At 35.1% G+C, this 128,357-nt stretch overlaps 6 protein-coding genes and 11 non-coding genes across 22 annotated transcripts; 5 read left to right on the top strand and 12 right to left on the bottom strand.

The window, feature by feature from the left end:
• The first annotated feature begins 9,875 nt into the window (after positions 1–9,875).
• LOC124455457 (zinc finger MYM-type protein 1-like) lies at positions 9,876–12,224 on the top strand. Its single transcript, XM_047006090.1, has one exon. It carries the CDS (start codon positions 9,876–9,878, stop codon positions 12,222–12,224), a length of 2,349 nt encoding a protein of 782 aa, XP_046862046.1.
• A 1,089-nt stretch (positions 12,225–13,313) lies between these two features.
• LOC124455499 lies at positions 13,314–41,451 on the top strand. 2 transcript variants are annotated; one of them, XM_047006130.1, is made up of 29 exons: positions 13,314–13,560; positions 15,000–15,110; positions 15,854–15,886; positions 16,479–16,537; positions 16,795–16,856; positions 17,043–17,097; positions 17,594–17,722; positions 18,972–19,022; positions 19,352–19,416; positions 19,810–19,842; positions 21,184–21,271; positions 21,661–21,749; positions 22,638–22,700; positions 23,566–23,657; positions 24,100–24,239; positions 24,420–24,530; positions 25,006–25,374; positions 25,928–26,079; positions 26,951–27,009; positions 32,066–32,116; positions 33,004–33,065; positions 34,042–34,334; positions 34,973–35,520; positions 35,995–36,115; positions 36,480–36,662; positions 37,316–37,435; positions 38,023–38,145; positions 39,056–39,168; positions 40,037–41,451. In XM_047006130.1, exons 1-29 carry the CDS (start codon positions 13,545–13,547, stop codon positions 40,450–40,452), a joined length of 3,807 nt encoding a protein of 1,268 aa, XP_046862086.1. In that variant the 5' UTR covers positions 13,314–13,544; the 3' UTR covers positions 40,453–41,451. The 2 variants fall into 2 exon arrangements, with proteins under 2 accessions (XP_046862086.1, XP_046862085.1); XM_047006129.1 differs by lacking the exons at positions 13,314–13,560; positions 16,479–16,537 and adding an exon at positions 13,602–13,889.
• A 1,465-nt stretch (positions 41,452–42,916) lies between these two features.
• LOC124455700 (putative leucine-rich repeat-containing protein DDB_G0281931) lies at positions 42,917–53,656 on the top strand. The gene is made up of 2 exons (XM_047006339.1): positions 42,917–43,288; positions 49,812–53,656. Exons 1-2 carry the CDS (start codon positions 43,219–43,221, stop codon positions 52,922–52,924), a joined length of 3,183 nt encoding a protein of 1,060 aa, XP_046862295.1. The 5' UTR covers positions 42,917–43,218; the 3' UTR covers positions 52,925–53,656.
• A 2,234-nt stretch (positions 53,657–55,890) lies between these two features.
• On the bottom strand, positions 55,891–55,963 carry Trnar-ucg. The gene has a single exon. It is a non-coding gene; the product is annotated as a tRNA-Arg (tRNA).
• Positions 55,964–56,726: 763 nt separating this feature from the next.
• Trnar-acg lies at positions 56,727–56,799 on the bottom strand. Its single transcript has one exon. It is a non-coding gene; the product is annotated as a tRNA-Arg (tRNA).
• Positions 56,800–57,281: 482 nt separating this feature from the next.
• Trnar-ucg lies at positions 57,282–57,354 on the bottom strand. Its single transcript has one exon. It is a non-coding gene; the product is annotated as a tRNA-Arg (tRNA).
• A 761-nt stretch (positions 57,355–58,115) lies between these two features.
• Trnar-acg lies at positions 58,116–58,188 on the bottom strand. The gene has a single exon. It is a non-coding gene; the product is annotated as a tRNA-Arg (tRNA).
• A 1,042-nt stretch (positions 58,189–59,230) lies between these two features.
• Positions 59,231–59,303, bottom strand: Trnar-ucg. The gene has a single exon. It is a non-coding gene; the product is annotated as a tRNA-Arg (tRNA).
• A 1,321-nt stretch (positions 59,304–60,624) lies between these two features.
• Positions 60,625–60,697, top strand: Trnar-acg. The gene has a single exon. It is a non-coding gene; the product is annotated as a tRNA-Arg (tRNA).
• Positions 60,698–63,801: 3,104 nt separating this feature from the next.
• Positions 63,802–63,874, bottom strand: Trnar-acg. Its single transcript has one exon. It is a non-coding gene; the product is annotated as a tRNA-Arg (tRNA).
• A 1,896-nt stretch (positions 63,875–65,770) lies between these two features.
• On the bottom strand, positions 65,771–65,843 carry Trnar-acg. Its single transcript has one exon. It is a non-coding gene; the product is annotated as a tRNA-Arg (tRNA).
• Positions 65,844–66,617: 774 nt separating this feature from the next.
• Trnar-ucg lies at positions 66,618–66,690 on the bottom strand. Its single transcript has one exon. It is a non-coding gene; the product is annotated as a tRNA-Arg (tRNA).
• Positions 66,691–67,742: 1,052 nt separating this feature from the next.
• Positions 67,743–67,815, bottom strand: Trnar-acg. Its single transcript has one exon. It is a non-coding gene; the product is annotated as a tRNA-Arg (tRNA).
• A 775-nt stretch (positions 67,816–68,590) lies between these two features.
• Trnar-acg lies at positions 68,591–68,663 on the bottom strand. Its single transcript has one exon. It is a non-coding gene; the product is annotated as a tRNA-Arg (tRNA).
• Positions 68,664–72,862: 4,199 nt separating this feature from the next.
• On the bottom strand, positions 72,863–79,610 carry LOC124455756. 2 transcript variants are annotated; one of them, XM_047006383.1, is made up of 5 exons: positions 78,009–79,610; positions 77,015–77,347; positions 75,610–75,849; positions 74,093–74,203; positions 72,863–73,879 (listed from the first exon to the last, which is right to left on the bottom strand). In XM_047006383.1, the coding sequence occupies exons 1-5, from the start codon at positions 78,744–78,746 to the stop codon at positions 73,358–73,360; spliced, it is 1,944 nt and encodes a 647-aa protein (XP_046862339.1). In that variant the 5' UTR covers positions 78,747–79,610; the 3' UTR covers positions 72,863–73,357. The 2 variants fall into 2 exon arrangements, with proteins under 2 accessions (XP_046862339.1, XP_046862341.1); XM_047006385.1 differs by having other exon boundaries at positions 77,018–77,347.
• A 3,058-nt stretch (positions 79,611–82,668) lies between these two features.
• LOC124455706 (adiponectin receptor protein 1-like) lies at positions 82,669–92,809 on the bottom strand. The gene is made up of 5 exons (XM_047006346.1): positions 92,373–92,809; positions 89,173–89,657; positions 87,765–87,952; positions 84,048–84,241; positions 82,669–82,869 (listed from the first exon to the last, which is right to left on the bottom strand). Exons 1-5 carry the CDS (start codon positions 92,619–92,621, stop codon positions 82,756–82,758), a joined length of 1,230 nt encoding a protein of 409 aa, XP_046862302.1. The 5' UTR covers positions 92,622–92,809; the 3' UTR covers positions 82,669–82,755.
• A 4,818-nt stretch (positions 92,810–97,627) lies between these two features.
• On the top strand, positions 97,628–127,302 carry LOC124455416 (sodium bicarbonate cotransporter 3-like). Of its 4 annotated transcripts, none has more exons than XM_047006059.1 (19): positions 97,628–97,776; positions 97,874–97,973; positions 107,530–107,685; positions 109,684–109,980; positions 116,857–117,024; positions 117,097–117,248; positions 117,446–117,691; positions 118,199–118,273; positions 119,601–119,809; positions 120,239–120,413; positions 120,865–121,464; positions 122,026–122,304; positions 122,922–123,100; positions 123,268–123,340; positions 123,453–123,521; positions 124,766–124,939; positions 125,377–125,517; positions 126,207–126,649; positions 126,866–127,302. In XM_047006059.1, exons 1-18 carry the CDS (start codon positions 97,687–97,689, stop codon positions 126,615–126,617), a joined length of 3,594 nt encoding a protein of 1,197 aa, XP_046862015.1. In that variant the 5' UTR covers positions 97,628–97,686; the 3' UTR covers positions 126,618–126,649; positions 126,866–127,302. The 4 variants fall into 4 exon arrangements, with proteins under 4 accessions (XP_046862015.1, XP_046862016.1, XP_046862014.1 ...); XM_047006060.1 differs by lacking the exons at positions 97,628–97,776; positions 97,874–97,973 and adding exons at positions 103,695–103,834; positions 103,932–104,031 and having other exon boundaries at positions 126,207–126,618; XM_047006058.1 differs by lacking the exons at positions 97,628–97,776; positions 97,874–97,973 and adding exons at positions 103,696–103,834; positions 103,932–104,031.
• The last annotated feature ends 1,055 nt before the right edge of the window (positions 127,303–128,357 follow it).

Below are 128,357 nucleotides of genomic sequence, written 5' to 3'. Positions count from 1 at the left end.
GAGGCTATAAACAAGAATTACAAAATAACACTGCTTTGACCTAACGAATATCATATTTGATTATATAAATCTGCAGCGTGGCTATTAAAAATCATGTTAAGTCTTCAACGACCGAAAAAAAGGAATCCTTTAGGTTACATAGTAATACAAGAGTGTCACTAAATTTACATATGGTTGATATAGTGTACTTTGATTTACAAAGACATTTCTGTCATTTCATACTTTTGTTAATCATCTTCAACATCAACACCATTGTTAGTGCAACCAGTACCTCTACATTGACCACATGCCATTGTGCAGTGAAGTCCATTTTTACGACAGGTACATCTTGCAGTTGAACAATTTGTGGTACAGTTGCATCAAATCATATTAAGCAAGTTTTCAGGAGCTGCTGGAAGATCAGTTGTTCTCGGTACGATAACATAACCACACATTTTCCAACCAAATGCATCAATCAACAATCCTCCGTCTTGACTCTGCCATTGCTTAACTTGAAGAAAGACTGTCAATGAATGATACTTGGCTGCACTAGATGTTGGGGGAAGACTTTTGGGCTCTACCATTCGGCCTTTAGTGCACACCTTCTCGTAGTACTTCCTGTGGCGCAAACTGTCTAGAGTCTCGCCTTTTTTTCCTCCATACATGCAGACCAAGGCATTTTCACCACTCTGGATAACCGTATTCATGCTGACGTTTGAAACTTCAAATGCTGATGCTTGTTCACGGAAATAGTTTGAATCTGTGAATTTCTTAAGAGTTGCCGATTTTCCAAGGCCAAAGGGCCGGGATGTCGTGTCACAACCAGCAATAGCATGAAGAAACAAAATTTTTTTACACAGAGATTCACCCAGCTCTGATCTCACTATTCTCATGTTCCATACTCTTTCCGTTCTACGTTTAGTTGTTTTCTTTGGTTCTGGACGAAAATAAAGACCACATCCCTCATCCACTTTGACGTAATAGCACATTAAAACAAGAAGATCTGTTTCACCTCCAACAAGAACGGTAGGAGATTTCATGGCACTTGAAACAGCTGACTTTACTATGAGAAGATCAGCGTCGCCATCGGCTTGGAATGTAGTACAGCCATTCAAATCCAGATAATTTCGAAGAGTAGTTATAAGTCGTTTCTTATTGTGTATATTAGCAAGGAATACATCTCTTTTCATTGTTATCTTCATGTCAGCCTCGAATGACACTGTTGCCCCAACCTTTCCGGATGATCTTCGTTGTTGCGCCATGTTCTTAGTAGATGGGTTATCATAACCGTCAAAAACAATACAACTTCCTGCCCCATATTTCTGTTTTACATAGTGGCAGTACTTCTGGCACAATTCTTGAAAGGTTGCTTTCTTTGGCCATGGTACGCGATGAAGAAGAGCTCCTCCATCAATGACGAATTTGGTTTCGCCGACCGGGCCGGCCTTAGCATCAGGTGACAGCATTTCCCACAATGTGTCTGCAAGATTAGACTTCTGAGGCTTTCGCAACGTTAGCGGGGAATCGAACAAGGCTGCTGGATAACTACAAAGCTCGTATTGAAATACTTCTTCTAAATCATCAACGATATTACATGCAAAGACTAACCTCTGAAACAGAAGCTGTGGATCGTCATGTACTTTTACTCCGTTTATCTTTACTGATGAGCCTGCAGCAAGAGTAATGGCCTGATCTTTACGTGTAAATGTGTAGTCGCATACTTTTGTACCAGCCATCTTTGACAATATGTTTTCTCCTTTACTTCGAGATTCATCAACATCAACGGAATCATCTGCGTTTACACCTGTCATTATATTCTTGAGAACTGATTCTTGAATAAATGGATTCTTTCCTTCTGATGCAAGCGTTTTAAGTATGAGCATGGTATCATCCATATCTCTTTTCTGTCGACTTTGGGACATATCTTTGTTTTGTTCGCTGTGTTCACAAATGAGGTCTTGCATAGCTGAGCTAAGCTGGGCACATGCTGGAGTAGACAATACCCACACGACACGTTGCCGTTCGGTCATTCCACTTCCGCGGGTCAGGCCACCTGTGGTTTTAACAGTTCTCATAAGAACTTGTTCTATAATTAAATCAGTGGACAGGCCAGCCCAGTAACGTTCACTCCTTCTGACAACATGGAAACCATCTGAAAATGACTTGTAGACTTCAGGAAACTCATATTTAAGATTCATCATAGATTGTAAATAGAGGGTAGAACTTTCTGTGTAAAGGTTGTGGCCAGATGCAGCAAAGTATGGTAAAATTCTTGATAGGACTTGGAGGTGCATCTCCCAATTTCCAGTTCGTTCAGCTTTAATAAATCCACGCACAATGTCAATCATCTCTTGATATTGTAGCCAGAGAGTGGCGGTTCGACTTTTGGCTTTCAGCTCTCTTCGCCTGTTGCTAACCTTTCCCTCGATTTCTTTCAGCTTATTTGAAGCAGCCACTTCTTGAGCTGTTTTTCTTTTCTCGATCAAGTCTTCGTAAAGGTCTTGGCATTGATTCAAGAAGTTCTTGTTTTCATCAATTTGATTGTCTTAAGGCACTCCTTGGAAAGCAAAAAAATGGCATGTTGGTATTATTTGTTAGTAAGGGTTATTGACCCTTCTTTGGTGCTATAGTATTACCTTCCAAGCGCTGAATTTCATTGGACGTGTCTTGTGTTGAGATGATGTCATCTACGATTTCTGTGTTTGTCGCATCTATAAGATATGTCAACTTCGTATGAATCCATGCCTTATTAATCTAGCTTTGATTCAAGACGATGGTCAACATGTGGACATGGAACATACATGACTGGAATGTACAGAAATACACGCATCAAGTCTGATCCAATTTATCTAATAGAACAAGTAGACTGTTATGATGCTCCTGCATATCTATATTCCTCTTCAAAAGATCGCGATTGTTATCATCATGATTGGGGGGTGGAATTCGACAGGAAGGGTTGGGTGTATTGTAATAATGGTTACTACATGGCTGGGCTCTACAGATCATCTGGAAATACATTGTCCAATATTGAAAAAGCTTTATGCTGTCGGCCTAAAACGCAAGTAAAGCAGTGGGGACACTGCCAGCAAAAGGACGTCGGACGATCATTTGACAGTAGAAGATGGAGTCGTTGTCCATCAAATTATTACATAACTAGCTTGTATAGAAATAAATGTAACAATTTGTTCTGCCTTGAAAACTACTACTGCTGTAAAATGGGAAAATACATTGGCCCAACGCTGGTAGTAAGATTGAAAGATAAAAACGGGAACTTAAAAAAATGCTCCATAAATCCAATGACAAATCAATGACAGCCAGAACTGAACTGAACTTTGTGAGTGAAGGGTTCTTGGTACGGGATGACGCTCTTCCTTCTGACGTAGCGATTTAGAAATATATTATGGATTTGTGTATCGTTTCCCACATGCTATGTGAACGCTGTCACCTTCACGGACGTCAACTGTATCGCCTCTTTCTTTACTAGCTCGGTTTATACCATCTATCCCTATAGATGTTAGAGCCACCCCGTTGTTCACAATTGATTCTTTACATATTGCACAGTACTGACGCAGAATTTGATCCATCCTATAATGAGTCACAAGCAAAATAGTGTTCGACAACACAAAAAAGCCTGGTTTTATTTACTGGTTTATGCGATATTTTACAGCCCTAATGTATCTATGGCTTTGAACGCGGTATTATAATGCAAACATTGTATTTGGTAATTAGGTCGCTAATTATAGCCCCCTCTTGTTAGTTTTAACTTAAATTATTGTGACCCACAATATTGACGTATTCATTCAGGGTAAAATGTAATAGCAATTAAATAATACATTCATTAACTCATTGTCTTCAAGTTATCTATTTTGCTTACCTTGAGGAGAACAAACAAACGTCACATTTTGATGCCAATAATGAGCCAAAGCTTCAATTTGAAGTATTGAAAGGAAGTCACATTAAATATAATAAATATCCATCTAAACACGTGCAAAATATACGTAAACAAACGTACTTCAAACACGCGTTTGTCTAAAAAACTACCAAGTCAGCGAAAATTAGTACCCAAAACAGCAAGATCAGCATTTTTGACGTAAATAAAGGACAAAATATTAATTAATTTACAAAATATCATTATCCACTTGTTTTAATCTATAATATTTATATTTGTGCTTTACTAAGTGTTCTAAAAGAATAAAATCTAAAACATTAATTTTTGAGCCTCGTTTCCATGTCGCTCAGATTTTCAATCCAAATGCCTCAAATAAAACGTAATTTACACGATGTTGCCGTGCTAGGATTTTGTGGGACTTTCGATATGTTGTAAAGGGATATCAAATATACCAAAATCAGTTGGAATTTCTTTTGTGGAAATTTGTTCAAGCTTAGAGTGTTTTTGGTCGTAGATTGACTGGAATAATGGATTTTAGAAAACACTGCCCTAAATGTGTTGCCATCATTGACTGCTTTGAGATTTTTTGGATCGTGCATTAAATCCTCTTGCGAGGGCACAAACTTACTCATCCTACAAGCACCACAACACGATTAAGTACTTAATTGCTGTCACTCCCCAGGGTACAGTAAGCTTTATTTCCAATGGCTGGATAGGAAGAGTCAGTGACAAACATTTGACTGAGAACAGTGGTCTCCTTGATAAGCTCTTACCTGGAGATATAATCTTAACTGATAGAGGCTTTGATATCCAGGAGTCAGTTGGTTTGTACTGTGCAACTATCAAGATGCCAGCTTTTACTAAGGGTAAAAAACAGCTCAGTGGCATTGAAGTTGAACAAACCAGACAAATTGCTAATGTGAGGATTCATGTGGAAAGAGTGATTGAAAAAATTCATGTGGAAAGAGTGATTGAGCCATAACATAAAAAAGTGAATTTCTATGCATTAAGCTTGTTAAACGAATTTATGAAAACAAGTCTTTTTCTGTCCACACTACAAAATCACATTAGCTCTAACCAGTGCATGACAACTGAGCAATAACTTGTTTCAAACAATTAAACTGCATGTCAACTTATATAGTGCATCCATGTATCTCCTATTTGGTTTTCATCTAGGCATATTTCCTGACCATTCTAAACTCAGCAAAGAAGGTCAACAGTCTCTACAGTGCACAAGTTAAAAGACCTTTTCATCATCGCCCCTCTGATGGTATGTAACCTTTTGTGTTACCACTTGGATATGCTTTCCGAATAAAGTAGTAAACACAAGCAGGTAAAGGCCGAGTATTCTCCCATCCCATAGACCCTCAAAACCATCGCATCAACCATCTGTATGCCACAGCTCTCAAGTACCTGAAGTAAATAAAAAGGTTGGACTAATTATTGTTGATGAAACAATGTTGATGATAACATTGTTTCTCATACAATTTACAATCTTACATATTTAATGATTGTGATGCTTGGCGGCAATAAGCACGTCCATTCCTACCTCTCAATAGTGGCCCGACGTTTTCAAGGACAGCCTCATGAACTAAAGGCCCAAATTTGGCATGCTGTGTTATGCATGATAATTTGGCATGCTGTGTTATGCATGATAATTTGGCATGCTGTGTTATGCATGCTGTGTTATGCATTTTCTCAATGCTGCCATCGAATGTCATTTTCTGCAAAGCTGGTCCTATTTCCTTACAGCATCTGTACTCTAATGCGCCTTCTAACAAATCGGTATGACAGCATTGACAATTACACCTGAAACGTGGGAGCATTGTGGTTTATAAAGTAACTTTATGTATATTACAAACAGGAGAAAACAACAACTTACCATTCACCGAGTGGAATTACGCCAGATATATTTACTTCAAGATTCCAATTTCCGCCATGATCTTACGTCAGACGTAGAATTTAAATTTACCCCCTGTCAAATTTCTTATGACGTATCATTTGAAACATTTGCAATCGTAATGGCGGATGATTCTACTTTCACAACGAAAATGCTTGCAGGCAATTGTCAAGTATGAAAACGAGCAACAAATGCAAAGAGTTTCCCCGACTTCGCAAACTTCTACTCGGCATATGGAAACAGGATTACTATCGGTAAGCATTTAATTTTAATGCTTTTATATCAATGTACTTTTTAGCAGAGCAATTGCTTTTTATGTGAAATGACTCATGTCAAGTGGTCATTGAATTTTACCCCAATCTTTATACTTTTAATCCAGGTGCGAATGTTATAATAAATATAGTAAATTTTTTGTCTTAACGATTCTAGGTAACGTAAAAGCTACCGAGAAAGAAATTATCAAGCATGATTTTTATTGTGGTTTAAATATGATCCTTTCCTTGATTTTTTTAAAAAAAAACATGATATGAAAATAAGTTTGCGAACTTTAAGAAGGAAACTTCGTGAATATGGTCTTAAGAGAAAGGGCACTGTTGACGTAGAAAGAGTGAGATATTTCATTGGAATTGAGATGGCTAATTCTGGAGAATTGCCAGGTTACTGAACAATCTGGCATGCTCCTACATTACTTTATCCATATTCATCCGCCATAGGATCTGGCTGCCCAAATCCTCAGGGAATTGGATCCAGAAGCAAGTAATTCAAGTAAGGCTAAGAAGTTGTGGCGGAGAAAATATACATTATCTGGTCCAAATTATTGCTAGCATGTCGATGGTTTGTATGCTTTATAATTCATAAATCATAATTAAAATTAGACAACAACCAAAATATTGTGAACCACTGTATTAACATGTTGATAATACATTAAATATAGTTTGAGTTGTAGGGTACGACAAATTAAACCCCTTTGGTTTTCGTATACATGATGCAATATATGAATATAGCAGGCGAGTTATGTGTAATTTAATGAATACCAAGAGTATTTTTACTACGTAATGGACAATGAACAACTAAAATATCCAAGTAGTCCCGAAAATGCTTTCAATTTATTTCAATATTTGACAAAAATTGCAACATAACTATGGCTATGATTGTAATCATTTCCACGTAACTACTTTGATACACGTATCAGGACAAAAGCCGATAAGAAGAGCTACTTGGCGAGACGATACGCGTACAAAAATAGTCAGTCGTTTACCATTCTACCTTTATAGAGTTGGGTAAACGAATAAAATTCCTCTTGCTGATAAAAAGAAGACATGATCAACGTTGTATGAAGCGATTTGGCGAAGATAACAGACAACTCTCTTTCTTCACTGAAGGTGCTATGATTCCTTAGGATGTTTGGCTTGAGTAAGGTTTTCTCATTTCAGGTGAAGCTTGTGCTTGCTATATCATTTGAACTGCTTGAGGACAATTGTGTAACATCAAATGGTGAAGATGATCTTTTATCGGATTGTGTTGATTCTTTCACATTGCTCACTGACTTTGTGTTTGAAACTCTGTATTCAAGGAAACTCAATTCTGCAAAAAGGGACACGTAGGTAACCTTTTCCCTTTCGCTCTAGATCGTGATTCTAATTCTTTCTTTTTCAGACACTTTCGGAAATTTTTTCTTAATCTTTTAAACTCGTTTTCAAGTTCAATTTCTCAAAACACATGTGTAAAACATCAAATCATTGTTTTCGAAGCAAACTGATTACGATGTTACATGATAATCCATAATCATGTAAATTATACTTATTATTGTTATATACTTAAATATATTATTATTTAACTAATTAGTGCTCTTTGTAAAATGCCTTACTCATACATGCATGTGTATGTTAGCCACAATAACAGGAAAAGCTTACGTATAGGACGTTGTCAACCTACTGACCACAGACAATGTACAGGACACATGGTTAATCAACTGACCACAGTTTACGCACAAGCGGTTAATCGTACGTCATTGTGCAATCACATATAAGCCGAGAATCGAAAGTTGTAGTTATGTTGGTGCTTAGTAGAAGTCCTCATCAGAAGAAAGCTCATGTAAAAGAAAACGAACTATTTACGAAGATAACCAAAGAATCCAGATATATATCCAATCCATCAACGAAAGAGTCACTGAAAGCAGTTGTCTTAGATAAGTTTGAACATTTAAACATTTATATTATAACGATTATATCAAAATTATTAATATATTGAATAAATATCTTAAGAATTGACAACAACTTCTCCACAAGGTTTTACTCATTTTGTTACGAGCAATTGAACCAAAAGCGGCCATTTTATTATTAGTCGGGACGTTCGTAACAACAAATATAAAATATTAAAAGGACACGTAGTGTGCAATACTTTCAAATACATTTGGTGTAATGGTGAAAAAAATAAAAACTTCTACCACATGAGTTTATTATATATACATAAGCAAAGAATTAATATCATGCGAAGTTATGTTATGGACTGTGCATGACCTGTATTTGATCTGTATTTTTAAGAAAGCTAGGTATGTAAATACAGTGGCACAAATACATAAAACTGAATGTAAATGTAGCAAGGTAATAACATGGGAGATTTCTCATTTCTGGTTGCAATAATAAACATGATGGATATTATTCTTGTCATATATGTCAAAGCATACGCTTTCACAAACATAGGACTTCAACTTACTAAAAAAACATACCATTTTACCTTGCACATGGAGTTTTTCTGCAATCTTTAACCATACTTGTTTCTTCATAACACTGTTCTTGAACCCTTTGGACTTTAAATCCCATAGGCAAGGTTAAATCCTCACTTCATCAATCAAAATTACCACTGAAGTGATTCTTACTTTGCCAAGATTTCTCGCTCTCTTCATATTCATTATTTACAAAATTTTCTAGTTAAGTTGTTGTTCCTCAAAAATATCTTCACTTGCCGTTGTTTTCTGAGCTATTTCTTGATCCAGTAAAGAAGATACTTCAGATCGGGTAAATATTTTACTCCCATAATAACTGTTGAGAAAATTACTTCTCTGAAGACCATGCTGAAAACTAAATAGTCTTGTATTTGTACCTCATCTTGCCAATTTATCTCCCAGCATTGCTTCAGCCACTATTGAGTTTTTTGTCGTCATGTTTGATAAAGTAAGATTAGTCTTCTACTCAAACTTATGCCCGCTGTTTCACTGAAAATATGATATGGCGTAAAACTAAAGCGTATTGGTAAGTCGCCAGATCTTTTTCTGTACAAACGCACTGCAATTTTTATCCTTGTGTTGTATAAGGTAGGGTACTGTCAAGCAGGGGCGGATTAACCACATGGCAGAAGCGGCATATGCCGCGGGCCCCGCGCTTCTGGGGGCCCCGCGCTTGCCTTTGGAAAAAGAAAAAAAGGGAAATAAAACGAAACGGCCAAGACTAATTGAAATATAAAAGCGTGAGGCCCAATTCCAAAAACGGTAACACTGCAAGTATCAATGATTCACTGGCAAAATATAGGCTATATTTTGCAATGGGATAGGAGATCCATTTGTATCGTTACACCTATTATATTACATAAAGTCTTTCGTCTGGCAGTAGGATTGCAACTCGATATTGTTGTAGTCTCGACTTTCAAACCGTATTGAATACTATCAGACTTTTTTCGATTCATTTTGATAATTTTTGAGATTGCTGTTGTTTGTGACTTGTAAGTGTTGTTGACAAATTCAAACTGGAGATATTCAAGGTATTTGGCTGAATGCTGAAGCAGTGACGGCGACGCTTGGTAAGTTTTGATGATTTACTAACTGCCGTGAGCCGTCTGCATTCTTACGTTTCCTTGGTTACATGTTTATTCCTCATATATAAATTGCCGATTTTATGAAATAACAATATATTTCAAAATGTCCTGAATTCCTGGCAGCTCCAAAGGCCCAAGAAGCGTATGCGTGTTTGATTTATTTTCTCACAATTCTGTATGTGCGATAGTAAACCGTCAAATCGTCCTTCTATGTTTTTGTGAAAGTAAATATTACTAAAACGTCACTTTCAAATTTTTAAGTTTGCTAATTGCTATAATATAGTTAACAATTAAAGAATGAGTTCCACCAGTGGGGGTGGCAACCGCGACCGCGACAAAAATCGCAAATATGCATCTGGAGCAGCAAAACGAAAGGCAAAGGATGAACGAATTTTACGGGAAAGTAAAGTTTTAAGTAAAATGCCGAAAATATCGGAACTGTTTCCTCCGAAGGCTGATGAAGGTTCTTCTGAGCTGACTGCTGCAGATGAAGCGATGACAACAATGGCAGAAGCAGTTGAGGAACCCGACACCAGCGACACATCCAAGGAGTTGACATCTGGTGATACGTCCATTTCCACTGATAACAGTGATGGATACTCTTGTGATTTGGGATTATGGCCTACTGATATTTCTGACAATATGAGAGAGCACTGGGCAGGTCAAGGCAGTAGTCAGTGCAGAAATTCCGATGCCGATTTCAGCGCAACATCAACAAGATATGAGGGAGATGCTTACAATAGACGATGTCAAAAAACTTTGTTCACGTACACACATGAGCTTACAAAACAGCAACATCCTCGAAACTGGCTCTGCTATTCACCATCCAAACATGTCGTGTTCTGTTTTGCGTGTAAACTCATGACTGACAGCATCGTTTTTGGAAAACAAGGTTATAATGACTGGAAACGCGCATCCCAGTCAATTCCACGACATGAGAAAAGTTCAGCGCACCGTAATGCTGTTTTTCAGCTACTCCAACGTAGCGATGCTGGCTGCCGTATTGATTCAGAACTGGTCACACAGGCCAGTGATGAGCGTAACTATTGGCGGGCAGTACTTGAGCGGGTAACAGAAACCATCCGTTACTTTTCCGAGCGAAGTTTACCATTTCGCGGCACTGATGAGATCGTTGGATCGCCAAAAAACGGTAACTACCTGGGAACATTAGAACTTATATCGATGTTCGATCCATTTCTAGCGCAACACATCAACCGTAATGCAAATAAGGGAAAGGGTCACACATCCTATCTCTCAAAGACCATTTGCGAGGAATTCATCCAACTGATGGCAACTCGAGTTCGCAAGCAGATTTTTACAGAAGTTAAAGCTGCAAAGTATTTCTCCGTCTGTGTAGACTCTACCCCAGATATTTCCCACGTTGATCAACTGACATGCATTCTTCGATACGTTTTACCCTCTGGTCCTGTCGAACGATTTGTATCTTTCCTTAACATACGTGGACATAGCGGAAAATTGCTAGCTGAAAGGCTACTAGATTATTTGAAAACCAATAATATAAATATTTCGGATTGCCGCGGCCAGTCATATGACAATGCAAGCAATATGAGTGGGAAATATAATGGTATGCAGGCCATTATTCAGCAACATTGTAGCCTAGCACAGTACATACCCTGCGTCGCACATTCCCTTAATCTTGTTGGACAATCATCTGCCAGTTGTTGTCAAGAAGCATCAAGATTCTTCAACTTCCTCCAACGATTGTACTCTTTCTTTGCTGCTTCAACGCATCGTTGGAAAGTTTTAAACGACCAACTTTCAAGCAAGAGACTTCCAACGGTTAAACGTATGTCTGATACTCGATGGTCAGCACGTGCAGATGCTACAAAAGCTCTAGTAATAGGATACGAGGAAATTAATGCTGCTTTAGACGAGATCCATGATGATGAAGATGAGAAGCCTGAAGCCAAAAATGAAGCCAATAGTCTTGCGTCTGATATGGCCCAGCTTGAAATTGGAATTCTGGCAGCATTATGGCATCAAATCTGGCAACGATTTCAGAGAACAAGTCAGATCCTGCAATTAGCTGATCAAGATCTCAACACTGCTGTTGCATTATATGAATCGCTGATTGAGTTTGTCCTTTCGCTGCGAACCAGATTTGAAGAATTTGAAGCCAAAGGAAAGGAGCTCAGTGAATGTGATCAATATAAAGAAGAGATCAAGTGCGTGCGTAAACGAAATCGTCGTAACGACGAGCCAGGATCAGCACCTGATTTGTTGCAGATTCCAGCCGACAAGTTTCGCACAGGTACTTTCCTTGTAATAATCGATAGTCTGGATGCTGAGTTGCGAAAACGACTGAGTGCTTACATCAACATTGCTGAAAAGTTTGGCTTTCTGCGAAAGCTTACAGATCTGCCAGCTGAAGACGTGTTGGAAAACGCACAAAGATTGCAAAAAGCATTTTCCACTGACCTCGAAGTCAATTTGGGTGATGAATTGCTCCAGTTTTCTAGCTTTCTCAACACAGAATTCGTGAAAAGAGCATTAGATGCGAGTCATGCAGCTGCACCTCATTATTCTTCAGCTCGAATTGGATCTTCTGCTCAGCCTAGTGAAGACCATGACATCGATGTAACATCCGATGATGATGACGACATCAAAGTGAACGTAGACTCCTAGAACTGCGTATATACAGGTTTCTTGTGGGAAATAACCTGGAAACTGTATTTCCAAACACTGTTATTGTGTTTCGCATTTACCTCAGTATGATGATATCAAATTGTTCTGGTGAACGGTCGTTCTCGAAATTAAAGCTAATAAAGGATCATCTTCGTTCAACCATGACACAGGAACGACTAAATAGCCTGAGTATTGAAAATGATGTTCTGCGTAGTATTGATATGTCATCCCTGATTAATGATTTTGCTCTTATGAAATCCCGTAAGCATAACGTTTATAAGGCTTAACACTTCTGCACAGTAAAACCTTTTACGTCTTTTTTTATCGTGTTTATTATATTAGTCTGTTTAATATTGGTATGTAATGTTTGGTATACGTACGTGATTGTAAATTGGAATTATATTCAACGTATTGGTTTAAATAGGCCAAAATACGAGGTTTTATTGTTTGAGTTAAAAAAACAGTTTTTTATTGCATTTTGGTAAACACAGGGGTTGGGGCAAGGGCCCCGCACTGATATTATGCCATGGGCCCCGCAAAATGTTAATCCGGCCCTGCTGTCAAGGTCTTCCAAATGATTTTAATGATTTTGCAAAATAACCTAACTTAATTAACTTTTGAAATATGATATAATGGATTTAATGTTTTGCATGCAATTAACATCCAAAGAATTTATGAAGTGATTTTCATATGATACTGAGAAAACAAGTTCTCCAGGAAACCAGAATTATCTTTTTTCATGATTCACGTGAAGCTGAATGATGGAAAGAATGTTATAATTACATCGAAGAGTTAACGAAAACTTTGAAAATGTGATTGGTGTCAGATTTTTATAGAGATGACACTACTTCAATCAATAAACTACATCTATCTTCGTATGAGAATAATACTTAAATGTATTATGTGCTTTTTTGCCTTTGGAGGGACAATTAAATTCGAAGTAGTTGTTTTGACGCATTAAAACGACCTTATTTTTACTAATTGTAACACTTGACTGGCGTAGCTAGAGGTCGTGCTGCTTGTGTTGAGCACGACCAAACATTTTTCAAACTGAGGTGTTTTCAACCCACTCAAATTTCAAAATTTTTTTATAATGTTAACAGTTATTAGCGAAAACAAAATTTACTTCTAATCCTTCATTTGCATTTTGAAATACTTCATATTATTTACACTATACTACGTTTCTGCGTGACATCTGCCTTAATCATTGCCTAAAACCACGTGGGACAGCATTCGCCCGTTTTTGGTTGTGCACCAGTCTGGCTAGCACGACCAAATTATATATTCCGAAAGCAAGTTGTTGCAAAATTTATTTGATACATGGAAAGTAACTCAGGTAAGACAAGAATCTGAAAGGAGGAATAAATAAAAAAAAAATTATGAGTAAAATTAAAAATCACGAACTGCAGGAAGAGTAAAGGCTAAAGTTAATTTAACCGAACCACCCCGAGCTGTCTGGAGACAGACTTCTCCGCGTCAGTCACATGAGTACCGAATGCCACTTAAGCAATAAACTTAACTACAAAATTCGAGTATAATAATCGAGATGGATTAGCGGTAAGGAATATGGACATTGCCGTTGAAAAGGAACCTTCATTTTACTTATTCAAACATAAAGATGTTGATGGATTACATGTTCCTTTGAAAGGCTCAACTAGAGTTAAGGTATTATAAATACTGCGAATAAAATGCAGTTGCTTCGTACGTTCGTAGTACGAGCTTTTCTTATTTCGAAAGCGTTCGTATCTGGTGATGCTGTTAGCATTGATCATGTAATTAACTTTGAAGTCGTGCCTTACGAATCGTACTTGTGGGTTTTATTTTGAATGAGAACGACAACAATCTAATTAGAATCAAATAATTGCTGGTACATGTACTATAAACATGGATATCATATCTATTATTTTGATGATTATGTGTATTTATGTCAATAATTATATTCCAAACTTAGATGTGTAGAAACACACATTTCTCAGTAATGCTGTCCATCCTGCTCGAGAGATTTTCAAAAGAGTACATCTGAGGGTCGTGATACTTTGATTGCATTAAGCGTTCATAATTTTCATTTTAAAAACAGAGACGTCTATTCTATATTTTTCCATTACAGCTTCACTCGTGTTATAAATGCTTCGACATGAACACATGCCACAATGGTCATAATTAAGCTAATGGCTGTAAATAACTTAACTGCTATTAACTATTTCATTTACTTATTTCAATTAACTGTTTTGGTTGGCTCACCAATTGCATGATGCTGCCTAAAGTTACCATGGACTCCTTAAATTGAAAAATTATTAAATTAAAATAAAATAACATTAATCATGTAAAGTATTGTACAATGGAATGGAAAGATTTTATAAATCCAACTTTGTTGAGATAGATCAATGTGTATTTTTGTGTATTGTCTAAATTGTGAATGTAAAATCATGATCTTGCCTTTGGAGTTAATTAATGATTATGTCATGCATGTCCAGTACATGTAGCAAGCCTGCACAAATAGGTCCTGTGATTTAAATAGTTGAAGCATTATCAAATTCATTTTTATAGAAATCTTTTGATTTGCAATGAGTTTACATGGTTGGACAAAAATTGCGACTGCCTATGCTATAATGTGCACATCAACCACATTAGTTTTTTGTTTATGTAAACAAAATGAAAATAGTTATTTAAAAGACATGATTTAGGTGTTGATAATTTATACTTCATTTAAAGTATTTGAAGGCGTATTTTGAATCACCTTGCATATTAAACATATTTTGCCTTATGTTTTTTTAGTATACCAGTTTCCATGTATCAGCAAATTATTTAGCTCTTGGCACAAATGCAGGTGGAATCCACATTTTTCGAAGATCATCTCACCGACATTATTGTTTTCTGAATGCCAAGGTAGGTGTGATTACTTCATTGTAAATGTTGTGCAGACAACTTTTTCCTATCTTAAAAATGTGTCTACTCTTTATCTTTGAGGTAAATCCAACTATAATATATATATAAAAACCTTTCAAAATCATCAATAGCAAATGATATTCCATTCATTTTCAGAATTTATTCAGACTAATTTTTCATCATGCAACGATGCAATACAGCCATTGTTTTATATTTTATGATGTCTTCAGCTGGAAATAGTTTTCAATATCATGTTCATTGTGATTAGTAGTCAAAATTTACTTCATGCAAACATGTTTCTTGAAAGAACACTTGCATTTATGCTACCCCCTGCCATCATCCTAGTCACTGTTGTTTAAAGAAACATCTTCTGGAAGCTGATGCCTGCCATTATCTATATACAGTTTGAATAAACACTTTCTTTAAGGATAGCACTTGCAATTCTTTAAAAGCGGCTTCTAAAGAGACACATGCCTTCCTGTTAACATCTGTTATTATGTAAATACCTGGCTTAAAGAACACTTGCCATATTGCGGACAATGTTTTTTATATCTCTCCCCCAAAATACCTGCTTTAATTGTTGCAGACATTTGCTGTTTTCTATATACCTGCCTCAAATGAGACACTTTCCTTAACACCTTCTGTATTATCTTAACATTTTTTTTGTTAATTCTCCGACTATTTGAACAAAACTTGTAATGTTTATTATGGACTCAACTGACTATGCAATAATTTCACTGTAGGTCTTCCCTCAACAGGACACAAGCCGCATAGTTGTAAGTATTCTTATGTTTATGAGCAACTGAAAAGTATTCATTGTTTTACAAACATGAAATTTATTGTGTGAACTGAATTTACATTCATGTTTTAATTTACTTTATCTTGAACATTTATGTGCAGGTGATGTGCTAGTCGAAAGCACTAATTAGTTACCAAGAATAGAATAATCATGACATAAAATCATGAATTAAATAGTGTTGGTTACCCTGGCGAAACAATGCAATATAGTTTATGTACAAATTGTTCTGCTTTTTGTTGACACATGTCTTATTTACATATCTCATTCATATGTGTAAATGAATGCTCAAAGCATACGGGAATATTTAAGGCAACTATTCCTGGACGAGATTTTCCTATTTTTTATTTTCTCTCTTTTTTATTTGAGATAATTTCTTGTGACATCATCCTATTCTAATTAACGCGTTTTTTTCACCACTTGTACAGATTCCAATGCTATAAGCTATAAACATATGATTCTTCAACAACTTTTATGGTTCCCGCACACCTTAATTCTTAGTAGTCGTGGCCGTTTTGTAAAACATAACGAGGCTTCGTGCATTCAATTTTCATCCCATATCTGTAATTTAGCTATCAAACGTTGGCAAACATTTGCTAAGTTCAAGATAACCAGCAGTGGCGGATCTAGCGTAAGTTAAAATAAATTACTGCAGCACATTTTGGCATGTAGTTACATTTCTAAGTACCGTAGAGGTAATCCCATTGGTAAAATTATATTCTTTAGGAATTCATAATCAATAGTATTTTTCTGTAAACTTTGAATTTAAAATTGAGCAGCTATAATTTATTTTGACAAACGCTGGATCCGCTACTGATAACCAGTAGTAAACACGTGTAATTTCTGGCCAAATTTGAATGAACAGTTATGCATATTGCTCTTTTAAAGGATGTTGGTGTTGTTCATGTTCTGTTTTCAAATGAAGAAAGGTTTTTAGCTGCATCCTTGAGGTTTGTACGAGGTCTCGTAGTAATTCGTTCATAAAATAAGTTAGAGCTTGCGGTTTTATTGTCTCTGATTAGTCAAAATTCATTGTCCTGTTACCAAGTTCAGTGAAACACATTAGCTCTTCTTCATTGCACAATATATGGACGTGCAACTTTTTTCTTTACTAACTTTTGTGATAACACTTGTAGTTGTGGTCATGTTGCTGTATGGGAACTCAATTTTGAGAAGAGAGAAAAGTCACAGGTGGAACTATATTGATTGATTATTATAAAAAAGTAAAGCACACACATCTCAATGTACAGGTTAACTTTACTGGGGTTTGGCTGACAGGTTGTAGATAAGTTAAAATGGGCATTCGTGCATCCATATTGAGACCGATAGAGATAGATTATTTGCTGCAGGCATATGGATACGTTATTTGTAGCAGAGGCTAATGTCGACACAGTTCACTCTTTTGAATAGTTATACAATAACTGATGATGCCATATTGAAACGTAATGTGAAAATTCTCTCGTGGGAAAATGCTCAAGATTGTGCGATCTCATTGTTTGAAAAAAAATTGGGGATTATGTTCATTTTGTTGTTCATTTAGTGATGGAATATTCTGCGAGAAACGTTCAGTTTCAAGACATGTTCATGCTCTACACAGTCGCGTCTATTTTAGTATCGCGATGCGTCTATTTTAGTATGAATGGCAACAAGTTACATATTTCAGTTAATTGTCTGCCTTTGTTTTTAGCTCGTCAGAAAAAACGACGAGCACAAGAATGCTACAATAACAAGTCTTTGCTGGCATTCATCTTCTTCTAAGCTGTTTATTGGAGACAATAGAGGATGTGTTTCTAGTGTGGAAATTTACACGACAAAGGTACAATTGCATCACTTATGCACGGATTTAAATTAAAAATTATAAAAGGCGAGCATCTTCATTTTTTCAGTTGCCCATGTTACGTAGACTTTTCTCTTTTACGTACAATGGACTCGTCTCTTAACTATTAACTTAAAAACATTTTAATAAAGTATTAGCTCGTTCTACAAATCTTAACCATTTGCAGAAGTATGAAGGTAACTATCCACCCTATTTCCTAAGTTGTACATAAATTATGTAGATATAGAGAAATTACTTTATTCTACCAAAAAGAGCTTTGTCAAAAAACATAGATACTTCCATTAAACATACCGCAAATTTTCGTGTTGAAGCTTTTTACTAACTTAATGATTTAACAATTATTTCAGAAACCCAGATGAATTATTTCTATAACAATTGCCGCGTTTCGCCATTTTAAGATTTTCTTAACGGTCTGATCAAAAGAGTAGCATTTTTAGTGGAAAAATAAATTTTATAACGCAGCAGAATATGCCATATTTTTATGAAAATTTTCAATTATTCCTACTAAGATTAAGAGAAAGTAAAAAAATTCGCTTGAAATTATTTATGGCTGCGGTGAGTAAAATTTGACATGAAATGTACCATAAAATTTGGCTTGAAATGGGCAATGAAATGTACCTTAAAGTTTACCATGAATTGTACAATGAAATTTAACATGAGATATTTATGGTAAAAGTTATCATGTTATGTACCATGAACTGCAACGCAATTCTTAAATATAACATGAAATGTGCCATACATGAAATTTAATTTAAAATATCCAATTTACGTAATATGCAGTGAAACGTACCATAAAATATGCAAAGCACTACAAACTGCACTGTAATACTTATTTTAAATGCATTCATTCCATCACTATGACCTTAATTGATAATGAATTGTATCATGATATGAGGATGCGATATGAAATGTATAGATTGCTATTTACTTTTTCTCAGGGTCTATTACGTTTTCTTTTGATCATAATATTCGTCAAGTATATTTATTCAGCAAATGTTGACGTGTTCTGTTAAACTAACAAAGTCACGATAAAAATATGTAGCATTAGCTACTAATTTCAAACTCTAATTAACAAATTTTCATGACTTTGACATGCGATAAGTACGTCAAAAATCATTCACTAAACACAAAATATAATAACTTCTTACATAGCCTTACGTACATTTATCAGTATTGAGGCGAACCGCTTCCAGTCTTGATGGGTTTTTTCTCGTTATATCACTTTAAGATACGTCGGGTTCAAACTCTTGTTAAAGAAGGTCCACCTATAGTGCAATTGGTAAGTTAATAGTTTTATGAAAGTATCATCGTTTGTGACTAACTTCATGAATGACATCTGTATTAGTTATGTATCTCGTAAAATTGTCATATTATTGAATGATATGACAACCGTGCAAGAATTTGTTTGAAAACTTGATCAATTGAATCATCTTCATATAGTGGCGAAGAAAGTGTTTATTGCAAATATATTTTTGCTTTGCTTCGAAGGTTCGCTTTGTTTGGCTTTAAGGTTCTGCAAATACGTGTGGAGTTTTACGTAGCTACAACACGTTGCGGCGAATATATGAATAAGTTTTTTCTTTTAACGTTTTGATAAAATATTCGTAGGACTTTGCTGAAGAGAGATTACTCATATCAAACACAAAAAGATGTTCTTATTTTAGTCTCAGTAGGTAAGTAAGAGCTTTCCACTGTGAATTTCGGCAGCATTTTTCGTCTGTGGTCTTATTGCTGGTCACTATATATGTCAATTTATATTTATTATAAATATATTGCTTGAGTAATAAAGCATCCACCATAACGCATAGTGACTGCGTTATTAGCTACATTTCAAGAAGAAAGACCAACACGTGACATTCCGTTATTTGGTAGCATTTGCAAAAAATTTTACAATAAATATAACAAGACCGACGTTTCCATAATTAAAAGTCGGGCATTTACAACATTTATATATAGCTAGTTGGCATATGCAACGTTTCTACAAAGTACGTAGATGTTCGATTTACTTGCAAAAGGTTTGTTATTACATCAATGTGTCAACTCTGTGAATATGTTTTTTTTTCAAGTGACAGTATTATACCAATTGGGACAAAGGAAAGGTTTGTTCAGTTCTATTTACAATATGGCAGTTTTGTCGTATGAACAGACCGGCCTTAATTTTTACAATTTTTTCTCAATAATCGAAGATTTTTTTGGATGTTTTATTTATTGTACTTATTTCCGCAACTTTTGCCGTATTATGTTGTCGCCTTAGTTTAACTGGATTTGAAATTTTGTCTAGTTCAACGCTCTTGAATAGGTTTTTGAGTTTAGCTCATATGTTTTATGAACATGCTGACCATTTTCAATAAAAATTTTTATATAAAGCTTGGGGATGCCAGTCTTTAATTTTCCACTGAACAGTTACTATTAATCTTGTAATTTATTAAGGCGTTTTTAAATATAAAGTAATCACTCTGTTGTCGGTCAAAACTTTGATACATACGTCTATCATAGATAGTAATTTAATATTTCTTTATTTATAATACCCAGAATAATTTGAGCATTTTCATTGGTCGAGAGCTATGATCTATAAGAGGACAGAGCGCGGAATTGACGTCACGAAAAATTTCTTGTTTTGAAATGACAATCGAGCGGCGAATTTATTTCAATATTTACCTGAATTTATCCCTGAATGGGCAAATAAAAAATTAAGAAAACCTAGTTTAAGCATTAGGCGTATTTGAGCAAAAGAAAAAGAAAAAACCCGTTTTGAAACATTGAGTTGTACTTCGTCTCCGATAAGAAAATTTTAACAAATCAGCCATTACTTGTTTATTTTGGTAGCCAATTACATTTTATCACGTGATTAAGCCAGCCAATAGCATTTCTTCAATCCGCATAGATCACGTAAGCGTGATATTTGCAAAATCAAGACTTTTCAATCCTCCGAGTGTTGGGGGACAAAGACAACAACTGTTTGACTGTTTAATTTGGGATTTTTTTGTATTTATTATATAAAACAAATAGATAACATTTAACCGTTGTCTTTACAGTTATAGATACACGGGTTAGACGTCATTTGACTCATCTCGTGGCCACTTTTTTAGTTTTTATCACAAATGACGTCATACCCGTGTATCTATAACTGTATGGACAACGGTTAAATGTTATCTATTTGCTAAATAAACACTAACGCGATGTTAAAATTTATGAAATAATAACGATGTGTTGTAATCATTTTCACCTCATTTTGTAATGCAAATGTTTGTGAAAACAGTTACTGAATCTGTTGACTATTTTTATTAAACAAATATAAAATACAATTATATAAACAAACAAAAATAAAAACAGGTGATTGCATATTCTGAATGGCCGTTTGTTTAATACAAGTTTCTGCTATTTGTCTTGTGTACTCCATCATACTTTTTATTAGTTCTACATAATTTCATTATTTATAGGGATGGCCAGTTTGGAGCATGCTTACTACGGCAAACCGACGGTGAAGTACATGCATTTTGTGCGAGACCTGGGGCGAGAATATGGAAGGTTTGAATATTTTTGTATACATGGCAGAACACAAATTTCATGTTGTTTTTTTCTTGTTATAACCCACAAATATCGACTCCTGCATTGATTACTGTCAGTTCCAATCAATTAACGACCGACTACTCGTTCCAGCTCATCTCGTGATTTGCCTTTGCTTATCGTGGTCACCGTATTTCAAAAATCGAAGCTGACATCAGTCACACTACAAATTTTCATTGTCTCTTGAACTTTCAGGGTATTACGCATCCGTGTATACTATCAGTTTCTTATTGATGCGTTATTTTTTATTTTTGTCAGTTATCAACTGCATTTTTCTGTAAAAATGAGTTTTTCTTCTTGTTTTCTTCTTTTTTTGTTAGTTTTAGTTTACTATCATATATCTTTTTAAGGTTGATGAATCGGGTCAGGTGTTATCCACGCAACAATACAAGAAACTTTTGGCAACATCCAGCTCGTCTTTGGTTGGCCGTGTATCTGGGTGAGAAAACAATAGTTTGATATTTTAATCTACCTATCTAACTGGAAAGCTGTTCGATAAAAGCGTCGAGAATAAACAGAAATCGTCTTTGTTTCGTTTTTTTACTTTTTGAGTATTTGTTTCTTCTTTAACACGCTTTGTTGAAGAAAGTGCTAATGACTTTCCGAAACGATTTTTTACAATCTTATTTTCGTTGTGGCTACTTTAATGCTATAGCTAGAACGGCTGAATATCAACATTTCCTTAGTGGTATGGTATGGTAGTCATAAGTTATCGAGATAAGCGATACCAGTGTTTTTGTAGTGATCATGACTGGTGAAGATGGGCGTTACCAGAATTTATATAGTGGTCATGTGTGGTGGATAGTGGCGATGCTAGAATTTTTTTAGTGGTCGTATTGGAGGAGATGGGAAATGCGAGATTTTCAATAGTGGTAGTGAGTGGTGGAGATGGGTTATACCATCATTTCTATTGTGGCCATGAGTGGTGGAGATGGGCTATTCCATCATTTCTATATTTGTAGCGAGTGGTGGAAATGGGCTATACCAGTGTTTCTATAATGGTCATAAGTGGGGAAGATGGGCTATACCATCATTTCTATAGTGGTCATGAGTGGTGGAAATGGGCAATACCAGTGTTTCTATATTGGTCATGAGTGGAAAGATGGGCGATAACATCGTTTATTTAGTAGTCATCGGTGATAGATAAAATCGATGCCAGCATTTCTTTTGTGGTCATATTTGTGGGGAGATACCAGCATTGATATAATCGTTATGAGTGGTGAAAATAAGAAAAGCCAGCTTTTCTATAGTGATGATGAGTGGTAGAGATAACACAGTTTCATACACATTATGTTTATTATAATTACGTATTGTTAACTTTATTTAGAGACGAGAAACCTGTTTCTGAACGATGCGACGTAAACAACTTTCCAAAACTCCTCATTATCAGGTTTTTTATTTGTAATTTTTTATTGCAGCATTATCGGTCGAATTGTCTAAGATGTAGAAACTATTGGGCGCCAAGAGTGCGATAGATTCCTGTGATATATATACGTAGTTTATTTTTGTATTAGGAAGTCTTAGTAAAAGAATTGTCGGTTGATATGCTGGAAGATTCTTTGCGTTTTTTATCTTCGTATATTTATGTTCACAAATAAGCAAATTAAAGTATTTGTGTTTTACGAGTTAGTTGAAGAAAGGAAACATAAAGCTGATTATGCTTGCAGTGGCTTTTTCATTGCGTCTCGCCTGACAACAGTTTTTGGGACGAAAATAGTTTCTTACCATATATATGTACATTTCACTCTTTCTTGTTTACCTGTTTTGCATGATACAACTAGCTACATAATGTAGTTTTCACATAAAGTAAATGGTTTGAACCCGGGAGTATCGTTACACGTTTGTAAATGTAGATCGTCCAGGTTGGTATAGTCCTGAGAAGGACTGTTTTTGTTGTTGTCGAAACGTCAGTCAACAACAACAAAAACAGTCCTTCTCAGGACTATACCAACCTGGACGATCTACATTTACAAACATGTCATTAGTTTTCACATGTCATAAAAATAATTGAGCTACAATAAACTACGTTTCTTCGTCTCAGTATGATTTCTCGCTACCGTGCTGATATGTAAGCATGCTTGTTGTTATCTTAACTTAACGAAAAACGTGTTTGCTTTTTATCATTAAAAAGCTACGGAGGACCTCTTTTATACTTAAGTCAAATTAACGTCAACGGAAAAATTAGTTTCCGCACATTTGTTGTCTATTTGATGGTATATTCTTTGTATATGATGATACACGCTCTTCTTTTACAGAGATGATTATCTTTTGACGTGGACGAAGGATAGGATTATTATCGTTGACCCTAAAAAAGGAGAACTGGTGCTATGGAATAATCAGCTATTTGGTAAAGGCGAAAGCTTTATTTTCCCAATGAGTAGCTTTTTGTTAGGTATCATGTTTCGATCTAGCCTCAAGGGCGTTTATGTGGAAAGGTGCAATTTGTTTTTGCAAAGTTTTGTTGAGCAGTTAAATGCAAAAAATTATGATACCCATTAATTTTATAACACATTGATTCAAAGTAGTTCGCGTTTTTAGTTTTCTAAGATATGCCATGAATATAGTACATACATTATATACATATTATATGAAAAGAAACACGTCGATTTTGGATAAAGTCCGAGAGCGTCGTTGTTGTTAAATCTAATAAATTAAGTCGATCAACGGGCAAACATATTTTTTTAAAGTTACCAAAAATACGTTTCGTTAGAAGACTATTCATCGAAGGCATAAGTACTATTCATATATTGTTTCTCATATTGCATTTTACGTACATGATATTTTTGCAGATATTGAGGATGTATGCTGCAACCGTCAATATATTTTCATTTTTCAAACCGGAGGATTTGTTACTCGTTTCTCCCTTATCCCACCAAAAGAATGCGTTGCCAAACTGTTTGTTATGGGAAGCTGGATGCAGTGTTCAAAGGTTTTGTGTTGTTTCTTTCTTACAGAAATGAATTGTACTCATTAATGTCTAACATATCACAAATCAACATAAAATAACATAAAATAACATAACATAACATAACATAACTTAGTAAAGCCTAAAATATTATTATTTTACAGAATATATAATCTAAAGTAAAGTAATGTGGGTGTATTTTAGGTTCTCTTGTCGTGTAAGACGCAAATAATTCCTATGTCAGCACGTGATCATGTGCCAGAATATGTTGTCAGACGTGTGAAAGAAATTATAAATAACGATCTTCTTCATGAGGTGATCTAATTACTCTCTCTCGTAATCAACAAAGAGTTTACTCTCATTCAATGTAAAGCGAATTTAAAACGAGAAGAAATCTTTTCGTCCACTCGTATATATCTAGCTACATATCCGAAAGCCAAGCATACAGTCTGAAATCATGCATTTCATAGTTTCTCTTAAACTCGTCCTCCTTTCGCTTTCTTTTCATTATTCTAGAAAAAGAATTTATATACCATAGTTCACTTTTCTACTTATCGTCAGTAAAAAATAAATCGTAATTGTTTTTTATTTCGTTGTTTACATTCGACTGTATATGAGTTTTGGCCCGTGGTCTATTACGGAAAATAATGGACCAGGAAAAATGTTTACGAGCAATCAAAGCGCGCTATTTTGCCGGAAGTGACGCTTGCCATATATCAATATTACTTAAAAACATTAGTGTAACGCAATACTTGCCATCTCCTTGACATAACGTTCTCCATTATTTCAGCAAATCGTTCGTGATCTGACGGATCTTGAAAACGATTTAGAGAAACTTCCCAGCAGTCATGAAAACGATGTTTTCGAAAGCATGCCAGCGTCGTCCATTGATGACTCAGAAACACGCAGTTTTTCTAGCGATTTTACAAGCAACACAGACTTGGACAGTTTGATAACTATGGACTCTGGTTTGGAAAATTTAGACGAGGCAAAAGATACCGAGCAAAAAGTGCGACTTTCAAAGCTAAAGAACTCTTTGAAAGATAAGTTGAAAGAGTTCTCTTTGGACAACATGCTGTTAGCTGGAGCACAAGCTGCTGGCCAATTGAGTTTTTCAAATGCATTTGCTTTCAGTGGTGCTGCTGGTGGAAATGTAAAGGTAGGAACAATCTACATATGTACCATCTGTGGTGGATCTACGATGGATTAAAATAAGTACAGCTGCTCTTTCTTGCATATATTTAAATTTAAAACGTCTTACAAGCAAGTTCATTGGTAACTTTCTAACACCAATGGTGTTGTTTTGAAGATATTTTGAATTTAAATTTGAGTATGTATCATTTATTTTTATTGATGGTGAATCTGCTACTGAATACTTTTGCTCTTCATTTTGCGCTACATACCCCGCATGGGAAGATGACGATTAAGACATATTTAAATGCGGTTGAGCATGGAATCCAGGATTGGTCACGCTGTGGTCAATGTTTCTTGCTCTTGCTGAAGCGAAGCTGATGCGAATTAAGTCAGTCTGCCTTGTCACTTACATTGTACTTTTCATCAAATCTAAGAAACAAAAAACTTCATTAACTGCAATTTACAAACGAGTGATCGACGCATATTCTTCATAATCAAGGTTAAAAATTTTACAGTCCGACAATGTACACTTATGCATAAGAAGTCACCGATGTACTTATATCGAATCTAAACTTTAGCCCTTTCCACAATGTTGGGATACAATCGATACAAGTCGAGAGACAAGTGGTTACGATTCACCTGCTGAGAGTAACGTATTACAAGAATCCATCACTGTTAAGGACATCTCGACACATGTCGATGTTTTAGCTGGATATGACTCAGAAGAGAGGTAAGGAGTTAGAGTCAGTTTATCTACTAGATTGCTTTTTCAATTATGAAATTCTGCATGAAAGTAAACAGGAAATCGGGATTTATTTAATTATTTGGTGACGTGTGTCTGTTGTACTTTTCCAATTAAAATTAGCACACCGAAAACCAGGAAACGTATCAGTGATGTCAGTATTTTCAAAATCATTTCATGTTAAAAATGATTAAAATTTGGTCATTGCAAAATCACCTTGCTCATTTTGACCATCCTCTAGAAAATCAAATAACCCTTGTTGCTGTATAATTGATTTACACTTGTGTTAAGTCAGAAGTTTATTCAATTGCATACGAGTTATTGGTAATTAAACTATCCAGGTTGCTCTGTGTATTCACTTAATGAAAATAATTCTTCATGTTTCTCAAAAAATTTTCTCTTAAACTAAATAACTTTTCTAGTCTTGCTCTTTAAGATAAATTGTGATGCTTTTATCTTGCTATAATTAGGTTGCTGTCGATTGGTACGATTATCATTTGTTGATATTTTACATCTTTAGACCTTACTCTTAACGAGCTGTTCATATAAGTCTAGTTTGCTGGTTTATAGTAAGACGTGAAATTATTTTGAAGTGTGGTAATTCTTAAATTGGTGCTTGCGAAAAAGCTTTTCCACTTTGAATGTATTTTTATGTCTCATGTCCAATGAAATATGCCCAAGTACAAGTACAAAATACTGGATCGCTTTTATTCTCAAAAATGTTTTAACACTTTGTTGATCTGGGGCTCGTGTCATGTAATTTTTTAATAGCCAAAAAATGCACCAAATTGAACAGAACACATTTAAGACAAAAGTTAAGTTTGTTAGCAGTGTTGTTAATTATTCTGAAATTTTCTAGCAAGGAGCCAATAGTTGTGCGTGATAAGAAAAAAAAGAAAGTCAAGATAAATACTGTTGGTAAGTGATTTATATGGCCCCAATATAAATTCAAATGTAGCCTGCATTGCTCTTTGTGCAAACTTTGCAGTTAATGTCCTTGCGTATGAATAAGTTGCATATATATCCTTTTAGATTTCTGAAGATTTAAATTATACAAATGAACTGAAATTCAATTCGATGTGAAAAATTCAATTAGAAATCTCCTGAATAATTTTACAACTGCATGGTGTCATTTATTGACAAGATTAATGGTTATAGTCCAGTAGATTTATGGTTGAACCTTGAACTAATTCCCACAAAAGCTCACTCTTCAAAAATATCTTTCCTTTCATGTACAGAACAACATATTAAAAGTCCCACATGATCTGAGGCCGGCAACTTCGTAAAATAATGTTTTCTGTGAAATTATGACATGAAAACGAGGCTATAAACAAGAATTACAAAATAACACTGCTTTGACCTAACGAATATCATATTTGATTATATAAATCTGCAGCGTGGCTATTAAAAATCATGTTAAGTCTTCAACGACCGAAAAAAAGGAATCCTTTAGGTTACATAGTAATACAAGAGTGTCACTAAATTTACATATGGTTGATATAGTGTACTTTGATTTACAAAGACATTTCTGTCATTTCATACTTTTGTTAATCATCTTCAACATCAACACCACTGTTAGTGCAACCAGTACCTCTACATTGACCACATGCCATTGTGCAGTGAAGTCCATTTTTACGACAGGTACATCTTGCAGTTGAACAATTTGTGGTACAGTTGCATCGTATCATATTAAGCAAGTTTTCAGGAGCTGCTGGAAGATCAGTTGTTCTCGGTACGATAACATAACCACACATTTTCCAACCAAATGCATCAATCAACAATCCTCCGTCTTGACTCTGCCATTGCTTAACTTGAAGAAAGACTGTCAATGAATGATACTTGGCTGCACTAGATGTTGGGGGAAGACTTTTGGGCTCTACCATTCGGCCTTTAGTGCACACCTTCTCGTAGTACTTCCTGTGGCGCAAACTGTCTAGAGTCTCGCCTTTTTTTCCTCCATACATGCAGACCAAGGCATTTTCACCACTCTGGATAACCGTATTCATGCTGACGTTTGAAACTTCAAATGCTGATGCTTGTTCACGGAAATAGTTTGAATCTGTGAATTTCTTAAGAGGTGCCGATTTTCCAAGGCCAAAGGGCCGGGATGTCGTGTCACAACCAGCAATAGCATGAAGAAACAAAATTTTTTTACACAGAGATTCACCCAGCTCTGATCTCACTATTCTCATGTTCCATACTCTTTCCGTTCTACGTTTAGTTGTTTTCTTTGGTTCTGGACGAAAATAAAGACCACATCCCTCATCCACTTTGACGTAATAGCACATTAAAACAAGAAGATCTGTTTCATCTCCAACAAGAACGGTAGGATATTTCATGGCACTTGAAACAGCTGACTTTACTATGAGAAGATCAGCGTCGCCATCGGCTTGGAGTGTAGTACAGCCATTCAAATCCAGATAATTTCGAAGAGTAGTTATAAGTCGTTTCTTATTGTGTATATTAGCAAGGAATACATCTCTTTTCATTGTTATCTTCATGTCAGCTTCGAATGACACTGTTGCCCCAACCTTTCCGGATGATCTTCGTTGTTGCGCCATGTTCTTAGTAGATGGGTTATCATAACCGTCAAAACAATACAACTTCCTGCCCCATATTTCTGTTTTACATAGTGGCAGTACTTCTGGCACAATTCTTGAAAGGTTGCTTTCTTTGGCCATGGTACGCGATGAAGAAGAGCTCCTCCATCAATGACGAATTTGGTTTCGCCGACCGGGCCGGCCTTAGCATCAGGTGACAGCATTTCCCACAATGTGTCTGCAAGATTAGACTTCTGAGGCTTTCGCAACGTTAGCGGGGAATCGAACAAGGCTGCTGGATAACTACAAAGCTCGTATTGAAATACTTCTTCTAAATCATCAACGATATTACATGCAAAGACTAACCTCTGAAACAGAAGCTGTGGATCGTCATGTACTTTTACTCCGTTTATCTTTACTGATGAGCCTGCAGCAAGAGTAATGGCCTGATCTTTACGTGTAAATGTGTAGTCGCATACTTTTGTACCAGCCATCTTTGACAATATGTTTTCTCCTTTACTTCGAGATTCATCAACATCAACGGAATCATCTGCGTTTACACCTGTCATTATATCCTTGAGAACTGATTCTTGAATAAATGATTCTTTTCTTCTGATGCAAGCGTTTTAAGTATGAGCATGGTATCATCCATATCTCTTTTCTGTCGACTTTGGGACATATCTTTGTTTTGTTCGCTGTGTTCACAAATGAGGTCTTGCATAGCTGAGCTAAGCTGGGCACATGCTGGAGTAGACAATACCCACACGACACGTTGCCGTTCGGTCATTCCACTTCCGCGGGTCAGGCCACCTGTGGTTTTAACAGTTCTCATAAGAACTTGTTCTATAATTAAATCAGTGGACAGGCCAGCCCAGTAACGTTCACTCCTTCTGACAACATGGAAACCATCTGAAAATGACTTGTAGACTTCAGGAAACTCATATTTAAGATTCATCATAGATTGTAAATAGAGGGTAGAACTTTCTGTGTAAAGGTTGTGGCCAGATGCAGCAAAGTATGGTAACATTCTTGATAGGACTTGCAGGTGCATCTCCCAATTTCCAGTTCGTTCAGCTTTAATAAATCCACGCACAATGTCAATCATCTCTTGATATTGTAGCCAGAGAGTGGCGGTTCGACTTTTGGCTTTCAGCTCTCTTCGCCTGTTGCTAACCTTTCCCTCGATTTCTTTCAGCTTATTTGAAGCAGCCACTTCTTGAGCTGTTTTTCTTTTCTCGATCAAGTCTTTGTAAAGGTCTTGGCATTGATTCAAGAAGTTCTTGTTTTCATCAATTTGATTGTCTTAAGGCACTCCTTGGAAAGCAAAAAAAAATGGCATGTTGGTATTATTTGTTAGTAAGGGTTATTAACCCTTCTTTGGTGCTATAGTATTACCTTCCAAGCGCTGAATTTCATTGGACGTGTCTTGTGTTGAGATGATGTCATCTACGATTTCTGTGTTTGTCGCATCTATAAGATATGTCAACTTCGTATGAATCCATGCCTTATTAATCTAGCTTTGATTCAAGACGATGGTCAACATGTGGACATGGAACATACATGACTGGAATGTACAGAAATACACGCATCAAGTCTGATCCAATTTATCTAATAGAACAAGTAGACTGTTATGATGCTCCTGCATATCTATATTCCTCTTCAAAAGATCGCGATTGTTATCATCATGATTGGGGGGTGGAATTCGACAGGAAGGGTTGGGTGTATTGTAATAATGGTTACTACATGGCTGGGCTCTACAGATCATCTGGAAATACATTGTCCAATATTGAAAAAGCTTTATGCTGTCGGCCTAAAACGCAAGTAAAGCAGTGGGGACACTGCCAGCAAAAGGACGTCGGACGATCATTTGACAGTAGAAGATGGAGTCGTTGTCCATCAAATTATTACATGACTAGCTTGTATAGAAATAAATGTAACAATTTGTTCTGCCTTGAAAACTACTACTGCTGTAAAATGGGAAAATACATTGGCCCAACGCTGGTAGTAAGATTGAAAGATGGAACTTAAAAAATGCTCCATAAATCCAATGACAAATCAATGACAGCCAGAACTGAACTGAACTTTGTGAGTGAAGGGTTCTTGGTACGGGATGACGCTCTTCCTTCTGACGTAGCGATTTAGAAATATATGATGGATTTGTGTATCGTTTCCCACATGCTATGTGAACGCTGTCACCTTCACGGACGTCAACTGTATCGCCTCTTTCTTTACTAGCTCGGTTTATACCATCTATCCCTTTAGATGTTAGAGCCACCCCGTTGTTCACAATTGATTCTTTACATATTGCACAGTACTGACGCAGAATTTGATCCATCCTATAATGAGTCACAAGCAAAATAGTGTTCGACAACACAAAAAAGCCTGGTTTTATTTACTGGTTTATGCGATATTTTACAGCCCTAATGTATCTATGGCTTTGAACGCGGTATTATAATGCAAACATTGTATTTGGTAATTAGGTCGCTAATTATAGCCCCCTCTTGTTAGTTTTAACTTAAATTATTGTGACCCACAATATTGACGTATTCATTCATGGTAAAATGTAATAGCAATTAAATAATACATTCATTAACTCATTGTCTTCAAGTTATCTATTTTGCTTACCTTGAGGAGAACAAACAAACGTCACATTTTGATGCCAATAATGAGCCAAAGCTTCAATTTGAAGTATTGAAAGGAAGTCACATTAAATATAATAAATATCCATCTAAACACGTGCAAAATATACGTAAACAAACGTACTTCAAACACGCGTTTGTCTAAAAAACTACCAAGTCAGCGAAAATTAGTACCCAAAACAGCAAGATCAGCATTTTTGACGTAAATAAAGGACAAAATATTAATTAATTTACAAAATATCATTATCCACTTGTTTTTAATCTATAATATTTATATTTGTGCTTTACTAAGTGTTCTAAAAGAATAAAATCTAAAACATTAATTTTTGAGCCTCGTTTCCATGTCGCTCAGATTTTCAATCCAAATGCCTCAAATAAAACGTAATTTACACGATGTTGCCGTGCTAGGATTTTGTGGGACTTTCGATATGTTGTAAAGGGATATCAAATATACCAAAATCAGTTGGAATTTCTTTTGTGGAAATTTGTTCAAGCTTAGAGTGTTTTTGGTCGTAGATTGACTGGACTATTAACCTTTACAGTCTTCAGAAAGCTATTCTTATCGATGTTTGCCTGGCTTTTTTACTAATGGATACAAAAATATCACATTGTGAGGGTTGGTTTTACAGTCTTTCTGCAAAGGAGCATACTGACATAAACGATTTCTGTCAAAATCAGGGTCTCTCGGGGGCTTGAACTTATTATAATTTTGTTATGTAGTGAAATGAACCATCGCTGAAAAAACATTATTTTAGCTGGTCGTTAAATGTATGACTCTTTAATTCTTTTTCTAAGATATCACAAGTCCATTGCAACCCAAAGATTTGATTAGAATTGAAAAGCCAAGTAAGTACAAATCATTTTTCCTTCTTTGATTATTTTTCTGGCCAACTTAAATAACTACGGTTACTATAAATAACGTAAGCATTTTTAACGTAAGCCATGATTAAGTTCGGCTTATGCCTACGAATAGCGAGTGCTTCTTTGAATAGAAGGTTTGAAGGACGAATGCTTGGCCTTGTCTATGATATGAATGTTGTTAAAAGTAAGAGTATTAAGTCAAATTGTGCGGTATTAGGTTCGTCCACGTTAAGTTAAAGAGATTAGTCACATGGTTAAATCGTTCGCAGCTGTTGGTGTGTTTGTAGATTTCTGATTTGTTGTTGCTTACTTGGCGTTGCCTTTTTTATTTATTTCATTGAGACACTCAGTGGTTCCAGAAAACATTTATGACTAAACCGTACAATCAGTGAGTTTGCAAGCTTTTAAACGATGTTGCTACTCCAAGCTCAATATGTGATCAATGCGTACCTAAAAATGCAACTGGGCGGTGTTAGTCAGTTTGATTTACGGTTTTCGCCATCATGTCAAAGTAAAAGGTCTTTCCTTAAAATATTTGGTACATCAGTAAAAACATGACATTCAATATATTACACACCTAAATGCAATAAGCTGTATATGTGGGTGTCTTAGGTTGGGCACACCCAAATACGAAAAATTATGAGTGTCTAGACACCGAGATACCCACAGCTTCTCAAGCCCTTGCGTACTATGTCTTGTGCACTATTTATCAAATGGAATTTTGGTTTACGGCTGAGTGATTACAAACCTTTGTGATGTTATAGTTTTGTTTTGTATATTTAGACTTCAAATGTCTGTTGAGTGATTACATGATTTAGTTTTGTGTAACTACGTACGACGTTTTAATTTGGAACCATTCTTTGTTTCAAAAGATCCAAATATTCCAGAAGATCCTCAAAATGATTCCTTGTTGGGGAAGGCAACTGACAGGAAGGTAAGAGACTTCATGTCTTTTTATAGACTAACTATTCAAAAATCCGGTCAAACGGAATGTTTCCAAACACTCGAAAATGCTGCTCGAGTTTTATAAGAAAAGCGGTGCCAAACGCTTCCTTGTGCTTTTCTTAGCTCTTGCTTAGTTCCCGCGTGTTTTCATCCGGCCATTTAAACACAGTAACAGTTTAGTAAATATTGAATACAATAGCGAGGTGAAGACTGCCTTAATGATCATCTGTCTTAAGACTTTGATGACTAAAAGATAGGAAAAGTTCGTTTGTATCTGAGTTTGTAATGTGCATACTTGACGTGGCGAAAAAAGATTGAGAAGATGTAACGTACTGTAGCTATGTCCAGTGGCGTAGCCAGCCAGTCTTTTTTCTTCCTCTATGCAAATATTTTTGTGTTCACCGAACCGTGGAAGCAATATGTTTCTAAAACGTTAATAGTGATAATCTTTCAAAATTTGCATAGCGGTGGTAAATCTGCAGACTTGCTGCGCCACTGGCTATGTTCATTTTCTACCAAAAATGTTTTCAAATTGTGATATGGAAAGAGTCAGAGCAGGAATCCCATGAAACAGTGACATAAAGATACAAAAATTTATATTTTTCAAATATCTGTCCTTAGCATGCTTTCACTTATCAGATATCATTTTTGAATGTCCAAATATAGAAGATAGGTTTAGCGAGAAAGAAACTTTGCCTTTTATATAATACCTTTATTAAAACAGCAGAGCTGTGTTGTGTTTAAGTAAAAGTATTAACATTGTATATCCTTTCTTAATGGCAAATGCATGGATTTGGTTAAAATCATTAAATATGATTTATATATTTCACTAAAATCCTCATAATAGTGGAACTTGAAAATGGGTGAGAAGTGGGTTTGTTTAAACAACGCTCCAAATTTGCGCACACCACGTCTGAAACGTGTTGCACGAGCTCATACATGACTTGTAGATTTATGTGATTTAGGTCTCAGTGGCGTCACACGAAAGTTTCGATTCGAGTCCCACGTCTTTCATGGACAATTCACCTGTGCAGGATAATAGGGAAAGTGTTCGCTCTCGTTCGACCAATGCGAAACAAGATGTTGTACAAAAGGCGCGACAGTTTTTGAAAAAGCTCACGCCCGAGGAAAAGGCAACGGCGGGTAACGAAGTAAGAAAGGGGTTGAATGGTAAAGGTGGTGTATCGAAGGGGATATATGCTCACATTACATCACCTCTTGAAGTAAAATCATTGATCATTATTTCACGAGAAACAAGGTAAACGTTTTGTTTTTGTTTTGATTGTGATTAATTACCATGCTTAAAACTTCGAGATAACTCATGATGGGATTGATTTCAATCTAACGTCATTCAACGCCGTGTTTCAAAGTGTTATTTTTCTTACTAGAATCAAATCATAAGCCCGTTGAATGTTTCTAGATTGTACGCAATCACTGTCTACTGGACCACAACATTATACAATAACTATCTAGCTGAATAGTGATATTTTTACTCCTCAACTATGAAAGAGTGACAAGATAGTAAAGTTTCATGCTTGTTTAAAAGAAAGACTCGTTCTTTGCAGTATTGTGAATTTGTTTGGTTTTTTTTGTTGTTCTTGACTGTTGACTTATATTTAATCGTATCTTTTGTCAACGATCTGCATGCTTTGGCAACCTTGTTAAATGTAGTCAGTAGAAATTGAAAAAAGGTGTTTTCTTCTCTTGTAAATGAAAAATTGTCATGTATTCTAAAGTTTTACTGTCAAAACTTCAGATTGCTATTTGAAATGTACTTTAAAACTTGAATGAAACAAAATCAGTGGTGCGCGGTTTGGCAAAGTCATCTGTCAACTAATATATAGATACAGACATTTTTATTGTTTTTGTTTGAGCAATTCATTTCAATTCTCGCAGACAAAAAATTCGTGAAAGGGGAGTACTCTATGATCCAAAAGCTTTGCGAACATTACTTAACGAGTGGATTGTGTACCTTGAGAAGGCAAACAATGCGATTCGCCTGTTATACCCAAAGAACAAAGATAGTAAAGAATATTATAAAACCGACGTCGGAAATATTATCTCCACTGTGATGAAAGTGCATTTGGTGAAATTTTTGGATCACAACACAACCACGATCGTTGCTGAACTTGTAACGTTGTGTTATAAGTTGAATATTTTTTCATCACCTTCTGAGGATGAGCTTGATGCAAGCGATGAAGTGAATGTGACTAATCCGTCTTCTTGTGATACTTGTGAAAAGAGTTATAAAGGGTTTTTCTTCGATTCTACACGGGAAAATGAAGAAGAACCTTCTGCCTCTGTGGTAAAAGCCGACCTTGAAAAAACAAGATTTGTTTGCTCCAATTTCACACTGTTGAATTACCAAAAGTTAAAGGATGGTTTGATTGCTAATTGTCTAAACCATCGTGAACTAATGAACAATCTGCTAAGATGTATCGATGGTAAGCAAACAAAGAATACGTTTTTAGCTTGAAACAGTCATTTTCTATTCTGTTGATACAACTCAACACATAAATGTATCTTGAAGTTTACCTTTTACGCCACACGTTATCTTTTGGAACTTGCTTTGAATGACATTGAATTCAAACCAACCGTTTGGTATTCCATAAAAAACCACGCATATATACCATACAAAAAATTTTGAATGAATATAATTATGAATTTCATTTATGAATTAAAGCAAAGTGGAAAATTTTCTTAATCATATGGCAAAGGTATTGTTGGATTCAGTATTGAGCAAGTTAAATTATACCAGCTCAGACGTAACTTTAAATTATTTTTGCTACGAATATTCAAGCAATAAAATGTTTACAACTTGAATCGCTCTAAAAAATACAGTTGCAGAAAAAAATACTGCTCTTGCGTGAATTATAGCAAAGCGTATCTGTGTTTAGTAGGCTTTTCAATATTTTTAGATTTCATCGAAAGAGACACCGTTGATGCAGCTATAGACGCTGGAGACAGTAAACAGGCGTTGCAATTGATGAAAGATAGGGCTGAAAATTTTCAGAAAAGGCTTCTCAGACATATTTTTAGGTAAGCACTTGTTTGACATTTCGAAAGGCATGGAACCAGAAAACAAGCATGCTCATTTTAGTCATTTCTTGTGGATCCAAGTATTGATTGTAAACACCCAAAAATCACATTGCTTAAATATCGTAATATGTATTGACTTAAAGGTATATTACTTAAGGTATATAGCCCATATAAGCTCATCACACGTACTCGTAATGTAGACAACCCAAGCACGTGAAAATTAAAGCCACTATTACTGTAGCCAATCCAAGAGCGTGGCACGTCTCAAAATACTGATAGCGTAAACAATCCAAACACCAGAGGATATTTTATCAGAATTTTTGTTTACAATTATATTTTTTGTGTCGTGTCTTTCAATTTACAGGTTGCATTATTTGGTTCCGAGAGATGTTGCAAAACTTTGCGGTGAAATTTATCCGTTCATTCATCCTTGGGAGGCTGTTCTAATGTTTTTATCGACTGCAACCAACGTACACAATACCTGCAGTGATTTTCTCATGTACATCACACATCTCTTGCAGAACCATGGAAAGAAAAATGAAAATAAGTAAGACCTGTTTCGTTTGTTATCACATATGCATTCATTTACAAAAAAAAACTTTAAAACTTTGTGGAAGTTGTTAGTAGACGTGGTTAGTAAAGTCCTGAGAATAATTTTAAGCAGTTGTAGTAATATTACCACCGTTAAGGAGGCCAAAACGTGTCTGTACCGATCCTTTTGTACAAACTTTTTAGACGTTGTGCAAATCGATTGTTTGCTTATAAATATATTAAGTTAGCTTTGGGCAAAGTACTTGTTGAAATTCTTCACATTTTTGCCAAAGAGTTCGATTGAATTTGCAAAAAAAGCAAGCAATCAAAAATTTTTGCAGTTTACCTAATCTGATTTAGGAGATAGTCTGTTTAGTACTTAGAATTAAATTGGGAAGGCATTCAAAGACATCTTCACTTAAACAATTACGGGAAAAGTTGTGTCAATTGAAGGTGTTATTTCTATGTCATAAAGTGCATTCTATATCTTCTAACGCAAAAAATTAAAAAGATACCACGAATTTTTTATCAGTAGCTATTACATTTTTAATGTTATATTGCATGAAGAATCAAAAGTTTGATAAATGTTGAAGAAGATCGTTTTATACATTGCGTAAAAATAACTTGAAATTCCTGAAACACTTATATCGAATGTTTATTCTTATATAGAATGAGTGTCATAAAAGACCTCCGATGCCCTGAAAAATTTCTCATCATAGTTTACCGTGCGTCTCTGATACTTGATGATTTAAATGACTCTGATATACGATGTCAATGTGGCTTGCCAAGGTAGTTAATTTCCATCTGCAAAGGAGCGATTGATCAATAAAGTCTACATGTTTGTAAATGTATTTCGTCCGGGCTATTAGACTCCTGAGAAGGACTGTTGTTGTTGTTGCTTACTGATGTTTCGACAACCTTGGCGGTAGTCATCTTCAGAGTCAAATGAGGAATAAACGTCTGGTTAGCCGTATTTGTCTGCATCTACAAACATGTAACGATGCGCCCGGGTTCAAACCATTTGTTCCGAATTGTTCAAGAACACCAAACTCCCGTTGTTATGACAAATATATATTAAACAAAAGACATTATACAAAAAAACGCTCTTCACTTTTTTCATCTGGAGGTTCACTTCATGCCTTGTTGTTATCCCTGTTTCCCGCGCTTATGCATATAACCTGCAATCAGGCATAACTTAATCATCACACCATTTACTTTATTACAATAAAGTTTACTTGTTAAAATTCTTTGGGCACAAAGACTGATTTTTTTTACAAATTGATTTTTGTAGTTCAGATGTGTTACCATATGGAGAGCCATTCTTTCTTTTACTAATTGGCTACTTGTCTAACTATAGTTTTCTTGTTCGTCAACAGACCTGGCTCTCATCGAACATCGTTCCAATATGAAGAGCTCATGGTCGATGTTATTCAAGTAATGAAATCAAGCAACGATTACGAGTCCTTAAAGAAATTATTCAACATATCCTATTGTCATGGGTAAGTATTCCATTCAATGGATTGATGTTAACTAGAGTGAGGGTAGAAAAGTTTCCCAGAAACCCCTCCCCCTCTCCTCCGACGCTAAGTCGTTTGAAAGATCCACGAGCGAAGGTTGCCCGCTTTGTTCTGTTATCGTAATTTTTTGTGTTCCTTTGCTGAGAAAACAATACATTTCTAATGAAAAAAATAATGTTGTAAAATTTTACATGCAAGACATATACTTGCGGTCTAGTTACGCCACTGCCAAGAGCAGATGTTATATAACTGTATGGGTTTGTTACAGCTGCAATCAAAGAAAATACATTTAGCTTGTAACGTGATCTATAAACTATAATTCATTAAAAATATGTAACTTTAATTCGTGAAAATTCAACCAAAAATCAGTGTCCATGTGATTTGTTCAGGTACTGGACTCTTTAGCTTTTCCTTAATTTCCTAAACTATTATGGAATTAAAGTTGAAAACGTCTGGTATAATAATGTACTCTATGCGAGAGTGACAATTTTCTTTAATGCGCCCATTCTCAATTCTCAATTGTTTTACAGTCAATTTTTTTCAGAAAAGAAAATTTTGATATCATTCAATCTACTATCATTCAGTTTACTTTATCCAAATTATTTTTAAAACTGATTTTTTTTGTTAAAAAACAGCGTTGCTTCAATATCAGTTTATTTAACATTACCACTTTCGTCAAAGTTTTTTCTACACTTCAAGTACGTCTTACCACGTCATGTTACGTTATTTCTTGTTATGCCTATCACCTCGCGTCCATCACAGAATGGCTAAAAAAATTTTGTGTTTTCGAATTGTATTTTGTTTGTTAATTATCAAGCCTTGTCAACAATCATCTACTACACGAAAGAAACGAAAAAATCAGAGATTTTTAATTGCCTCATGATCATTTTAGGTATTGGTTAGGATGTATACAAATTCTTGTGATGCTGGAGTATCGCAAAGAAGCGATAAAACTTGCTCTTCAACTTCGAGATATTTCTTTGTTCAATGTTTCTCAAATGTGGGGTAAGTAAAGTTGAGAGTACATGTTAATTACCATTCACCTCAAGTACAAGCATGATTGTTTTATTATGTTCTGCCTTTGATAAGCTATAGAGTTGGGAAGGTGTTTGGTAGTAAGAAAATGAGATCCTATCCTGTAATATGAGTTGTGTGCAGAATGCTTTACCACCCACAAGTATCCGCCTAGTAGGAATAGGCTTTCCCATTGTTTCAAGCAAATAATAGAATTTTTTTCTCCTAACAGATTTATCATTTCTTCAACATATTGTTTGTCGTTCTCCAAAAAATACGGCCAGTTTTTGCAATCTTTGTCAGTGACGCACTCAAATGTGATTCATTACTGTGATCAGTTATTTTCAGCACAAAAAAACGAATTTAAAAATCCTGAAACACGAGCAAAGTACTCAAAGATATTGCAATGCTGTATTCCTCAGCTTTTCGTGAAATATGCCGTCACTGTTGCATGAATGTATTCAATGGCTTCGTCTTTAGTTTTGTTTTGCTTGAAAATCAATCGGTATTGACTCAGTAAGAGATTTTCTATTTATATTCGTGCAATGATAAAAACTCGCAGTCTGGCTACGCAACTGGATGAAAACAAGTGTGAACGTCATTTGACTTGTAGAGTCATTTTTGCGTGAAAATTTAAAAATTTGGGTAATCATTACGTCACCTCTACGATCATTCATATATTTCATGCTTTATACGTAGATATAGTATGTATTTCATCACTTTTCTTTTTATTTTCACGTCGTGTTTAGGTACGATGATTTCCATTTCGCGTAAAGAAAAGTTTTACGGATGGGGTCAGAATATGAATTTCATAAAATTAGGTTTTCAATCGACGTTGTTTTTTCTTATTTTAATGAAGGGTGTCTTCCTCGTTCATTTGACGAGTGGCGATATGGTTTACAGTACTTGATAACGATACATTTTCGTTGTGGAATTATTGATGAGGAAAGTGATTTTGTGTCAGATGCTGTTTATAAAAGTGCACTCAAAGCTACTGACGGGGATCGACTGAAATTTGTGGAGTCGAATCATGTGGGAGAGATTGAAAAGCACGTATGTATAAAAGGAACAACATTGTCAAGTTTCACAGATCTCCATGGTGACTTGAAAAATTACTTGTTTACCATGCTACGACTGATCGGACCTCAACAAGCTCTGAGAATTGTTTTGGACACGCAGCTTCAGAAGATTTTCATTCCTGAAGAATTTTACTACAAATGTATTCTGTGTTTCCAGTTACAAAATTGCATGGGGGCGGATTTAAGTGTAAATTAAAGGCTACGAGGGGGGGGGGAGGTAGCATTGACAGAAAGAAAGATTAAACACGGCAAACGCTAAAGTATTCGACCTTTGTCAAAAATAATACCTTTATTTGTTTCCAGAATGTCTGTTTGCACATATAGGTATAGATAGAGGTTGCCCCTTTTGTGTATGGTAAATCTTAGTGTCATCCTGGCCCAGTAATCTCTAGCTTTCATGTTTGACTTACTAAATTGGAATTATCAATGCCCCCCGCCTAAAACTTTGAAAAATATGGCAACTGCATCTCCACTGTGTTGTTGTAAACCTACTTTGTTCATATTTTAAGAAAAAAAAGGCAATTTAACACCTTTCGTAAACGGAATCGAGATATATTGCATTACATTGCAATTGTGGATCTGAGTAACCACTATGTTTCCCAGGCCTTAGCTATTGAAACATGTTAGGTCGAATGAATTTTTAAATAACGTCTGATGCTAGACATCGTCTAAAAATTGTTTATGGTACAAGAAACAAAAAAATGTCTTATCAAAAATCTTGTTCAGTCCATGCTCTTGATACCCCACAAACAGTAGAGCACTAAAGCGTCTCATGATGGGTGATTTGGTCTTTGGAAGATTTTCACTATTTGATTGAGTATGCCAGTAACAAGCTTCAGCCTATCACATCACCAAGCTAGATAGTGCGCAAAAATAGTAACCTCTCTCATTATAGAACTCTTAAAAGCTTTACTGCATTTATACTTTATTATTCAAAAAAAAACAGTGTACATAAATTTTTGTTAACTAACACAATCTTATAACAACTTAAAGCACTTTAAAAAAAACACCGTGGATTAAGAGTTAACTATTAGAGTTACTGATGCTGAAAATACCTAACAACTCGAAGGTTGTTGGTGCAACGTCAATAGGTCGAATCGATTGTGCACGTGGATGTTTTTAGAGACGTATTTACGTATTGTCTCTCTTCTTCAACTGGAATCATATTTCCATCATTAATAAAAGGTTAAAACAATTCGGTGGTTTAGGATGGTTTTGCTATCTTGTATTTAACGCCTTCGAAATTTTTGTGACACACGTCATGATGTTCAGCTTTGCGAGTCATATTTTATTCAGTAACAAAGGCAAAGTACTAAAAAGTTTGGGTGGGGAAAAATTGTTGGGGTTTTCAGCGTTTAAAGAATGGTTTTGTTATCATTGCTTGAACTTTATACAGTTTTTAGCTAGTCACAACACGATGATGGCATGTTCCCAGTTGCAATCAGTTCATAACTTGCATTTAAGTGCGGCTGACTTTTTAGTCAGTAATTAGCGGGTAAAAAGTTTGGGTGGTTCGATGGGTTGTTTTGTTATTTCGGGTTAAATGCTTTCTGAATATTATGGAGACACACATGATGTTAAGCGTTGCCAATAGTCCATGTGTTTGCAACCTTGAGTGTATGCTTGGGTCGTATTATTCTTCGTAATGAAGGAATTGTTATCGTTGCGCATGAATGCATGCGACATTTTAAAGTGAAACGATGGAATTAGTTCGTTTTCATCAAGCATTTTGTTCTGAATTTTTCTTGCTACGTACGTTGTTTTGTGTGTTTTACAGACATTAACCCCCGACTTTATCACAAGAACCGGAAATAATATGTGACAATTTTTCGCTTCTTAGAATGTGTTGTATTTGCGACGACTTAGAATTAAACACTAAATATATTTGTCAAAGTTCTGGTGGAGTACTTAACGTAAAAGAAAGCTTATTTAGTTTGAAAATAATCTAGTTGTGGTCCAAAGCCATCATCAGAGAATATACATAATATTGTGTATGATCTAGTTTTAGACTTCTAGTTTTAGTAATCCAGCACTACCACTGATGACGGGCATAAACGAGACCGAAGGTCGAGGGTTTCACATGCTCAAGAGTTCTCACAAACGTCTCCGAGGTTTGCATAAGCCAGTGCAAACACGAAAAACATCTTTTATTAGTTTTTTAAACAACAATAATGCGAAAAACACAAAAATTTAAATTTTTCCTCTAACATGTATTCACGATCGATTTGCAAATTCTCTTTGACTGATTGATTATTTAGGTTGATTTGATTGTTTGAGCTCAGACGTGTTTTGCACTGGCTAATGCAAGCTTTGCTTTAGACCAATCAGCGCACGCGTTTCATTATGTTTATTTTATAAACGAAAATGTAAATCTTTGTGTGTTCATGGCTATTCCACCCAACGACAATCTGGTCATCTGCGAGGCATTTTGAAATGCGTACGATTGTGGGGCGGTAACATTCAAAAGAATCGAGCTCGAAGCTGCATTTGTTATAATTTTCGAGGATGTTCTGTTTGAAATTCCCAATTTGGAAGCAATGCTTTTGAATGTTTCTTGCCCCCATAAAGCTACAACACGTTCTCCATTAGGTAAAGAAACTGTTTTATTTTTTGTGTGAATGGCAAAAACTTCAAATTGCAATTTGAATTTTCATACTGCAAATTGCTTTTGGAATCAACCAATGAATATTGCTAAATTGACAGGTGTGTTGCAATCTTGCAACATTCAGGAGAAAACAACATCCGGTTTGACTGTAATTGTCCTTCAGTTGCGGTTTAGTGACTCGATCGATGTATTTTAATTGATCGTGCATGGTGTGCAAGAAACCTGATCGTTCAGATTCCTTTTTCTCAGAAAGGAGCTACACAGTAAAGGGTTTATTGAGAGAGTATTTTATGCTCTTTTTACTTTGTATGTAAACTTTGTACCAACTGTATTCGACTTGAACAATTCAAATTGACGATGCAGATGAAATACAATTTGAACTTTTATATTGTTTGGGTGTCGTGTTGTGTTGCTTTGTCGCCTTTCGGTAAGTAAAAATATAAAGTAATTTACTGCTCACACAAGGCAAATGGTACATATTATAGGCTTTCGATTCGCTCAACGCCGATATTGTTATTGTAGTCCACTTCATGGCAAACTTGCCGTTGTATTTTGATTCTTGACACAGAGTCAACAAGCTTATTTGTTTATGAAGGCGTTATATTATAAAATGCATTGCTTTGGGTGTCATGTTGTTTGCTAATTTTCATTGATATAAGCATAAGCTGTTTAGTATTGGTTGTAGTCCGTTAAAACATATGCGGGTCTTGTAATATCAAAAACATTAGTGTCTACAATGGCAAGATTGTTGACAAATTACACTGTACTATCTACCAAGACCAAAGCAGGAGACTGTAATACAGGTTCTTTTGCATTCTGTAAGATGTAGACATTCATCAGACATTGAATAGTTAAGTTAGTTGTAGCTAGATACAACTAACTCGCCACGATAGCAGTTACTGGAGAACTTCTCGTCCATACGTAGTTTTAAGAGATTTGACTCGTCTCTAATCCCTGTGGTCTTCGTAGCTCACAGACGATTAGTAGGGCGGACTAGTACCCCGAAGGTGCGAGTTCAAATCTCGTCCAAGTCACATGTTTTTCATGTGCATGTAAAAATAAATCGTGTTAAGATTTATATTATGTATAATCGCTCTGATGATGGCTTTGGAATTTAGTTGTACGCAACGGAATTCTTTAGAAAGCTGAACACTTTCAACATAAATCAATCCGATACTACTAATTATATTAATAGGCACCCCACCAATTAATGTTATAGCTACAGTCCTGAGTCAGTAAAACACAATGCTGTCAGAATTATGTATTGCAGTATCTGCGGCCGATAATGATTACAAATGGAATTTACATAGGTAGCTATAGACATAACTATGGATGTGAAATATGATACGATAAAGTACGTGTCATTCTAGGAAACGCAAATATGAGCAGATTTGTCCGTGTAATCAGTGTTTCGAGGTTAATTTGTAAGAATGGAGAGTTAAGTCGACAGTCAAGTGTAAATGTCTGGAAGTGGTGAAGACTGCCTTTTCGTTTCGGATGTAATTTTTGGAATGATACAATAGCAATGTATTATTTCAGCGTGCATGTCTTGATTTTTTCGAAACAACTTTTTAAACAATTACTAAATGGTTTCTGTGCTTGCTTGGATGATATGAACCATACACGCAAAAATTAAATGTGAGTTAAGAAAGCGATAAGGTTAAGTGCTGTTTGTATTTCCTGAAGTTTTGTCTGCTCTGACAGAATTATATAAAACATACATACTACCAAAATCCAATCAAACGAAACTAAATAATGTGATATTGAAAATATAAAAAACATTTCACGAGTTTCTAATTTTCTCTCAAGTTTTATAAAATAATCTTTTAAAAATACGGGCGCTGATTGGTCGAATGCTCGAAAAAACATTGTTGATGTAACTCAATAATGCACGTGTCTTCAGTCTCGCAAGAATCTTGCAGGTTGCGTGGTTTAATGTGCGTGAAATTTCAATGAAGAAAATATAAACAACATGCCATTCTACTTCATCATTGGTCATTGGTCGCCAAAGAGTCACGTGAGAGCGCGCGCGATCCACGAGGTTCATAGCGTTCTTTCCCTCGAGGTAGACTGGCTTCTTATGCGGAGCAATGGAAATTGTTAACCTCAAATGAATTTACCATGACCAGCCGACAATTTAAAAAAGTATAATATAAAACAAATTCCGAAGAAACAAGACATCTTGAGATTGCAAAATATGAATCAAAACAAGACGAGAAGTAAACTGTAAATTTTCGACTTTATTTCAAAGTCATCCTCAGACAGAATGATGAGGATGACTTTGTCATTCTGTGTGAGGATGACTTTGAAATAAAGTCGAAAATTTACAGTTTACTTCTCGTCTTGTTTTGATTCATATTTTGCAATCTCAAAATGTCTTGTTTCTTCGGAATTTGTTTTATATTATATCAGATGAATTTATTTTAGACATTGTGTCAGGAGCACATATAGAATTCTCCTCCCCCTCTGTGCAAACAAAATAGCCTAGAGAGCAACTATTTAGCTGCAATGATAAAATGCTCATCAATTCTGAAATCAACAGTCTACTTGCTAAACGTGTTATTGTCCCTTCTATTTCTTTGTCCAGGGAGTTTATTTCTCCCATCTTCCTTACTTCTAAGAAAAATGGATCGTATCGTATGATTCTAAACCTAAAGTTGTTTAATGAGCATGTCACTTACCATCATTTCAAAATGGATACTTTGCAATCTGCCATTAGCGTGATAAAACCACATTGTTATATGGCTTCAGTTGATTTAAAAGATGCCTACTACTCGGTACCTATCTCCCCAGATGACCAAAAGTACCTCAACTTTCGTTGGCCAGGAGAATAATACAAATTTGTTTGCTTTCCCAATGGGCTTGCGTGTTGCTCTCGTATGTTTACTAAATTGCTTAAACCTGTCTACGCCTCTTTGAGACAAAAAGGTCATGACTCATCAGGGTACATAGATTACTCGTATTTCCAAGGGGATGATTATGCATACTATGTTGCAAATTTAAAATGTGCTTTGAGTATTTTTCACTGGCTAGGTTTTATTCCTCACCCGGAAAAATCAGTCCTGTTACCAACCCAAAGGTTAACATACCTTGGGTTCATATTAGACTCAGTGGAGATGAAAGTCTATTTAACTCCAGATAGAACAGAAGGTTTAATTTAGGGCTGCCGAGATGTGCTTTCAAAACCGAGAAACATTATTCGCGAGGTTGCATCACTTGTTGGCATGATGACAGCAAGTTTTCCTGCTGTCATGTTTGGTTCACTTCAATACTGCAGCATCGACATGGATAAAAATGATGCCCTGAAGAAGAGTAAAGAGAATTTTAATACTTTTATGACCTTTTCCCAATCTAGTATTGATGATCTACAATGATGGATGGCTTTTATTCCCAGTAAATTTAATGTAGTATCCCATAGCAAGTATAATGCGGTTATAAAAGCCTCAACTACTGGTTAGGATGGAATGCTGGAAGACAGTAGCACATGGGACCAGTGAACTCCTACAGAATCTTCCTTTCATCTAAACTATCCGGAAGTATTTGCAGTGTTTATGACACTAGAAGCATTTTGCAATGAGGTAAAAGTTAATCATGTTCATGTGCTTATTGACTATACGACAGCTGTAGCTACCTTGAATCATATGGGTACAAACCACTCTAGAGAATGCAATATCGCTTGTAGATCAGTATGGGATTGGTGTGTAAATAATAAGGTATGGCTTTCCGCTTTGCATATTCTCGGTGTAGCAAATACCCTTGCTGATAAAGAGTCGCGTAGGGCCTCAGGCTCCAGTGAGTGGGCTCTTGACTGTGCTATCCTGTCACAGGCAATACAGTGTTCTAAGTTTACACCTGATATTGATCTATTTTTCTCAAGGCTCAACTATAAATTCAAGCCTTTTGTGGCTTTTAATCCATATCCGGAAGCTTGTGCCATTAATGCATTCGGTATATCGTGGTCAAAGTATTTATGTTATGCATTTCCACCTTTTAGTATCCTTCCAAAGTTGTACAAAAAATTCAAACAGACAAGGCAACAGGACTGCAATTGATTCCGAAACGGCCGACGCAGTCTTAATGGCCCAAAGTGACGAGAATGTTACTGCAGGAGCTAATTCAGCTGCCATTGGCAAAGGGTTTGTTGACTCAACCCAGCCAACCAAGCTTGATTCATCCACTATATCCAAAGCTGGTTCTACTGCTATGTCAAATCTCGAGGGAATTCTCCATGACAGTGGACTTTCATGCGAGGCTGCCAAATTGGTTCTGCAGTCTTGGAGAGAAAGTACACGAAAGCAATACAACCCCTATATCAAACGATGGCACCTATACTGAGGTGAAAAGCAAGTTGATCCAATTTTGGCAACTTGTTCCAGACTGGTATTGGTTATAGTGCCCATAATACGGCAAGAAGTGCGCTGTTGTCTTATATCGTCCTTCCTGGCGGAGTGACTATTGGCACCCATCCACTAGTGCGCAGACTTATGAAAGGCGTATTTGAAACTCGACCTGCACTTCCACGTTACAACGCTACTAGGGATATAACTAGGGTGTTGATTTATCGGGGTAGCTAATAAACTTAGCTTAAAGGATTTAACTTTGAAAGTCGTCATGTTATTAGCTTTATTAGACAGATTTAGATTTGAGGACGCGACGTACGACGTGAGTTGACCGAGGCGATCTGGGTCGGCGACGTCGTCGTCTTTCATGTGAAGAGTGATTTAGATTATATGAGAAGACGACGAGTTTTTACGAAAATTGAATCTCATCTTTTATCCGATTATACTGAGTTATTTGGCATTTGTTTCTATAGTTGTTGATAATTCAACAGTTTATGTAAGAAAAAACAACACTTTAGTTGAGAATAATAGTTTGTTTGCACGGATCGAAAAACACAATATATTTCTTTTAACTTACATTCAATTTTTAATCATAGTACTGCTATTTCATGGCATTTCAATAAGATTTTCAATAGTACAATATGAGTTGTAGATTCGTTTATATTGATTGTATGAAATATAGCGCAAGTATTGACAAAACATCATAAAATAGCGTATAAAACACCCAAAATTTCAATAAAATTTAGTTCTTTTTTTTTGAAAAACTGCTTTCTCTAGTTTGGATTATTACTTAACGTCGACATTGCAAATAATATAAAGAAAAATTTATCTAAAACAAAATAAAAACGAAATTATTTATCTTGTTGATTGTTTACATGAACAACAAAACATGCATACATCATGCATGTTAATATTTCGACAAATTTGAATGCAAAAACACACAAGTTTTAGCTGAATTGCTTCAATAGTAAACTATCAATACAAACAAATCATAAATTTCCATAGACTTACATTTTAAATGGAGAGGAAAAGTAGAAAACACAGACGTCTTTAAGAGGACATGAAAACAGCAAGCTCACGTCGTGAAAAACACTAAGACGACGTCGCAAAGGCAGCGAAAGTAAAGCGACAGGGTGTTTACGACAGATTACGCCATACTCACGTCGTCTTAGACTTCGCGTCCTCAAATCTAAATCTATTTATTGTCAGGACAACGAAGCAAGGCAGTGCATCCATTAAAGATTAGTTGCATGCAATAGAGTACTGATAAATGTGTGTTTGTAATCGACAAGTTGTTAAAAACGTCTAAGCCTGGTAAACATTTGAATCATCTGGAATTTGCATCGTATGCGCCTGATCCTAGCATATGCGTTGTTGCATATTTAACAGAATGTCTAAGACGAACACAGCCTTTGAGAAACGGATATGAGCAGCTCTTCGTGAGTTTGCAAAAGCCACATGGTCCAGTTCGCCCAGACACAGTGAGCAGTTGGATAAAATGATGATTTTGCAGTTTATAGTACTCGATCAGTATGTACATCAGATGCATCTACTAAGCAAATTCACGGGACATCATCATGAAAAGTGGTGGATGGAATTCACATCTAACATTTCAAAAATTTTATAATTTGTCTATTCAGAAGGACTTGAACTACGGTAATGAGTTGTTGAGTTATGTAGCTTTATGCATAAACAAACATGTTTTTATGTTTTCTCGATGTTTATGGTTAAAAATGTATGCCGTCCTTTGTGATCATATTGCTTTGATCATGTCACGTGACTCCTTATATAGCGACCAATGGCCAATAATGAAGTAGAATTTGAAAATCAAATGAAACTTACCTTAACTTGAAGTTTGATTTGGATTCTCTGAATCATTGGTCGGGAGCTAAAGAGTCACGTGCCCACCCATCTTGGATGCGAAAGTTGTAACAGGGACCTTGTCCTTCCCCTACCCTTTATTTTCACATGATCACATCTGTGAAGAATGAACCTCGTGGATCGCGTGCGTTCTCACATGACTCCTTATCTCCAGACCAATGATGTAGAATCCAAATCAAAGTTAAACTTAAGGTAAGTTTCTTTTAATTTTTAAATTAAAATCGATAAATTTATTTTTCAAATATTTTTAAAGGGTTATTTTATAAACGAAATTGAAAACATATTTACTGTATTGAGTTTCATAAAAAATCTTTTTTCGAGCTTTCGACCAATCAACGCCTGTGTTTTAAAAGGTTATTTTTCAGTTAATAATAAAGACTTGTGAGAACTAAGAATTGTGATATTTACAATACAAGGTGTGAAAATAGAAACCTGTCTGGTAGACTGAGTGTGTTTTATTTTTCATTAAAAAGTTGGTATCCTTTTGGGAGCTTTCATATCGGTGTTAAGAAAAGGTTTGTTATGTTGTGTTGATCTGCTAATCAGATTGCAGGAAAAGGTAGGATTCCGCCCACTGCTGATTGGAAAAAAACAATTTATTTTTTACTTTAATTACCTACGTGTTTCACCGACACAAAAAAAGTGGCCGTTTTATTGAGGTATTACGTTGCACTCGTAAGGCACCAATTTACTGTTTGAAAGTGATGAACTACTTGGTTTTTTCTTTAGGTATCTCTTCATCTGCGTACTTGCAAAAGGCAGGTGTCCTTGAAGCGGGTTGTCTACATAATATGACCGCGAACAACACTATAAGCGATTTTATGTTTACTCCGGAGGAAGAGAAATCTTTTTTGCTTGAACTATATCGACAAACTGGCGGTTCCCACTGGTATAACCGAAGTGGATGGAACAATAGCTCCCAAAACCATCATTGTACCTGGTATGGTATACAATGCTACGAAAATAACAGTTACGTCAAATCCATTGACCTCACGGGAAATATGGTGCAATACCAACCGCCCAATTTTTGGCGGTTTAGAAATCTACAATGTTTATGTTTAACACGAAACAATGGTTTGTATGGTCAAATATCAGATATCATTTCCGTCAACATGACACGTTTGCGACGCGTCAGTTTGTCGTTTACAGGTGTTTACGGAAAGGTCCCGTGGCATTTGATTTTAGAGCTTTATAATTTGGAGAAATTGCAGTTATGTTGCATGACTAGTAAGTGGAAACGATTATCGGGAGAACTCCCTCGAGATATAGGGCGCTTAAGCAAATTGCAGGTTTTGAGTCTGGGTGAAAATAATATCAGCAATACCGATTTACCAAAGAGCATCGGTAATCTGGTGAATTTGTGGTTTTTGGACTTGGAATACGTCAAACTAAGGAGTGGTGATTTGACATATTTTCAAAACATGACCCATTTACAGGAATTGCATCTTACCAACTGTGGGCTAAATGGAACAATTCCTGATGATTTTGGTAGAACTCACCCAAAATTAATCCAGTTTCATCTATATGGAAATCATTTGAGTGGTGAACTTGGTACGTGCTTTTCTGGTTTAAAAATTATAAAACAGATTGTGTTGGGGTCAAATCGGTTGTTGACTGGAAAATTACCAAGGTCATTGTGCGGACTTCACACATTAGAAGTTCTTGATCTGTCAAGGAATAATTTTACAGGTATGGAAGAAAATTTTACGTTTGGCAAACAGCTTCAGAACCTATACATTCATGAAAACGTTAATTTTAATTCGGAAGGTAAAGCCATCCTCAAGGCTTTACAACCTTCTCGCAATCAGTTACGTTTGCTTATTGCACATAATGCTGGACTAAATGGCTCATTGCCGATCAAGTTTTGGAACTTTCCAAAGGTAATGTACATTGACTTGAGTAATAACACCTTGACTGGAGCTGTGCCTTCGTATATAATGGCATCTCTTTTCTACCTAAAGCTTGCATCTAATAATTTCACGGGATCTCTTTCGAAACTTTTTCTTTCGTCGTTAAAAACACTAACGTATTTAAACTTGCAAGGAAACGATCTCATGACCAGCAAAAGAGTTGTTACGCAGTGGGAGTATTTTAAACCGTCATTCAAAGAGACCATTCCGCATGGTCACTACACTTGTCCGACCTTTATCTTGACGACTACAGGGGGTAAGGTTGAGTTGGATCCCGCTTATTACGATTATTCGGAATGCTTTTGTGCAAATGGTTTTTACGGCTTTAAGAAGTTTTGCAAGCCTTGTATGGAAGGAGGGTGGTGTAAGGTATTTACCCCACCAAATAAACCTTTAGTCGGTGGCAACAATTTAAACATGACGATCAAGAAAGGATATTGGCCGTGTTGTGATGGTTTTTCGAACGTTACTCGTATGGTTAAATGTAGTGGTCACGAGAAAGTGTTTGATGAAGAAATTTGCAACCCATCAGGAAAATGTCAATGTAAACTAACACTCGTGAACGGTCGGCCTCAAACAGTTTGTGATAAGTCGTGTATTTGTCTGCATGGGAACGAAGGCCGTTTTTGCTCTAAATGTATTACCGGATATTATAAGATAGGATCAATTTGTAAGCGTTGCCCTAAATTCTTTAGTAATTTTCCAGTTAGTTTGACGGTTGCTTTCTTCCCGGCTTTTTTAATTGTAATAGGTCTTATAGTTCTTTACAGGTATTTTAAAACGTTGACATTAGTTCTAGCGTTTCTTTTCTCGGTCGCACTTGTTGTTCTACATGGACTTCAGGTGGTAACAGGCTGGTTTTATGCGATACTTGCTTCTATTTGGATTTTGGCTATATTTTTATCGGGGTCGAGCGATGGTTTGGAGAGTTTTCTGTACATAGCTGTTTTCTATTTCCAGTCTTTAGACGCCATGTTTACCGACGCAAACATTTGGCCAAGAAAGATAGCTTCTTTGAAATACCAAATTACCAGGATATTTAATTTCGACCTTGATGACTTAGTATGTCATTTTGAAAACGTAAATCGTCCCGAATGGAACTTTGCCATCACTCTATCTGTACCAGTTGGAATTGTGTTGGTGATTTGGTGCTCGTATGTCTTTGGTAAAGTTGTTTGTTCCTTTCGGCGAATTTCTTATTTGAAAAGTACCACGTGCAAGTATTTGACAGTTCAAGTCATTTTGTTTTTTTACTTTCCCATCAGTGAAAAGACTCTCTATGCTTCTTGGCCGTGCGAACATCGAGATGGGCTGATGTATTTAAAAATGAAACCTTGGTTAGATTGTCATGGTTTTTCATTCGATTGTTTGCGCATTTTAGGCTATTGCTCGCTCGTTGTATTTGTTATTTCGGTACCTTTCTTTGTGTTCCTTCCATTGCTGTGGGGAAACGTGGACAAAGATGGGAAATATGACAAAAATTCCCACGTCTGGTTAAAACCTTTGTACGAAGAATTCAAACCGAAATATCGGCGCTATTTTCCATTGCTCTATCTTTTACGACGTCTAGTTTTGGCTATTTTATTAACTGTCGTCAAAACATCTTCATCTGCTCAAATCATTTTGGTCACACTTCTCTTGTTGATGTTTATTGTGATCAATTTAATTTGCCACCCCTACAAACAGTACTCTAACAAGTTTGAGTTTGAAACATTAGCAGATGTGGTCGTTTGTGCTGTTTTACTTCTATCTTTCATCTCTTTGGCTTTGTTGAGAGTGTCGAAATACCACGACGAATCGTTTGTTTGGTTCATAGTCTTCACAAATGGCATTGTTGTTGTAGCATGTTGTGCTGGAATAATTCTTTTGTTGCTAGTGAATTTGTGTTCGCCAAATGAGCCTATCAACGTATACGAACTACAGCAGAAATAATATATAACGTGGCTATCTAGTTACGTGAATACAAAACTGTAAATTTTTCGCAGTCGACCTTTGCTGCCTTGTGATGTCATCTGAATGCTAATTTCCGCGAAACTAAAAAGTAATATTTACAAATAGATGACTCAATGCACACTGATTGTTTCAGACCTATAAAGCACATTGCAACTAAATGGTTAGCATGGCTTACAATCTTTTGTGTATTTTTGAGTTATGCAGAAAACTGCTTTTTGGGGGATTTAAAAATTCAAATAGCTGGTAATTATGATATAAATTGTGCATTCTAAGTACGTTCCTTAAAATAAACTGTATGGTATTTATTATCAATTTTGAGAGGCTACAACTCTGATTCGTAGTCTTCTCCATTTGGCCACAAGGCCCCTTGCTTCACTCATACAGCTGCAAATACGAAAAATTCTAGTTTTAAGAACATAGCTGTTCTTTAATCATTTTAAAAGATACAGTTTTTGACATATATTTTTTACAAACCTTATCAATTTAAAAGCTCTAAAAATTATTTGAAGCTGTTTATGGGAAAAATTTAGTTATTGCATTGTAAAACAGTTCTTTATTAATAATATATAAGACTTTCTAGCCATGAATTTGGAACGTCTTCAACTGCAATTTTATAAGTTTTGTTCTCTCATTTTTACTGTTACTCTGTCATATAGAATACTATACTAAACTTCAAAACACAAAAACCTTGCAAATAAAAAAATAAAAATACATGCTTTTGTAATCATGATTTTATAGAAACTGGCTAATATTCTTTTGACTAACTTGTTGTCACCTTTTTATAAATTGCATAAAAAGAGGTGTCTCTAACCTCGGCAAGAGTCGAACCTCCAACTTTTTGATTCGTAGTAAAACGCTTTGTTCATTTGGCCATGAGGCCCTTTCATAAACTGAGAAAGCTGCAAATATGAAAAATTCTATTTTAAGTACAAATATAGGACAAAAATATAACTTATCAAAAGGAAAGTGTGTTTAGAAGATAAAAAGGTTTACATCCAACCTCGGCAGATTTTGAACCTGCAAGATTCTGATTCGTAGTCAGACGCCTTGTCCATTTGGCCAGGAGTTCCCATAATTCGCTGAGACAGCTGCAAACATGGAAAAAATTTTAAGTATATAACTGTTTCTTAATGATTACAAAAGATACAGTTTTCGACAAGTTTATTTTAAAACATTTTCAAATGCAAAAGCTCTTAAAATAAATTTAAAATGTTTATTGGACCAAAAAATACTCATGAAAACAAAAGTATGTTTAGAAGATGAAAAGATGTACCTCCGACCTCGGCAGGAGACAAACCTGCAATTTTCCGATTCGAAGTCAGACGCCTTCCCCACTTAGCCACGAGGCCCTTTGGCACACGGGGGCCGCTGCCTAGATGAAAAATTCTGTTTGAAGAATATAGCTGTATCTTAATGATTTCAAAAGATACAATTTTTGACTGGTTTCTTTTACATTATTTAAAATGTAATAGCTCTAAAAATGACTTTAAAGACCAAAAAACACTCATGTAAAGAAAATTATGCCTAGCAGATAAAATGATGTACCTCCGACCTATGCAGGAGTCAAACCTGCAATCTTTTGATTCAAGTCATACTCCTGCATATAGCCACAAGACCCCATGATACATTACAATAGCTGCAAATATGGAAAATTATATTTTATGAATACAACTGTTTCTTAATGATTACAAAAGATACAGTTTTCGACTAATTTATCTGAAAAGATTTTAAAATGTAATAGCTCTAAAAATGACTTTAAAGATGTTAATAGGACCAAAATATTACTTATGAAAAAAAAACAATGTTTAGAAGATGAAACGGTTTACATCAGACCTCGGCAGGAGTAAACCTCAATATTCTGAGTCATAGTCAAACGCCTTGTCTATTTGGCCACTAGGCTCCATGACTCTCTGACATAGCTGCAAATATGGTATATTCTAATTTAAGTATATATATGTTTCTTAATGATTACAAAGGAAACAGTTTTCGACAAATTATTTTAAAATATTTTAAAATGTAAAAGCTCTAAAAATGAATTTAAGAATATTTATTGTACCAAAAATACTCATGAAAAGAAAAGTATGATTAGAACATAAAATGATGTACCTCCGACCTCGGCAGGAGTCGAACCTGCATTCTTCTGATTCGAAGTCAGACGGCGTCTCCATTCAGCCACGAGACCCTTTAATACAGTGAGGCTGCTGCCTAGAAGAAAAATTCTGTTTTATGAATATTGCTGTATCTTAAACATTAAAAAAACCAACTGTCGACTAATTTATTTTAAAACATTTTAAAATTTAATAGCTCTAAAAATGAATTTAAAGATGTTTATTCGACCAAAAAACACTCATAAAAAGAAAAGTATGACTAGAAGATGAAAACATGAACCTCCGACCTCGGTAGGAGTCGAACCTGCAATCTTCTGATTCGAAGTCAGACGCCTTTTCCATTTAGCCAGAAGGCCCATTGGTACACGGAAGCTGCTGCCTAGATGAAAAATTTTGTTTGAAGAATATAGCTGTATACTAATGATTGCAAAAGATACAATTTTTGACTGGTTTCTTTTACATTATTTAAAATGTAATAGCTCTAAAAATGACTTTAAAGACCAAAAAACACTTATGTAAGAAAATTATGTCTAGAAGATAAATGATGTACCTCCGACCACGGCAGGAGTCATTCCTGCAATCTTCTGATTCAAGTCATACTCTTTATCTATATAGCCACAAGACTCCATGATACATTACAATATCTGCAAATATGGAAAATTATATTTTATGAATACAATTGTTTCTTAATGATTAGAAAAGATACAGTTTTCGACTAATTTCTCAGAAAAGATCTTAAAATGTAATAGCTCTAAAAACGACTTTAAAGATGTTAATAGGACCAAAATAGTACCTTAGACAAAAAAACAATGTTTTGAAGATGAAAAGGTTTACATCCGACCTCGGCAGGAGTCGAACCCGCAACCTTCTGATTCGAAGTCAGACGCCTTGTCCATTTGGCCACGAGACCCCATATTGCATTGAAATAGTTATAAATATGCAAAAATTATACTTTAAGAATATAGCTGTATCTTAAAAATTAGAAAAGATACAATATTTGACTGGTTTCTTTTACATTATTTAAAATGTAATAGCTCTAAAAATGACTTTAAAAACCAAAAAACACTCATGTAAAGAAAATTATGTCTAGAAGATAAATGATGTACCTCCGACCACGGCAGGAGTCATACCTGCAATCTTCTGATTCAAATCATAATCTTTCTGTATATAGCCACGAGACCCCATGATACATTACAATATCTGAAAATATGGAAAATTATATTTTATGAATACAATTGTTTCTTAATGATTACAAAAGATACAGTTTTCGACTAATTTCTCAGAAAAGATCTTAAAATGTAATAGCTCTAAAAATGACTTTAAAGATGTTAATTGGACCAAAATATTACTTATGAAAAAAAACAATGTTTAGAAGATGAAAAAGTTTACATCCGGCCTCGGCAGGAGTCGAACCTCAATTTTCTGATTTGTAGTAAGACGCCTTGTCTATTTAGCAACGAGGCCCCATGATTCTCTGACATAGCTGCAAATATGATAAACTCTAATTTAAGTATATATATGTTTCTTAATGATTACATAGGATACAATTTTCGACAAATTGTTTTAAAATATTTTATAATGTAAAAGCTGTAAAAATGAATTTAAGGATATTTATTGTACGAAAAATACTCATGAAAAGAAAAGTATGATTAGATCATAAAATGATGTACCTCTGACCTCGGCAGGAGTCGAACCTGCAATCTTCTGATTCGTAGTCAGACGCCTTGTCCATTTGGCCACGAGACCCCATGTTACATTGTAATAGTTATAGATATGGAAAAATTATACTTTAAGAATATAGCTGTATCTTAATGATTGCAAAAGATACAATTTTTGACTGGATTCTTTTACATTATTTAAAATGTAATAGCTCTAAAAATGACTTTAAAGACCAAAAAACACTTATGTAAGAAAATTATGTCTAGAAGATAAATTATTGACCTCCGACCACGGCAGGAGTCATTCCTGTAATCTTCTGATTCAAGTCATACTCTTTCTCTATATAGCCACAAGACTCCATGATACATTACAATATCTGCAAATATGGAAAATTATATTTTATGAATACAATTGTTTCTTAATGATTACAAAAGATACAGTTTTCGACTAATTTCTCAGAAAAGATCTTAAAATGTAATAGCTCTAAAAACGACTTTAAAGATGTTAATAGGACCAAAATAGTACCTTAGACAAAAAAACAATGTTTTGAAGATGAAAAGGTTTACATCCGACCTCGGCAGGAGTCGAACCCGCAATCTTCTGATTCGAAGTCAGACGCCTTGTCCATTTGGCCACGAGACCCCATATTGCATTGAAATAGTTATAAATATGCAAAAATTATACTTTAAGAATATAGCTGTATCTTAAAAATTAGAAAAGATACGATATTTGACTGGTTTCTTTTACATTATTTAAAATGTAATAGCTCTAAAAATGACTTTAAAGACCAAAAAACACTTATGTAAGAAAATTATGTCTAGAAGATAAATGATGTACCTCCGACCACGGCAGGAGTCATTCCTGCAATCTTCTGATTCAAGTCATACTCTTTCTCTATATAGCCACAAGACTCCATGATACATTACAATATCTGCAAATACGGAAAATTATATTTTATGAATACAACTGTTTCTTAATGATTACAAAAGATACAGTTTTCAACTAATTTCTCAGAAAAGGTTTAAAATGTAATAGCTCTAAAAATGACTTTAAAGATGTTAATTGGACCAAAATATTACTTATGAAAAAAATCAATGTTTAGAAGATGAAAAAGTTTACATCCGGCCTCGGCAGGAGTCGAACCTCAATTTTCTGATTTGTAGTAAGACGCCTTGCCTATTTAGCAACGAGGCCCCATGATTCTCTGACATAGCTGCAAATATGATAAACTCTAATTTAAGTATATATATGTTTCTTAATGATTACATAGGATACAGTTTTCGACAAATTGTTTTAAAATATTTTATAATGTAAAAGCTGTAAAAATGAATTTAAGGATATTTATTGTACCAAAAATACTCATGAAAAGAAAAGTATGATTAGAACATAAAATGATGTACCTCTGACCTCGGCAGGAGTCGAACCTGCAATCTTCTGATTCGTAGTCGGACGCCTTGTCCATTTGGCCACGAGACCCCATGTTACATTGAAATAGTTATAGCTATGGAAAAATTATACTTTAAGAATATAGCTGTATCTTAATGATTGCAAAAGATACAATTTTTGACTGGTTTCTTTTACATTATTTAAAATGTAATAGCTCTAAAAATGACTTTAAAGACCAAAAAACACTCATGTAAAGAAAATTATAACTAGAAGATAAATGATATACCTCCGACTTTGGCAGGAGTCATACCTGCAATTTTCTGATTCAAGTCATACTCCTCCATATAGCCACGAGACCCCATGATACATTACAATATCTGCAAATATGGAAAATCATATTTTATGAATACAACTGTTTCTTAATGATTACAAAAGATACAGTCTCGACTAATTTCTCAGAAAAGATCTTAAAATGTAATAGCTCTAAAAATGACCTTAAAGATGTTAATAGGACCAAAATAGTACCTTAGAAAAATAAACAATGTTTTGAAGATGAAAAGGTTTACATCTGACTTTGGCAGGAGTCGAACCTCAATATTCTGACTAGTAGTCAGACGCCTTGTCTATTTAGCAACGAGGCCCCATGATTCTCTGACATAGCTGCAAATATGATAAATTCTAATTTAAGTATATATATTTCTTAATGATTACATAGGATACAGTTTTCGACAAATTATTTTCAATACTTTATAATGTAAAAGCTCTAAAAATGAATTCAAGGATATTTATTGTACCAAAAATACTCATGAAAAGAAAAGTATGATTAGAACATAAAATGATGTACCTCGGACCTTGGCTGAAGTCAAACCTGCATTCTTCTGATTCGAAGTCAGACGGTGTCTCCAGTCAGCCACGAGCCTTTTGATACACTGAGGCTGCTGCCTAGAAGAAAAATTCTGCTTTAGGATTATAGCTGTATCTTAATGATTACAAAAAAAAAACAGTTGTCGACTAATTTATTTTAAAACATTTTAAAATGTAATAGCAATAAAAATGAATTTCAAGATGTTTATTCGACCAAAATATAATCATTAAAAGAAAAATATGACTAGAAGATAAAAACATGAACCTCCGACCTCGGCAGGAGTCGAACCCGCAATCTTCTGATTCGAAGTCAGACGCCTTGTCCATTTGGCCACGAGACCCCATATTGCATTGAAATAGTTATAAATATGCCAAATTTATACTTTAAGAATATAGCTGTATCTTAATGATTAGAAAATATACAGTTTTTGACTAGTTTAATTTACATTTTTCAAAATGTAATAGCGTTAAAAATGACTTTAAAGATGTTTATTGGACCAGAAAACACTCATGAAAAGAAAAAATGTTTAAAAGATGAAAAGAAGTACCTCCGACCTCGGCAGGAGTCGAATCTGCAATCTTCTGATTCGAAAACGGACGCCTTCTCCATTTAGCCACGATGCCCTTTGGTACACGGAGGTTGCTGCCTAGATGAAAAGGGTACACGGAGGCTGCTGCCTAGATAAAGAATATAGCTGTATCTTAATAATTTCAAAAGATACAATTTTTGACTGGTTTCTTTTACATTATTTAAAATGTAATAGATCTAAAAATGACTTTAAAGACCAAAGAACACTCATGTAAAGAAATATATGTCTAGAAGATAAAATGATGTACCTCCGACCACGGCAGGAGTCAAACCTGCAATCTTCTGATTTAAGTCTTACTCCTTCTCCATATAGCCACGAGACCCCATGATACATTACAAGATCGGCAAATATGGAAAATTACATTTTATGAATACAACTGTTTCTTATTGATTACAAAAGATACAGTTTTCAACTAATTTCTCAGAAAAGGTTTAAAATGTAATAACTCTAAAAATGACTTTAAAGATGTTAATTGGACCAAAATATTACTTATGAAAAAAAACAATGTTTAGAAGATGAAAAAGTTTACATCCGGCCTCGGCAGGAGTCGAACCTCAATTTTCTGATTTGTAGTAAGACGCCTTGTCTATTTAGCAACGAGGCCCCATGATTCTCTGACATAGCTGCAAATATGATAAACTCTAATTTAAGTATATATATGTTTCTTAATGATTACATAGGATACAGTTTTCGACAAATTGTTTTAAAATATTTTATAATGTAAAAGCTTTAAAAATGAATTGAAGGATATTTATTGTACCAAAAATACTCATGAAAAGAAAAGTATGATTAGAACATAAAATGATGTACCTCTGACCTCGGCAGGAGTCGAACCTGCAATCTTCTGATTCGTAGTCAGACGCCTTGTCCATTTACATTAAATTAAACATTTTTTCTTTTCATGAGTGTTTTCTGGTCCAATAAACATCTTTAAAGTCATTTTTAACGCTATTACATTTTGAAAAATGTAAACTAAACTAGTCGAAAACTGTATATTTTCTAATCATTAAGATACAGCTATATTCTTAAAGTATAATTTTTGCATATTTATAACTATTTCAATGCAGTATGGGGTCTCGTGGCCAAATGGACAAGGCGTCTGACTACGAATCAGAAGATTGCAGGTTCGACTCCTGCCGAGGTCGCAGGTTCATGTTTTTATCTTCTAGTCATATTTTTCTTTTTATAAGTACTTTTTGGTCGAATAAACATCTTGAAATTCATTTTTAGAGCTATTGCATTTTAAAATGTTTTAAAAGAAATTAGTCGACAACTGTTTTTTTTAATCATTAAGATACAGCTATATTCTGAAAACAGAATTTTTCTTCAAGGCAGTAGCCTAAGTGTATCAAAGGGGCTCGTGGCTGAATGGAGATCATGTTTGAACTCGAATCAAAAGATGACAGCTGAATACAACTGTTTCTTAATGATTACAAAAGATACAGTTTTCAACTAATTTCTCAGAAAAGGTTTAAAATGTAATAGCTCTAAAAATGACTTTAAAGATGTTAATTGGACCAAAATATTACTTATGAAAAAAAACAATGTTTAGAAGATGAAAAAGTTTACATCCGGCCTCGGCAGGAATCGAACCTCAATTTTCTGATTTGTAGTAAGACGCCTTGTCTATTTAGCCAGGGGCGGATCTAGGATTTTTCAAACATCAGTCATAAAACGTGGAGGCGCTCCGCACCTGGGGGGGTCTGAGGCTACCTCTCCTGAGAAATTTTGAATTTCAGAGCCTTGAAAATGCCATTTTCAGCGTTTTAGAGCATTACAAAATGTATTTTGTGGGCATCGTTTTTGCGTAAATACAACACATTTTGGTTACGTTTTTTTCAAAAAAAAAAATGAAGTGAACTATACTTGAATGTTTTGCCAAATATTTAGGTTCATTATTATGCCAAATATATGGCTCATTAGCATGTCTAGGAACGTAAAATTTATTTTACAATAATGCTATATTCAAAAACAGATATAGCCTTTAAAAATTTCTACCAAGTTGTCAGGCATAGACCCCCTAGAGACCCCCATTCAAACCTCTATGTAATGAGTTAAGTTAGAAATTTGGTACTACAAGTGACAGTTCATAGATATAGAAAAGCTCAGACTTCAAACCATGCAAGTTTATTGTAACCCTTTACCCATCTCCACATAAGTATTAGCAAATTCACCTTTTGAGAAAAAACTCAAAATTTTTTTCTGCCAAAGATTAAGCAAAAATTATCAGAGTGAAAATTTGCAGTTAAGGACAGCTTAATGCCATAAATGTTTATTAGGCATTTCACTTGACTATTATCTTCTGCAAGGTGTGCTATATAGCAATCACTAGTAGCATTGTATTATCAAATACAAACAAAATGTATCAAATGTTTGTATCAAATACAAACAGAATATAACCAACATGTCTTTAATTATATAATTACATGAATGTTAAAATTGGTTCATGTGTCATGCTTACTGGTTATGATAAATATCTTTTCATATGATCAAAGCTCGTTTAAATGTAAATCTGAAATAATTTAGTTTAGAAATTATAATGATCATCAGAAAAATTACCTAGTGATCATGAAAAATACTTTGCTGTTTTGCCAAATTTCAAGGTTTATCTGCATACATAGGAAGACATTTTTACTTTATAGAAAATGCTTTTCATACATCAATAGCCCTTTGGAATTTATGGCAAACAATCTGGTATGAGCCGTAGATTAACACACCTTTACATCTCTACATGAGGTGTTCCGTCAGAAAAGGGGACAATATGTGACATGGGACAACATTTCATGTATGTGAAATACTAAGGTTTAATACCATTCCAGTCAAATTGTCAAAATAAAAAGCTTCATGGATCAGAAGACTCAAAATCACAGGTTATAGTAAACAGCTTCTCATGTAATCAATGTTAGTTTTCTCAAATCTTAAACAATATGTAGTATAACTGTCTAATGATTGAATGATCAATGATCATAAACTGAAAAGCCCCAAACATTTGTTTATGATAAAGTAAATAATAGTATGGCGCCTTATGGCTACAGATTTTTTGTCCATTGAAATATATTTGCAGGAATGTAGGATTTCGCTGCCATATAACGGTCACGATTCCCCAAGCACTAAAGAAATCATAGCTAAAAGTCCTTCGGCAACAACAATTTTAGAAGCATCTATCTGTTTGCCATACGCCATATTAACATAAATCGCATCACACACTCGCATAAATTGACTTTGATATATTACATTCATGCATACACTACAGTTGTCCTTTACTTACGATTTTGGATGTAAATTTCTGCTGATAAAACTCAAAACAATGTTGGCTTGCTTTTGAACATCAATGACTGAAATGTCGCTCGCGAGATCGTCTTTGCTAAGGATTTACAATTCATCCATAAATTTTTCGCCCTCTTGAAAAAATTCCCAGTTTGGAAAGCAGCATTCATGTCAATATATGAATTTGTAAAAGATTTCCATAAATTCCATCTGATTGTAGTTTAGTTTCTATCATGCTTTAGAAAATTATTATGAAACGATCAAACATTCAATTCAGACAGTGAGCTTGACTATGTTAGTTCAGTTGGCTATCAGTCGAAATAGGTCAAACCAATCACAGTAAGACAAAAATTTAAACGAACCAATTACACGATGGCAAGTGGACTCCCTTATAGGTCCGGCCACCCCGCTTATCGGTCGAGATTATTCCAGATCGTCCACTGATCTGGCTATTGACCAATGAAATAAGCGTTTTTGGCGTTCATAGACTCCTTTATCCGTCGAACCAGTCAAGCCACCCCGCTTATCAGTCGGTTATTCCAGGCAATTAAAATTCAACTGATCTGGTTACCAACGAGATATTCATTGGATTAGTCATTAGTTTTCAATAATAAATAAAGCTGGATTTTTATCACGAAGTAAATACGAAAATAAAGTAAGAATAATTAATGAATTTTTAACTAATATGAATAGGTAATTTTTGAGTTTCAAACATCAGTCGCGCGACGGATTTGACATACTCTAGATTCGCCCCTGTATTTAGCAACGAGGCCCCATGATTCTCTGACATAGCTGCAAATATGATAAACTCTAATTTAAGTATATATATGTTTCTTAATGATTACATAGGATACAGTTTTCGACAAATTGTTTTAAAATATTTTATAATGTAAAAGCTGTAAAAATGAATTTAAGGATATTTATTGTACGAAAAATACTCATGAAAAGAAAAGTATGATTAGATCATAAAATGATGTACCTCTGACCTCGGCAGGAGTCGAACCTGCAATCTTCTGATTCGTAGTCAGACGCCTTGTCCATTTGGCCACGAGACCCCATGTTACATTGAAATAGTTATAGATATGGAAAAATTATACTTTAAGAATATAGCTGTATCTTAATGATTGCAAAAGATACAATTTTTGACAGGATTCTTTTACATTATTTAAAATGTAATAGCTCTAAAAATGACTTTAAAGATGTTAATAGGACCAAAATAGTACCTTAGAAAAAAAAACAATATTTTGAAGATGAAAAGGTTTACATCCGACTTTGGCAGGAGTCAAACCTCAATATTCTGACTAGTAGTCAGAGGCCTTGTCTATTTAGCAACGAGGCCCCATGATTCTCTGACATAGCTGCAAATATGATAAATTCTAATTTAAGTATATATATTTCTTAATGATTACATAGGATACAGTTCTCGACAAATTGTTTTAAAATATTTTATAATGTAAAAGCTGTAAAAATGAATTTAAGGATATTTATTGTACCAAAAATACTCATGAAAAGAAAAGTATGATTAGAACATAAAATGATGTACCTCCGACCTTGGCTGAAGTCAAACCTGCATTCTTCTGATTCGAAGTCAGACGGTGTCTCCAGTCAGCCACGAGCCTTTTGATACACTGAGGCTGCTGCCTAGAAGAAAAATTCTGCTTTAGGATTATAGCTGTATCTTAATGATTACAAAAAAAAACAGTTGTCGACTAATTCATTTTAAAACATTTTAAAATGTAATAGCTCTAAAAATGAATTTCAAGATGTTTATTCGACCATAAAATACTCATAAAAAGAAAAATATGACTAGAAGATAAAAACATGAACCTCCGACCTCGGCAGGAGTCGAACCCGCAATCTTCGGATTCGAAGTCAGACGCCTTGTTCATTTGGCAACGAGACCCCATATTGCATTGAAATAGTTATAAATATGCAAAAATTATACTTTAAGAATATAGCTGTATCTTAATGATTAGAAAATATACAGTTTTTGACTAGTTTAGTTTACATTTTTCAAAATGTAATAGCGTTAAAAATGACTTTAAAGATGTTTATTGGACCAGAAAACACTCATGAAAAGAAAAAATGTTTAAAAGATGAAAAGAAGTACCCCCGACCTAGGCAGGAGTCGAATCTGCAATCTTCTGATTCGAAAACGGACGCCTTCTCCATTTAGCCACGATGCCCTTTGGTACACGGAGGTTGCTGCCTAGATGAAAAGGGTACACGGAGGCTGCTGCCTAGATGAAGAATATAGCTGTATCTTAATGATTGCAAAAGATACAATTTTTGACTGGTTTCTTTTACATTATTTAAAATATAATAGCTCTAAAAATGACTTTAAAGACCAAAAGACACTCATGTAAGAAAATTATGTCTAGAAGATAAATGATGTACCTCCGACCACGGCAGGAGTCGTACCTGCAATCTTCTGATTCAAGTCATAATCTTTCTGTATATAGCCACGAGACCCCATGATACATTACAATATCTGCAAATATGGAAAATTATATTTTATGAATACAGCTGTTTCTTAATGATTACAAAAGATACAGTTTTCGACTAATTTATCTGAAAAGATTTTAAAATGCAATAACTCTAAAAATGACTTTAAAAATGTTAATAGGACCAAAATATTACTTATGAAAAAAACAATGTTTAGAAGATTGAAAAGTTTACATCCGGCCTCGGCAGGAGTCGAACCTCAATTTTCTGATTTGTAGTCTATTTAGCAACGAGGCCCCATGATTCTCTGACATAGCTGCAAATATGATAAACTCTAATTTAAGTATATATATGTTTCTTAATGATTACATAGGATACAGTTTTCGACAAATTGTTTTAAAATATTTTATAATGTAAAAGCTGTAAAAATGAATTTAAGGATATTTATTGTACGAAAAATACTCATGAAAAGAAAAGTATGATTAGATCATAAAATGATGTACCTCTGACCTCGGCAGGAGTCGAACCTGCAATCTTCTGATTCGTAGTCAGACGCCTTGTCCATTTGGCCACGAGACCCCATGTTACATTGAAATAGTTATAGATATGGAAAAATTATATTTTAAGAATATAGCTGTATCTTAATGATTGCAAAAGATACAATTTTTGACAGGATTCTTTTACATTATTTAAAATGTAATAGCTCTAAAAATGACTTTAAAGATGTTAATAGGACCAAAATAGTACCTTAGAAAAAAAAACAATATTTTGAAGATGAAAAGGTTTACATCCGACTTTGGCAGGAGTCAAACCTCAATATTCTGACTAGTAGTCAGATGCCTTGTCTATTTAGCAACGAGGCCCCATGATTCTCTGACATAGCTGCAAATATGATAAATTCTAATTTAAGTATATATATTTCTTAATGATTACATAGGATACAGTTCTCGACAAATTATTCTTAATACTTTATAATGTAAAAGCACTAAAAATGAATTTAAGGATATTTATTGTACCAAAAATACTCATGAAAAGAAAAGTATGATTAGAACATAAAATGATATACCTCCGACCTTGGCTGAAGTCAAACCTGCATTCTTCTGATTCGAAGTCAGACGGTGTCTCCAGTCAGCCACGAGCCTTTTGATACACTGAGGCTGCTGCCTAGAAGAAAAATTCTGCTTTAGGATTATAGCTGTATCTTAATGATTACAAAAAAAAACAGTTGACGACTAATTCATTTTAAAACATTTTAAAATGTAATAGTTCTAAAAATGAATTTCATGACGTTTATTCGACCATAAAATACTCATAAAAAGAAAAATATGACTAGAAGATAAAAACATGAACCTCCGACCTCGGCAGGAGTCGAACCCGCAATCTTCTGATTCGAAGTCAGACGCCTTGTCCATTTGGCCACGAGACCCCATATTGCATTGAAATAGTTATAAATATGCAAAAATTATACTTTAAGAATATAGCTGTATCTTAAAAATTAGAAAAGATACAATATTTGACTGGTTTCTTTTACATTATTTAAAATGTAATAGCTCTAAAAATGACTTTAGAGATGTTTATTGGACCAAAAAACACTCATGTAAAGAAAATTATGTCTAGAAGATAAAATGAAATGCCTCCGAACTCGGCAGGAATCAAACATGCAATCTTCTGATTCAAGTCATACTCCTCCATATAGCCACGAGACCCCATGATACATTATAATAGCTGCAAATATGGAAAATTATATTTTATGAATACAGCTGTTTCTTAATGATTACAAAAGATACAGTTTTCGACTAATTTATCTGAAAAGATTTTAAAATGCAATAACTCTAAAAATGACTTTAAAAATGTTAATAGGACCAAAATATTACTTATGGAAAAAGAACAATGATTAGAAGATGAAAACGTTTTACATCCGACCTCGGCAGGAGTCGAACCTTAATTTTCTGATTTGTAGTCAGACGCCTAGTCTATTTCGCTACGAGGCCCCATGATTCTCTGACATAGCTTCAAATATGATAAATTCTAATTTAAGTATATATATGTTTCTTAATGATTACAAAGGATACAGTTTTCGACAAATTATTTTAAAATATTTTAAAATGTAAAAGCTCTAAAAATGAATTTAAGGATATTTATTGTACAAAAATACTCATGAAAAGAAAAGTATGATTAGAACATAAAAAGACGTACCTCCGACCTCGGCAGGAGGCGAACCTGCATCCTTCTTATTCAAAGTCAGACGGCGTCTCCATTCAGCCACGAGCCATTTAATACACTGAGGCTGCTGACTAGAAGAAAAATTCTGTTTTAAGAATATAGCTGAATCTTAATGATTAAAAAAAACAGTTGTCGACAAATTTATTTTAAAACATTTTAAAATGTAATAGCTCAAAATGAATTTAAAGATGTTTATTCGACCAAAAATTACTCATAAAAGGAAAATTATGACTAGAAGATGAAAACATGAACCTCCGACCTCGGCAGGAGTCGAACCTGCAATCGTCTGATTCGTAGTCAGACGCCTTGTCCATTTGGCCACGAGACCCCATGATATAATAAAATAGTTATAAAAATGGAAAAATTATACTTTAAGAATATAGCTGTATCTTAATGATTAGGAAAAATACAGTTTTCGACTAGTTTAGTTTAAATTTTTTGAAATGTAATAGCTTTAAAAATGACTGAAATGATTTTTATTGGACCAAAATGTACTCATGAAATGAAAAGCATGTTTAGAAGATGAAGAGATATACGTCCGATCTCGGCAGGAGTCGAACTTGCAATCTTTTGATTCGAAGTCAGACGCTTTCTCCATTTACCCAAGAGGCCATTTTGTAAACTCAGGCTGCTGAATAAATGAAAAGTTCTGTTTAAGAATATAGTTGTATCCGAATGTTTACAATTGACTAGGTTTTTTACTTGTTTATTTTACATTATTTAAAATGTGTTAGCTCTAGAAATGACTCGAAGGATGTTTATTGGACCTAAAAACACTCATGACAAGAAAAGTATGTATAGAAGATGAAAAGATGCTTCTCCGTCCTCGGTAGGAGTCGAACCTGTCATCTTTTGATTCGAAGTCAAACATGATCTCCATTCAGCCACGAGCCCCTTTGATACACTGAGGCTACTGCCTTGAAGAAAAATTCTGTTTTCAGAATATAGCTGTATCTTAATGATTAAAAAAAACAGTTGTCGACTAATTTCTTTTAAAACATTTTAAAATGCAATAGCTCTAAAAATGAATTTCAAGATGTTTATTCGACCGAAAAGTACTCATAAAAAGAAAAATATGACTAGAAGATAAAAACATGAACCTGCGACCTCGGCAGGAGTCGAACCTGCAATCTTCTGATTCGTAGTCAGACGTCTTGTCCATTTGGCCACGAGACCCCATGTTACATTGACATAGTCATAAATATGGAAAAATTATACTTTAAGAATATAGCAGTTTCTTAATGATTATGAAAGATACAGTTTTCGACAAATTTTTTTTAATAGATTTTAAAATTTAAAAGCTCTAAAAATGACTTTCAAGATTTTTAAAGGACCAAAAATACTCATGTAAATCAAAGTTAATTTAGAACTTAAAGAGATATTCGTCCGAGCTCGGCAGGTGATGAGCATGCAAGTTGCTGCTTCGTATTCAAAGGCCTTCTCCATTTAGCCACGAGGCCCCATACTACAAATAGGAAACCGTAATATGGAAAATTCTGGTTTTAAATATATAGCTGTTTCTTAATGACTAAAAAAATACAGTTTTTACTAGTTTATTTTACATTATTTGAAATGTAATAGCTCTAAAAATGACTTTAAAGATGTTTATTGGACCAGAAAACACTCATGAAAAAAAAAAATGTTTCAAAGATGAAAAGATGTACCTCCGACCTCGGCAGGTGTCGAATCTGCAATCTTCTGATTCGAAGTCAGACGCCTTCTCCCTTTAGCCACAAGGCCATTTGGTACACGGAGACTGCTGCCTAGATGAAAAATTCTGTTTGAAGAATATAGCTGTATCTTAACGATTGCAAAAGATACAATTTTGACTGGTTTCTTTTACATTATTTAAAATGTAATAGCTCTAAAAATGACGTTTTAATATGTTTATTGGACCAGAAACACTCTTGAAAAGAAAAGAATGTTTAGTAGATAAAATGATGTACTTCAGACCTCGGCAGGAGTCGAACCTGCAATCTTCTGATCTAAGTCTTACTCCTTCTCCATATAGCCACGAGACCCCATGATACATTACAATAGCTGCAAATATGGGAAATTATGTTTTATGAATACAGCTGTTTCTTAATGATTACAAAAGATACAGTTTCCAACTAATTTATCTGAATAGATTTTAAAATGTAATTCAGTTCTCTGATTGGTAGTCAGACGCCTTGTCTATTTGCCCACGAAGCATCGTGATTCTTTGACATAGTTGCAAATATGGTAAATTCTAATTTAAGTATATATATATATATGTTTCTTAATGATTACAAAGGATACAGTTTTCGACAAACTATTTTAAAATATTTTAAAATGTAAAAGCTCTAAAAATGACTTTCAAGACGTTTATAGGACCAAAAAATACTAATGTAAAATAAAGTTTGTTTACACGTTAAAAAGATGTATGTCCGAGCTCGGCAGGAGACGAACCTGCAATCTTCTAATTCGAAATCAGCCGCCTTCTCCATTTAGCCACGAGGCCCTTTGATTCACTGAGGCTGCTTCCTAGACGAAAAATTCTGTTTTAAGGATATAGCTATGTCTTAATGATTACAAAAGATACAGTTTTTGACTAGTTTATTTTACATTATTTAAAATGTAATAGCTTTAAAAATGATTTTAAAGATGTTTATAGGACCAAAATATAACTTATGAAAAGAAAACAATGTTTAGAAGATAAAAAGGTTTACATCCGACCTCGGCAGGTGTCGAACCTTCAAGTTTCTGATTCGTAGTCAGACGCTTGTCCACTTGGCTACGAGTTCCCATGTTTCACTGACACAGCTGCTAATATGGAAAACTGTATATTGAGTTTTTGATTGTCTCTTAATGATTACAAAAGATACAGTTTTCGACAAATTCTCCTTTTAGCCACGAGGCTCCATAAAACACTAAGGCAGCGGCAAATATGGAAAACTCTATTTTCAGAAAATAACTGTTTCTTAATGATTACGAACGATACAGTTTTTAACTAATTTATTTTACAACATGTTAAAATGTAATAGCTCTAAAAATGAATTTAAAGATGTTTATTGAACCAAAAAATACTCATGAAAAGAAAAGTATGTTTCGAACAAAAAAAGGTTTACATCCGACCTCGGCAGGAGTCCCACATGCAATTTTCTGATTCGTAGTCAGATGCCTTGTCCATTTGGTCACGAGGCCCCATGATTCCCTGAGATAGCTGCAAATATGAAAAATTCTATTTTAAGTATACATATGTTTCTTAATGATTATAAAAGATACAGTTTTCGATTAAAATCATTTTAAAATGTAAAGCTCTAAAATTGAATTGAAAGATGTTTATAGGACAAAAGAAAAAATATTTATGTTTAATAAAAGCAGAAGAGTGTTTCGGAATTTTAAAAAATTGTACATCCAACCTCGGCAGGAGTCGAATCTGCTATCTTCTGAATCGAAATCAGACTCCACAATTTTGGCTGAGTGGGCCTTCTGTAACTTTATCTATTCTGTAGCTACTATGTATTCAGTATTTCGATTAATTAAAAAGTAAAACAACTCGTCTTTTATTCTATCGATCGAACCAGAACGAGTTTTTAGTAAGGAAACATTAAATTTGGGGTGTCAAACCCATTGATTTCTAGGGTCTGGGAACTGTTGTCAAAAACATGAATGCCAAAAGGAAATTTTGGTGGAACAACTTCCACTTGAAAAATTATTTTTATTATTCACTTTCTCTTGACTAGATTAATTTATAATAATGTCTCATTAGGACGTTCAACCTGTGAAAACAACCAGACTACACCACGCAGTTTTTGATTGAAAGATATGTTTTAGCGTTTTATGAAATACACGCGCAAATCGGTACAATGACCAGTGTCTAACAAACAAGTAAACAACAAAAATGGTTTGGACAAACAACCCTTAAATGTGTCATCACACGTCAAGTATAGCAAAAAATACGAAAATCAACACTTTGAATTATGAATGACGAATGATAATAAATAAACAATACGATTTTTCTTACCGGTATGATAAAAGTTTTCTTTTCTTGCACTACTTCGGCATCTGTCTGTATACTACATAAGTGTCTGCAGCATTTTTATTGATGCAATTTTAAAATCGAGTTTAGAATAATAGTTTTTTTAAAGAAATTGCGTGATCCGATATTCGGATTATACATAATACGGTCAAACTTTCACTAATATAGTAAAAGTTAAATAAACATAAAGTATTCTTTATAATCTTAAATAAAAGCTGGTTGAAAATCCGGAGGGGAGAAAACGTTTATAAGTCATGATGAGCCTGTCGCTTTCCGCTGATATTTTCAACCAAAATGTGCCATATAAGATATGGCGGCATCCATGTTTTTGACAACCTGTTGCGCTTAATAATTTATAATAATTATGGCATATTCCTATCAAATTGTTCTCATTTTGAGAAATATTAACTAAAAATATCGTATCGCGGCTTAATAAATTGACTTGTATGATATCGCATGTGTTATATATCTATTCAAGCGGAAAGAAACACGAGCTCTACTCGTAACTTATACTAATGAATGATCTTACTCTTCACAAACTTCATAAAAGACTAATAACTTAAAGTCAAGATACTAGTAAAATGCCGGCTCACAGGTGATAACGTATATCACAATTATATTTCGTTCCAGTGTGCGGTACAAGCAACCTATGTACTTAGTCGTTAGTACTATGTAGTGTCTGGTATTTAGTCCAATTCGGTATTATTTCCATTTCTTTTACATTGCTTGGTTCACACATACAGACATACAGTACTCTGTTGGTGAATTTAATCAAACGCAGAAAGCAAATGAATTTATTTCGCTTTTGAATTTTGTATGAAATACAAATATTAGTTGAATTTTCAATTTTAAATTGAGTGAAATATGATGTGTCAAACTGTAAACGAGAAAGAGAACATACTTGCGATCTCTTGCAATGTACAAAGCGTGTATTTTCAAACATTGTTTGCAATAAACACAAACTCGTTGGATTTATAGACTTTTCAAGATGTGATTAGGAAAAGGAAAATTAATCAACACGGCCCGTTGGCTAAATATAAAAGTGTCTAATGTCTTTATATATATAATAATATCAAGTACTTCGATAGTACAATACAAGTGTCTATCTATGAAATCTAATCCATGTCATAAACCTGTTGATTTATCAGTTGTATGAACGGCATCTCAGACTCTTTAGAAAACTTTTTTGAAAAACAGTATTAGAAAAAAATGTTTTTCGGTTAAAAAAAAACTTTTAAAAGTCGCAAGAAATCTAAATGACATCACTTTTCACTGCGAGTCTCGTCAGCCCAGTCACGTGACATTCAAGCTAAGCTACAGCCTCGAAAAAAGCAGAAAGAGTTAAACAATACTAAAAAAAATTTTCAAATCCTGAACAAGTTTGACGTAAATAATATTAAATACGAAATCTTATTTGAACTATATTCATTAAATCTACTTCATTTACTAGACATGCACTTGACAGGCTACCCACATGTACGCATTCGTACCTATTTTTGTTCAATGTTTCAGAAGAAACTTTTTTGGAATAGAAAATTATTAAACTTTTGCTATTTTGAATCTTTGAAAATAACTTCAAATATTTTTATAAAATAAAATGATTAATTTCAAAATAAATCAGTTGTTTGATTTTTTTTCACAAAATAAAACGATCGATTTTGACACCACTCGATCCTGCTGCATTTCTTTTATTCGTATGGTCAGACGCATTATCCACTTGACTATTTTTACATTAACAACGACTAAAGGAGAAAAGCCATATTATTTCCTTAATACATATGTTCCTTTCATTTTACAAAAAAATGATTTTTTCGGTTCGGTTTGTTATATCCCAAACGCCACTTTACAGCTTAACTGATCTTTATAATTACATTAAAGAAGTTTTTGACTTGCCAACTTTAGGACGCCAACCATTGATGAAACGCAGCAACTTGTTACAATGAAACGTGTTTACATTCAAACTCTCAAGACATTCTTTATCTATAGTCATTAACATTGATCCATCAATCAGTTCGTTCTCAAAAGTTTCAACGTTTCTCTTCATTCCCAGGTACATTAGTAGTTGACTAACGTCTTCTATACTTAGACGGGACAAATCTTGAGGATATCGGGATAACGCATGGTATATTGCTTCTTTATTATGTTCAGTGTGCGTAGTTGATGGTATATTCGGGGGTAAATGGTGTGCTTCTATATTGTCTGCTAATGACAGCTGTTGATGAAGCATATTCTCGGTGGCAACACTACCGCTACTTTCTTCGAATAAAGCGTCTGACTTCTCTGGTCTTGTTGACTTTTCAATTTTGTTTGGTGTTTTATTGATTCCAATCGCTCTTAGTTTACTTTCCAATTTCTCCTTTTTGCTTTTCAAGGATACCTTTGGTGGTGTCTTAAAAATGAAAAACGCAAATATGAGTTGATTTTGCTGTTCAAGCAAATCATATGTTATTATGGCAAATCATATAATACTAATTTAATTTTATGTTGAAGTAATGTGCATCATGCATGGTAAAAGTCGTGTGAAATGTAAAATATCGTACACGATCATCGTGTCATCATTTGGATACTATGTCATACAAGATTTATTTTTTGCTTGTGTTACCTTGGTGATCACATCTTCAATGCATTCGTAATGATCTTCTGAAGAATATTTTGTTTTTGTTTCTTCGCCTTGTTTTACTTTTCTAGGGTTTATGGAATCTCCACCGTCTGGCTAATTATTTAAACACATGCGAGAGTGTTGAAACTGTTAAAACATGAAATTAAAATTTGACACTTTTACACAAACTCATAGATTGTAGAACTGTGAGTTGAAATGGGACAACATTTATTAATTGGAAGAAAATTAAGTATTGCAAGATGGTGAAGAAAAAAGTAGCCCCCAATTTAAGAACAACGTAATAAATTTGTAGCTTGTCGTTAAGATCTTCGATATATGTTCAACAATGAAGGCTCCCTGTTAAAAAAAAAGTGAAACAAAAATGCCGGGAAGATGGAACTTTGATAATTAGGAGGGAGCTAACTTTCTTATGTGCGTATTTTGCCTGAATGATTATTTTCTTTTGAAATCAATTGTTTTCTGATCACGATTATATGAATATTTGTCGCCATTATAAAGAAATTAACGACGTTTTGGGTTCCCTATGAAAATGGGAACGTGTGCAATCGTCATCTACAATTTCAAACACACACTTGAAAAAAAATATTTTAGAAAAAGGAAGGCTTATTGTTGATATTATGATATTTTTGTTATGCAAGGTTATCCATAACAAATAAACTGAGGAAATAGGTTATCTAAGCAAAATACATTTGTTCGTATGCACGTAACGTTCTACTGTAAGTCAAACTAAAGTTGAAAAAATGTTTTTTGTTTTTTCTTCGCAGTCCCTTAGATTTCATGAATGTTTTAATTGTAACAAGAACTCACGTAAAGTTGCATACATAATTCATCTTGTATCGAGATGGCTCTAATATAAAGACTGGTTTGTTTCTTATTTTAGCAAAAATATTTTGTTTTTTTCCAAAAGTTGTAAGCAGACTAAAACCAATCAATTTTTTTCAGATAGATGTATTGTTGTCTTTAAACAAACTTGTATTTTTTGTAGGGGCTACATTTTTGTCGAGCCCCTTTAGATACGATGATTTAGAACCCAATATCTTTGCTATCCAACTATCATGTGAAGGTGAGGAAAGGATGCCATTTTGAAAGGTGGCAAAAAGCAAAACTCGAAACAGACAATAAGTTTGAATAAAGGTAAAACCAATCCTATCAACTATTTTATAAATAAAACATGGCCTGTCAACAGCAGCTATTAGTCGTAAATATCATCAGTTTAGCCACTTTTTAAGATGGCGGCTTACGGCATTCGTAACTATGGAACTTGGGTGGAGTCAGATATTTAGCAGATTGGGATCTAGCCTTCTAGTTTATTGTATGATATGGCATGCATACTAATATGGCAACTAGACTTTTTTCATGTTTTAAATCTATCGTGCGATTTGTATCCACTTGAACTTTAATATTTTCTGCGATGAACTGACATGACGATTGCATTTAAAACTGTGAATGCATTGCCTCAAGCTTTATTGTGACACACAAATTATTTCTTGGTAATATACCTTGGAAAAGAGAGGTTCATAACTTTTCTCGATCTTTTCCGAATATGTGGGATTTAATGAAGTGTAATTGCTTTCATCAAACACATCACCCGAGGAGCAAACAAATCCTTCGACGTTATGTTTTGAATGATCTGATTTTTCTGCCTTTGGTGGCATGTTTTGATCATCCGTTGCCTTGCTGGAAGAAATTCGGCCCTTTATTTTTTTTCTTGTTTTCTTCAGTGGCGCTTGTGGTGGTGTCTTAGTATAGAATAAAAACATCATATGAGTGTAAGAAAAATAAGTTGCGTGGAACGAAAAACTACTCAGCGTTACTTTCCGAGTATTTTAGTAGAATAAAATAAAGAAACAATTGCGTTAATTTTTTGAAGTTTGTCGCACTGAGGTGTAGTATTTTATATCAGGTTGCAAATGCTTGAAAAGAAGATAAAATTAATTTTGTATTATTACATAATTTCCTGAAGAAACCAGTAAACTAGTTTAGCTAGAGATAAGTTACATTAAACGTGGTTATGTTATTCAGCATTATATCATAGTTGTAGGAAGAAAAGCATTACAATTTGTAACATCATGCAATTTCCACCATATTTAGTCTAAGCTTATTCTGATACTTAACATTCTTTCTGGGAAAAACAAAAGAATCAACTTTTCCAGTATATTTAATTTAATTTGTTGCTTGCACTTAAAAATGTTTTTGTAATAGTATCAAACTTAAGACTAGTTCTCGTATATTTTAGTCAGTTGAGTCGTTTGACTCTCCTATAGGTCTGTCGTATACTACTTTACATTCCAGTTATCTTTGAAAGCAGAAGAAATCAACAACTAACTCCCCTGTTGCCTTGCGTTGTACCGTGTTTTAGAGAATGCTCTGTTTATTCATAGGTTTCATACATATTCATGTGTATACCAGTATCAAATTCAAAAGGTCGTCACACAATAACATTTTTGGTTTACTAGAAACGTTGCCTAAAATTCAAAATATGTTTTTTGCGTTTATATAGCATAGAGCAAAATGCCCTTTTTGTTTTACAAAAAAACTAAAAATAGCAATGACCTTGAACCAAATCTACTTGATATTCGACTCAGCTAAAATTCCATAGTTACAAGTGAAGCAAGGCACCATCCTGAAAGGTTGCAAAACTGGACCTTAACTGGTGATATTTACGACTAATATTTGCTGTTCCTGAGTTGGTATACTGTTGCAAAGTTGACAGTCAAGGTTCGATTCCATAAATTTGTGATAGGAGTGGTTTTTTAAGCTTTCGTTCAACTTATTGTTCATTTTAAGTTTTGCTTTTTGCCACCTTTCACTATTGCGCCTTACCTCACCTTAACACGTAGTTAGACATCTAAGGGAATGGGTTCAAAACTATTGAAAACTAGCAGTTGGAAATGATATCATTACCACCTCGTCCAAAGTTGTCAAACTTTGAGTTTGAATTTTCGGAGCGTCATCAGTCGTCATTGTTTTCATTTTTTGTTCCAAATGATAACGTGCTTGATCGGCGACTTCCAGTGATGCTTTCCTGACAGAAAAAGCATTGTTCCTGTCATGCATCTGTTTCTTAACCGCTTGCACATGTTCATAGACATCCAGGTTTTCAAATGCATCGAGGTCAGTGTTGTTGAGTTCTTTGTCTAAAGTTTTAACTACCGTTGCGTAATTCTCGTCACCTTTGAGAAATCCTTCGGCCACTGTAACTTTGATATCAAGTTTTGCAGGAACGTTCAGGCAAACCTAAGAAGAGCAATGCATATTTATAAAAGCAGAGGTATGAAGAGCTGCTTGTACAAGTATAATTGTTATACAAGTAAACATACATATAGGAAATCTTGTATAGAAAATCTTTGAAACATTCAATATGATGATATAACAATTGATGCATAATTTTAAGTTTTTTGAAGATAAACAAGTGGAGGCGTACAAAACGCTGATGTTTTACAATCATTTCACGGAAATTTTTAATAAGCTACTGAAAAAGCATCTTTAAAAAAGAGTGAGTGTATGAAACGCTTATCTTGATGCACGAATTAAAAAAGCTACCAACTATTTTTTCAAAAAATGGGAAGTGAACGTTACAATCTTACGCCATGTATCACAGCTTGGTCATACCCTGAAATCAATTTAAATGATCAAAAAATATAGAGCAAACAAACTGACTAAAAGTATGCTATATCAAATAAAACATTGCTATGTTTAGGTAACGAGTTGGGCTCTCAATCAACGTGATCTCTAATATCAAATATCCTATATTTATATCAATATATTTATGTAAGTAATACTCAAGTTAGTAATTTGAATTTAAAATTACAATTAATATTGCTTGGACTAAGGAAATTTAAAAGTTAAAAATAAGGTCTGTATAGGTTTAATAACTAAATAGTTTCATTGATTTCACCTTTTCTTTGACGTTTGAGCAAACCATGGTGACAATTACTTCACTTTCATTGACTTCATTGATGGCCGTTATTTCACCCAGCCTGCACAAATTAATCATGGAATGTCCCGAATCATTTGAACGTCTTTCAAATTTGTTTCTTTTATTTATGAATCTTATCTTAGCTGGAAAGCCATACTTTACTTTAATCTCTGCCAATGTGTAGTGGTTTGGGTCCAGTAAAGGGACAAACGTCGATGCGTCGTTTGATGATATATACGTGTCATGATCAAATGAAAGGTTTCTACATTGAATACCTGCGAAGTTGCGTTCAATTTTCTTGATTTCAAGAATGTCGTTGGTTTTGAAAGAATTTCTAGGATCCTTGCTCCCATTGACGATGGCTTCCAAAACTCGCACGTACTTAATACGCCGACGTGTTTTGGTCAACTGCTTCGCGGTTATATTCATATCATTGCTATCCAGTGGTAATACCTCTGCCAAAAGCTCGCAGTTTGCAGGCAAGAGAAACTTTTTTCTGTCTTCACCTTGACAAACAAACTTATGAGTAACCCAGAGTTGATGTAGGGTTAAAATTTGATGGCTGCTGAAAGTCATTTGTTCATCGTTGTCGCAGAATCCTTCCTTTACTAAAACCACTTGAGGAAGTTTGAATTTCTTTAGAAATTTGTCGAGTTTATAAGCTTGGTCACTCCACATGAGTGTTTGCGCCAACTTATACTCCAACGATTCAGACATGTTAAATGTTGGATAAATAAAGTTTTTAGGTAAAGAATGCTTCTATATTTTATCAATACTGCTATAATGCAAAGCTTGTGTTACTGTTCGGGTTTCAGTTTTTGTGTCAAGGGCTCAGCAAGTTTTTGTGGTTTGCCCTTGCGCATGCTCAGCTAAGCTTCATATTATTCTACCCCGTTTTACATCCTTGACTGTATGTAATATTTAATGTAGTTTAGCAATTTCTTGGATTACAAATTGGGAATCAAAATTGTAGTATCATAATCTAGTACGCTCAAACCCATGTTTAGTGGAAGTGATTCAAAAAGCACAGTATAAAAGACTCAATAGAAATAGTTACAAAACACTTAAAAATTATAATTAATAGACGAGTCTACAATTTTCATCTCTATTTGACTAAACAGTATGCACAAACCACATTTTTGAAATCTTCAACATTTTTTAAGTTTAATATGATATTAAACATAAAATTCAATTTGAACTATGTTCGTCAGTTTTACTTCATTTTGTAGCCACATCTTTTGCCAGGCTAGGCCAGACAACTTGATGTTGCGTAGCCAATATCGAAAGTTGAAACACGCGGAATTTATTTGAATGCTGTCAAAAAAGCTTTGCAAATATGTACTTAAGGTTGTCACAAAAAAACCAAGATCAGTAGTTCTTATGCATGCATTATTGAAATGAACATAACTGAAACACTACCAACATCCAAAAGTTGTCACCAATTTACTAGTCCCAACCTTTCCACGTACGGCCGAAACTGAAAGTTCATTTACGACGATAAGTTGGAATGCAGGATTTGACCACCTGTGATGAGTTCTGCACAATGAAGAATGAAACGTATCAAGTTATTGTGTAATGAAAGCACTGATTTTTAGAACTTGCGTGCTTCAAAAACTTCAAAATATCTTATAAAATAAACACAATGAAACGCGTGCGCTGATTATTCAAGAGCTGTGTTTGGATTAGCCTGTGCTAAACACATCTGAGTTCAACCAATCAAATCAATCAAAACAATCAATCAGCCAAGAGAATTTGCAAATCGATCCTAAATATATTTTAGAGGAAAAATTAAAATGTTCGTCTGCATTATGGTTAATTTAAAAGTAATAAAAGATGGAGATGTTTGTGAGAACTCTCGAGCATTTGCAACCCTCGACACTCGGTCTCGGGCTTGCACTGATCTGGTCTCGAGTTCTCCCAAATTCTCCTCGGTTTGCATAAGCCTGTGAAAATACAGTAAACATCTTTTATTTCTTAAATGAATGCGAGAGTCACGTGTTTTTAAAAGTGATGAAGCATGCATGCTCTAAAAATTCTCTTTCTGTTACACAGGAAGAAAATACATGGATCAAAATAAAATCCAGCGTCAAATGAGATATCCTTTGTTCACAAGTGATGCCATTGAGCATTCTTAGATCGCCTGGAGTTTAAAAGAAGAAAAACGACAAAATGTAAGAAGGAAGCTCTGTCAGTACTATTTTTCAAAATTTGTCAGATTGGATGAGAAATACTCAAGTGATATTGCAACTGATATAAAAGTTTTAACGATCAAAGTAAAAGAGTTAGTTTGAACTTTAACTTGTTTATTTCAAGTAACTGTATCTTAAAAAAAATCCAATAATTCTAGCAATTTAAAAACCGTTCTTACATTTATTTAATGTAGCATAACTGTCGAATGATGTGGCAGAGCAAATGAGGAAGTGCAGTGTGAACATATTTGGTAATTTTATCACCATATCCACTCTGATGTTCTTAGACAGCCCTACCTGATTAAGTCATTGCAACATTTGGAACAACCTTTTGCACGGATCAAATCATTTTTGATAATAAATTATTGATGTATGGTCACACTGCGAACGAGTGAACTGGGGTATCCAGGCATGGTGGGACGAAGTTAATGACATCGCCAGCTCGTTTTTTATGCGGTGTGTGTATTTATACGAAAAACAAATCCTCAAATTATCAGATAGTTAACGTACCATGCGGGTTGGAAAGAAGTCTTGTGAGACGAATGAGTAAGAATGAAAAATTAGTACTATTATTAGCAATGAGATATGGATATACTGTAGCAATAAAAAATACACAGTCAGAATGAAGTATCCAAGAGATGTATACAGATACATGTCATGGGCCGGTTCCCCGAAGTCTGGATAACGTTATCCATTGGATAGTAAAAATTTTCGAACTTGTTAACACCTAGTTCACTCTACTTACCATTTGGATGGTTAGGAGTTAGCTGGTATGATTAAGGGGCGGCCTAGGCATCAAAACACTGCTCCTTGGGTTGAGATTAGGATTCATGTTCCTGACATCCTAAGCTGACCACCCCCTCTCGACTAACACCTTCACACCGATATGGTGGAAATAACGATAGAGATAAATAGACGGTCGATAACAACAACAACAAAACAAAAAAAAAATTTGTACTTCACTCATGTCAGAACATCTGTGATTTCGCGCTTTTTTGATGATACCGGTTTAGATATAATATTCGACCTAACAAAAGTTAACACGGATGATTCCGTTTGTGGATCATCTACATTCTTCGGCATTAACTCGGCCAGTTCAATAAAGTCATGCGAGATGATTTTTCTAAAAAGTTTACCAGGGATAGGGGAACGATCAGTGCCAAGAATGAAGGGAGAGTCCGGACGTACGTTTGAAGCGTTTCTTGAAGGAGAAATGTTCATATTCTGCATCGTTTCGCCCACAGACATTTGTAAATTGTTAAAGGCAGCAGGCGTAGATTACGCTGACGACAACTCACTTTGACTAAAGATAAAATATGGAGCTATCAACGTACCTGAATCAGTGGAACGCAACGAGTGCTCTCCTACCTCCGGACGACAGATTTGCGTAGGATTTCCCAGATTTTCCAGTTGGGTTGCCCGACTTCGGTCTGCTGCTTGCGAATTGTTACTAAGCACTTGTGTGATTGAGTTTTGGAGGCAATTAACAAATGCTGGTGATTGAAAGGCTGTTTCCCATGGTATTGATGATATAGACGCGTTGATCTCTTCCTCCGATGCAGTGCTTTGACTCGCCATAAAATACTGCACTCAATTTTGTTTCTCTGCTTACTGCTATAAGTTCTCACAGTCGCGTTACAAATAGTTTTGATTGACTCGTGAGCTTACGCCTTATGTACCCCTTTTCACTGCCTGCTGCGCTGACGTATGCGTCTGTCGTCAGCTAGCTGTTAACTTTGCCTGTTGCATATCCTCATTAAAAAAGGTGTTTTTATTTTTCTTATGACAACGAAATTTCGTAATTTTCAAAACTATGCTTTATTTCAGTGATTGTTCAGTTCGAATCGCATACTTTTTGCTTTTCAATAGGTTTTATAGAAGTTTAAAAAAACTTGCTATCCAATAGATAACACTATCCAGACTACGTGCAATGAGCCCCAGGTTAAACAACCCTTTATTTCTCAAGTTTTTGGATCCTTTGACTTTTGGATGGTTTTCTTCATGTTGCTTTACGGCAACGCTGGGAGACAAAGGGCTAATAAACAAAGGTATAGAGACACCAGGCTAAGATTGTGTTCAACAAAGGGGTTGAATATCGCTAGAAAGATGCCGAATTTAGCGGAAGACCAAAGAGGAGAAGTATAAACAAAGTATAGGTAGAAAACAATGGACGCAAACAACTCGCTGTGGAGATATCTTGAGGGGAAAACTCGAAAGCAAAGAGACAGAGAGTGGGAATATTCGAAAGGTTAGTGAAGATCAACACCTACATTTCTCAGCTGGCGGCTCAGCACTCTAACTTGAACGATCTACATGCCCAAACATCAAGCATCTATAGATTTTACTTGAAGGCCCCAGCTTTGTCTTAGTCTACGTACGTAGTTAGTAATCCGCTACTGCATGCATGCAGGTGGATTTGAAAACAGGATTCAAAAAAAAACAACTCAGTGTAACACTTCCTAAAATCACAATTATATATTACCTTATTACACTTAACTTAAATAATAAGCTGTGAATCTAAATCCATGTCTTGAGCACTACCCAGGGCATGAGCCGACGGCAAATCTATAATATGCCATTTGACAAACACCGTGAAAATGAACAAACGCTCCAGCGACGACCAATATATGAAAAATTTGATGGCTTTGAAACTGAAAGAAAAAAATAAATCAGAACTTCGTAGGCAACGAAAGACCTGTAATGGTAGAACCAATGACCTAGAACCCATTCTACTAGATATCTGACTCCGCCGAAATTGTACAGTAACGAACAAGGCAAGCTTTGATCTTGAAAGGCGGCAAAATTGACGATATTTACGATTAAAATCTGCTTCTCCTTAGTTGTTATACAGTTGCAAAGTTGAAAGTTTAGGTTGGATTCTTAAAATGTTTGATAGGATGGTTTTTTTTAAACTTTGTTTTAACTTATTTCTGATTTTGAGGTTTGCCACCTTTCAAGATGACGTCCCTGCCTTACTTTGTCCATTGAACTAAATATAATGGGAAGGCTACCCTCTGATATATCGGTAACACGCGAAATGAAGCCAAAATTTTGTGTGATCTCACTCCCAGAAGCGTGTCTGGGAGTCAAATCACGCGAGTTCAGCCACGCGATGCGTGATTCCTGAAATTTGAGTTTCCTGCCGAACAAATATTTCTTAAACGTGAAACTTACAAATGGCAAAGATTTGTGCTCTGATTCATTCTGGCCGGAGTAAGATGAAACAACAACGTTTTTCGTAAATAGCACTTATATAAAATATATTTGTTTACGTTCAGGAGCTCTTCGAATGTGTTTTTATGTCAGTCTCATTAGTGGTTAAAGATTTTTTTAAGGAAATGTGAACATAACAATACAGCTTTGCGTTTTTTCCTCAAAAACGATTGCTTTAATAATGCACTACCGTAAAAATATTGCTATGAATGAGATGTACCAATTTACACATCTTTCTGAAACTATTTTTGCGATTTATTTCCTTTGTTTCACGTTTTTTTTCAAAAACACTGAAATATTTTGTTTTGGCCGTGTTTATCATAATCGCGGAAAGACTGGGAAGAATGCTGCCGCCTTCGACTTCAAACTTTCGAGTGAAGGTAGCCTTCCAGTTATATTTAGTTCAATAACCTTGACACAGTAGTTAGACATCTAGATTGGGTTCTAAATCATTGGGTAGAACCGGTTGGAACAAGACACAGCTCCTCCCAGCAAAGGCGTGCAGTGAGTTTTCGTTTCAGGATAAAAAATAGCAATGAACGCTTCACAAAAAAGTCGCCGAAAAATAAAAAGTTCTAAATTTTTACTCCAACATACGCGGTAGAACAATACTTACCCATATGTTACATTTTCCAGGAAAAAAGCGTTCCGGTATACGTGTTGCATACAGCAAGGCGCCAGTTAAATAGAGAAACGCCATCAATAGGAGCCAACCAAGCGAGGCTTGTTTTGAGGCAATTGTCAGTCCATGGGCGATCAGTATGTGAAGACATGGTACAACACCAGAACATCCGAGACCAACAAATACCGCTTTAAAATTAAAAACAGAATGGAATGTCATTGTAAAGTTGAAAGGCTTAAAGACTTGTGGTGCACGAAGGAAGTAGGTTCGTATTTTACGTTATCTTTTTCTTTCGGGCAAAAGCTTAATAGACTCGCTTAGATATTCATTTAGTTGCTTGACGGGATTATTGTCCATGCCTCGAAAGTCATGTTTCGACGATGAAAATTACAGAAGAAATCAAATGTGCTGCTGTTCTTCTTCTTCTCTTTCTTACATTTATATTGAATTCGCTCACGGATAGCGTCTTGGCAAATTGAAAAGCCATTGATAAATGAAATAAAAAAAGATCATTTTGTTTTCTTTAATTTTAATGCTGTCCATCAATGACGATATGCAATTTGTCACTAGTGAAAAATATCGCATATCCAATCAGATTGCAGATACGACACTTTTCATTAGTGAAGAAAATCGTATGTCCAATTAGATGCTCAGAAATTTTAGGCATATGATTTTTATTTCACCGTTTTTTTGCGCATAAATTTCAATACTCGTGTGATAAGATATTTTTATTAAATGAACAGTCCCTGGTGAGCACAAAGTGGCATACTTTATGATGTTAAAGTTTCGTAAAATGACATAAAATATCGGTATCGGCACAATATCGGCATTTTAATATCGGTTATTCGGTATATCGGTAAAATTCTATAATGATGCATAACTAGTGAAGACAGGAAAAAGTGACTTGCGCAAAATTTTAATCGATCAATGGCTCACGACTCGATATACGTGTAAGAGGTAAGAAACCGCGGAGAAATGTTTTTCCACGTTAACTCTTGACGAAATGCTTCATGGAATTTACATTTTTGGTAAGTACAATATTAATAAAAGTAAGTACTTCGTTTCATAGCAGCATCAAATTTCAGATGAACGACAAACATTTTAACTGTGGATAAATTAAAACATTTGTTTTAAATTTATCATTTTCGAAAGATTTTTATTTCATAAAAGAAATAAAATATTTTCCCGTGCATTTCCACAGGCTAATGCAAACCTCGGAGACGTTAGTGAGAACTCTCGAGCAGGTGCATGACCATTGGACTCGGGCTTACAATGATTAGCTCTCGAGTTGTCCCAATGATCACCTAGGTTTGTATACGCCTATATGCAAACACAGTATAAATATCTTTTTTCTTACGGTCCTTTTCGCCATAATGAAAAAGGATTGTGAAAAAAGCACTAAATAAAAAAGTCTGCAACTAAAAAACAACTTAACACGTATTTGTTTTCTGCATGATGCATGTTATGATATTTCTACTTTTCATATAAAAATATGATTACATTTTTCACCTGCAAATAATTAATAAAAGCCCTTATAAACAGAGAACTGAATATCGGATCGAAGTGTTTTTGTAGCTATAGAGGACGCCCACCGAGTGAGCGATGTCATGGCATTATATGATCTTGAACAAAGCCTTCGTTCTTTTCTTGTCCTGCCAGGGTTGGCTTTCACTCCTCTAGTTACATACGTAAAAAATGAATCCTATGAAATTGTGTCGTCTGGACAATAAAACTCACTTTCCGAGTGTTCTCCCTTCGACATACATTAGTACAAGGTCTTTTGTTTTTTTTTGCGTTTTCAAAACTTTTGCCGTTTGCTTTACGAAATTTGTTTACATTTGTTCGTAAAACTACGCGTAATGGAAGTTTGTAAAACTACGTGTAATGGACAAAAAATGTTTCTGGGCCAATGAAAGTACGCTATTTTATTCGAAATGACGCCAGCCATAAACTAATGTACTGACGAAGACATAATGTAATTGCCGACACTTCAATACCTATGTCTAAGTACAGTAGGAGAAAAAAAAGAAACCATGCTATATTATGCTTTACACAATCCCAGTACCTTAATGTTAAGTGTGTATGCATGCTAACAAGGAAAATTTGTGTGTTAATAGTGAACTTCTTTGTTCGCAGCGTTCTATACCAAAATTTTTAGTGTCTAGCAATTTGTAAACATGCAGCCCAATCTATCTCAATAGTGACAATGTCAAATGGTTTAAGTCATCAACAATTTCTAATCATCATCGCTACAATCACAAAAATATAGAAATGAAAAATATTATGGTGTTATGATAGAAGAGACATCGACGATACTTTCACAAGAAGACAATTTTATACAAAATTATGTCTTTCATCACTACTTTCATTCACATCACTCATTGCTCATGCTCTGGAGTGTTTAACACACAAGAATACAAATGTTTTCTATCAATGCCAAAAAGTGCATAAGCCCAAAAAAAATTGTTGCGCTGAAAAACCTTCGCTGAAATTTGAAAGTTATGAATTTATTTTTTCTTTGCTATATGCAGCACCGCTCGCGTATTTGTTGACATAATTTTGCGTATCATAGGCGTATCATTCTCGTATCATACGCGTATCATTCTCATATCATACGCGTATCATTCTCGTATCATACGCGTATCGTTCTCGTATCATACGCGTATCGCTCTCGTATCATACGCGTATCATTCTCGTATCATACGCGTATCGTTCTCGTATCATACGTGTATCGTTCTCGTATCATACGCGTATCATTCTCGTATCATACGCGTATCGTTCTCGTATCATACGCGTATCGCTCTCGTATCATACGTGTATCATTCTCGTATCATCCGCGTATAGTTCTCGTATCATACGCGTATCATTCTCGTATCATACGCGTATCGTTCTCGTATCATACGCGTATCGTTCTCGTATCATACGCGTATTGTTCTCGTATCATACGCGTATCGTTCTCGTATCATACGCGTATCGTTCTCGTATCATACGCGTATCATTCTCGTATCATACGCGTATCGTTCTCGTATCATACGCGTATCGCTCTCGTATCATACGCGTATCGCTCTCGTATCATACGCGTATCGTTCTCGTATCATACGCGTATAGTTCTCGTATCATACGCGTATAGTTCTCGTATCATACGCGTATCATTCTCGTATCATACGCGTATCATTCTCGTATCATACGCGTATCGTTCTCGTATCATACGCGTATCGTTCTCGTATCATACGTGTATCGTTCTCGTATCATACGTGTATCGTTCTCGTATCATACGTGTATCATTCTCGTATCATACGTGTATCATTCTCGTATCATACGCGTATCGTTCTCGTATCATACGTGTATCGTTCTCGTATCATACGCGTATAGTTCTCGTATCATACGCGTATCGTTCTCGTATCATACGCGTATCATTCTCGTATCATACGCGTAACGCTCTCGCATCATACGCGTATCGCTCTCGTATCATACGCGTATCATTCTCGTATCATACGCGTATCGCTCTCGTTTCATACGCGTATGCTTTTCGTATCATACATGTATCGTTCTCGCATCATACGCGTATGTTTTTCGTATAATACGCGTTTCATACGCGTAACGTATGTTAACAAATACTCGAGCGGTACTGTACGCTGGATCGTGATGCATATTGCAGGAAATATTTTGAAAGAAATTAAAAACTGATCATTTTGAAGTCAATCACGTTACCTGCTCGTAGCGCCCTGTACTTTGGAGTGTTGAATTTTTCCCACATGGCGACAAATACACACCCAAGTCCAAGAATAGACACAAGTGTCATGTAGATTATTTTTGTCTTTATATAACAAAAGAAGCCATAATAGAGACACGGAATGAATGACCCAACGATCAACAGTGCTATTCCAGTGTAGTCCAACCTACCGTAAATTAAATAATAACAAAACTTTAGCATTTCAATCATGCTCAAGTCCGATCCAATGTTTCAAGTGCATACGCGTATCATGCTCAAATCCGATCCAATGTTTCAAGTGCATACGCGTATTGATAACCAGCGTTTGTATGTAGCTATTTGATCGAATTTTCCGTATAACGGTAAATTCTATAACTATTAAGACTAGCGCTTCAGCTAATACTTCTAATAAAACATGACTCAGTACTTGATGCACTCTGGGCAGACAGTAACCAATCTCTGCAAATCTGTAATTCTCCCTTGTTATTTACACAATAAAGCACTAAAGCCAGCTGGGTTTGGGAAACTCTTTTACATTTTGTTTCGCCTTTAAATTTTTAGTAAAGTTTAATTAGTGAAATGCTTGAATGATTTAGTCATTTTAACAACTATGGTCATATGGAGGGTTAAGTGAAATGCTTGACTGATTTGGTCATTTTAGCAACTATGGTCATGTGGAGGTTTAAGTGAAATGCTTGACTGATTTGGTCATTTTAGCAACTATGGTCATATTGAAGTTTAAGTGAAATGCTTGACTGATTTGGTCATTTTAGCAACTATGGTCATATGGAGGTTTAAGTGAAATGCTTGACTGATTTGGTCATTTTAGCAACTATGGTCATATGGAGGGTTAAGTGAAATGCTTGACTGGATTTGGTCATTTTAGCAACTATGGTCATATGGAGGGTTAAGTGAAATGCTTGACTGATTTCGTCATTTTAGCAACTATGGTCATATGGAGGGTTAAGTGAAATGCTTGACTGATTTCGTCATTTTAGCAACTATGGTCATATGGAGGTTTAAGTGAAATGCTTGACTGATTTGGTCATTTTAGCAACTATGGTCATATGGAGGGTGAAGTGAAATGCTTGACTGATTTGGTCATTTTAGCAACTATGGTCATATGGAGGGTTAAGTGAAATGCTTGACTGATTTGGTCATTTTAGCAACTATGGTCATACGGAGGGTTAAGTGAAATGCTTGACTGATTTGGTCATTTTAGCAACTATGGTCATATGGAGGGTTAAGTGAAATGCTTGACTGATGTGGTCATTTTAGCAACTATGGTCATATGGAGGGTTAAGTGACGTGCAGGTGAAATGAAGAGTTGACTAGTGTAGAGGAGAGTTTGCTTGTGGGTAAGGTTTAACTGATAGAAATACAGAATGTTTCATTGTTGCAATTTACCTGCTAAATATATTCGAAACTTTATAAGAATGACAGCCCATTGTATGATAAAGAGTAGAAAAAGCTAAACAGAAAAGCGCTCCACCAAAGAACGCACCAAAGACAAATTTTTCTTTCAAATCTTTCGGAAAGGGCATACCAACAGACAGAGGTCGAATGTAAAAACACAGCGCTACGACGACAAACGCAATGAAACCCAACAAATGCGTCCAAATGTTTCCCGTCTCAGCGTGAATGTAGAAAATACTCTGGAAACACAGTTTGAATGAATCTAGAGGAGGGCGATGACCATGATCAATGAAGTCATTATCACGCAACCACTCAGGTAATTCCCCATGACCAACCACGCGCCAGCCTCGTTTACCCGCTTCGATCACGTGTCTCGCTAAGCCTTTAGCTGAGTCAGCGGCTTCTTTCACATGAATGCGATTCTTCACGTTTTGAAACAATACTTGAAGATTTTCTTCACCTCGGCCAATCAAAGTCTAAAAATTGGAGAGATTTAGTAATAAATGTACAGTACCCGAAAATAATATATACAATAATGAATGTTAAAAATTGGTAATCCAAGCATAATATTGTTTAAAAATAAAAGTTTCTCCGGATTTTATAAATAATTTTATTGAGCTTTCGACTCGTTGCTTCGTTCTCTAATAATATCAACACCAATCACATGCACAATACACCAAAACCCATGGCAACGCATTTCACCCCATCCAATCATATTAATCCACCAGCTAATCCAATTAGACGCTCTAGGCGTCTACAAGCTGCTCTAAGCATCTACTGTAAATAGATAACGAGTCGAAAGCTCAATAAATTAATTATAAAATCCGGAGAGACTTTTATTTTTAAACAATATTAACGAATATGTACATTAATCGCCATTGCAGGAAAGCAGTATAAAACAATTAAACTAAAGACGTTAAGTTATAAGCGTAGAGAACCTCAGTGGCGAAGTCAGCCCAATCGTTTGCTCCCACAATGCATAATTTTAAGCAATTTTTCCATTGATTGAACACAAAAATGTATGAGTAAAAAACGGGCTGACTTCGCTACTGGACATCTTGCACTGCAAGTTTTGTTGTGTTACGCATTGACAGATAATTAATGATTATGTCATTATGTGATGATTCAACACAGATGACAAAAAATATTTACATAGCGCAGGCGCGTCGGAAGCGCATTGGGGTGGGGTGTGTGTGTGTGTGTGGCAGAATAATGAATTAAAATCAATTACAAAACCCACTTTCTCCCAAAAATTTTTTGAAATGTAGTCACATATTTTTATCATCCCCCCTTCAAATGTGAATGGCCGTTTTTTACACAATCAATTTGTGCTTTGAGTTCCCCACATCATTTCATCGCATCTGCACAGGAACACAATAATATCATGCAAAAAGCAAATGATATGCATAGGCATCATGCCATTTTAGATAATGATTAATTCAGGCAATAGATATGAAGATGCTCAAGATGCTTTGAGCAATCACTATTGCTCTTGGATGGTAAGCAGTTAGTTGTTTTGAGGTTTGTCTCTTTTAATCCCTAGAATTGAGAACTAGAATTTTAATGTGTAGTCACAAAGCCATATGCATCTAGTCACTCTGTCAAAATACAGATGTTAAATTACTATGTAGACAAAATGTTTTGCTTTAATAGACATAAACTGTCTATTGAACTGTGTGTGATTGCATGTTTCTTGTGGAAGCATTGACTCTTCATACAAGAAGGAAGAATGTCATTCTGTCGACAAAGTTAAGTTACAGCTGAGAAAGCTATAAAGACATGAAAAGTAGTTAGATAAATAAAAACAAGAGAAGCATCTAGCATCTCAAAAAATAGATTCCTGTTTGACATTTGCTGATGGAAAATCTAGAAAACTAGTGGTAGGTAGGAAAGTTATGACATAATTGCACATATTCATATATTTTTAGAGAGCGAAAAATTAAGTAAGCTGCACATTATTTTATGCAAAAAACATGATTTTAAGAAGTTATTCCTATATCCTTGCAATTCCTTTCTTTATTTGAAACTACATATGAACCAGTGCTGTAGAAGTGGGGGGGACACTTGGGGGAGGAGCCCCCTTCTACCTTTGAAATAGGTAATTTTTCATAATTTCAAGGCTTCAGCTTCGTCAAGAGAGCCCCCCTCATCTGATAAATTTAGTTTTACAGCACTGATATGAACATGAACACTGCACTTATACACATGCACATGTCATGAAAGAAGTATCAAAATAATGGTAAGATAATGATTATGCATTAACTGTGATAATGAATATGTGTTATCTGTTAGTCATGATTCTGTTTCATTTTTTTGCTCTAGATAAACAAGCTACCATTTCACTTGCTCTACCTACAGATCGTGAGAAAGATAGGGAAACTGTTAATAAATTGGACAGCAAAAAAGACGGCAATGCAAAATAGAAACATGTGTAGTGTCAGTATTATCCAAATGCATACAAAGATTAATATAATCTTCCTTTGTTACACTTGGTTGACATAATGTTTGCTTTGTACAACCTCATAAATCCGGACAATTTTGCTTTAAAAATTAGAAATAGCAAAACCAAGATCAATTATTGCTATGCAAACTACATTTTAAACTTGCATAAGCGAAAAAGCTAATCTCAGAGCAAATACAATCATGTTGTTATTTCAATGAGATCAAGCAGAAAGAAATACAACAATGCACTTTAAAGTTTAAACTTTGGAAACTTTCCAAGCCAAACTTTAAATCTCAAAGTGGCATGATTGTTACAGTTTGTGTTGCGATTCATAAAATGTGCATGAGACATTAGTATGAATCTTTTCAGGAAAAACTCTACAGTAAACATCGACTAAACCTTCCTTAATCCTAACTAAGCAGCTATACCTCGTGCTCCACAATACAAAACACATGTTCTCAGATAGCAACATAACAAGCACATAACAAAAAGCAAAGTGTTTCTTGGCGAGCAAAAATTATTCAAATGTCAACATTTCTCCTACAGAATTAAAACAACTTCCTAGTTCCTACGTATCTTTCTCACACGAGAGGTTTACTTTCGTTTCTTGGTAAAACATTATGTAAACAATTGTTGAGCTTCGCAAGTTGAAAAATATACAAAGCGACAAAAAAGCACAAGGCAATAATAAAAACATATGCACATAAGGCACATATATCATACTATCATTGAACGCGCTTATTAATACCTTAGAAGCATCTGCATCAGCCTGTAAACTTGGTTGACGGTCGCGCGGAGTATAATCAAGGTCGCTCGCTATAGTTGTAGACGACATCGATGAACTCTTTGTTGAATGGACATTTCCTTCATGTGTTGACTCCTCGGCAGTCAATTCGATAAGTTCGTCTTCGTTTGATAGATCTTGTGTCGGAGAGAAATCGTTATCCATTGTAGTCTTTCCTTTTCTTTCCCTTACAGCGGAAAGCTGTCGCTTCATTGCGTTGCCTGCCAACGTAATTTCGTAACAAATAAATCACCAACACAGCAGCAGTTACAAAATGCCGTAAACATTGACAAATTTGGCAAGCAAAATGAAGATTGAAGACAAACTTGAAGTCGTTTCTTCTATACGTAGTACCAAGGTCAGAGTCTGTAGAACAAACACTAACCGGGAAAGCCCCGTGACGAACCACAACCATCACAAGGAACTGTCTTATCCTCGCCATATTCCTATTGGCTAACAATGTGTGGCGTGATTTAAGTCTATTACATGTAGCAGTTATTTTTGTTACAAAAAAGTGGCAACGAGTAACTAAATTTAACAGGAATGCTTCCAAAAAATGTCTTGATTTCCTGCCACTCAGCCTTGAAGAATTTATGGTGAACATCAAAATGTATTCTGATGTTTTTCTATTTCTTATTTTCTAATTCTTCTTATTTCTTATTTCTTATTTTATTTCTTCTTTCTTGTTTTATTTTTTCTTTTATTTCTTTTTCATTATTTATTCATAACTTTATTTTTTCTTTCTTTACATTTCATTTTTTGTTTAATCATGGAGAGTGCTGAGAAATTCAGAAACAATGTTTAGCAAATCCGCGTCACAAATAGTAAAAAGATAAGCAACACATGGAATTAGTAATTATTAAGTACGTAAAACACAATGCTGCTATTACACTTTAAACACCCACAACGGTCTATAGTTGCTTTCAATAAACTAATTTCCAGAAATAAACTAGCTAATCGAAAACACTTCGTGTCTGATTTTGATTTTTAACTAATAAAAGTATTAACTAATAGTATTCCACTCATAACATTGCTTCATTTCGCACTTTTCAAATTTTGTTTTATTGCAATGCTGCTGGGCGATTCTTCACTTAATTGTCATTTGTGATGTGTCATGTCATGTGTAACACTAGTTTTTATACTTACACTGTAATTTAAATTCTTCTTTTTATTCAGATAGCTACAAACGTATGGAACAACTAATACCGGTACCTAACTATAGGATATTTATTGTGTAACTTTATCTGAAAACGCATAATGCAATAGTTTTTCATTATCCTTGTCTGAGCGCTATATATAGCTACAAAGGCAAGATTTCCAGCATCGTGTTCTGCTAAATCATGAAGACGATTAACATCGTCGTTGGACGAATGACTACTTCAAAGAAAGAAGAATTTTGTCATTTGACACTGAAGGAAACATGCTCATTACGAAAGTAAACAGAGCAAAGTATTACTTCTCTGAGTTTTTATGAATCGAAAATGCTGAGCAGGTTTTGCATTGCGTTCAATAATACTTACAATCTTCAACCACTTGTTTCCATAAGTTCCTTACAAAATAACAAGATATAAAATAATTTTGATGTCTGCTTCATTATATAACTAACTGTAGTTAATTAAGATGATCCAGCTTAGTGGAATTGAGAATGACACTCAAAGAATTGAAAATGACACTCAGGAAGTAAGGCAAGAAAAAAAGGATGTACAGGTCAGGCACTGCGCCAAAGTAGATGGGGCTGATAAATTTTTTGCTGACATTTCTGTATTTTAGCCTAACTTGAGGAAAATAGTCGTGGTGCCGTCTGCCTCTGCCCGGGCTATTGAATATGGTTCTCAAGACACTTAGCTACTATAACTTGTTCATTTTTAAAGATAAGACATTCAGCTGTAACTGAACGGAATATTTCAAGCAGTCTTTGCGATTTTGCAAACCACAACCACGTTCTAATAACTCAAAATAAAAATTTTTTGTATCAGTTGGAGAGAGCATACTCTTTTCTTCTTTTCAAACAAAAATTGCAGCTCGCATAATTATTATAAAAGAAATATTTCTTACATCTGAAAATAACTTAACCTTAAAAACCTTGCATAATATCATAAAATATTATTTCTTATATCCAATGCTTTGTAAATAGCTTAATTTATGTATTTTTTATATCTATTTTGTACCCTTATTTTGTTCACGTTGCGCACCTGTTCTTAAAGTGCTACTATGACGAAAGTTTTGCCTCTCATTTTTTTCATAGATTAAAAGTGTATGCAAAAAAATGTCTTCTGGCGAAATTTTATCGCAATATACTTAATGCTGCTCGAGTTACGTAGCGATAAAACTTGAACTTTAAAAGCCGCCATTAAAAGGCGCCATATTTAATTTTCAAGGAAGGTGCTTGTGACGTCATAGTCTTAACTCGCGGCTGTTTACAATATAACACAAAATACAAATAGAGATTTAAAAGGTTGTATAACTCAATTTTTTAACATCCCAACACGCTGTGTCGGGCAAGATTGCAGTAATAAAACTGATAGAAGTACAGGCATTTCTTTGCATAAAAGCCCAAATGACGAGTTTTCGAGAAGAATTTGGGTTAAATTTGTTCAGACGAAGCGCGCAAATTTTTATCCGAGCTCGCGCGAAATTCGATTTATGATTTGTTCGAATCACTTCTCGAAGATTGTTTTGAGCGTTTATTCCATTTGAGTGGTATGACTAGACGGCTCAAACCTGGTGCCGTACCTACTATTTGGAAGAAATCACCAACACCAACAACGTCAAGAGAGCGGCGTTAGCACAAGTTACAACTATTATATACTTACATATATTGCAGATGATAAATTTACACAATTTGAGGAAAGCAATAATATATCCAGGCAAACTTCGAATATATAATATACATTTATACTAAGGTTTTAAAGGAAATACAAATTGAAGTGTCTGTATCCAGCATGAACAAAGAAGATTTAAACCTACTGGCTTTATTAAAACCTAATGAAGCTGCTATTTGAAAAACAAATTCGCTCAGGCAAACTTCGTTAAAGCCAGGGTGATCCAAAATGCATTTTCTTTCATCGATTTCGTACTGATACATTTTACCACGGCATTGCTCTCTTTCCATGCAGCATCGACACTCTTGAGGGTTGACAACAAGATCCAACGAACAATGGCCACATTCACCCCTTTAATATTGGTCAAATTGTATGTTTCCATAAAGTTATCATAGCTAACGGCAGACGATTCAGATCAAACGATCTTGCAGCATGTCTTCAACCCGCCGTTCTTCTACGACTACAGCTTCGTATTCAGCAATTTCATCGGGCGAAGCAAGCGGTTCAATATTATCGGCAAATGGCAAAATTTCCGAATTAGATTCGTTCGAAGTTGCCGTCACAAATTCCGATGAAGAAACCGATGCGTTTGTCTCGATCAAAGACTCTGAGAGCGAGCTAGAACTCGATGAATTTGGCATTTGTTTGCTCTATTTATGTATTATTTTGTATACTTTCCAATGTGCGCTTCTTGCCGTGTTAAGATTATGACGTCATAGACCTTTGCTGATTGCATATATATTTTAATGGCGGACAGGAAAATTGGCCATTTCAAATGTTCATAACTCCCTCGTTATTTTATTATTTTTGCTTACATTTTACGAAAGCAATAATTGATATGTGTTTAAACTATTGAAAGCTAAAATCGATGATTTTGTGATGTTAAGTTTTCGTCATAGAAGCACTTTAAATGTAAACGATGCTCGATCGACGGGACTGCCCGCCGTCAAAACAAATGTGAACAGACGAGCTGATAACTTTAGTCATGCCAAAATTATTGTCGATTTCAGTTAAAACTATTATGTAAATGGACGATCATCATTTACAAATATGATTTCAGTTAACTTTCCAAATGGCGGTTGCCAAGTTACTTTCTAATGTTGCTAATTACATTTCCAAATATGGAATATTCGATATGAACTTGTCAACTTAATTTCACAAGTTGTGTACTTGAGTACTGAAGTTGTGAACTAAAGTTGCGAAGTACAAGCAAACGTAAAAGGTCTTTGTACCCTGTAGACATTTGACAATGAATCCGTTCAGTAAGCAAAGAAAAGCTTTACCAATAGAAGTAAGAAATGAAATACTTGAAAGGTGGTTAAATAACGAGTGTTTGACAATCATTTCGAAACAACTAAACCTACCGTATAAGACTATATCAAATTTAATAGATCTATGGGTAGACACTGGTTCTATTGCACCTCGCCAGAGCGAACGTGATGTTCGAACCACGCGTACAGATGACGTTTTACATGCACTGAATATCTAAAAATTAATAAACCATCTATTTACGCAAAAGAGATTCAGCAACACCTAGAAAATAACAAGGTTTGCCTTTCAGCAAACATGCCTAGCAGGTCATCCATTAGTAGAATTTTTAATAAAGATCTTGGTTACTCTTACAAGATAATAACTCAAATTCCTCGAGAGACAGAACGGCCGGACGTTATGGAGAAGTTAGAAGCGTACGTAGCAAATATTTCATTGATTGATTGCAACCGAATACATTTCTTTGATGAGTCGTCTGTAGTTGTTACGAGTGGCAACAGACGTCGAGGGCACAGTATGCAGGGTACTCCTGCATTTGAAATTCAACGATACGCTTTTAGTGCCACATTTACTGTAAATTTATTACGTAATGTTAACGGCGTATCGCATTATTACACTCTTAGAGGGCCGTCAAACGGATTAGAATTGCTAAAGCTTTTCCTTGCTTACTGAACGGATTCATTGCCAAATGTCTACAGGGTACAAAGACCTTTCGCGTTTGCTTGTACTTCGCAACTTTAGTTCACAATTTCAGTACTCAAGTACACAACTTGTGAACTCAAGTTGACAAGTTCATATCGAATATTCCACATTTTGAAATGTAGTTGGCAACATTAGAAAGTAACTTGGTGACCGCCATTTGAAAAGTTAACTGAAATCGACAACAATGTTGTTTTTTTCCAACTATAGTTGCCAACGAGGAGTACCCAAAATTAATTACGCTCTAGAAATTACACATTTATTATAAAATATCACTACGTTTTTATGGTTGTATTTGATTGGAGAGCAATCTCTTCTAATATCTCGACATTTGGGTACAAACAAGTCAATGATGACTAAATGAATATGCAAACGACGTAAATATATTGGAGTTATATTTAACGGACGAACGTATGTTTCGAGGGCTTTGCTGATTTGTAAATAATTGCAAAAGCTTGTTTGTTGTTGCTTTGTGAAAACTAATCAACATGTCGACAGAGGAAAGTGGCGTACATGAGGAAATTTCCGAACGTCCGTTAGATGACAACAACGAAACGTCAACATCATCTGTGAGAAGGGTTAGCTGCAATTTTTGAGCTTGCATATTGTCTATAAAGTAAACTAGAGGATTGCAACATGTATTTATTGTGTTTGACTTTGTTTGTATTCTGTTAGCCCCAGATGAGCTCGCTTCTTCAACGATTGCACGATGAACATAATACACCTGATCCAATTGCACAATTTTCCTTTACTGTTGACGAGACTGAAATAAAAGGTAATGAATTTGTATTTGAATGCCTCGGTCGCTACGCTTGTGATGTAATGGTAGGATAATATTGACGTCCCGGTTTTTTTAAACTTTAAACGATTTCCGAAAACGAGAGAAATAACTTGAATGAAAAACTCCAGATTGGGAAATGTATTTTGTATCTAGAAAATTTCAAACAATTGGCCATTGGAGTTTGTCATTTTGAATTTTTGATGTCTTGTACTCTATCGAGTATGCTTATTTGATAAAATCTTGGTTTGCCTTCTACGACGTACGATGAATTTCTGTTTTTATCTGAATTCATGTCTTGCTGTTTACTGTCGGTCGAAATCACACGCTGTAGTAATAAATTAAACAGATTTCGTAATTAAGGGAATCGAAATGTATATTGGAGTACTGTGAATTGCGAATGGCTCGCAATCTTTATATGTCAAAACCATGCAATGAAGTGTCCTTTAAGTGTTAAGCTATTGGCCTGCCTGTCTATAATTGTACAGTTTGCCGCTTGATTTACATATAGATTGCTGCGCATACTGTGTTATATATTGTTTGTTCAGTTTCTGCCCATTTATTACAACACAATATTAATTGCTTTGTCCAAACATGTATGAACTTTAGTAGTAAGGAAAAACGTTTCAGGTTGAACAATTAAACACTGTACCTACCCTGACTGTTTGAATATTTTTTGTGTCACTGAGAATAAAAACAGTTTTCTATGCAAATTATATATCAGTATTATATTTATTGTCATGCTCAAATATCATGCACACTTATTCACTGTTAATATCCATGAATTTATCCTCGGAATTATTACTAGCAGTTGCCTTTAATCTTGGCCTGAAATAAACCATCTGGATACTATGCCCCCCATCCCTCCCTTTTTTGCCAAAATATCCTCAGGTTTCAATGTGTGATCTCACATGAACCTTGTTCATTCAAACTAAAATATTTGGGGTTCCTAAAAATATAATGATTTTATGCTTGTGTTAGAGGTTTGTAGTTAAATTTTTTAGCATATTTAATGAAAATTCCAGTGCGAAATCATGGTTATTACGTGCGTAATAAGATATACATGGCAGGAACTGGCAATTTATTGGATTCACTGTATAGTCACTGCACTCTAATAAGATAAAGATAAAAATAAAGAGGTTTTAATTTTGAAGTAGGAGTGTATTTTATGTAGCGATAGCGATATAAAGGCCAATTCACACGATCCGATCATGATCTGATCTGTCTGATCCGGTTGGCTCAGCTTAGACTTTTGTTTCCTTGTTCAAATATGACGCTCCGATAATTTGTTGCCAATTTATGTTCTTTTGGAAATTAATAGTTGAGGGTGGAGCTCTTTGTTCTATCCATATTTCATTCATCAATATATTTTACTTATTTAGTTTTTGTTCTTGTTTCCATCCAAGTCTTTTCAAATCTAATTTTTCGCACCACACCAAATTTAGAAAGTATGGAGGATGAGAAGTTTGTAAATAATCGGCTTGCTTTGATTTTGTCAGATAAAAATAAAGCAAGTTCTATTTCCATACGATTTTTTAGACGTACGGTACGGAGGCTCATTCTATGTTTTCAATCGAATTCGACAAATCGGATCTTTTGAACGGGCCTTGATTTCAATGAATAACAAATGCGTGCGATATTCGATTGATTCGACTGATTAGTTCATGTTTTAAAAAATTAATGTGAGGGTCCAATGGGAAACAAAAACTGCCCACTTGTCTGCTGCGAGTTCATTTATCGAAGTCTATAAGACCCAGTCCACACTATTGCGTTTTCGTTTGAAAACGCTTACATTTTCAGAGGGAGATAGAGGGGGGTGGGGCGGATTATATTAATTGAAAAGGAAAAAAGCGATCTTTTTTGTGTCAAAAATAATGATGTGTTAAACCGGTCTGATGTGACATTTACGTAGTTTTGAATATGAGCATTATATGACAACTATGCGCAATTTTTTGTTCCTTATGAAACTTGCAGGAAATCGTATCAAGATTTTAAGTGGATTTTGATCAGTGGTTTGAGTTTGTGCGATAAATAATTCGATGTACTATGTTGGCGTTTGAGTTCGTTGATGATTGAATTTGGTTTATCAATAGTTTATTAATGATTGAATTTGGTTCATTAATATTTTATTGATGATCGAATTTATTTCATCAATAGTTTATTGATGATTGAATTTGGTTCATCAATAGTTTATTGATGATTGAATTTGGTTTATGAATAGTTTATTGATGATCTAATTTATTTCATGAATAGTTTATTGACGATTGAATTTGGTTCATTAATAGTTTATTGATGAATGAATTTAAGACAGAGTTAGGACAACCTTTCCACGGCATAAATTTTTTAATGTTTTTACTCGGTTATCGAATGATGTCACTACCCACATATAATGGACCTTTTCTGCGGTGTTTGTTTCTCGTTATACTTCAAAAAATATCGGCTAGCAATGGATTTTATAACACCCATGCATCACATTTACAAAACTATCCTTTTCTAGGATGTTTCTTTGCTCAGGTGTCAAAGAAATAGGTCTACTGTCAAAGTTGACAGACCGCAGCTGAAGATTATTTTCAAGACATACCTCATTAATACTTAATAATAACACGTGATAGTTTAAGAACCCGACCTTCTCTATCAGGAATTAATGACGGAACACATAGACACAGGAGCAAACAAAAAACGTAGCACTGTCTTCATGGGTTGATATGTCGATGTATTTTGTGCTTTGTATTTTTGTGAGTTTCCCTACACCCAAGCTTGCTGGCCCCAATGAGTTGTTGAAGTCTTGAACAACACTAGAATGAACTGATAACTATTATGTTACTAATGGAACATTTTAGATCAAAAAATGGCGATAATAAAAATGCTTGGTCCAAGATATTAGTTTCCCTGATAGGTTTGATAACATTCTTTAGGCGAAACAAAGAACACAATGCGTTAGTTGAAAGGGGACTTGCGCAGATTTGCGTTAGGAAGCTAGATCCTATAGATTTCGGATAGAAAGCTAAATCCTATAGATATGGAATAGGAATTGATTGTTGGCTTAGGGAGAGGGAGGGAGTTGTTTACTGCGTGCAATCTATTGGAGTTTGCATACTTTTGGTTGCTTTAAAAGAAAACTGTTATCTTAGAAATTAGACAAACCTTAGAATTTACATTATTCAGCAACAATCGAGCCCCAAATACCAGTAGGAGGTGTGCCACCATTTCTCTGGGAGTGAGAGAACAATGGAATGTTTGCCATGTTGTAGCTTATTTGCAGTGTAAATAAGGAAATTCCTTTATTAAAACAATCCAAAATGGCGGTCATGACGTAGCTTGCACATCAAACGTAAACGCAACTGCATGGATACTGAAAAAACGTACACACGATCAGAAGGTGTGTTAAATTTCCAAATCGTTTGTGCTTGCTACAATTTATGCAATACATGCACGGTAGCTGACAACAATTTATGCATGCGTGGGCAGATCATAGTGATTGGCGTTGAAATTATTACACTTCCCTACTATAACTTGTTCAATTTTAAAGATAAGACATTCAGCTGTAACTGAACGGAATATTTCAAGCAGTCTTTGCGGATTTGCCAACCACAACCACGTTCTAATAACTCAAAATGAAAATTTTTTGTATCAGTTGAAGTTGGAGAGAGCATACTCTTTTCCTCTTTTCAAACAAAAATTGCAGGTCACATAACTATTATAAAAGAAATATTTCTTACATCTGAAAATAACTTAACCTTAAAAACCTTGCATAGTATCATAAAATATTATTTCTTATATCCAATGCTTTGTAAATAGCTTAATTTATGAATTTTTTATATCTATTTTATAGCCTTATTTTGTTCACGTAGCGCACCTGTTCTTATTGTTGATTTTAGTTACCTTTTCAAATGGCAGTTGCCAAGTTACTTTCTAATGTTGCCAATTACATTTCCAAACATGGAATATTCGATACGAACTTGTCAACTTCAGTTGACAAGTTGTGTAATTGAGTACTGAAGTTGTGTACTTGAGTACTGAAGTTGTGAACTAAAGTTGCGAAGTACTGGCAAACGCGAAAGGTCTTTGTACCCTGTAGACATTTGGCGATGAATCCGTTCAGTAAGCAAGGAAAAGCTTTACCAATAGAAGTAAGAAATGAAATACTTGAAATGTGGTTAAATAACGAGTGTTTGACAAACATTTCGAAACAACTAAATCTACCGTATGAGACTATATCAAATATAATAGATCTATGGGTAGACACTGGTTTTATTGCACCTCGCCAGAGGGAACGTGATGTTCAAACCACGTGTACAGATGGATCGTGACTAAAACACCACACGAGTACATACGAGTACATACGAGTAACATACGAGTACATACGAGTAACATACGAGTACATACGAGTGACATACGACTATTTTCTGGTCAACAAATGAGAAACAACACAATTTCTTCAATACATTGATATTTGCGTTTATTTTTCCTTGTATTTGTGTGGACTTTGGGGCAACCATTTGATGGATTTAAATGCTGAAAAGGTATTTTACTTTCATACTACATTCATTTGTATGTTTTAGTTTAATTTGTTAGAGATATTTTGTCGATGCGATTTGCCAGTATTTGAGCGCTTTTTGACACACTTCCTCCTAGGAAATACATATTTATGAAAGCGATTAAATAAACAACGTATAAATAATGCTTTCAAAACGTGCTATATGAAATAAATGCACATTATATATATTTGAATTAAATGAGAGTTGCACTGTGTTACGTATATATATCATATTATGTGTACAATTTCAGCTTACTTTTAATGTTTTTAAAGTTCTAGCTGATATAATTCAGTCTTTTAACTGCAAAATCAGTATCTTAAAGACCAAAATGAATGTATAATTGCTTTCATAAATATGTATTTCCTAGGTGAAAGTGTGTCAAAAAGCGCTCAAGTACTGGCAAATCGCATCGACAAAATATCCATAACAAATTCAACTAAAACATACAAATGAATGTAGTATGAAAGTAAAATACCTTTTCAGCATTTAAATCCATCAAATGGTTGCCCCAAAGTCCACACAAATACAAGGAAAAATAAACGCAAATATCAATGTATTGAAGAAATTGTGTTGTTTCTCATTTGTTGACCAGAAAATAGTCGTATGTCACTCGTATGTACTCGTATGTTACTCGTATGTACTCGTATGTTACTCGTATGTACTCGTATGTACTCGTATGTACTCGTGTGGTGTTTTAGTCACGATCGTTTACAACTTCAGTATTGAAGTAAACAATTTCAATACTCAAGTACACAACTTGTCAACTCAAGTTGACAAGTTCATATCGAATATTCCATATTTGGAAATGTAACTGACAACATTAGAAAGTAACTTGGCAACCGCCATTTGAAAAGTTAACTGAAATCGACAATAAGTGTAAGCGATGCTCGATCGACGGGACTGCCCGCCGTCAAAACAAATGTCAACAGATGAGCAAATAACCTTAGTTATGCAAAAATTAATATTGTTATTTTCCAACTATAGCTGCCAACGGGGAGTATCTAAAATTAAATTACGCTCTAGAAATTACACATTTATTATAAAATATTACTACGTTTTTATGGTTATATTTGATTGGAGAGCAATCTCTTCTAATATCTCGACATTTGGGTACAAACAAGTCAATGATGACTAAATGAATATGCAAACGACGTAAATATATTGGAGTTATATTTAACGGACGAACGTATGTTTCGAGGGCTTTGCTGATTTGTAAATAATTGCAAAAGCATGTCGACAGAGGAAAGTGGCGTGCAAGAGGAAATTTCCGAACGTCCGTTAGATGACAACAACGAAACGCCAACATCGTCTTTGAGAAGGGTTAGCTGCAATTTTTGAGCTTGCATACTGTCTATAAAGTAAACTAGAGGATTGCAACATGTATTTATTGTGTTTGACTTTGTTTGTATGCTGTTAGCCCCGGACGAGCTCGCTTCTTCAACGATTGCACGATGAACATAATACACCTGATCCAATTGCACAATTTTCTTTTACTGTTGACGAGACTGAAATAAAAGGTAATGAATTTGTATTTGAATGCCTCGGTCGTTACGCTTGTGATGTAATGGTAGGATAATATTGACGTCCCGGCTTTTTTAAACTTTAAACGATTTCCGAAAACGAGAGAAATAACTTGAATGAAAAACTCCAAATTGGGAAATGTATTTTGTATCTAGAAAATTTCAAACAATTGGCCATTGGAGTTTGTCATTTTGAATTTTTGATGTCTTGTACTCTATCGAGTATGCTTATTTGATAAAATCTTGGTTTGCCTTCTACGACGTACGATGAATTTCTGTTTTTATCTGAATTCATGTCTTGCTGTTTACTGTCGGTCGAAATCACACGCTGTAGTAATAAATTAAACAGATTTCGTAATTAAGGGAATCGCATTATCAAAATGTATATTGGAGTACTGTGAATTGCGAATGGCTCGCAATCTTTATATGTCAAAACCATGCAATGAAGTGTCTTTAAGTGTTAAGCTATTGGCCTGCCTGTCTGTAATTGTACAGTTTGCCGCTTGATTTACATATAGATTGCTGCGCATACTGTGTTATATATTGTGTTTGTTCAGCTTCTGCCCATTTATTACAACACAATATTAATTGCTTTGTCCAAACATGTAGAACTTTAGTAGTAAGGAAAAACGTTTCAGGTTGAACAATTAAACACTGTACTGTACCTACCCTGACTGTATTGAAAATTTTTTTGTGTCACTGAGAATGAAAACAGTTTTCTATGCAAATTATATATCAGTATTATATTTATTGTCATGCTCAAATATCATGCACACTTATTCACTGTTAATATTCCATGAATTTATCCTCGGATTTATTACTAGCAAGAGCTAGTTGCCTTTAATCTTGGCATGAAATAAACCATCTGGATACTATGCCCCCATCCCTCCCTTTTTTGATTCAACATTTTAAGTGCCAAAATATCCTCATGTTTCAATGTGTCATCTCACATGAACCTTGTTTCTTCAAACTAAAACATTTGGAGTTCCTGAAAATATAATGATTTTATGCTTGTGTTAGAGGTTTGTGGTTAAAATTTTTAGCATATTTAATAAAAAATTCCAGTGCGAAATCATGGTTATTACGTGCGTAATAAGATATACATGGCACGAACTGGCAATTTATTGGATTCACTGTATAGTCACTGCACTCTAATAAGATAAAGATAACCTTAGGACAACCTTTCCACGGCATAAATTTTTTAATGTTTTTACTCGGTTATCGAATGATGTCACTACCCACATACAATGGACTTTTTCTGCGGTGTTTGTTTCTCGTTATACTTCAAAAAATATCGGCTAGTAATGGATTTTATAACACCCATGCATCCCATTTACAAAACCACCCTTTTCTAGGATGTTTCTTTGCTCAGGTGTCAAAGAAATAGGTCTACTGTCAAAGTTGACAGACCGCAGCTGAAGATTATTTCCAAGACATACCTCATTAACACTTAATAACAACACGTGATAGTTTAAGAACCCGACCTTCTCTATCAGGAATTAATGACGGAGCACATAGACACAGGAGCAAACAAAAAACGTAGCACTGGCTTCATGGGTTGATATGTCTATGTATTTTGTGGTTTGTATTTTTGTGAGTTTCCGTTCCCCCAAGCTTGCTATCCCCAATGATTTGTTGAAGTCTTGAACAACACTAGAATGAACTGATAACTATTATGTTACTAATGGGAAAATTTTAGATTAAAAAAATGGCGGTAATAAAAATGCTTGGTCCAAGATATTAGCTTCCCTGATAGGTTTGGTAACATTCTTTAGGCGAAACAAAGAAGACAAATGCGTTAGTTGAAAGGGGGCTTGCGCAGATTTGCGTTAGGAAGCTAGATCCTATAGATTTCGGATAGAAAGCTAAATCCTATAGATATGGGATAGGAATTGATTGTTGGCTTAGGGAGAAGGAGGGAGTTGTTTATTGCGTACAATCTATCGGAGTTTGCATACTTTTTGTTGCTTCAAAAGAAAACTGTTATCTTAGAAATTAGACAACCCTTAGAATTTACATTATTCAGCAACAATCTAGCCCCAAATACCTGTAGGAGGTGTGCACCATTTCTCTGGGAGTGAGAGAACAATGGAGTGTTTGCCATGTTGGAGTTTATTTGCAGTGTAAATAAGGAAATTCTTTTATTGAAACAATTCAAAATGGCGGTCATGACGTAGCTTGCACATCAAACGTAAACGCAACTGCATGGATACTGAAAAAACGTACACACGATCAGAAGGTGTGTTAAATTTGCAAATCGTTTGTGCTTGCTACAATTTATGCAATACATGCACGGTAGCTGACAACAATTTATGCATGCGTGGGCAGATCATAGTGATTGGCGTTGAAATTATTACAATACGACAATTTCTAAATGCGTCTTTCTTATGCAGCTCTGTCATCTTTCAATGACAGAGCTGCGTGTTCAACGGGCGCACGATGACGTGCGTTTCGTCACATCCGTCATTAATGAGCTATTTTGTTCGTGATTATTTTATTAGCTAAATCGTTTTGCCATGCGTGAAGGTTGTTCAAGTGTAATTAGTTCCTGGTGATTGTGAAAATAATCCCCGTGGTGGCTTAGAACCTTACAGCGATTTTCATTTGCTGCGACAAATATTTTATGTCGAAGCTTGTGAGCGTTTGGGAATGTTCACCTAACATTAATCATAGTCTCGCAGAATGTCCGACATTTAAAAAAAACAATTGCCTATCATAAAATTCTAAGCTTAGATTATTTTGAAATTGACTGTAGTAAATTGCAATTTTTGCAATGTCAATGTTATTTAGCTTTGGAACAATGTTAATTATAATAAAGTGCGACTGCTCACTTCCATTCGCTAGTGTATGGGAACCAATGGGAACCAATGAATTGTTTGACAAAAAATACGCAATATCCGGTGATACTCTCGTGAAGAGTAGTTCCTATCATGTTTTATTGTAAACGTGTGTAGCGTCAAGCACTGTTTTGACTTTCGCCATCTACAATGTAAACTGTTACAATAGAATTTTTTCATAACAGAACGTTCATGCAGGCCGACCTATATCATAGTGACTTTAAATGTCAAGGAATAGATGATATTGATATAAACGGTAGAACGAGATTCACCGATCGTGACTAAAACACCACACGAGTACATACGAGTACATAGGAGTACATAGTAGTACATACGACTGACATACGAGTACATACGACTGACATACGAGTACATACGTGTAACATACGACTACATACTAGTCACAAGTATATATATATATATAAAATGAACTAAAATAAAATGGACAATTGTTTGCTGTCGCTACTCGGAGTTTCACGCCGATCTTCAGGCAACCGATGTAAACGGTAGGACGAGATTCACGAACTAACTACCAAGCCATAGTTGCAGTGCTTTTGTGCGCGAGCGAATATCGTAAAAGTTGTAATTGCCTTTCTTCGGTATTGTTTCTTCGTGAAGTTGGAATTGGTTCAAATTGTGATAATATTTGTATATTTAGATCATCGACAAGTTTATGTTGGAGTTCATATACCAATAAAGCCTTCTCGGGCCCATAGAAGTCACCATCGTCGAAGTCATCGTTATCCATCAACAAGCAAGAACAAACCGGGACGTCAAAGCAATCCTAAGACGAAAACCCCAAATGGAACTGCTGGTAAGGGATATAATTACATATATAAACATTTTTTCTCTGGAGGTAGCGAAAAAATCACCAAAACTACAATTTAATCCCCCGAAGAGTGAGCAATCACAAAACAGGCTTGTCGGGATGAAATCGTAGTTATTGTGATTTTTTATACTACCTCTTTGTTTACGCTCAGCGCACACTAATCGAGCACTGTTAATACGGAGAATCCAAACATTAAAGCTTCCTAAACATTTTTTTATGTTTTTTTATCATTGCATGTGTACGTATATTGTGCAGATTTCGGTCTATATTGATATTCACAAAGTTGTTTAGTATTATTTAGTCTGAACATGCCATAATTAAATAGCCTTGTAATGTTATGAACTGTGACGACCTTGTCATTCAGTGTGATTGTTGACCCAATGTAGAAGAGATTGTTCATTGCTTTATATTTGCCAGAAAATTAAAAAGTGTGAATTTTCTTGCTCTTCTGAGGCGATAGATTTTGCTTTCTTGCGGAGCCAAACTTTCTTTCTAATGTGATCTAACTGATCTTTCTTCTCTTCATGTAATTTCTTTCTTTCTTTGTTTTTAATAAAATCGATTTGTGGAAAATAAAAATTTTAACCAGTTTTCTTGTGATTTGTATTCCAGCTAGGTGTTCAATATTCTATGCAAATTGTACTGTTGAGATAGAATTTTATTAAATTGTATCAAGTATACATGAATGTCCCATTTTGCAGTCCATTGTATTTATGCATTGGAGCATATCCTTCATTTTTTTTTATATCTAATGATTATTTATGCACCATATTCATTAAGTTTATGTAAATGTAAGAATGTAAAACTCTGTCTTTTGTGAGCAATCCAAAGGTTTGGGCTAAATTTTCAAAAATGTTGATTGTGAAATTGCTCAGCTATAAAATTTTGCTTGTTTTTGTGATTTAAATTAATCATATCATCATAGCTAAAGCAGCATATAATTTTGGCATTTTGTGTGTTCAACGGGGACTTAATTCTAAGTCCTGCGAGAACGAGACCAAAATTCTTGCAGCGCTGGTTGAACATTCACAATTCAGATTGTCAAATAACCCAGCAGTTGAGTGATACAAGCAGGGATTACACACAATACTATGACGTAAGAACCAGATAACAAATAAGGCTAACATGACAGTTACTCCTCATTGGACTCTGGAGATGACTACCACTAAGGTTGTCGAAACGTCAGTCAACAACAACAAAAACAGTCATTCTCAGGACTATACCAACCTGGATGATCTACATTGAGAAACATTATTTTATGTCTTGGCCTAAACAATGCACAAATGGCACATTGCACACTGTAATTTGCGCACTTGCTCACTGTTAATATTCACACCCTTGGACAGTGTTATTTATATGAGAGCATAAAGAAATTATTGAACAACACAGCAAAGCAGTAGCTCAGTAGCTCCAAATAATAATAAATTTGAAATTATATTTAAAGAAAGAGAAACTGCTACACTTTGACTTCAAATACAAACAAAAGAGTGAGGACATTAGAAAGATTACATATTTTTATGCAAAAGATAGTTTTTATTCCATTAGATGAACTTTTGTTATACCTGTATCCAGAAAAGTTTCATATTGTCTTGATTGAACTTTATTTTTACTTGTAATATGCTGCAATGAGGGAAGTGTTTATTTGTCACTTAATTTGTTAAAAGAATAAAAAGCAGGTTCATTGTTGATGCAATTCAGTGTTTAGTAAAAAAGCTGTACTCATGCAATTATACATTCAGTTACACCATGGTATGTATAATTTATCTTTGCAGTATTAATTTCTACCGGAACATAAATTCAGATAGAGTTACATGCACATGTTGTAATAAATGAGATTCTCACCATGTTTTGACAATGGCATCAGGTTTAACTTGAGTGATTTCACAAGAGCAGTTCAAAAAATATTTATTTAGCTCTTTGGGACTGAGTGTATTTGTTTTTTTATTTTTATGCTCAATGACCTTTAAATCCAACTTTTGTCAGGTCATCAACCGCCAGCGGAAAGGGTACGTTTCATCCTTGGTGGAGAGGAAAATGACGTTGAACATGAAATATTCTCTGAATTGCATGAATTAAATGGTGAAGAAAGTGAAAATGCAGAGTGGAAGCAAATGGCAAGATGGCTGAAATTTGAAGAAGATGTTGAGGAAGGTGGTGATCGATGGAGTAAACCGCATGTGGCAACACTTTCATTGTACAGTTTGTTTGAACTGCGCAGCTGTGTACTCAATGGAACTGTTCTTCTTGATTTGAATGCTAGCCTTCTCACACAGATTGCAGGTAAAGTTTATCTATTCGATGTGGACTTAGATTGCGAATTGATTTTTATACCGACAACACTGTTGGAATCTTTTCAACTTTGCTTTTTATAACTTTTGGTGAGAACATGTTTTGATGTACTTTATTTTTACCTGAAATGCCTGAAACATAAAGTGTTTTATTATTTGCCACTTCCATATAGATGGTGGTTTGTTTTTTGTATGAAAATTGTTGCTTACAAACTCCTTAAGTAGTCAAATAGAGACTTGTCATGGTAGCATATTTAAAACTTATTTTAAAAAGAGTAAATACCATGGTGAATGGTCAAAATAGTAACGTAATAGTTCTTAAGAGAACTGTTTAAAACCAGAACACTAATCTAACAATTCTAAATAAATTTTATAAAAATTATTAAATCCTTAGTGGGTCATTCCATGTGAAATCAACAAATAGAAATTCAAAATGTCACCCACCCATCCCAGATTTTAACCAAAATTGCACCAATTGGAGGTATAAGTGAGATATGAAATCACACCAAATTTGAGCTCAATATCTTTATTTGTTCCTGAGATATCGGTTTTTCAATTTTCCACCAATGTCGGTGTCGGTTATAGCATTCTTTATAAGTGGTACACAAAAATGTATGGTATTTCAACTGTCGTTTCCTATCCTTTAACTCTATAGACAAGAAAACTGGTGATATACCATTTTAAGACATGCTGAATCAGAATATGAGGTCAAAAATATCATTACTTGAAAAGAAATGCATATTTTCTATGTTAAACAATGGTATATATATATCCCGAAACCATAAAAAGGATCAAATTACAAACCAAAAATTACCCATGTTGGCAATGTAGGACCAAACCCATTTTTTGGTGTGGTATATGAATATATAATGAGGATTAATTTCACCAAGTTTTGGCTTGGTGTCTCTTCTACTTGCTGAAAAATATGCCAACAAATTTATGGTTGAGATCCTATGTAAATTCTTAATTTTATGGAACTGTCATATCCAGCATTTGCAATCATCACCTTTAGAAGTTGTTATTTGATGTTCAATAATGTTAATATATTGTTCAGTACTGTACTGTACTTTTCAAGTTATGTTACATGCTATCTGAGTTATTCAGCAAGTGCTTGTTCAATTGTGGATATGTCTTTGTCACTCAACTTGTATTGTCTTCCTGTTACTGTTACTGGTGCCTCAATGATGCACACCACATTCATAATTGGTACAAAACATACATCATCTTTCCTTGGCCAGGAGAAGGATCTTGCTGGGTAGCTTGGATGCATAAACTTGACTTGAACATCATCATTTTCCTTATCTACTACATCAACAAGTCCAACCCAAAGTTTCTCATCATACGAGCAAACAATAAAGTCAGACATGTTTGGATCTGCCAGCTTCACTAAGTTTGTCTTCCCCACCACTAGATTAAACTCTAAGGCATACAATTCATCTTCCGAAACACGTTTAGCAGCCATAACACTTTCAGAGAGGGGAGTAAAGTGATGAATGCCTCTTGTGCCAGGAAGAGTAGTTGCAGTGCTATACCTTGTCTCCAACATGCTCCTGATAGGAACCATCTCCTCTGCTGAAATAAAGATAACATGAACACCTTTGACTTCTTCATTACAGTACTCGAAAACTTGTTTTGCTGTCAGAATGGGATGCGAGTGAGTTCTTTGTAGACTGGCTCTTGCTGTCAATCGTTTCAACGTACCTCCAATGCCATCGCACGGAGATTTGCCATGGCTTGTAGCGAAGAATGACCATTCACATTTCACATTGAAGTCCTTTTCGTGAAGGCACAAGTTGATAAAGTTCTTATAGTTCTTATATTGTCCTGCACAGCCATCGCTGAAATAATGCACCATACTCAGTGTTGTGAAAATCTCATCCTTAATATAATGAACAGTTTGTTTCATGACTTCATAAACAAAGCATGTATCATGATTCAAGTCATCTGAGATGAAACAAAGAGATTTCTCCATAAGTTTATTGTCTTTTATGTAATACAACACAATTGGATGGAGGGTGCACGACTGCTTGTTCCAATGAAATCCTTGAATTTCATCTTGAATTACGAATTGGTAATTCTCAGCAAAATCTCCCAAAACAATTACCTCGTTTTTTTTTAGTTCTTCCTTACATTTTTTAAGATATTTTGCCTGTGCTTTAGCAATGTAGGAATGGGCTGTGAGGGTGTTAAGTTTCTCAACAAGGAGGGAGATAAAATCCTCAACTGGCATGATCTGCTGGACCAGCTCCGAGCGATCGACATTTGTCCACTGTTGAAACTGTATGGTGCATGGGTCATTCTCATCATCAATTTCAGGTTGAAGCTGCTCTAAAAGGTAGTTCTCCAAATCTTGAGTGTCAGGCGGGCAGTTGGGACAACGGTGAATCATACACTGCTTAGAATCTCTGCAGCATACTATCATGTTCATGAGCTCATGGTGATCCTTGTCAAAATTCACAGCGCTCAGCATCAGAACAACATTTTGGTGAATTGTGCACACACAAACGAATGAGTTCCTGAACAACCAACCAAAACACACCATTTTGGCCTCAAACTACAAAACTTCGAAAATCCTACTTTTATATCTGGATACTTCTCTTTGAATGCAGCATATAATTCTTTCAAGTCACAAAGGAGAAGGCGTTTCTGCTTGTGGACATTCCTTGCAATACTGACACAATCCTTTTTACCCGGCATAAGTCTACTGTATTCATCATCACAGTAGAAATCAGCAACACATCTTTTTGTTTCTTCTGATAAACCTTTTCCTTTCTTTGGCCCTGGTAACTCCAGAATGCCCTTTTCTTTTACCAATTTCCTTGATTGCCTGACCATATAAGCAGAAACATTAAATTCATTTTTCGTTTTTTCAATCGACCACGAAGGTGGTGCAATGGTTAGTATTTGGACTTTCTGTTGTCGGTTACAAGACTGCATTTTGCTTTTCATTAGATCGACAAGACAATCTAAGTTGTCTGCTTTTTCCTTCAGTTGATCGTAATTGTCAGGTTGGCTGCTTTCTGATGGGTCTAGATTTTCAGAACTAACACCAATTACTTTTGCAACTAGTTTTGAGCAGTAGATTCTTGTTCTTTAAGTTTATCTCGAAACTGTTGGAGTTTTCGTTTACCCAAAGTAACTTTGGAATGAGAAGGAACGCCATGTAACTTTATTGGGCTCAAATCCACCTCTTTAAAACTTGTGTCAAGCTCATGTCTGCTGACAGTCATTTCTTCTCTGTATCTACAGGACATGGTTTCTTTATCACTTTCGCTATCTGTCTGTGAATCTGGTTCAACTGGACAGAGCTCATCCATCTTATTTGTTGCAGCCTCCAATTTTCTAGTAAGTTCCTTGCGACAAGTTGGGCAGATCTTCTTCCCAGGAATGACAGATATGTTGATGCTATTAAAATCCTCAGCAATGTTCAGAGACACCTCCCGCAGTGAACCTTTGACTGGTTTTTGGTGCTTATTAAATGGGTTGCAGCAGCTTCTTTGATGGGATGAATATCTTTTAAGAATTAACTGCTCATGATGGAGACAAATTTCACGATCAGGGCTGGTTGAAATTCCTGTTCTCATTGATATCAATTTAACCTGCTCTGCTGTTAGATCACTGAACGATCTTAGGTCAGTTGACCGGGTATGAACAGCTAAGTGACACTCTTCTTCAAGGTGATTTCCGATAGAACACTTCTTCAACTTTTCTGTTGAAGACATTCTTTATTGTAAGAGAAAATAGAGACTTGAGAGTAAACTAATGTAACGTTGGGCCGTAGAACGGTTAGATTTGGATCAGCATGTCCCTCGGTATATGCACTTGCGCCATGAAATCATACACTTGCCACGTATCGTTATTATTATTGCACTATATTTAATCATACGAGTTTACACTGAATGAACGCTATGCTCTATTCATCTCTTGTCTCCTATTCTATATTTTGTCGTGCATTTATATAGTAACTAAAGGGAGTGTTCTCCGTCATATCCTGCACGTAATAGTGGGATGACTTAGTTCCTTCTAAGCGCGTTATAGTGCTTTCATGCTTTGTGGTCGGGCTTGTGTGGTTAGCTTGTAGCGCGTTGTTGTGCTTACTCACATCGTATATTCGTTGACGCACAACAACTATGACTCAGTTTGATTCGTCGCTACACTAAATAGTGATTGTAGAGCAGCAAACGAGTAAAACACGTGTAATAAAGTTTTGGATTGTGAAACTTCGAACACTTGTGTCAGTGATTTGTATTTAATTGCGATATACTTAAAACCATGACCAGACGACAATTTAAAGAAGTATAATATAAAACAGACAGACTGAGGATGACTTTAAATTAAAGTCGAAAATTTACAGTTTACTTCTGGTCTTGTTTTGATTTATATTTTGCAATCTCAAGATGTCTTGTTTCTTCGGAATTTGTTTTATATTATGCGATATACTTCATGTATGAAAGTTATTGTGTACAAGCATGCAGAGATTAAAAGAAAAACCACTGAAATGTTACAAAAAAACAGATTTTTTGCCATATTCCAGCAGAATTTTCAGGAAATTTCAACACTATCTTTTTGGCGAATTTCTCAGTAAGTAGAAGAGACACCAAGCCAAAACTTGGTGAAATTAATCCTCATTATATATTCATATACCACACCAAAAATGGGTTTGGTCCTACATTGCCAACATGGGTAATTTTTGGTTTGTAATTTGATCCTTTTTATGGTTTCGGGATATATATATACCATTGTTTAACATAGAAAATATGCATCTCTTTTCAAGTAATGATATTTTTGACCTCATATTCTGATTCAGCATGTCTTAAAATGGTATATCACCAGTTTTCTTGTCTATAGAGTTAAAGGATAGGAAACGACAGTTGAAATACCATACATTTTTGTGTAGCACTTATAAAGAATGCTATAACCGACACCGATATTGGTGGAAAATTGAAAAACCGATATCTCAGGAACAAAAAGAGATATTGAGCTCAAATTTGGTGTGATTTCATATCTCACTTATACCTCCAATTGGTGCAATTTTGGTTAAAATCTGGGATGGGTGGGTGACATGCATTTGTTGATTTCACATGGAATGACCCTAGTGTTCAACAGGGGCTGTTCGTACGAGCCCGGCTAACCGTCATTTAATGACGCGTTAAATGATTTTGGCAAATGGAAATGATTCTATACTTATCATGAGATATATCTTCTTGAGCAATTTTACAATATTCTGATTTAATATTTACGCAAAACATTTAAAAGTGAAACAGCTGGTTTGGTGTAATTTGAGAATTTCAACAGGAATAATTTGTGGCGCTTAACAAACAGTTGTAATTTTTAAACTTGAAGTTTTGCCCACTTTAAATGCGACGAATGCATTCAACGCCTCACTGAATTCGGGTTAACCGGGCTCATATGAGCATCCCCTTAGTTAGGTTAGTGTTCTGGTTCTAAATAGTTTATTTAAGAACTATTACGTTATTATTTTGACTATTCACCATGGTATTTGCTCTTTTTAAAACGATTTTTAAACCCCTTAAGGTTCACGAATAGTATATTAAGCCCTTAATAACCGAGGTGGAGGTCTTTACGGAAAAATAACGGACCGAGGTGTTTTTGTGCAGACCGAGCCCGTAGGGCGAGGATTGTACAAAAAGACAGAGGTTTGATATTTCTAAGTAAAGATCGAGAAAGCGAGATTATTAAAAGGATTATTTTATGGCATTATTTGACCTGAAATGAAGCTTGCTTTCTTTCTTGTCTTTGCTGTTTTGTACGGGTTGGCTTTCACTTTTCTAGTTTTCGTCAGTAAAAAATAATCGTTTCAAATTGTATCTTCATGATAGTTTAACTGTTTTCCAAGTGTTTTTCCTTCGACTCACATTCGTAAATGGTTTTTTGTTTCGTTTTTTTTGCGTTTTGCTGTTTACATTTGACTGTAAAATTACGCGTTTTGGACCGTGGTCGATTACGGGAAAATAATGGACCGGCAAAAATGTTTCTGAGCCAATCAAAGCGCGCCATTTAGCTGGAAGTGACGCTTGCCATATAATAATACTGTATATTATCAAATGAATCCTTATTTTACTTACGTATTCCACGATTATGGTTTGTTCATCCACACTGAGGTAATGCATCACGGGCAGTTCCCATAAACGTCATTTTTTTACCAAATCTTTGGCATTAAAAACAACGACGTTACCAATTACTGAGCCTAATCCTTTTCTTCCCTTTTCAAGCAAAGGTACAAGGTGTATCGAGAAAAACTATGAGCTAGAAAAACGTCACGAAAGTTATCATTGCAAAAGTTGTGGAAAAAAATATTTTCTGATTAAAAATTTTGTTACCTAGAAGCACTTTTGAAATTGTTTGCGCACTTAATTGGCGCAGTTGAAAAGCAATTGCAACACATTGGATTAAAATACGGCAGATGTTTTGTTGAATCTAACAAAGTTTTATGAATTTCGACTTATACACGTATGATTAGCTTTTAAATTTCAGGTTATTTTGAATTTTGGTTTTTAAAGGCCATTTTTTATGTTTTCATCGATTATGCGTACATAAATCTGAAGTTAAATTAATGCAAACTGATGAAGGTTTGAAAAAAAAATGAAATTTAGAAAAGAAAATCCACAAATAATTCATGATTTGGATGCCTGTCGTTCACGTACACTTTAGCCAAATTTCGCGAAACTTTTTTAGCTTAAACAACATGTGTCATATTTTAACCCTATATGTCTTCCACTTGTTTTTCAGCAGAGTCATAAGCGCTCTGATCCGTGATCGCTTTTGCAAAGTTTTTCTTACTGTTCAGTTTATTTCACATCCAGTTGAACTTGCAGTTAAATAACCCTTTTTGTCGTTTTCTCCATAGATATTATCGTTGATGATATGGTTGCCTCGAAGCAGTTAGATTTTGGTCTTAAACTACGTGTTCGCGATCTTTTATTAAAGAAGCACAGACATTTGCATGAAAGAAGAAAAAGCACACAGAAAAAGAAATCTTCGTTACGTGGATCGAAGAAAGGTCATGGCGACAAAGGTGAGGAAACTCAGTCTGGAAATAAAATATACGTTAATGCGCATGAGTTGGTAAAATGTGTTTTATTACAAGACGACAAGAACCAACATGGTGGAAAGACCGAAGTGGAGACACCTGTTGAAGACCTGGAGTATATCAAGTTTCCCCACGTGCCAACTGCCTCTTTTTTAATTGCGCAAGAATTTGCTGCCGAAGATGTTACGAACGATCCCGAGTTGGCTAAGGTTTGTGTTCAGTTTTCACTATCTTGGCTTGTAGCTTTTCATTATGCTAGTTATAGAAACGTGTACGTAGCAGTATCAAGAATTTTAATTAGCTTATGTTTTATTTTATACTGTTGAAGTGCATGTACGTAGCTATGATGCAGAGTGAGTTTTGATGAGTCTAGACATGAACCTACATTCCTTTTTTACCACATTAGTACGACACTAACTTTATGAAGAAAATTCCATCAGGAGCCGAGGGCTCTATAGTGTTGGTTGGTGAAGCTGATTTCCTTTCGAAGCCAATCAACGCATTTGTTCGTTTAGAAGATGCTCAACTTCTTGGTGATCTCTTGGAAGTGCCTTTACCTATACGTTTCATTTTCTTTATGCTGGGACCTTCTGGGCAGCCTGGAAGGTATCATGAAGTAGGTCGAGCTATTGCAACGCTTATGTCTGATGAGGTAATGTATGGGTCGATCTTAGTTTTCTATGTTTTAAACCTCCCTACGTAGTTATGAAGCATAATGATGAGCAATGATCTTCGAATGGAACTATGGGGCCGGGGGGGGTGGTACATAGAATTCCTAATGGCGAGATTTTTAGCTAGTGATTTATCTTCCATGGGATCAAGTAGAAGTGGAGAATGACATTTGCATTTCGTAGTTTTCTTTATGCGCATGCGTACTGATAATTCTTCCCGTTTTTAGAGCCTGTAATTTTTGCATTATTTTTCTTCATTTTAGTGCCTTTTTTATTTGTAATGTACGTATTTGTAATGGAAAGTAGTCCAAACAAATTCATCTTGTGAATTCAAGATTAAATTTGTAAAAAAAAACGCAAAAATGAAAAACTTTTGTTGAAAGACATTGATGTTTTGTAAATGTCGAGTCAAAACAATTGTTCTGTTTGGAATATGTTTGTCCGTCCTGTGGGTTTATGTCTTGTTCTTATTTTACGGTTTTCATTAGGTATTTAAGGATGTTGCTTATAAAGCCGCTTGCCGTGAAGATATTGCAGCTGGTATTGATGAATTTTTACAACAGGTAAAGACTGTAAGTTTGTTGGAACTTCGAAACTTCATGGAAATACACTTTGACTTTGTTTGCATCCCATACTTTGATGCTGATTGCGTTCAGCCATTGTTTTGTTTATTACATTTTCGTGCATGTGGGATCAAGTGGCAATGAGACGAGTTAATGCCTTCTGAGCATCTAGTTTTCAGCCACCTTTATTCTAAGCATGTCCTAAATGTGTCAACATCTAAACGCGCCCTTGATTTTAATGCTTGTTGTAGAACTATCTTTGAATCATTGTGTGGTTAGTCTAAGTTCTATATTAGATTTATTTAATCTGTTTAAAATATTTGTTTGCTTTCTGTTGCCGTTTGCGGCTCTTAAATTCTCTTTTTAATTTTCCCAGCATAAATTACGTATACAACTCCGTTTTCATTTAAGAAATAAAAGATGTTTACTGTGTTTGCACATGCTTATACAAACCGAGGAGACCTTTTGGAGAACTCGAGAGCAGATCAGTGCAAACCAGAGACCGAAGTTCGAGGGTTGCAGTTGCGGGAGAGTCCTCACAAACGTCTCCGAGGCTTGCATAAGCCAGTGCAAACACGAAAAACATCTTTTATTTCTTTTATAAAATAATAATAATGCGAAACAGACAAATATTAAGTAAACGTTTTAATTTTCACTCTAAAATGTATTCATGATTGATTTGCAAATTCTCTTTGACTGATTGATTGTTATGTTTGATTTGATTGGTTGAGCTCGGATGTGCCTTGCACAGGCTAATGCAAACACAGCTCAAGAACAACAGCGCAGCTGTTTACAATCACGAGACAGAAAATGTAGTTTTCCGTGTTGATGAAAGTGTTTAGCAGAATTAGTGCTTTGCCAGCTTTAGCCGTGTGACTACTTACTTATTCAATGGTCGTGGTAATATTTACGTACGTATTGAACCTGGGCAAGTTTGGGATAAACGAAAAATTTCGTGGCGATCGGGAAGTGCGGGTGTTTATAAGCAATTTCTATGTAGTTCCTCCCAATCTTTCACAAGTGTTATCGTAACTCAATAGAAACAAGTAAATATGTTTTCTATTTCGTTTTTGAAATAGCCTTTTAAAAACAAAGTTTAAAAAATATATTTATTGATTTTAGTGGCACGTTGTTTATATTTTCGCCATTAAAATTTCGCGCACAAACCACGCAACGTGCGGGATTATTGCGAGACTGAAGTCACGTGCATTGTTGAGTTAAACGTTTTTTCGAGCATTCGACCACTCAGCGCTCGTGTTTTTAAAAGGTTATTTATAATTGTATTTAATACGTTTAGTGTTAATTGCGGTGTAATAACTTTTTGCAGGTTACAGTTCTTCCTCCTGGGGAATGGGACCCATCCATTCGTATTGAGCCACCCGCCAGCGTGCCCTCGCAAGAAAATCGTCGAGTACAGCAGTACTTGTGTGATAGTGATAAGAATGGTAAGGAAAACGGCATTGGATCTCATGGGAATAATGGCGGAGGCGATGACGGTGAAGGTCATGGCGGTGAAGAGCTTTTTAAAACCGGAAGGTAACGTCTTCCTCATTTTGTTGATGTAGTTTAGTTTGATAATTAGTGGACAGAACTGTTTTACCCATTGTTATGCTAACATTATTTGGTCTGATGTAATACATTGGTTTTCAGATTAATAAATTTTTTATTAAATTTGATTGGTAGATTATATGTTGTGTTATTATCCGGTGTTTTTAATACAGTTAAGTTTTGGATATTTAGGCTTGTCACATAAATCCTTTACTGTGTTTTTAAGTCTACTTTCTTCGTAAATAGTTCTTCTAGCGTAGTAACTTATGGGTTTTTGTTATTTATGAAAATGAATCCTCGAGAAGTTATTCTGTTTATTTTCTTATTTAACTCAAACCATTTTGCCTTCCAAGACATTTTTCAAACGATTCAATCAGTTATAACTTTATAATAGCATTTTGTGTATATTTCATTTAGGTTTGGCGGTGGATTAGTCGTGGACATCAAGAGAAAGAAGAAATGGTACAAGTCGGATTTTCTTGACGCCTTAAATAGTCAGTGTTTAGCGAGTATTTTGTTCATTTACTTTGCTTGCCTCGCTCCCATTGTCACATTTGGTGGTGTCATGGAAATCAAGACGGAGCAGTACATGGTAAGAAAACACGATCAATCATTATTTAAAGTTCTTTACCACGCCGTTTATTGTGAAATGTTTAACCCAACGTTATAGTCACACACTATTCAGGTAAATTATGAAAAATATTGTAAAAATTGGGGACTGTGGCGAAAGTGCTCAACCCTGAAAGATTCATTGGTTTTGATCTTCTTTTTTTGTGAATGTTGTAAAAAAGTTTTTTACATCAATTGATCGACAAAGGATGCATTACAACTAATCAATTGAAATTTTTCAATTACAATTCCATTGGTTTACTGCGCCCGCGTGACCTCTATACTACCCGTTTGCAGGCCCTGTTTCTGGCACAGCCTGTTTTCTGTACTGCGGGCAGGTCTGTGGCAATATGTATTTGCAACCATGCAATCTATATCTTCTTAAATATTTACCCTCAAGAATTGAAAATCCATGTATGTTATGTTTACTTTAGGGAGCGATGGAACAACTGTTAGCGGCGGCCATTGGTGGTGTTCTCTTCTCATTATTTTCTGGTCAACCGTTGACGATCCTTGGTGCAACTGGTCCCATGCTGGTCTTCGAAGAAATTCTTTTTAAATTCTGCGATAAAACCCAACTTGACTATATGCCATTTCGCATGTGGATTGGCCTTTGGACATGCTTCTTTTGCTTGGTACTTGTCGTAACTGATGCAAGCGCACTCGTGCGATATTTCACTCGTTTTACGGAGGAATCATTTGCCACACTCATTGGCTTGATTTTTATTTATGAGGGAGGTCGCAAGCTTTTCATTTTGCTAAATGAATGGCCGATCCCGAACGACAACGACCACGAGCAGTCTTGTGAATGCATGATAATGAATAATGTTAACGGTACAAATGGTACATTGAAAATGACTTATGTGTCGTCCAACAAGTCTATTTTTGACTGTGATCTTGATGGTGATGAAACACTTCATGGCAACGGTTGTGGTGGCGCTGTGTTTCTTCTCTCGGCGATATTAACACTTGGAACATTTTTCTTGGTCATCAAATTGAAGAGTTTTAAGACTTCAAGTTTTTTTCCGACCAAGGTGCAGTAGAGTCCTGATAATTTCTTCTGCTTTTGTATTTTATATATTATAGGTTAATTTCTAAGACCCGTTTCAAACGTCGCATTTAACATGCACCGAATGCAATTAAGACAAAAGAAAATGAGATAAAATTATCTTTTGTTTCAAATGTACTGGCTCATGTAAAATGCGACGTTTGAAATGAGCCTAATTATATGATTGCCATTGAATACGTAGTAGGTGTGAATCATCACAAATTGCACGCGTTTGTTTATTTTAAAATTTTTCATTATATTTCACGTTCACTTGAATGGAATTGTACATTCACACTTTGGCATGACAAATAATTGTACATTCACATTTGTTACCAAAGAAAACAATGGATTACAGTGGATTAAATCACGAGCGATTACGATGAATCAAATACTCTTACTTTAAAAATTGCTGAATACGCGCGCAATGCATGATGGTTAACCCTCACTATTCAATATGAAGAGAGAGCAAATAAGCAACCGGATGATTTCCAAAGCATTCGCATGCATAATGGACTCTCTCTGAACACCTACCTCATTATGTTTTCAGGTGCGTAAAGTTGTTTCTGATTTTGCCGTCATAATATCTGTAATGATCATGGTTGGAGTGGACGCAGCACTTCATGTTGGTACCCCCAAACTGAACATTCCCCACGACTTTCAGCCAACTAATGCTGCAAAACGCGGTTGGCTTATACATCCACTTGGTAAGAATCCCTGGTGGACAATCATCGCTGCATCTATCCCGGCGTTACTTACGACCATATTGGTATTTATGGATCAACAGATTACTGCAGTTATTGTCAACAAGAGAGAACATAAGCTAAAGGTACGTCTTCCTAATAGGCATGTGCTGGCTCCATGAAGGATTATCCAAAGTTTAATGTCTATATTATACTAACAACACCATACAATTATACTAACTTTCAACAACACTATTATACAACTAAAACTGTTCTTGCTATTGTACGTATTATACTTGCTAAGTGTGACCATACTTGCATGCAATTTTTTACTACATTTCGTCTGATAAGGCTTAAACTCTTAAACCTGCTTCTTAATTGTTTAAAGTACTGAAAAGGAGATATTTAAGCTTGTCCAACCGAATTTGGTAAAAAATTGAATATATGCTCTCGCTGTTTTAACTATACTACCTAAGCTATACTATGTAGCTACTATGCTAACTCTACTACACTATTTAAATAAACTATACTACTGCACTATACTCTTCTAAATACATCTTACGTTTAGCCCTTGTTACACTGAGTTGATGATTTTCTTGTTTTTTGTTATTTTACGTGACTCCGTGAGCCACTCGGCGTTTTCATAGAATGCTCAGAATTGATCACACTTTAGATACCATATCACATCCCATTATTTTGTTTCTATATTTCTTTGAAGAGTTCATTGAACGGTTATGAAGTTTACTCGCGTGTTTTTTTCCAGAAAGGAGGTGGCTATCATTTAGATTTTACGATCGTCGCAATAGGCATTGGCATCTGCTCCATTCTTGGTCTGCCTTGGGTTGTCGCTGCTACTGTGTTATCGTTGGCTCATGTTCAAAGTTTATTCGTAGAATCAACCTGCACAGCGCCTGGTGAAAGACCTAAATTTTTAGGAGTTAGGTAAGAAGATCGTCACGATTGATGCTGTACTACTGCTGTAGACGCTGTTGTATAATACTGCTCAATAGTCGTAACTACAGAGACGTGGTTTTGGGATGCTCTCCAAGTATTCATATAAAATATCGTTTTTATTTAAAATACACCTATCAAATGTCCGTTTTTATTAGGGAGCAGCGTGTTACTGGAACTGTTGTTTTTATTTTGGTTGGTTTTACTGTCTTTTTGGGAAAAGTATTGAAGGTTAGAGTTATTATATTGCGCTCATCTAAAGAACAAAATTGATCATTTGCCTAAGAAAATTATTACTCAAGTGTTGAAGATTTCTATTTGTTTGGTTTATTTCTTTTTATAGTATATTCCAATGCCTGTGTTGTATGGATTATTTATTTACATGGGAGTGTCGGCCTTGAAAGGTGTACAGGTATGACTGTATCACAGTTTGTTGCAAAAATAAGCGAGTCGAACTTTAATATGCCCTTGTGAATTTGACATTGTGTTTTGCGCTTGTATTTTTGCATACGTACCAAAAAAGGCAAGCCATTCCAATAAGATGTTTTTAATTTCATAATAATCAGTAGTAATCGAGTACTCCTTTAATAAAAATTGCTAGTCGAAATTGCATTTCTCCTTCGTCGGGAATCGAATACAATTATTGAACATTGTTCAACGTGTGAGGAAACACAGGGAAAAACCCGCTGTTTCATTTGCTCGTATTTTAAATGTAGTGAAACCATTCAATTTCGACGACGATTTTTGTTTGAAGAGTACTCGATCGTATCTGATTATTATGAAATGAAAAACAGATCATTGGAAAGTTGAAGAGCTTATCTCTTTTGCTATATAGAAATATAAGCGTATAATTAACAAATAACATTTAACCGTTATCTATAACAGTTATAGATACACAGGTATGACGTCAACTTTGATAAAAACTAAAAAATGGCCACGAGCCGCCGGGGCGAGTTTTTATCACAATTGACGTCTTACCCGTGTATATATAACTGTAAAGACAACGGTTTAATGTTATCTATTTGTTTTATATAATAAAATGAAAAAAAAATTCCCAAATTAAACCGTCAAACAGTTTGTTTTCTTTGTCTCCCAACATTTGGAACATTGAAAAGTCTTGATTTTGCAAATATCACGCTTACGTAATATATAGGATTGAAGAAATGCTATTGGCTAGCTTAATCACGTGTTAAAATGTGATTGGCTAACAAAATAAACAAGTAATGGCTGATAAATTTCGTTGAAATTTTCTTATCGAACACGAAGTAGAACTTAATGTTTGGAAACCGGGTTTTTTCTTATCTTTTTGCTCAAATACGCCTCAACTAGGTCTTTGTGAATATCTTTATTTTCCCATTCAGGGAGGTATTGCGATAAATTTTCAAATATATCCGCCATTTGTTTGTTTTTATAAACATGAAATTTTCTGTGACGTCAATTCCGTGCGTATGTCCTCTTATAGATCATAACTCTCGACCAATGAAATTGCTCAAATTCTTCTTTAGTGTTGGTCTTCAATACAATAGTAATAAGTAAGCGTAAACAAAGTTTGTTGTCAAATGTTACAAACCTGTTTCAAGTTTGTAACACTTTACAACAGACAGTTCTACGCACAATAACTCAGTTTATCGCCACTGACTTTTGCTTTGGTTTCAGTTGTTCGAGAGAATAAAGATATTTTTCATGCCTGCAAAACATCAACCGGACCGAGTATATCTAAGGAAAGTTCGTATCCATCGGATTCATATTTTTACTGGCATTCAAGTGTTTTGTTTGGTCGCATTGTGGTTAATCAAGAAAACACCTGCTGGAATCACCTTTCCTCTCATGGTAAGCATTTATTGTTTTGCTTTCAATATAATGTATTAGTGTTAAGGTACATGTTGGAATGGTGTTTTTGAAGTCACTGTGACCGTGACGTCATCATTTGGTAATCTAGAATGATGTCCAAGTTGCAGATGTTTTAAATTCGAAAGTAGGAAATATGCACTTACATAAGTTTTTTTATAAATCCGAAGCTCGAAAGCGGACAAAAAAAAACATATTTTGCTCCTTCGTGTTTGCGAGGCGCGTTCACAAATGTAGCTTCTATACTATAGCTACGTCCTGGACCTAAATTCTCCCCCAATTCCGTGTCCCCCAAATTCGTCATCAATGCCACCTGTGGTATTATTTGTAATCTCTGTGGTCTTGCTGCTACATAACGTTGCACCATTATCCATCCTTCAAAATTCCTTGATATTTTACATTTACATATTCCGCTGTAGGTACTTGCACTTGTAGCAGTTCGCAAGTTGATGGATAACATATTTACGAAACATGAATTAGAAATTCTTGATGACGTTATACCAGACTCTATCAAGAAAAAGAAGATCGATGAAGCTGATGACGAGCATGAAGATTCTTTGGTAAGATAAGCTATGAAAATCTATAGTTTTGTTATTAAAAAGTTTGCGCTCTAAGTATTTCTACTTTTTATGCACATTTATAACGAACTTAAGCGAGGATTCGAGTAATCTTTCTCTCTAGGAAACTTTATAATAGTAATGCTAAAGAATAAGTGTCAACCAAGAGTCATTGCTCTATAATCACAGCCGGACGGCCATTTTGTGTGTCGAGAAAATGGCGAGTTCTGTTATTGTGGTCAACGCAACTTATACAAACGGTAGTAAATACAGTAAACTGAGGTTTTTAAGTAACCTTTTGAGAACTTGTGATTTGAAATGGCGTCTTTGCCCAAGTGTCGAGGGCCAAAACTTGATGTTCAACTACATTCACCGGACTCGTTTAAGGATGGACGTATACAACGAGAGGTTTTAAAAAAGGATTTTACTGGAATGGCAGAACAGACGCACAGTAAATTTGCTTCTTATTTACTTCAATTTTTTCAGTGAAAAGAACGTTTAGTCAGTCCTACATCTATATCTCCATCAACACCAAAAAATTAGCTAAGAAACCGACGGTGTAAACATAGAGAAAAGTGCTCAATCCATATTAGTTGACACACAATATTTAATGTTTTTATTTGAATGTTGTTGAGATAAAGAGGTACTCACAGTATAGTTATAATGCGTTAATTTTATGCTTTGCTTTCTAGGAGCCTGCGGTGAAGTTCAATGATAGCGGCATCAATATATCTGAAGAGCTAAAAAATTGCACCATTTGGAAATCAATGGAAGGAAATAAGCAACAAACATCAACTGAAAACGATTGCGATGGTAGTGGTGTACGCGAACGTAAACATAAACACAAACACAAACATAAACATAAACATAAACACAAGCGTTCTAGACATCGTAGCGAGGAACGTAAATTATCGACTTTTGCGGATGCACCAGATCTGGAAACATCGGCCAATGTTGATGACTCCGGTTCAGCTGTCATTCCACTGGTTACGTTGTCTTCTGTGGATGAGCAAAACCAAGTATTTGAAGAGAATTTGCAAAAGGATAATGTTGATGTGCTTCACGTTAAGGATACGAAACCACTCAGGCCATTAAGTGTTTAAAGTATGTACCATATTAATGGAGTTAATGTTTGGTAAGTTTTTTGCTGCATGAGAAACTGGAATGCAGCTAAACTATGCGTACATGTTGTTTATCTTGTTTGCAAAATGGTAAATTATTGTTATGATAAAAATGAGATTTACATTTACTTAAGTTGATCTTTATTTTATCTTATTTCTTGTCAATATCATTTGTTATTGGTTTTTAACGTACGTAGTTAGTAAGACTAAGAATCTCTGTATTTTTCCAGGTCTAGATGTGTGGAAGGAAATGGATTATAATGAAATCCATTTTGTCAGTGTATTGACCAAAATGAATGTAAAACTAAAACTATTTTTACAGTTTTAAAACCGCAACCTTTAAACTGTGCTTTGTAATTAAAAATTATAAAATGATTTCTATAATTATTTACATTGCTCCATCTAGTGGCGGCGCCAACTTGATAAATGAAGAGGCTCGTATTCTCAAATGTATTGTTAATGTGATTACAAGTTGCAACATGTATGTATGAATATGGTATCCCAATTATATAAACACTGGCGCTGCCAATGGTCTATTTTTCATTAATTTTTAAACACGGAACGTTTGAGGAGTCAAGACTTTATTACAATTTTAATACAACGTGAATTTCTCTGTGATACTAATTAAAAGCGATTAAAATAAATATATGGATGGATTTATGAAAAACGTGACGTATGATGTTTTTTTTTCCTTACTGATAATGTCGTCAACGTCATAAAAAAGAATGGATTTTTTGTTGGGAAAATGTGGTTTTCGTGTACTTGGTACGATGTCCTGTCTGCGAATAGTTCCGATTCGGTATTTTTCGCATTGCTTGCACATTGCTTGATTTACTCACACAAACTTACAATACTCTATTGGTGAATTTAATCAAACACAGAAAGCAAATGACTGCAGTTTGCTCTGGAAGATGGTATGAAATACTAATCTTCTTGGAGTGGATTTACAATTTTGCGTCTAGTGAAATCAGATGTGTCAAACTATGAACAGGTAATTTATACAAAATACTCGCTACACTTACAATTAGCAAAATGTTTACTTTCAAACATTGTTTGCACTAATCAACAAATCGTCGGAATTATAGTTTTGCAAGATGTGATGAGAAAAAGAATTTGATTTATCAATAGTTTATTGATGATTGATTTTAAGACAGAGTTAGGACAACCTTTCCACGGCATAAATTTTTTAATGTTTTTACTCGGTTATCGAATGATGTCACTACCCACATATAATAGACTTTTTCTGCGGTGTTTGTTTCTCGTTATACTTCAAAAAATATCGGCTTGTATAGGATTTTATAACACCCATGCATCACATTTACAAAACTAGCCTTTTCTAGGATGTTTCTTTGCTCAGGTGTCAATGAAATAGGTCTACTGTCAAAGTTGACAGACCGCAGCTAAAGATTATTTCGAAGACATACCTCATTAATACTTAATAGCAATACGTGATAGTTTAAGAACCTGACCTTCTCTATCAGGAATTAATGACTGAGCACAAAGACACAGGAGCAAACAAAAAACGTAGCACCGTCTTCATGGGTTGATATGTCTATGTATTTTGTGGTTTGTATTTTTGTGAGTTTCCCTTCACCCAAGCTTGCTGGCCCCAATGAGTTGTTGAAGTCTTGAACAACACTAGAATGAACTGATAACTATTATGTTACTAATGGGAGCATTTTAGATTAAAAAAATGGCGATAATAAAATTGCTTGGTCCAAG

Source organism: Xenia sp. Carnegie-2017, unplaced genomic scaffold (assembly GCF_021976095.1).
Source record: "Xenia sp. Carnegie-2017 unplaced genomic scaffold, XeniaSp_v1 HiC_scaffold_4, whole genome shotgun sequence".
Classification (NCBI taxonomy): Eukaryota; Metazoa; Cnidaria; class Anthozoa; order Malacalcyonacea; family Xeniidae; genus Xenia; species Xenia sp. Carnegie-2017.
This window is presented reverse-complemented; position numbering and strand designations above follow the sequence as displayed.

Coding starts and splice junctions, on each gene's coding strand:
- LOC124455457 (XM_047006090.1), top strand. CDS start 9,876: ATGAGTTCCACCAGTGGGGGTGGCAACCGCGACCGCGACAAAAATCGC.
- LOC124455499 (XM_047006129.1), top strand. CDS start 13,791: ATGGACATTGCCGTTGAAAAGGAACCTTCATTTTACTTATTCAAACAT. Junction 15,111..15,853: donor ATTGTTTTCTGAATGCCAAG/GTAGGTGTGATT, acceptor ATTTCACTGTAG/GTCTTCCCTCAACAGGACAC. Junction 22,701..23,565: donor CCAAAACTCCTCATTATCAG/GTTTTTTATTTG, acceptor CTTCTTTTACAG/AGATGATTATCTTTTGACGT.
- LOC124455700 (XM_047006339.1), top strand. CDS start 43,219: ATGCAGATGAAATACAATTTGAACTTTTATATTGTTTGGGTGTCGTGT. Junction 43,289..49,811: donor TGTTGCTTTGTCGCCTTTCG/GTAAGTAAAAAT, acceptor TTTTTTCTTTAG/GTATCTCTTCATCTGCGTAC.
- LOC124455756 (XM_047006383.1), bottom strand. CDS start 78,746: ATGTCTGAATCGTTGGAGTATAAGTTGGCGCAAACACTCATGTGGAGT. Junction 74,204..75,609: donor ATGAACCTCTCTTTTCCAAG/GTATATTACCAA, acceptor TTAAATAATTAG/CCAGACGGTGGAGATTCCAT. Junction 73,880..74,092: donor TTGAAGATGTGATCACCAAG/GTAACACAAGCA, acceptor TTCATTTTTAAG/ACACCACCAAAGGTATCCTT.
- LOC124455706 (XM_047006346.1), bottom strand. CDS start 92,621: ATGAAGCGACAGCTTTCCGCTGTAAGGGAAAGAAAAGGAAAGACTACA. Junction 89,658..92,372: donor CTGATGCAGATGCTTCTAAG/GTATTAATAAGC, acceptor TCCAATTTTTAG/ACTTTGATTGGCCGAGGTGA. Junction 84,242..87,764: donor GTACAGGGCGCTACGAGCAG/GTAACGTGATTG, acceptor TTAATTTTAAAG/CGGTATTTGTTGGTCTCGGA.
- LOC124455416 (XM_047006059.1), top strand. CDS start 97,687: ATGTCGACAGAGGAAAGTGGCGTACATGAGGAAATTTCCGAACGTCCG. Junction 123,101..123,267: donor CCTAAATTTTTAGGAGTTAG/GTAAGAAGATCG, acceptor CGTTTTTATTAG/GGAGCAGCGTGTTACTGGAA. Junction 123,522..124,765: donor CGGCCTTGAAAGGTGTACAG/GTATGACTGTAT, acceptor CTTTGGTTTCAG/TTGTTCGAGAGAATAAAGAT.